Raw genomic sequence first — 117,231 nt, forward strand, 5'->3', positions numbered from 1 at the left:
AGCACCTGACAGCGGCAGCACAACCATATGATATTATATGGATGAAACAAACACGACGCGGAAACAGCGGAAACGGCTGGAGGAATATGCATAGAGGGAAGGGAGCTCCTGCCAGTTCCACGTTGTCTTTAGCAGCTGCTGCTGTCAGGCGGCTGCACGAGCCTCGGTTTCCCACAATGCACGTTGCAACAAAATTCCAAAGATGCCGAGTTACCTCCCGGTCTGAAAGTAAACACATGGGTTTTGTTTATGGTGGATGGCACTAAGAAATTGTTCACTGTAATGCAAGAGATTCAGGTGAGTAATCAAAGAAAGACGTAAAGATTCGTGATACTTCGGCTATGACTGGGGTTTTACAGATTTGATGAAAATTGGCACGAAAGTCTCCCGCAGCTTTAAAGTGGAAAACATTTTATAAGTGTAAACCTAAAGAGATATTGCCTCTGTAAGATGGGTCCTGTTATTGGTAGTCAATCTGATCGAAATCTGATTTAAACCACGTAGAAGCCACGTATGGTTCAGACGTGGGTGATGGCTCCCAGACCTGGAGATACTCTATGTCACTTTTTTTTTAAGCTCTAAAAAAATAATATAAAAAAAGTACAACAATAACAATTAGTCCCAATCCCAATTCCACCTCTTGGCCCTCCCCTTTCCCCTACTCCTCCATTTTGCGCTCGAAACGGAGATTTTTCAGGACCACGTATGAGAAATCTCCCCATAATTCTGTTCCAATCATCAGCAAAAATGGAGGTGAACACAGCAAAAAAGTGCAGTAGTGTGACGAAAGAAACACACAAATATACGTATTCCTTCGTAAACAACTTAAAGGTAAGGTAGGAGATCCTGGAAAAACGGTTTCGAGCAAGCTACATTTTAAAAATACGCAATTCAAATGTCCAAACCCCTTTCTTTTCAGACTTACTCCCTGAAGCCACGCCTCCAGAGTACCAGATTGTAATTTGCAGAGGGGGGAGGACAAATGGCAGTGAATTTGATTGACATATCACCATTCAATCATTCGATGGGCCGGTTGAAATATTAGATGGTGTTTTTCAGTCCTGTCCGTTCGCGCAATGCTTGTTCCTGTGGTCCACGAGTGCTGTGCAGCATCAATTGCGCACCCCCCTTCCTGGTCGCGGATGCACACATACCTCTGAATTCAGGTCTTCATACCTATCTGGCTAACAATTACATTCCCTATGGTTTATGTTACTGACAAAACACTTTGCTGATTAACTGCTCCATCCTAATACAGTCTACTCTCATTATACCGCCAACTTCCATTCACGGCCAAATTGGCGGTATAGCGAAAATGGCGTTTACAACGGGTTGCGTCCATAATGTGCATGTCTTACTATATGATGTCTATGCTGCCTCCGTTAACCCGTTATAATTGCGTTTCTAAATAAATCTTGATTCTGTTATGTTGTAAGGGATCATTTAAAGTGGGGAAACATTTAAGCATTATTATACCGTGGTCGGGAAATGACACCCATCATCTTGAGTGCTTTGGCTTAATCCCACGTCCTCTTCCCGACATCCTGACCTACTGATGTTCTGCGATAAATGAACGGTGGCCGTTCCGTAGACCTACTCGTAGCTTGTCAGCGATCAGCGTCTGGCGCGTTTGTTTCAGTGCATTGTTAAAATTTATGTGTACCGATGGCAATCACGCTGGCGGTATAACGGTCGGGAAATCAATGGTATAAGTGTTGTTTGTGCATGGAACTGGGCTGGCGGATGGCGATAGGCGGAAATGGCGGTAGCTAATGGAATAATGCCATTGGGGATTTTTGTGCAATTGGTTGTGGTCCGGCGGTGAGCGAAAATGGCGGTATAACAGGCGGGCGGTTTAACGAGAGTAGACTGTATAACTATATAGTCAAGCTCTGGCTCTGGCTTCATTTCCTGTACAAGTGCTCCACAACCTCTGAGAATGTACGATTCGTGCATAACGCTGGGTACACGCAGAGGGGGGAGGACAAATGGCAGTTGAGTTTGATAGACATATCACTTTCGATGGGCCGGTTAAAGATGATTGGATGGTGTTTTTTTCAGTCCTGTCCGTTCCACAGGTGACTAACATTTTTTTATTTTTTGTGTTAGAGTATTTAATTAGTGGTTGCAATCAGGGTGTGAAGGGGATTTTAAGCAACATAGTAAAAAATGGTCCAGGAAAACATCTCCTACCCTACTTTTAATCATTTGATCGACTGTTTAATGCCGTTTCAATGTGTTATAGATTCTATTTCTGCGGTTTTGCCGTTGATAGCCACAAAAAGATGACCAAAGCCCATGCGACAGAGACGGTTTGTACGGCTGGCTGACTGTAGGGGGAATTATTTCGGAAACAAATGGTCGCATCTGTTATAGCGGCATCGATAACATAAACGGGTCTCGAGGGTTATCCCATTTCACAGGGGAATGTTTCAACCCTTACCCCTTGCAACTCCATTACAAGGGTAGTGCCAAGTGCAAGGGCCAAGGGGTAGGGGTAAGGGGTGAATTGGGATTGGCCTTATGCCGCGTTTCCACTACGTGGTACCGGCTCGGCTCGACTCAGCCTTTTTGCATTTCCATTATGAAAAAGGACCTGGAATCTGGTACCCGATACTAGCTTCTTGGTATCACCTCCGCCGAGGTTCCAGGACTGGGACCAGATACTAAACTGTGACGTGTAAACACGGCAGACCACTGATTGGTCAGAGAGTTTCTCTGTGACCTGCCCTTTTACAAAAACTAAATGCGGAAGTTTACAGTAAATGTAGCGGTAGGTTAATCCACATGATGACACACGACAACTACAACCAATTCAGTCAGGAGATTCAGTCTTTGGCGGTCAATGTAAAGAATTGAGCATGAGTTTGACGAGACAACACGCAACGAGCGAGTTTATCAGCGACTCTCCGAGCAGATGACATGGAAAGTAACGCGCCGCATTGCTGTGACGGTCAGGTACTGTAAAGGCGGTATTATCCTGTAATGCAAAACGGTCTCCAGGAATAGACCTAGTACCCAGTCGAGCCGAGTCAAGCCAGTTCCACGTAGTAGAATCGCTGCATTAGACTCAGAACAGGGGATACAGTTACTGTTAAAGCAGGGGTGTCAAATTTATGTTAGTTCAGGGGCTACATACAGTCCAATATAAACTCATGTGGGCCAGACCAGTAAAATAATAACAGTAAGAAAAGTTAAATTACATGATGAAAATGTTTGGCATCTAACAGTTTGGGATTTTCATTATAGTTAGTTTTATTTAGTTTGGACTTTTTGTTTTTCTCTAATTCAGTTAGTTTTAATTAGTTTTTAGAGCAGGTTGCTAGTTTTATTAGTTTTCGTTTTTTTTCTAAATGCGTAGTTTTAGTTCAGTTTATTGTAGTTTTAGTTTTTTTCATTTTTTTTTATATTCCTCGCTGTCATAGTCACATTCAGGACTCTGCTGCTTCCTCCCAACTTTAGTCTCCATGTTTCCAGGTAGAGTGGGGACCAGAAGATGAGTCTAAAACGACAAGTGACGAGAAGCGACGGACCGTGCCAGCGCTAAAACTGTACCGAGCAAAATAAATGGATTTCACATCAATCCGACATGCGAACAGACGAAAACGAAGGGAATTTCATCCGTAATTTTTATTCGTTTCAGTTAGTTTTGTAGTACACAATACAGTTTCAGTTAGTTATCGTTTTTTTTGTTTAATTATACTTTTTATTTATTTCAGTTAACGAATATGTTTTTTTCAATTCTAGTTTTCATCATTTCGTTAGTTTCGTTAATAATAATAACCTTGACCCACTTGTGACAAAAGTAGGGCTTCAAATGGCCCCTAAAATAATATCTGCAGTGTAATTTGTGCATTTTACAAATTGGTCCCATGGGCCGGATTGGACTCTTTGCGGCCTGGTTTGGTCCCCGAGCCGTATGTTGGACACCCCTGACTTAAAGTGTCTGTATGTAGTATTTATGTTTTCAAATGTTAAAAAAACTACCTAAACTTATCATTAGAGTATTTAGAATACGAAGCTATGAAGTTGTATGTTCACACCAGAGGATTTGTATGACCACTAGAGGGAGTAGTGAGTCAGTCGAGAAAAACTAACACCCAAAGGGGCCTTCAACCAAAACAGATGGATGAGAACCATTAAGAAACAACTTTTAGATTCAAAAACAGTGACGACGTAATAAAAGCTAAAAGCATTTTTGTTGTTTTCTCCACTGGGCACAGATAGAAATGAAAAGAATAGGGATTGATGATGAAATGTTTGATTCTGAGGCTTATGAAGGTATAAAGTTATTATGGGATGTAGTTCTCTTTGCTAAGTTTCCATTTGTTGATCCACGGTTCAGACTAAATCGCGGACAGTTCTGACCTTGTTTTGGAACGATTCCAAACAAACGAAGGTTATCTGTGGTTTTACTGTGTCTGTTTTCTGTCTATAAACAGAGCTAAGCTAACCGAGCTAAGCTAACAAAGCTATAATGTAAACTATCAGCTGCAGCATGTGAAGATTATAAGGCGCAGTGTTATTTTTGAGCAACTCTGTACATAATTTTAAAATCCATATGGACCTGACTTTATATACTTAATCATTGTATACAACATCCACACATGAAATGACGTTGCGTTGTTCTGTGTTTTATATACGGTCTATATTTACAGCAGGAGCATGTTTATTTTCAACCCTGGGATCTTTTTTTTTTTTTAGATTTCTGCAAACATATATTTACAGGAGAAGCTGAGTCTTCACAAATATTCTTATAAAAATTACAATAGAATCAAAGTTCAGGTACGTTATTAAAAAAAAAAAAAAAAACAGCTACAAATATATTTAATATACATATATAGATAGATAGATATTAAAGCCATCTATTTTCATGTCAATATTTGCAGGTGTTTTAGTGGAAGCACAAAACTGACATCTGGACACTTGGTGGAAATCTGTTTTCTGCTTTGATATCCATGCACGACACAGTGCCTCATTTCCAGAGCAATTTTTCCATATATTGGTACAACTGATGTACACTATATGGACGAAAGTATTGGGACACGTTGAATTCAGGTGTTTCTTTTCTAACAGGGGTCTGGGATACAAAACAATAATGATAAATGTTATAATATAGTTTTATATTGGGATAAAAGTCTTAGTTTCCAAAATGTCACAGAGATGGTTTTGACTTAATTTCTGTCAATATTGATTTTTGGTGTTGTTTTTTTTTTATCCATGACTATGATTTTAAATGTTCTGACTCGAAATTTATAAAATATTTTTCATGCTCTGACTGTAAAAATAATAATTTTCTACCACAACTAACCATCTACTTTCTCTACATCTCTCTTTGGAAGGAAAATCTCCAATTAAACTTGAAGCAAATATTTATGTTTGTAAACAATATGGACAAAAATATTGGGACACATCATGTCTACAGCTGTAAGATGTCGTATTCATGCTGATTTGAGATAAAAACATCGATATTTCCTTAAAGTTTAATAGAATATTTTTCTTCCTGAGTGAGATGTGAAGAAAGTAGATGTTGAAAATTGGGGTAGAAAATTATTATATTTACAGTCAGAGCATGAAAAATATTTTTGAAATTTTGAGTCAGAACATTTAAAATTATAGTCATGGATAAAAAAAAAAAAAAGAAAAAAAATATTGATGAGCCCGTTTACATGACTATAAAAATCCGATAACTGGGAGTAATCGTATATTTACTGTAATCAGATGCGATGTGTTTACATGCACTTCAGAAACGTGATAATCGAAAAACCCTGGTTTATGTGTTTCAGTCCACTATTTGATTCCTTTCAGAGTATGTACGTATTTTATGACACAAGACGTAAACTTCCTTTTTAAAATTTCGTCATTTTCAAACCATCCGGTCTTGTCTTGGTGACCATGGTAACGCCTACGGTGTCAGCATTAGCTGTCCTAATGTGGGAGGAGCTAATGAGACTACAAAATAGGTCACATGTTGCTACTATACTTCATTTCATTTCATTGTTTAATTTTTTCCTTAGGCTCAAGGTGTCACCTGCGTAACTTCTGTTTATATTGATTTTTTTCCACATGCACAGATGTAATAATAAAAAAAAAGGAAAAAAAAATCAGATTAACCTGTATACATGCATGAAGACATCGGAGTTTGGGGAAGAAATTAGGTGTGTTAATCCGATTTCTCATAATCAGATTACTGCCGTTATCAGATAAGACGATCAGATTATCCTGTTACATCATCACTTGAATAATCGGATAATTCCCCAAAATAGATAATAATCGGAGTATTGGTGTGCATGTGAACGGGTTTCAATGTTGACAGAAATTAAGTCAAATCCATCTCTGAGGCATTTTCGGAAGCAAAGATAATTAAAACAAAACTAACCAATGCAATGATATTTATTCCACTATAAAACTATATAATGACATTTATCATTATTGTTTTGTATCCCAGACCCCTGTTGGAAAAGAAACACCTGAAGTCAATGTGTCCCAATACTTTTGTCCACATAGTGGTACGTTCTAATTGAATCAATGTGAAAGCCATTTAAGAAGATCTCCAGGTTCAGTCGGTTCCTCACTAACAACAGCTCCTTGGGAAGTTTTGGAGGTCGAGATGTCAACACTTATAGTTGTGGAAAAAATGTTAGACCACCCTTGTTTTTCTCTTCAATTTCTGTTCCTTTTAAGCTGGTAACAACCTAAAGGTACATTTGTTTGGACAATATAATGAAAAACAACAAAATAGCTCATTGTAGTTTATTTCAGAGCTGATATTTATCCATTTTCATGGTTTTCTTGGTAAAAAACCAAAATCACTTCAGTTCTTACATCAATAGCTTATGACCAAAACAGTGCTTTTAGACATCCAGGTTTTCTTTTCTGTCTGTTTTAGTCACATGATTACACACAGGAGTTAGTACTGGATTGCATAACTATTGTTTGATGACTTTTGATTTTATTCTAATAATTTTTTCCGTGACTGTACATCCATATTCTGATGCACAACACCAAACGAGGAATGTAACAAATGACATATTTGCAGCACAAGTCTGCATTGTTGAAAAATCACCTGTTCATACATTACAGTTCTGAGAAACATCTAACCCTCCGTATCCGGGTGAGCTTTTTAGGCACACTTTGCACTTTGTGTTAAAAACTTCATATTATATTTTTCACAATTTAAATGAGGTTAGAATTCAAAAGTTGTTCATTTTTGCATGATCTTTAAAATTCTGGCCACCACTAAAATGTGCACATTGTAAACAAAAGAAATTACAGACTAGTACCTGTCTCCCAAGTGTGCCTAAAACGCACTATTTCTTCCATTATAACTACTGTTTTTGATCCGAAAGCCATTAAGGCATAAATCCTGCTTTTACTGATATCTGGGCTCATTTGAGAGGTGACGGTCTAAATTAATTTATTAACGTTGTTAATGTTGGAGTTAATCATTGACATATGCCAGGCTGCAAAATCAAATAATATGTGATCCAATTTTTATGTAGTATATTGAAAAAAAACCCACATATTTTGTGTTTTTTGCATCAAAAAATGTAGTGACATCATGATGAAAAGAGATGGTTTTAAAGGGTTAAAAAAAAATTGAAAATGAATGATTATTGATGATGATTAGGGCTGACCTTGATTTACAAAAATAAAATCAAGTTAGAGCAGAAAAATAAATCAACATATAATATTTAATAGTTGATTTATAGGTGTGCCATTTGGGCACACTTGGTGACAGATGCTAGTATTTTTGAACATTTGACCTAACGCCAAAAATAATAATGCAAATTAACCAATGTTGGAGTTAATCATTGACATATGCCAGGATGAAAAAATCTAATAATATGTGATCCACTTTTTATGTAGTGGTATTGAAAAAAATAAAAAATTTTGTGTTTTTTGCATCCAAAAAAAATGGTTTGTTTACATTACAAACACAGCATTTAAAGGGTTAAAAAAATGTGACAATTATTGAGTATTTGGTATTTTTATTTACGGCTCAAGTTGATGAAATAGAAAAAAAGTGTAAAATAATTAAAAACAAACTGTATGAAAATGTTTTGACATTATTCCACTAGTGTGCCAAAAAGGCACACTTAGTACTTAGTAAGGGCCTTGGTGGACAGGATACCGGAGGGTTAAATAAACAGATATTTAGCGGTGAATGTTCGTTACCACTACAGACCTGGTGGTTGAAGCACAGTCACAGCAGTTCCATGTGACCTGGTTTCCCTCATTAACCGAATAACAGCTTTATTACAGTCACTGCACATGACAGATAAGAGCATATGTTACAGATGCATGATCGTTCTGAAAACAGGACATCACACATACAAGGGTTGAACTGTTTTTACATATTCGTGATGCTTTCGTCTTAAGTGCAGCTCCAGTGAATGTGGGTAATTTCACTTTGTATGATATTTTCCTACAATTGTGCTGCTTGTTGACTTTACAGATGTTGTAGCGAGGAGGAAATTCTCCTTGCGTTTGTTTTTGGGGGTTTTTTTGTCCTGTCCAGGGAGGTTTTTAAGCTTTTTTCAGGCCTTTTCTCAGCTCTAAACGGCCCGATGTTTGTTGTATCAGTCGTTTTTCTTATGTGCAGACACAAGACGTGTACAGCAAATGGGTGATAATTCTGTTGCTCGATTAAATCTTACCTCAGTGTCGTTGGTCTGTTGTTTTTTCAATATTTTAGTCTCAGCAAATGCAATACGCTGTGTCCTAAGAGGTTCAGTTTGAGGTAGAAAAACCTGGAACAGGAAAAGTAAAAGGTAGAAATGTTGTGAGACAGTTGTTGTATTTACAGACATTTGGATAAAAAAAATAATGCAGGGATTTATAAATGTTTTCTACAACCACAGAATGCATTACATGTATTAACAAGTGGTGCCAGGCACAACAAACCCCGCCCCTTGCACATATTGTAGCTTATTTTGCATCGATCCAGCTGATGTCGTCATGTCTGTGCGTGTACTGATGTCAGCAAATCAACTGCCTCTGTATATGTGCCAAGTCCTGAAGTAAGTTGAAACAAATTGTTGATTTTATAGACGTGGGAAATTTGCACATTATAAGTAAATGGGAGAAAAAAAGATTTTAAAATTCATAAAAAATCAAAACTTTGACCTATTTTTCCCAAAATGTAATCACATCTATTCTGCATCATTGGCAATCTATAACCTAATTTGGGTGTGAATTCAGCGAATAGTTTTGCTGCTACAGACATTTTAAATTTCATCCATTATATGAAAATGGAGGAAAAACAAAAGATTTTAAAAATTCATTTAAAAAAATCTAAACTTCGATCTATTTTTCAACTGATCTGCCTTGGCGGAGGTCTGCGCTCTCCGAGTGCTTTTCTTGTTTTTTTAACATTGACATATATAACCTGTATGGACAAAAATATTGGGACACATGCCTACAGCGGTAGGATGTCCTGTTCATGCTGATTTGAGATAAAAACATCAGTATTTCCTTCAAGTTTAATGGGAGATTTTTCTTCCTAAGCGAGATGTGAAGAAAGTAGATGGTTAGATGTGGTAGAAAATTATTATTACAGTCAGAGCATGAAAAATATTGTAGAAATTTAGAGGTAGAACATTTAAAATCATAGTTATGAATAAAAAAATAAAATAAAATAAATGTTGAGAGAAATTAAATAAAAACCATCTCTGAGGCATTTTGGAAACAAAGATTACAATTAAAATCAAACTAACCAAAACAATGCAATTATACTTATTATAATATTATATTATATTATGACATTTATCATTATTGTTTTGTATCATACCAGTTAGAAAAAAACACACCTGAATTCAACGTGTCCCAATACTTTTGTCCATATAGTGCACAGGTGTCAAATATGTGGCTCGGGGGCCAAAACCAGCCCGCAGGATGAATTTGCAAAGTGCAAGTTAGGGCATCAAACTCAAAAATAATATCATAAGAACCTATAAATAATGACAGCACCAATTTTTCTCTTTGATTTAGTGCAAAAAACATTAAATTGTGAAAATGTTTACATTAACAAACTATCCTTTAACAATAACATGTGAATAACTTGAACAAAATGAAGAAAATTAAGTGCAATTTTAATTTTCTGCCTGTGACTAAATGTTTTGTGCATATGTATAAATGATAAGTCGAGGCATAATATTGATAAAATTCTACTTATATTTCTTAAATTCTCCTTTTATCAGGTTATTCACATCCTTTTTGTTTGGATACTTTGTAAGTAGGGATGTCTGATAATATCGGCCCACCGATATTATCGGCCCGATATTGGGATAAAAATTTAATATTGGTGAATATCGTTATCGGTTTTTGTGCCTATCATTAAAACCGATAAAATAATGCCTTGATTTCACCGGCATTTACCGACGCATAAATGAAGCATTGTTTGTAGCTGAAAGAAATGTGCAGTTTTCTAAATTGTACAGTAGAGATGCCACACTGTAATAGATTCATGGAGGGAGGGAGAGAAAATAAATAAATATGGCATTTTTTCCACAACTTAAGTTGAAATACAGTGATCCCTTGCCAATTCGCGCTTTAAGTTCCGCGGTTTTAGTTATTCGCGGATTTTTCAGAAATATTCATCAAAAAATAAAAAATCAAGAAAAAATCGTGGAAATTCCGTGAAAATCCACCCCACAGCAGACGAGAGGCCGCAGCTGCCAGCGAAACGTCAAACGATAACTCACAGCCTCCTGTAAGCAACACGAGAAACGCAGACGGCCCAGCAACCGCTTACCCCGAGCGAGAGAGAGAGAGAGAAAATGTAGAAATGTCAGTTCATGCATGCCCAAGTACGTGTTTGTGTGTGTTGATGCTCGAGACCAAAGAGAGAGAACTGATTCGTTTCTTGTGCGTATGAGAGGAAAAGAGAGCTGGGAGTAGATGTGCGTGTGTTCGTGTGTACGTATACGATGGATAAGCGTCACGAATGAAGAGAGGAGAGAGTACGTATCAACTGTTAGTACGTATGCATGTGTGTGTGTGTTTTGTTTACTTTCTACATTCTTTACTTTCAGATGTTTTACAGTACGTACATGTACATGTATCCGATCTATATATATGCATGTAAACATGTACTAATCATTGTTTTCTTTTATATATATCTCATTTATTTCATAATTTTTACATTTGCAGTACTTATATACTATTTATAGATACATACGTACATGTACCTAGGTCTAGGATAGGCTCGGGGGGCTCCGGCTCCAGTTCGCAGATTTTCGATTTTCGTGGGGGGCGCCGGTCCCCATTAACCGCGAAAAATAAGGGATCACTGTATGTATTCTTTGCACAGACAGTGTTTACATTTTGAAAGCGTTGTTGCATTTGAGAATGCATCCAATGGGGCATCACAATAAAATTAGGCATGATGTGTTAATTCCATGACAGGAGATATGTGATGTTACCTAAAATTAGTTTAACCCTTTCATGCATGAATTATGAGAACCATAATCAAGATTTTTTTTTTCCTGAGTGTTTTTATTCCTCTTTAGGCATGAAAAAAAAAAGGGATTGAATTTTATGAACTTATTTTTCATGGAGTTACAAAATGTCCACTCAGCTGGACATCATGCATTTAATTTTAGAAGCACAGAAACATGAATTTATTGATATACTGTATGAGAACTATGAAATAAAAACATTTTTAATGCTGCTAATCTGATGTTTTCTCACATTTTAACATACTCTAACACTAGTTATTACTCACTTCATGGAGATGATATGCAAAAAAAAAAACTCCCAAAAACAAAAAAAAAACAAAACCCTGTTAATTACAGTCTAATCACAATTACCATTTTTTTTTTAACACTCAAACATGTTAGTGCAGATCACATTTATCTAGAACAGCAAAGTTACAGTAATGGCATGAACTGCAGTGTATGGGATGATGCATAGGCGTCCACTGTGTTGGTTGATATGGAACTAAACAACAAAATCCATGAATATACAAGAGAACAACTGGAGAATAACTGTCCACTGGAGTGACCACTATGCATGAAAGGGTTAATATCCCACATATATCGGCAGCGGTATCGGTAGATATCGGAATCGGAAATTAAGCGTTGGACAATATCGGCATATCGGTTTTTGGCAAAAAAAACCAATATCGAAAATCTGGGAGAAGGAGTTAGGCAGAACATTAGAAGATAATGCTTGGTTAAACATCTGTGAAGAATTAATTTTTCTTTCACAAGTAATAAAATTAAGGAAGCCAATTTTAAATTCATACACAAAATCTACCTAACTCCAATAAAATGCATAGAATATCAAGGGATATCTCATCAGTGTGTCATAGATGCAAAAAGATGGAAGGGACATTCATTGCATATGTTCTGGGACTGCGACCTTTTAAAAAGTTATTGGAGCTCAATTCACTCTTTTACTCAATCGGTTTTGGATTTACAATTTGATTAAAGCAGCAGTCTGTATTTATTAAATGACACATATAAGTTACAGTTAGATCATAAAAAAATGCAGGATATTAATTCTGATCACTTACTTCGCAAAGAAATGCATACTTCTATTTTGGAAGAATGACTCCCCTCCATCTTTTAAGATCTTCCATGAACAACTGTCTTCTCTTTTACCTTTAGAGAAACTGACTTTGGACAAATACAATCGGGGCCATCTCTTAATGAATTTTGGTTGCCTCTGCTTTCTGGTATGGAGAAAGTTTGAGTTTGTAGATAACGAATACTGCCCTATTATTGCTATTTATGTTACAGTATGCATAATTATGTTCATGCTTATGTTGTTACCCTTATTAATGTTTTTGTGAGGATGATGATGAATTTATTTATTTTTTTTTTTTAGTATTATTATTTTTATTTAATTATTATTATGATGTATTTGTTTATTTATCTTTCTATAGATATGTATATTTTTGGCTTGTTACTTTTGTGTGTGTTTAGTTGATTTATGTCTTAAGGGATGGGAGGTGGGAAGAACGCACAAAGGAGAATTGTAAAAAGTGAGACCCAGTATGACTATGTTTGTACTGTATTTGGAGGATTCTCCTGTGTGAAATAAAAAGATATTAAAAAAAAAAAAAAAAAAAAGCCAATATTGGACATCCCTATTTGTAAGTGTAAATATTGGCATAATTGAATGTTATTTTTTGCGCTAAAACAATTTGGAGTTGTCATTATTTATTGGTTGTCGCGCTATTATTTGACTGGTCTGGCCTACTGCAGATTAAACTGGGCTGAATGTGGCCCCTGAAAGAAGATGAGTTTGACACCCCCGGTATAGTGTACAGGGTGGGGAAGCAAAATTTACAATGAACATTTAGTTGTTTTTTCTCAGCAGGCACTACGTCAATTGTTTTGAAACCAAACATATATTGATGTCATAATCATACCTAACACTATTATCCATACCTTTTCAGAAACTTTTGCCCATATGAGTAATCAGGAAAGCAAACGTCAAAGAGTGTGTGATTTGCTGAATGCACTCGTCGCACCAAATTAAGAAAGGAGGAGGACACATACAGGGTGGGGAAGCAAATTTACAATATTTGGAGGCAGGGATTGAAAGACAGTGTATGACCAATTAGTTATTGAAAGTCATGAGAATTTATTTGCCACAAGAAAACTTACATAATAGAAAATGTTTTTATTCTATGTGTCCTCCTTCTTTCTCAATAACTTCCTGAAACTTGCCCAAGTGTTCCTCAAATATTGGGGTGACAACTTCTCCCATTCTTCTTTAATAGTATCTTCCAGACTTTCTCGTAATAGTTTTGCTCATAGTCATTCTCTTCTTTCCATTATACTGAGGTGGACTCGTGCACTTGCAGACATCTGGCAAAATTGCGAGCCGTTAAACCAGCATCAAGCGTACCAATGGCGAGTTCTCTCAGATCATCGTTAAGGCGAGGCATCGTGGTAATGCAGTAACTTTTGAATCGTACCATTTCTTTTTATAGCCCCCAGATAAACAAAGGGAATTGCCACTTCCCATTTGTTGCTCCCAACTACCATATCAATCAAAACGTACCGCACCTCCAATACTTTGTACAGGGTGGGGAAGCAAAATTACAATATTTTGAGGCAGGGATGAAAGACAGTGTATGACCAATTAGTTTATTGAAAGCCTTCTTTCTCAATACTTTCCTGAAACTGGCCCAATTGTTCCGCAAATATTGTGGTACAACTTCTCCATTCTTCTTTAATAGTATCTCCGACTTCTCGTAATAGTTTGCTCATAGTCATTCTCTTCTTCCATTCTAACAGTCTTATGGACACTCCAACTATTGTTGGAAATCTCCTTTGGTGTGACGAGTGCATTCAGCAAATCACACACTCTTTGACGTTTGCTTTCCTGATTACTCATATGGGCAAAAGTTTCTGAAAAGGTATGGATAATAGTGTTAGATATGATTATGACATCAATATATGTTTGGTTTCAAAACAATTGACGTAGTGCCTGCTGAGAAAAAACAACTAAATGTTCATTGTAAATTTTGCTTCCCCACCCTGTAGAATAAAAACATTTTCTATTATGTAAATTTTCTTGTGGCAAATAAATTCTCATGACTTTCAATAAACTAATTGGTCATACACTGTTTTTCAATCCCTGCCTCAAAATATTGTAAATTTTGCTTCCCCATCCTGTATGTGAAGATGCCATCATCCACTGTGTTTAATATTCCACTAATATCCCAAATCTGACAGTATTCACAGTTTGACAGGTTTCATGTGAACAGCTCAGTTGGTTCTTACTCCAAATGGAACATTCTCCGCCCCAGAAGTGTGAGTTTGGCTGGTTTTATTGCACTTCTGTGAGTGTGGGTCCAGCCTGTGTTGACCCTCAGAATCACAGAAAAGTCAATATTTCTGTGCAGAAGAATAAACACACATACAAACCCTATGAAAGATGCTATCAAGAGGGGTTTCAGTGTGAGCAAATACTGAAAAGTGTCTGAGGGAATGAACCAGTCAGACTGTGTTGACACAATGGCCCAATCCCAACTCACCCCCTTTGGCCCCTCCCCCTTACCCCTCTGTTTCGCGTGTTCATGTGAAGGGGTAGGGGTGTTCCGATTCTCCATGAGTCGGAGGGGAAGTGTTAAGGCGGAGGGCTGTTTGGACTTCAAAACACAGATTTATCAGCACCACGCTACAAATGAAGGGGTAGGAGAAATTTCCCACACTGTAAAAAAAAAAATCCGTAATTTAACAAACTTTTCACTGTTTATTTTACAGAATTTTCCCGTACTTTTAAGATACAGGAAAATATCAGTGAAATGACAAAAATAGAGTGTGATTTTACACGTCAAATGTAAAATAACACGGAAAAACTGTAACTGAACTAGAAGCACTCGGAGAGCGCAGACCTCCGCCAAGGCTGATCAGTGGCCCCCCCCCCCCCCGTGGGCCCCCCCCACGCCAAGGAGGTTATGTTTTTGCCAGGGTTTGTTTGTCTGTCTGTGTGTTTGTTTGTTTGTCTGTCCGTTAGTGTGCAACATAACTCAAAAAGTTATAGACAGATTTTGATGAAATTTTCTGGTCTGCGCCCCCCCCCCGTGGGCCCCCCCACCCCCGATCACCACCAAAATTTAATCATTTCTTCCTTATCCCATTTCCAACAAACCCTGAAAATTTCATCCAAATCCGTCCATAACTTTTTGAGTTATGTTGCACACTAACAGACAGACAAACAAACAAACAAACAAACAAACAAACAGACAAACAAACAAACCCTGGCAAAAACATAACCTCCTTGGCGGAGGTAATAACCAGAAAAACAAAGATTTTTTTTTTCTTTTTTCACAGATTGTTAAAATACATTTGCAAATGTATCGTAATTTCACAAATATTTCCTTTCTATTTATGAGATTAAACTGTTAATTTAAAGTTTAATACTGTAAAATAATAATAAAACAAGATAAAATTACTGACAATTAACCGTAAAAGAAGTATTTGTTCTGTAAGTTTAACAAGACTTAAGTCCAAAAAAAAGGAAAAAAAAACAAAAAACATTTGGTGTACCGCAGGGTTCAGTTTTAGGCCCGATTTTATTTTCTATTTATATGCTCCCACTTGGTGAGATTTTTAAACGCCACAACGTCTCCTTTCATTGCTACGCGGACGACACACAGATATACCTGCCCCTGAGACCGGATGACCCCAGAAGCCTAGCTGCTGTGTCCGACTGCCTCAATGATGTAAGCCGTTGGATGGCCCAGAACTTCCTTCAACTAAACAGCTCCAAATCAGAAGTCCTACTGTTCGGTCCACTAAATTCCACCATTGCAATAAAAAAATAGCCTCGGTCCCCTCTCCTCAAACATTACTCCCACCGCAAGAAATCTCGGGGTAATGTTAGACTCAGACCTCTCCTTCCAAGTACATATAAATAAAGTCATCCAATCCTGTTTTCTCCAGATACGAACTATTTCCAAAATCAAACCAATAGTCCCACACCACGACCTGGAAACAGTCATCCACTCATTCATATTCAGCAGACTTGACTACTGTAATTCACTTCTGTCCGGCATCAGCCAAAAATCACTGTCTCGCCTCCAACTGGTCCAGAACGCAGCAGCTAGGCTTCTCACTGGTTTTAACAGACAACATCATATCACTCCTATCCTTGCATCCCTCCACTGGCTCCCTGTTTGTTTTAGAATTGATTTTAAGATTTTACTGATCACTTTTAAAGCTCGAATGCGCCTGGCCCCAAGTTATATAGAAGAAATGCTAGTTGACTACGAGCCAGTACGCAGCCTTAGATCCTCGGGTGGGCAGAGGGCTCCTGGCTGTTCCAAAGTCGAGGCTTAAATCTAAGGGTGACCGGGCATTTTCCATCAGGGCCCCTCGACTTTGGAACGGCCTGCCCGAGGAGATAAGGCTTGCGGAATCAGTGACATCTTTTAAATCACTTCTTAAAACACATTTTTATAGACTTGCTTTTATGTGATGTCTACTGCCTTTTTAACCTTAATTTTTAATTTCAATTTTTAAATTTGATCCTGTTTGATGATCAACTTGTTCATACATCTCTCTAATTGTGTTGCTTCTGTTTTAGTGTTTTTACTTGCTTCGTGTATCGTGCTGTTGTGCCCTCTGTCAAAGCACTTTGTAAACTTTGTTTTTAAAGGTGCTACACAAATAAAGTTATTAGGGGGCCAAGCCCGTGGGGACTGGAGGACGTGTATGCCAGCATACGCGTTCCACAGTTCCAGCGGTGCTGTGGAACCCTATTGTTTTTGTACGGATTTTTATTTTTATTCTTCCGTTGATAAAACTGTTACTGCAGCCTAAACCATACATGGTACGGTGGTGCAATTTTGAGGGTTGGTCCAGACCCCTGCAGGGACCTCAGACGCAAAAATGCACATATATCCACCAGCATGTGGCGCTCTACTCAAGGAAAATGCATTTTGGTCTATAACTCCCAGACCGTGTATCACACATTCAAAAACCTTACATCGTCGGATTTCCTGAATACTACTGAATCACATGAGATAGGCCACGCCCATTTCCACCATGACTTTTTTCTGCGCAAAATCGCAAAAACTGAAAAACCTACTTTTTCGAACTCCGACTTGGGAGTTTGTCCAATCTGTGTGAATTTTGGCACATACACTCTTCTCATGGACCTGATTCAAAGTTATAACAAGAATTTTGTTCAGTTGAAAAATGTGCAAATTATTAATGAACAAATTTCTCTAGCTAGCTAAAAAAATGTTAAGTGTTACATATCTCGGTCAAAGTATATGCTATCAACACCAGATATCAGATCTTTTGTTGTATTGTGACTGTGAGGGTATAAGCCAAATTTGGTGAATTTTGGCCCCTAGGGAGCGCTGGAAATGTGGAAAATTTATATCTCTGAAACAGCTGCACCGATTTCTACGAAATTTGGTGGGTATGATGAAGGGCCTTTCCTGAGGCCATACCTCTAAGGTAGGTGTGGCTGAACAATGTGGGCGTGGCTTATTACAAGTTAAACAACAAACATTTCCTACAGCTGAACTGTTCTGCTGAGGGCTGTGAAATTTCTATGGACCCTATAGAATAGGACACAGATCTACCAGAGCAAAAACTGTGGATGTACTCCACTAGGTGGCACTATAACAGACAAATATGCGTTTTTGCCTCTAACTTCCACATTTTAAATGACACATTCACAAATTTTACATCTTTGTATTTCTTGGATAGAGATGAGTCTTCTGACATAGGTCACGCCCATTTCCGCTGCATATTTTTCTTTCTAAGTCGCTACATATCGAAAACATACTTTTTAGAACTCCTACTAGGGTTTAAGCCCCATTGGCTTCAAACTTTGCACAGACAATCTTCAGAGGCTTCTGATCTAAAGTTATGACAATCAGTTTGCTGCTGTAAAAAATTTGCTAGTTATAAATGGACAAATTTTTTTGCTAGCGAAAAAACACATATTGTTGCATATCTTTGACAAAGTATATGCTATCAACATCAAACTTAATATACTTATTTTAGAAGTCATCCAGAGGCTCTGTGCCAAATTTGGTACAAATCAGACAATAGGGGGCGCTATAAACAGAGAAATATCAAGTCACAAAAAAGTTGGTCTGATTCACATGAAGTTTGGTGAGTATGATGTGGGGTCACTCCTGAGACCAGCTGTAAAGTTTGGTAATGATTGGTCAACGTGGGTGTAATTTATTACAACAAATCCCAGTCCCACACATTCCTCCTTTTGCATTCCTAATGCATTGGTCCCATTCCAGTGAATGCAGGGAATCCGGCTCCAACTGTTCCTGCAGCCTAAAGCGTACATGGTAGAGCGCTGACATTTGGAGGGTTGGTCCAGACCCCTGCACGGAACTGAGACACAAACAATTATATATGTCCACCAGCAGGGGGCCATAGGACCAAGGCATATGCATTTTGGTCTATAACTTACACACTGCATATCACACATCAAAAAACCTCATATCCTCAGATTCTCTGAGTACAGCTGAATCACATGGGCGTGGTCAGGCAGATTTGGGGGAGGACTTTTTTCCGGCAAAATTGCGAAAACTGGAAAACCTACTTTTTGAAACTCCTACTTGGGATTTTATCTGATCTGTGTGAATTTTGGCATTTACGCTCTTCTCATAGACATGATACTAAGTTATCAAAAGGATTTCATTCAGTCGAAACATGCGAAAATTATAAATGAATAAATTTCTGTAGCTAGCTAAAAAAATGTTAACTATTACATATCTCAGACACATTAAATGCTATCAACACCAAATGCTAGATACTTTGTTGACATGTTAGTCTGAGGGTATGAGCCGAATTTTGTGAATGTTGGCCTCTAGTGAGCGCTGCAAAAATGAGAAATTTATGTTTCTTAAACGGCTAAACTGATTTCTATGAAATTTGGTGAGTATGATGTGTGGTCACTCCTGAGACCAGCTGTAAAGTTTGGTAATGATTGGTCAACGTGAGTGTAATCTATTCCAACTAATCCCAGTCCCACACATTCCTCCTTCCACTCTACTGGTGCATTTGTCCCATTCCAGTGAATACAGCGGCTCAGACGGTGGAATACTAACTCCAACTGTAAACCCTTATGAACGGGGCTCAGCCTCCACCAGCTCAGCCCCAGACCCACGTCCTTCGGGGACGACTTCCGTGGGCTCTGTGGGGCCTGGGGTCCGAGTGGGCGGGGAGGCTTGGCCCCCGTTCATAACTGCTCGCAGTTCTAGTTATTATTATTATTATTATTATTTTTATTATTATTATTATTATTATTATTATTATTATTATTATTATTATTATTATTATTATTTTAACTAGAAAGTAAAGTGGCAGGCACAAACCAGAAAAAGAAAAAAAAAAGAAAAAAAAAGTTTTAAGTAGGAAGTATGGTGACAGGCATAAGTCTCAGAAAGAGAGAGAGAAAAGAAAAAAAAACCCAAACATGTTCCCTGGGGTATCTATGTTTCATTGTCCTTGGTGGAGGTGAAGGCATGTGTTGGTATTTTACAGACATGCTGACTCTGTACCTGGACGTCTGTGGGTGTTTTTGTGGAACAGGTCCAGTCCAGACCTCCTGTTGGTAGTGGTTCTGGATCCTCCCGTCTTCAGTCCACATGGTCTCCTGTTGAAAACATGTGGAAGTGTCATGAAGACGAGTCAGACCACAGCAGATTCAGTCATGTACAAGTGAAACCGTCCTTACCTCTTAACTCCATCCAAGAAGCTTTTCATCTTTTTCAGCTGTTTTTTATAATTACATATTAAATATAAATTAAATTTACTAATCACGATTGATGTTCATAAAAGCTGAAATTAAACTTGAGGGTTATTATATCAAAAACAGAAAATGAAGGTAAATGTGACTTTTCCAGAAAAAACATCTCATTAACTGAACATAAACCCAGTGTGTCCATCCACCAAGGTTCTAATAGTTTTGGATTTTTCATTATAGTTTAGTTTTATTTAGTTTTGACTTTTTTCTCTAATTCAGTTAGTTTTAATTCATTTTTTAGAGCAGGTTTGCTAGTTTTTATTAGTTTTCGTTATTTTCTAAATGCTTAGTTTTAGTTTAGTTTTAGTTTCTTTATATCTTTTATCGTCTTCACCGTCAAATTCAAATAAATCCCAGACAGGACTCTGCTGCTTTCTCCCAGCTTTAGTCTCCATGTTTCCAGGTAGAGTGGGGACCAGAAGAGGACTCTAGACCACAAGTGACGACAAGTGACAGACCGTTAAATATCATATGGTGCCAGCAGCTAAAATTGCTTGAGTAAAATAAATCGATTTTATATCAATCCGACATTGACAAAGACGAAAACGAAGGGAATTTTATCCAGAATTTTAAGACGTTTTAGTTAGTTTTGTAAGCACACAATACAGTTTCAGTTAGTTATCGTTTTTTTTCTTTTAATTATAGTTTTTATTTATTTCAGTGAACGAAAATGTTTTTACAATTCTAGTTTTCGCCATTTCGTTTGTTTTCGTTAACGATAATAACCTTGCCATCCACTGGAAACATATAAATTATAATAAATATCTACAAAAGCACGCTGAGAGTGCAGACCTCCGCCAAGGCAGATCAGCCCCCACCACCTGAAAATTTCAACCCCCCCCCCCCCAATCACCACCAAAAATTAATTATTTCTTCCTTGTGCCAGTATCAACATTTCCTGAAAATTTCATCCAAATCCGTCCATAACTTTTGGAGTTCTCTTGCTAACAGACAAACAAACAAACCCTGATGAAAACAGGACCTCTGCTGTTCTTTGGTGAAGGTAATAAAATTTCAAGTGAATTAAAAAACTAGGGGTTATATAAATAATAATACACATTAAATATCTTAAATGTGCTCTTTTTTTTAATTTTTTTTTTTTTAGCTTTTTCCAGTCGTAAAATAACTTTAACCCATAAAGATCCAGTGCTGCTTTGATGGCAGTTCTCAAACCTTTCTGAAGTCATTTACCTCCATTTATTCTAATATTTGTATCTGTATTTTGTAGGTATTTTTAGGTGAAAATCAGACACTTTCCTGTATTTAATTCACTGATCATGTCGATGTTCACTAAAGCTTAGATTAAACTTGAGGGTTATTATGTTAGAAACAGAGTAAACTGAAGAAAAAGTGACTTTTTTCTGCAAAATAAATCATTAATTAAACATAAACCCAGTGTGTCCATCCACTGGAAACATATAAATTACCTCCACCAAGGCAGATCAGCCCCCACCACCTGAAAATTTCAACCCCCCCTCCCAATCACCACCAAAAATTAATTATTTCTTCCTTGTGCCAGTATCAACATTTCCTGAAAATTTCATCCAAATCCGTCCATAACTTTTGGAGTTCTCTTGCTAACAGACAAACAAACAAACCCTGATGAAAACAGGACCTCTGCTGTTCTTTGGTGAAGGTAATAAAATTTCAAGTGAATTAAAAAACTAGGGGTTATATAAATAATAATACACATTAAATATCTTAAATTTGCTCTTTTTTTTTTTTTTTAGCTTTTTCCAGTCGTAAAATAACTTTAACCCATAAAGATCCAGTGCTGCTTTGATGGCAGTTCTCAAACCTTTCTGAAGTCATTTACCTCCATTTATTCTAATATTTGTATCTGTATTTTGTAGGTATTTTTAGGTGAAAATCAGACACTTTCCCTGATCATGTCGATGTTCACTAAAGCTTAGATTAAACTTGAGGGTTATTACATTAGAAACAGAGTAAACTGAAGAAAATGTGACTTTTTCTGCAAAATAAATCATTAATTAAACATAAACCCAGTGTGTCCATCCACTGGAAACAAAAATTATAATATAGAATATCTACAAAAGCACGCTGAGAGTGCAGACCTCCGCCAAGGCAGATCAGCCCCCACCACCTGAAAATTTCATCAACCCCCCCTCCCCAATCACCACCAATCATTAATCATTTCTTCCTTGTGCCAGTATCAACATTTCCTGAAAATTTCATCCAAATCCGTCCAAAACTTTTGGAGTTCTCTTGCTAACAGACAAACAAACAAACCCTGATGAAAACAGGACCTCTGCTGTTCTTTGGTGAAGGTAATAAAATTTCAAGTGAATTAAAAAACTAGGGGTTATATAAATAATAATACATATTAAATATCTTAAATTTGCTCTTTTTTTTTTTTTTTTTTAGCTTTTTCCAGTCGTAAAATAACTTTAACCCATAAAGATCCAGTGCTGCTTTGATGGCAGTTCTCAAACCTTTCTGAAGTCATTTACCTCCATTTATTCTAATATTTGTATCTGTATTTTGTAGGTATTTTTAGGTGAAAATCAGACACTTTCCCTGATCATGTCGATGTTCGCTAAAGCTTAGATTAAACTTGAGGGTTATTATGTTAGAAACAGAGTAAACTGAAGAAAAAGTGACTTTTTTCTGCAAAATCTATCATTAATTAAACATAAACCCAGCGTGTCCATCCACTGGAAACATATAAATGACCTCCACCAAGGCAGATCAGCCCCCACCACCTGAAAATTTCATCAACCCCCCCTCCCCAATCACCACCAAAAATTAATCATTTCTTCCTTGTGCCAGTATCAACATTTCCTGAAAATTTCATCCAAATCCGTCCAAAACTTTTGGAGTTCTCTTGCTAACAGACAAACAAACAAACCCTGATGAAAACAGGACCTCTGCTGTTCTTTGGTGAAGGTAATAAAATTTCAAGAGAATTAAAAAACTAGGGGTTATATAAATAATAATACACATTAAATATCTTAAATTTGCTCTTTTTTTTTTTTTTTTTGGCTTTTTCCAGTCGTAAAATATCTTTAACCCATAAAGATCCAGTGCTGCTTTTGTGGCAGTTCTCAAACCTTTCTGAAGTCATTTACCTCCATTTATTCTAATATTATCCTCTGTATTTTGCATTTTTAGGTGAAAATCAGACACTTTCCTGTATTTAATTCACTGATCATGTCGATGTTCACTAAAGCTTAGATTAAACTTGAGGGTTATTACATTAGAAAAAGAGAAAACTGAAGAAAAAGTGACTTTTTTCTGCAAAATAAATCATTAATTAAACATAAACCCAGTGTGTCCATCCACTGTCATTGATCCAACTCCATGGGTGTTAATGGTGAATCAATGTTGTAGAAGATGACGGTGTTTCCATGGTAACTTTAATTAAGATAATTTAATATAAAAGGCAAGTCTACAGGAGGTGAACCACTCTGTGCAAGAAAATGTGTTCTTTTAATTTGGACAACAGTTCAGTTGAGTTTTATTTTCCTAAAATACATGCACATTTTACGTTGCGCATAGGTAACACCTGCTATTCTGTGTAGGATGGTTTATATAATAGAGACATGAAAGAAACCTGTAAATATATAATATATCTGAGCTGAAATGTTCGGTCTTTTCCATCTTTTTGTTTGTTGCGTTTCAAAAAAAGGAAAACCATAAACACAAACTGGGATGGATGAAAATAATTTAACTTGCAGACATATTTGTATTTATATTCTTTAGCTATTTTAAACCATAAAAAGCCAGTGCTACTTTTATGGTATTTCCTAAATGATTTTTAAAAAAATCTATATTTAGCATTTCTTAAGTGATTTGTCACCAATTATTATAAAATAATCCTCTGTATTTTGCATATTTCCAGTGAAAATCAGGTATTTTCCAAAATTTAATGTACTGATCATAAAGATGTTCCTAAAAGTTTAAAGGTGAGGGTTATTATATATATATAATAAAAAAAACAAAACAAGAAAAAGTCACTTTTTCAGTCACATTTATCATTAACTGCACATAAAACCAGTGTCTCCATCCACTGTCATGGATCCAACTCCATGGGTTTTACTGGTGAATCAATGTTGTAGAAGATGACGGTGTTTCCATGGTAACTACGGAGCCTCTGAACGTCCAAATGGGTCATATCTGATGACCATGAAAACATGACAAACTGTATTTTACACCAATTATTTACATGTATTGATAGGATTAATGGTTCAACAGGTGTTAAACTTTTTATATCAGTAAGTGATTTTGGTCGCTGGTGGATGTTTGGGTCTTAACGGGTCGAATAAAGTAAAAGTGAAAATGTGCTGAATATCCAAGTCGGGGACACTTAAAATGAAAAGAAAAGCAGGTTGTGAAGATACCATCTGGTTGAAATGAGGTGATTAAAGTGTAAGACTGAGCCATACAGTTGTGTGACCTGCGGTTCAAATCAGAAATACATGTTGGAACAGAATAAAAACAGGGCTGAGTGCAGTTCAAGCACAGCTGACATGTAAATTCTAGTCCTACTGCTGCACTCTGGCTTCTCCATTTGCCACAGTAGTTCATCCACCTCTAGTGGAATAGAAAAGAGTGGAGCAGCAGGACTTTTCTTCCACCGTTTGTTCATCTTTCTACTGTTTCCAAAACAATCCACTTCATTTCAATCCACAAGAAAAAGAGCCAGGGTTAGGCCATCTCTCAACTGTCCTTCTACTCTGGGAACCCTCTTGAAACCCGCCTGGAAGGTTCTTTTATCCATATCAAATGAAATGTATCGCCCCCTCTCAACGGCGGCCAGCTTTTCCCCCCTACCCTCAAGCCTGAAGGATGTAGAAACACTTTTGATGTGATTAGAAATGCACATTAAAACCACCCCCACTCCCCAGGATGAAGATGCAAAACAGGCAACGAAGCTGCTTTTACTGGATCACCAACAGGACAGGGAGATCTGCAGCAGTAATAGGATCTGGGACGACAACAGTGGCGGCTCCTCGTCTTTCAGACAGGGGAAGCTCATTGTCGGCTTACGTCAAAAAAAAATTGTCAAGTTATTTAAACATATACTGAACAACAAAAGAAATGCAAGTTTTGGTCGTTAATTTAGGCAAGAGTTCGGCTGTCCTGTTGAGTTGTCAACTGAGATACACATTAAAATTAGTGAGTTGTAACCATTGGAGCGTGTGTTTGCTGGCAAATATGACCACGAGTGGTGTTGAGCATGTGTACAGGATGGGGAAGCAAAATGTACAATGAACATTTAGTTGTTTTTTCTCAGCAGGCACTACGTCAATTGTTTTGAAACCAAACATATATTGATGTCATAATCATACCTAACACTATTATCCATACCTTTTCAGAAACTTTTGCCCATATGAGTAATCAGGAAAGCAAACGTCAAAGAGTGTGTGATTTGCTGAATGCACTCGTCACACCAAAGGAGATTTCAAAAATAGTTGGAGTGTCCATAAAGACTGTTTATAATGGAAAGAAGAGAATGACTATGAGCAAAACTATTACGAGAAAGTCTGGAAGATACTATTAAAGAAGAATGGGAGAAGTTGTCACCCCAATATTTGAGGAACACTTGCGCAAGTTTCAGGAAGCGTGTGAAGGCAGTTATTGAGAAAGAAGGAGGACACATAGAATAAAAACATTTTCTATTATGTCAATTTTCTTGTGGCAAATAAATTCTCATGACTTTCAATAAACTAATTGGTCATACACTGTCTTTCAATCCCTGCCTCAAAATATTGTAAATTTTGCTTCCCCACCCTGTACAAAGTATTGGAGGTGCGGTACGTTTTGAGTGATATGGTAGTGGGAGCAACAAATGGGAGTGGCAATTCCCTTTGTTTATCCGGGGGCTATAAAAAGAAATGGTAAGATTCAAAAGTTACTGCATTACCACGATGCCTCGCCTTAACGATAATCTGAGAGAACGCGCCATTGGTACGCTTGATGCTGGTTTAACGGCTCTCAACGTTGCCAGATGTCTGCAAGTGCACGAGTCCACCATCAGTAGGCTGAGGACACGATTCCGTGACACAGGGACCACTCGGGACAGACCAAGATCCGGAAGTCCACGTGTGACCACCCGTAATCAGGATCGCCATATTCGATTGGCCCATCTCCGTGACCGTCAACTCAGTGCAACAAGGACAGCAAGAGAGACCCACTGTAAATTTCACAGCTGGATATAAATACCTCATATGAAACCAATATTCAGAATAAAACTCCCATATAAACCAATACCGAAACATACTTACGTTTCTTTTGTTGTTCAGTATACACTCGGCCCTCCGTTCCTTTTTAAGAAAATGCTCAGTGACCTTATCATACCAAGTAGGCGTCTTTTCCAGGGACTGGACCAGTGTCCTCTCTGCTCAGATTGCCTTGGCCCATTGTGTTGTGGGTGTAAGACTTCAGCCTTTTTAAACTACAGATGCTCCTTTCACTCCGACCTAGCCGACAGTTTGATTGATTTTACTATCTACAAAACGATATTAAACTCAAACAAGAAATGATTAAATTATGGAACTGAAACAAGAAAACGCTGAAATTATGTTAAATCGAAACAAGGAAGTACAACGAGTGTGTTTTATTGACAGTGCAAGAAATGAACGAGTAATTTCGTAGTGGTTTCTCTCTCAATTTCAAAGCAGAATGGTCAAAGGTCATGAGCCCAAATGAAAGTCCATATATGACTTCCTATCAGTGCTCAATAGTTACTATACTGATATCTGTAACTACATGTTACAAACCATCAAAATATGACCGATTTTAAGTAAAGGCAAATTTTAAATATTTCAAAAAATTCGTCAAAATTTCTCAAAACTGTGAACAAACTTTGAAGACATTATCCCATGGAAGCTAAATTTTTAAAATTAATCTGACCAGTAGTTTCGTCAGAAGTGATGTTTGAAGATGGTTAATGAAGACAGCGAAGATGCCGATCGGTTGTTGAGATAAAAATTAAATTCACGTGAAAGTGACAGTAAAATTGTACGGCAATTCATACCTTATTTAATTGTTGAGTTGGGATTCAGAGAAAACAAATTATACAAGAAAAACAAATTTCTTTTGGGGTCTTTTTGGGCACCACTGTTTTAGTGTAATCAGGATAAAACAGACAAAAGAAATAACAGGAACATTATTAAAAGCAATAACTATAATAATGATAATGATAATAATAATAATAATGATGATAATAATAATAATAATAATAGCAATGAGGAAAATGGAAAATTTTGTTTTTTCCCTCCAATCTGTTTTCGTCAGGTCATTTTGGACTGCTATTACCAAATATGCACATATTCAGTACGAAGCAGCAAGAGGAAAACTGAAAGAAAACTGTAAAATGACCCTGATATTAGCACTGGTGTGATCTGTCCAGTTCCTTTGAACAGGTCATATGACGATAAGAAAACTGAAAAGACGGTCAACCTCAAACAAAACTGTAAAGAATGTTCTTAGTTCCCAGATTTTTATTACATTAAATGCACAACAACATTTCTTACAGGATGGAAAATGAAAAAGTTTGACCATGACATTTCTCCTGACCTGAATTGTGAAGGAAAATTCCGATCTGCACATCAGCGCCCGAAGAGGTTTCACAAAATGACTCTTTGCAAACAGAAGATGGTCAGCGGTACAAAAACAAACAAAAAAAGATGCTTCATAACTGAAAGGTCATTTTTTTGTGCGGCGATTTCAATAAAATATTGACACTGCATCAGTGTTAAAAGGAAACAGAATTCACTGTTCTTCATAACTGAGGAACTGATCTTTGTATGGCAGTAAAGTCTGAAACGCAGGACTTCAAATGTTTTCAAGTGTGTTTTCTTCTTTTCTCAGTAATTTTAGCATCTGCTTCATTGGTGTGATCTGTCCAGTTCCTTTGAAAAGGTCATAAGACAATAAGAAAACTGAGAAGACGGTCAACCTCAAACAAAGCCACATAACTGTAAAGAATGTTCTTAGTTCTCAGATTTTTATTACATTAAATACACGACAACATTTCTTACAGGATGGAAAATGAAGAAGTTTGACCATGACATTTCTCCTGACCTGAATTGTGAAGGAAAATTCCGATCTGCACATCAGCGCCCAAGTAGGTTTCACAAAATGACTCCGAAAACAGAAGATGGTCAGCGGTACAAAAAAAAAAAGCTTCATAACTGAAAGGTCATTTTTTTGTGCGGCGATTTCAATAAAATATTGACACTGCATCAGTGTTAAAAGGAAACAGAATTCACTGTTCTTCATAACTGAGGAACTGATCTTTGTATGGCAGTAAAAAGTCTGAAACGCAGGAATTCAAATGTTTTCAAGTGTTTTCTTCTTTTCACAGTAATTTTAGCATCTTCTTCTGCTAAATTCTCTCTCTTATTTAATTTTTTTTTTTTTAGAATGTTATCACAGTTTGTGGCACCAACAGAGACATCACATCAAACCAAAGGTGATCCATTTCCTCTTCTATCCCCACAACGAGAATTCTGACATTTTGTTTTCAAGTGTGTTTTCTTCTTTTCTCAGTAATTTTAGCATCTTCTTCATTGGTGTGATCTGTCCAGTTCCTTTGAAAAGGTCATAAGACGATAAGAAAACTGAGAAGACGGTCAACCTCAAACAAAGCCACATAACTGTAAAGAATGTTCTTAATTCTCAGATTTTTATGACATTAAATCCATCCCCACAACGAGAACTGACATTTTGACAGGCACTTCTGCACATGCTCACCACAACCCCAATGTGTCAGACAGACGAAACAGAAACAGAAAAAAAAAAAAAAAAAAGAAAGAAAAAGTCCCACTGCTGTTATGTGATCAGAGGTATGTGAAAGTCTGCGTGATCAAAGAGGAGGGGTCTTCTGACCGGAGACGGGTCTTTGTCGGCTTTGTGTAAGAGCTTGAACAGTCCTGTACCGATGTTCATGGGGATTCCCATGATGATACACTCAGACACACCTGAGGAAGACACACAGCAAATGTAAAAACACTGGAGTTTAAGAAGTACAGAATGTCTGAAAAGTCCCTTTACAGCACAGGTGTCAAACATGCGGCCCGGGGGCCAAATCCGGCCCGCCAAAGGGTCCAGTCCGGCCCTTGGGACAAATTTGTGAAATGCAAAAATTACACTGAAGATATTAACAATCAATGGTGTCAAAATCATTTTAATTCAGGTTCCACACAGACACATAATCTCAAGTGGGTCAATCCAGTAAAATACTATCATAGTAACCTATAAATAATGACAACCGCAAATTTTCTCGTTGTTTTAAGGTGAAAAAAAGTAAAATTACCTGAAAATGTTTACTTCGACAAACTTTCCTTTTTCAAAAAAAAAGTGAAAAACCTGAATAAATATGAACAATCTGAAATGTTTTAAGAGAATTACAATTTTTCCAATATTTTGCCTGTTAGTAAATATTTTGTGTTTTTGTAATTGTCAAGTAAGTTGTAATGCACACGTGTAAATGATAAAAAGAGGCAGAACACTGTTAAAATTGCACCTGTTTTTCTTAAGGCATTTTAAGTTGTCCATGTTATTCAGATTTTTAAGGAAACTTTATACATGTAGAAAACATTGACATCATTTAATTTTACTTTTGTCACTTATTATTTTACTGTTCCGGCCCACTTGAGATCTTATTGGGGTGAATGGGGCCCCTGAACTAAAATGAGTTTGACACCCCTGCTATACAGTTTAATACAGGGGTGTCAAACTCATTTTAGTTCAGGGGTCACATTCAGCCTAATATGATCTAAAGTGGGCCGGACCAGTAAAATAATAAAAATAATAGGATAAGAACTTATAAATAATGTCAACTCCAAAGTTTTCTCTGTTTTTGAGTGAAAAAAAGTAAAATTCTGTAATAAAAATGTTTACATCTACGAACTGTACTCGAACGTAACATGAACAAATATGAACCTGGAAATTCTTAAGAAAAATAAGTACAATTTTAACAATATTATGCCTTAGTTTATCATTTATACATGTGCATTACAACTTACAGATCACAGTGGATCTACAAATACACCAAACATTTAGTAAGAGGCAGAACATTGGTACAATTCCACATACTTCTCTTAGGACATTTGAGGTTATTCATATTTGTTCAGGTTATTCATATTTTGCTTGTAAAAGGCTAGTCTGTAAACATAAACATTTTTTGTGTAATTTTCCTTTTTTTTTTTTAAGTTTTAATTATTCATAGCTTATTATGATACCCACTTTAGGTTAAACTGACCTAAAATTCTTTTGACATCCTTGATTAAGTTTTCTCTCTGTTTTTGAGTGAAAAAAGTAAAATTCTATAATAAAAATGTTTACATCTACGAACTGTACTCGAACGTAACATGAACAAATATGAACCTGGAAATTCTTAAGAAAAATAAGTGTAATTTTAACAATATTATGCCTTAGTTTATCATTTATACATGTGCATTACAACTTACAGATCACAGTGGATCTACAAATACACAAAACATTTAGTAAGAGGCAGAATATTGGTACAATTCCACATACTTCTCTTAAGACATTTGAGGTTATTCATATTTGTTCAGGTTATTCATATTTTGCTTGTAAAAGGCTAGTCTGTGAATGTAAACATTTTTTGTGTAATTTTCCTTTTTTTTTTAACAGTTTTAATTATTCATAGCTTATTATGATACCCACTTTAAACTGACCTAAAATTATTTTGACATCCTTGATTGTTAATAATGGTTGCTATGGGCAACAGCATAGTACCGACATGCAGAAATGAGCTGTTATGAATCAAGATTAACCTGTTTAACCCTGACCATATTTTCAGGGGAAAAACGCCTAAAAAGACATACCCAAAGTAAATGAAGAATTACTTCACAATAATAAGGTTCATATGGATGTTCTTGGTGTCTATGGACATTTAGAGACCTCACAGAATCTATTCCCATTGTCTAAAATATTGTATCTATTACTATGTCTGAGGAAACTGTAACAAACTAAAAGAGAAATTAGAATTTTTTATCCTCGCCTGTTTTTTTTTGGATTGACGATGATACGCATAAATTAATTGTTCGTGTCGGAGATTTTTAATAGCGTATATTTCACCCCACAAAGATTAAAAATCATGTTTGAACATTAAAGTTTGCACTAAAATACACTTTTGATGTACTTTTATTAACATTAGGGTCTAAACTTTGAGCAAAAGTTGAAAAAAACATCCATTGTCCTGATTTATTGTATTTTTATAGTAGATGAATATTAATATAATTTTTTCAGCCCACGGGTGGGCCGATAGGGCTAAAGGGGTTAAAGATTTTAAAAAATGGATAAGGCGGTGGCCAAAGTAAGGGGTCATCCAGTTGTGGTGCCACATATTCAGTCAAAAGGTCAAAGGTCATCATTTACAGTGGCTGACCTTTGGACCAAAGAGTCGACTGTGATTAAAACCTCTGATAACCACTGAGTGCATAGAACAAATCTGATGAACAGATCTCATGAGTTGCTTTTGTTGTACATTCTTTAAATTGTAAAGCAACTTTGCGGACCCCCTGTGCAGTCGACTTTTATTACAGCTGTGATTTACCGCAGACTGAATCCTTTTGACCGAAGTAGGCGGCGTCGAACAGATGGTCGGCTGTTTTCTCGAAGGACGCCAGCATGAGAACACTCTCCTTCATTTTGGCCAAACCGAACCTGGTGATGCCCAGAATCTCCCCCTGAACAGAAAGAAGAACAGTTCCTGCCTCAAGTGCTGACTGAATATAACACAGACTGAGGTAAACTATATGGACAAAAGTATTGGGACACATCATGTCTACAGCTGTCAGATGTCCTGTTCAGGCTGATTTGAGATCTAAATTTCAGGAAATTATCTCAAATCAACATGAACCAAGGTTATTATTGTTAACGAAAACTAACGAAATGACGAAAACGAGAATTGAAAGAAACATTTTCATTAAGTGAAATAAATAAAAACCATAATTTGAAGAAAAAACAATAACTAACTGAAACTGTATTGTGAGCTTACGAAACTAACTAAAACCTATAAAAATTATGGATAAAATTCACTTCGTTTTTCAAGGTCAAGGCAAACTTTATTATCCCCGAGGGGCAATTTGTTCTACAGCCAGCAGTTTCACACGGACAACAAACCAACAATAAATACAATAAATAATCCATTAAAAACAACAGCACCAACATTACAAAGAATTATTCAGCAGAACAATGGCTGCCGGAACCAAAGAATTCCTCATCCTATTGGTCCTACATTTAGGAATAATGTATCCGTGACCTGATGGAAGCAACCTGAACACATCATAAAGGGGATGACTGGGATCATCCAGGACTGACTGAGCCTTCTTCAGAGTCCGCCTCTGGTACAACAACACAGTCAGATCAGTGAGTGTGGTGCCAGCAATTTTGCTGCACACTTTAGTGATGCTCTGCAACCTGTTCCTATTTTTAAGGGTAAGCAGCCCATACCAGCTGATAAAAGAAAAGGTCAACACAGACTCAATAAAACAAGAATAAAACTGTTGCGGGGCTCTTTCCCACACTGCTCAAAAATTATAACACCACAGGCGTAGTTGAAAGTGCAAAAAACTTGGTGGTTTATTTTGCCGTCGGCCTCCCAAAGTGCAGTGCAATATTTACAAGTGAAGTCAAAAATGGAAAAACAAGCCACAAAAAAAATACTATTTACAAATGTACAAAGCACAAGAAAAAAAATGCACCTGAACAGAGTTCTCCAATAACTCACCAAAATGTCACAAAAAATCTCACAAAGGTTAAGTGATATACAGCACAGTTGCCAGCTCTGCCACTCAGAGTAGACTGACTTACCAGGGCTTCAGCAGCCTCCTATTAAACTCTAAGCCCCTCCTTCTGGGCCGGTCAAATAAAGACTTTTTTAACAAAACATATTTTTAACAGTGTTTTTAAACGTAATTATTCACAACCGAAGTAAACATACAACACTTCATAATTCAATAGATTTTCCAAGTAATTACCTAACATAGCCAAAGTAATGCTGGTTATAAATCGAAAGGATGCTGAAAAACTGGTCCATACTTTTATCTCCAGCAGACTGGACTACTGTAATGCACTCCTTACAGGTCTCCCAAAAAGCACCACAGACAGACTTCAGCTGATTCAGAACTCTGCAGCTAGGTTATTAACCAAAACCAAGAAGAGAGAGCACATTACTCCAGTGTTGGTTTCCCTGCACTGGCTACCGGTAACCTACAGAATTGATTTTAAGATACTACTCCTCACGTATAAAGCTCTAAATGGAACCGGACCAAGTTACATTGCAAACTCACTGATCAATTATGTACAAACTAGAACACTGAGGTCATCAAATGCAGGGTTACTAGCGACTCCCAGAAATATTACAAAGAAAATGGGGGACGCAGCCTTTACTAACTATGCACCAAAGTTATGGAATACAATTCCAAAAGACATTAGAGAAGCCAGTTCTCTGAATATATTTAAAACCAAATTAAAAACATTTTTATTCTCATTAGCCTTTGAAAGGAGATAAAAATGGGGTCACAATTCAGGAACCAGGAATGTGCGGTTTTTATTTTTATTTTATTGTATTTCTGTTTTTATTTTTTATTTTATTGTATTTCAAATTTCATCTTATTCTTGCACTTCAAAAATTCTATGCGTAATCAAATATTTTAATGTGCGCTGCTTTTATTTTTATTTTTATTTTATTGTATTTCTCTCAAATTTCATCTCATTTCTTGCACTTCAAAAATTCTATGCATAATGTGCGCTGTTTTTATATTTTTATTTTATTGTATTCCTAATCAAATCTTAATGTATTTAATATTGTATTTTTCAATCAATGTGAAGCACTTTGGGCTACAATTTCTGTATGAAAGGTGCTATACAAATAAAGTTTATTATTATTATTATTATTACCTAACCCAAATACCTCCTTCCTTGAAATAAAAAATACAGAAAACAAAAACACTACATAATTAAGTCACATGATTTGAAAACCGCACGACATTTCCCCTATAATATTGCCCCGGAAATGACCCCTCGTTCTTTTTCCCCTTGAATGATGTGGCGGGCATGACAGAACGCCAAGACAACACGGACCCAGGTAAGTGCTTGAAACTGTTGTAGATATGTATGCAGTTACCTTAAAAATGCTGCCGAGTGTGCACCCTTGGTTGCGCTATAGTTTGGACGGGGAAGAGAGTGTGAGTGGCGAACTGATGAATGATTGCAAACACAGACGGGGAGAGACTGAATGACATGAGTGTATGTGTGTGCGCGTGCCGGGTCGCGTGTGCTCCGCACGTAGCAGGAGACTCAGTGACGGGGTCGCTCCATCACAAAAACATTTTCATAAAAGTGTTATCCACTTTGAAACTGCAAAGTTTACGGTAAAAATACATCCTCTGATGAGCCTTTTTACATCCAGCATCCACCTGAGATTCAAAAGTTAGCCTGTGGTCCAGCACCATTCCAAGATATTTATACTGCTGAACCACCTCAACAGCCTCTCCATTAATGATGACAGGAGAGAAGACTGGAGGATTCTTCCTAAAATCTACAATCATCTCTTTGGTTTTAGACACATTCACATTTAAAAAGGACGTGCTACACCAGTCCGTGAATTCAGGCTCTACAGGGCCATGATCAGGGTCCTCATCCCTAAGAAGAGACACAATCACTGAGTTGTCTGTAAACTTGAGATTTTGAGTTTTTGTTGTTGTCAAGTGTCAAATTGATATGAAGTTGATTAATTTTCCTCAAGCAATTTTAGCTAGCGGCACTTCGCAGTCCGTCACTTGTTTAGGGTCGTCTTCTGGTCTGAACTCTACCTGGAAACATGCAGACTAAAACTGGGAGTAAGCACCAGAGTCCTGTATGGGATTAATTTGAATACGCAGGCGAGGAAGATAAAAAATATGAAAAAAACTAAAACTAAACTAAAACTAAGCATTTAGAAAAAAAAAAACAGAAAACTAATAAAAACTAGCAAACCTGCTCTAAAAACTACTTAAAACTAACTGTACCAGAGAAAAACAAGTCAAAACTAAATAAATCTAAACTATAATGAAAAATCCAAAACTATTATAACCTTGGCATGAACAGGACATTTTACAGCTGTAGCCATGATTTCGTAACCCAATACTTTCGTCCATATAGTTTATAAACATCAATATTTACTTGTAGGTTAAAGCTGCGTAAGACTTTTGTCACCAATTTTTCATCAAATCTGTAAAACCTGAGTCATAGTCTAAGTATCACAAATCCGTAAGTCTTTCCGTGATTACGCACCTGAATCTCTTCCCTCAAGGAGAACAATTTTGAAGTATACTTCACCATGAAAAATCCAGTTGTTTCAGGTCACTCGGGCATTTTCGGAAATTTGTTGCGATGCGCATTGTGGGAAACAGAGCTATGACTTGGGTTTTACAGATTTGATGAAAAATTGGTGATGAAAGTCATGCGCAGCTTTAAGTGAGATGTGAAGAAAGTAGATGGTTAGTTGTGGTAGAGAATTATTGTTTACAGCCGTAGCAGGAAAATATTTTAGAAATTTAGAAGTAGAACATTTTTACGGAAGAGGATTAGGGCCACTGGAAAAAATTTTTAAAAATTAAGGTCCAATATATATATTTTTAATCACTAGAAAATGGATGACTGACAAACTACCCACATTAGAAGACTGGATAGAACTTGTTAAAGAAATTTCCCTGATGGAGAAATTCACATTTGCATTGAAACTAGAACATGACAAATTTGAGGAATGCTGGAAACCATGGATGAACTTTATGAACACTAAAAAGGAACAAATCGTGACACCCACTGTTTTTTAGCTACTATATTACTGTCACTTGTATTATTATTATTATTATTTTAATGTTTTGTTGTTTTTTTTTTTAAAAAAAAAAGGAAATAAAAAAGAAATAAAGAAGTGAAAAACACGATATACACAGAAAAACAACATTGTAAAATTGTATATGAGCATGTGAATGTAGAACATGTAAATTCTCCGTTACAACAACAAATAAAAACTTGAATTATATATATATATATATATATATATATATATATATATAATATATTATTATTATTATTCTGAGATCAAAGTCAGAATTCTGACTTTGATCTCAGAATAATAGTAAAAAATGTATATTGGAACTTCATTTTTTTTTTTTTTTCAGTGGCCCTAATCCTCTTCCGTACATTTTAAATTATAGTCACAGATTAAAAAACACACATATACATACATATATATATATATATATATATATATATATATATATATATATATATATATATATATATATATACACACCAATGTTGAGAGAAATTCAGTAAAAACCATCTCTGAGGTATTTTGGAAGCAAAGATAACAATTTAATCCAAACTAACCGATGCAATGATATTTATCCCAATATAAAACTATATTAGAACATTTGTCTTTCTTGTTTTAATAATAATAATAATAATAATAATAATAATAATAATAATGGATTAGATTTATATAGCGCTTTTCTAGACACCCAAAGTGCTTTACATTATTGATCCATTATTCATTCGCTCTCACATTCTCCCTCTGGTGGTGGTAAACTACATCTGTAGCCACAGCTGTCCTAGGGCAGACTGACAGAAGCGTGGCTGCCAATTCGCGCCTCCGACCACCACCAAACATTCATACGCATTCATACACCAGTGAGTGGCACTGGAGGCAAGGAGGGTGAAGTGTCTTGCCCAAGGACACAACAGCACATGGACAGAGCAGGATTTGAACCGCCAACCCTTCGGTTATTGGACGACCCGCTCTACCACCTGAGCCATGGCTGCCCCTATAGAAAACAAACACCTGAATTCAACATGTCCCAATACTTTTGTCCGCATCGTGTATGCATATTGACTTCTTCTGGCCGTACCTTGTAGGACATGAGGTCTGCCAGCAGCATGACATGACGCCGATCGATACTCATCCCGTGATTCACCATCGTATATTGGATCTCATTAATAATCGTGGATCTAGCGGCTTCGATACCCAACGTCTTCTCCACCTGAAAACAGAAATGAAGCCGAATTTAGCTGTAGTGATGTTTGGTCAAAATGATGTAAAAATGCTTCATCGTGACCTTTTGATACTCCATTCTTGGAATATTATGCTCCATCTCAGCCTCGTCTTGCTTGTTGTTAACGTAAGTCTGTACTGGTGCGACCCATGACTCATAAAAACACTTCTCTGAAGAGCTTCACTCAGGAAATTATGCATATTCAATTCTGTATACAAGTGGAAAGGTTGACATAGTTCACCGGTCCACAGTCGGATCAATCTAACAATGTCTCTACTCTCCATCGAAGTGCAAGTCAAGCCAGGTCAACTCCAAGAGCATGACGCAGAATGATCAGTGGGAAAAAAAAAAAAAAAAAAAAAAAGAACAGCTAAGGGCTTGAAGGAAACATGGCAACAGCTTCCATCTCAGTTCACGCGTCGATATGTGAAAGGTTGAACAGAATTCTTCAAAAACAACTCAATGATTTACGCCTGTTTTTAATTTCTGTGCTGCACACATATCCCACCTTCAAAATTTTACTCAAACACTGACTAAAACTAAGCCAGTCCTGTTATCATTTTTAATTTTTATCCTTTTAATATGTTGGACTTTTATTGTGCTGTTCTATTTGTATGTTTTTTGTGAAGATGTGCATTTTCATATTGGAGTGGTTTTGTGGAGAAAAAATGGAACTAAATCTCAATTAGCGTAAAAACGTCACAAAATTGAAGATGAATAAAAATCTTATTTTCCAGAGATATAACGATAATCAACAGGAGTACCACAGTAATAGTTGATTTGATGATGGTGTGTTATAATTTCTTCTCTTTTTTCAATAATTTCATAACTGACCTAGTCTTTTTTTTATAGACTGTATATATTAGTCATATACTTCTATACTTCCTCCTACTCCATTTCAGACATAAAATGTTGTTAAAAAGCCACAATGAAATAGTTGTACATTGTGTGACATTTTTTGCCTTTTTTTGGTTAAATTATTGACTTGAATATTCTGGAATGTTTTGTTTAAATTTGTAATTTCTCTTTGCGTTTTGCTCACCTTTATATTTTATTCCTATTTACACTATATTGCGAAAAGTATTGGCTCACCCATCCAAATAATCAGAATCAGGTGTTCCAATCACTTCCATGGCCACAGGTGTATAAAATCCAGCACCTAGGCATGCAGACTGCTTTTATAAACATTTGTGAAAGAATAGGTCGCTCTCAGGAGCTCAGTGAATTCCAGCGTGGAACTGTGATAGGATGTCACCTGTGCAACAAATCCAGTCGTGAAATTTCCTCGCTCCTAAATATTCCACAGTCAACTGTCAGCTGTATTATAAGAAAGTGGAAGTGTTTGGGAACGACAGCAACTCAGCCACGAAGTGGTAGGCCATGTAAACTGACGGAGCGGGGTCAGCGGATGCTGAGGTGCATAGTCCGAAGAGGTCGCCAACTTTCTGCAGAGTCAGTAGCTACAGACCTCCAAACTTCATGTGGCCTTCAGATTAGCTCCAGAACAGTGTGCAGAGAGCTTCATGGAATGGGTTTCCGTGGCCGAGCAGCTGCATCCAAGCCATACATCACCAAGTGCAATGCAAAGCACCAGATGCAGTGGTGTAAAGCATGCCGACTGTTGTCAAGGCAACTGACGAGGAGGTAGATGATGATGTCCAATAACACACTAAAGGTTGAAATTTAGAATTTCAGAGTATTTTAATGAGTGCCCTAACTTGTTTTTACCTTCCAGTACTTTTATTATTATTACTTTTTTCTGATCAGTACTCTATTTTACAAGTGTGTATTTGTGTTTGTCTGTGTAATAATTGTTTTTATATGTTTTAGCTGCGTTTATGTTTTGTTTCTGTTTTTGTTTGGATTCCATGACTCATGGAAACACACAAGAATTCCAATGTACCTATACCGTGATGTATCGGTGGAAATGGCAAATAAAGTCTATTCTATTCTATTCTATTCTATTCTATTCTATTCTATTCTATTCTATTCTATTCAAATAAAGACTATTTATATCCTCCAATAACACACTAAGGTTGAAATGTTGAATTTCAGAGCATTTCTATGAGTGAACGAGAAGGGGTTAAAATGACTTTGAATGTATTTAATGAAATGCCATAGTTGTGTTGTTCCAGATTATATTTTATGACTAATTCATATAGAAAATGAAGCCAATTCCTATGATTCATACACTTTTTCTTTTCACTGTGTAAATCCACAAAGATACGAATAAAAGAAAAAAACACTCTGACCTACATTTTCATTCATTCATGCTCTTTCCTTATACATCTATATAGGGAACACACGCTACTTGACATATTTACAATCCACCTTCTGCGGACTCATACCTCGTAGGTGTTGTTAGAAGTCGTCCTACTTCCTTTCACTCCGTGCGTTGCCATGACAGCTCTCAGGTTGTCGCCCTCCACCAGGAGTTTGTATTTATTCTTTCCGCTCTGTTCATCGATATGAATGACGGCTCGGGCCACCTCCGGTATTCCTTGAACCACCACCTGCAGGAGGGATGGAACGGAAGCAGAGAAACTTCAGCAGACTAAGAAATGACGCATGAACTAAAGTTTTTCCAGATGTGATGTAAAGTTAGTCTGAGAAGAGACAAATTCGATCAGGTCAATCGCCGCTGAATGACAGTTTCAGAATAAATGTCTGGGGAATGGAGTCTTTACTTTTACTGGTTCTTATAGTTTATGTGCTCCTCCTGGTCTGGGTTTGTCTGAGCTGGAGCATCACTGAGGTTTTCTAAAGACGCATGGAGGTTTGATGTAATGACAAGAAAAACCAAGACAAAACCGAGCTCAGTAATCGCACAAACAAAACAAGTGTTCGGAGAACGCAAACCCCCGCCAAGCACGCCAAACGGTGCGCATGTGTGGATCGACCATTTCTTTTTAAATTAAACAGTTTCCAGGTTGTTCCATGCAGCAGAAAAAGTTGAAGCTTGGTACCAGTCATATGTATGTCAAATTATATTAACCCTTTCATGTATACTGGTCACTCCAGTGGACAGTTATTCTACAGCTGTTCTCTTGTATATTCATGGATTATGTTGTTTTAGTTCCATATCAGCCAACACAGTGGACACTTATGCACCATCCCATAATACACTGACATTCATACCATTACTGTAACTTTGCTGTTCTAGATAAACCTGACATGATAAACATGTTTTAGGGTAAATCAGTTGCTAATTGATGTTAGACTGTAATTAACTACTTTCCTAATCAAAAAGTTGGGCTTTTTTTGCATATTATCTCCATGAAGTGAGTAATAACTAGTATTAGAGTACGATAAAATGTGAGCTGCATGAAAAATGTTTTTATTTCGTAGTTTTCAAACAGTATATCACTTTTCGATGATCGGTTTTAATCTTTGGTTTTAATCTTTGCTTCAAATATTAAACGCATGTCCAGCTGAATGGACATTTTTGTAACTCCATGAAAAATAGCTTCATAAAAAATTTCAATCACATTGTTTTTTCATGCCTAAAGAGGAATAAAAACATTCAGGAAAAAAAAAAAATCTTGACTAAGGTTCTCAAAATTCATGCACGAAAGGGTTAAATTCCAATCAATATTTGTTGAGTTATAATGAAAAAATGTGTCGTAAATGGGATTTTCAAAGTTAAATTGAAATGTCCACATAGTCCACATTCCACAATAGATGTGGACAATTTGGTGCCAGATACAAGATATTGTTAACAGCTATGGGTGTAACAAATTGGAGGCTAATCAGAGTCGTTCTGAATTTTTGATGAATTTTTGAAAATTGCTCAATGATGAGAGATAGGAAAATTTGAGATTTTGTGACCTTGCTGTGACCTTGAACTTTGGCCTACTTGGCCCAAAATTTAATGGGTTGGTCCCAGGGCCTAGGCCTATCTGTGGGTACAATTTGGTAAAGGTGGTTGTAATAGTTTTCCCGTAAAGTTGCAAACAAACAAACAAACAAACACAAAGCAAACTGATCACAATACCTCCTGGTGGAGGTAAGATTTATCACTGATTTTAGGCAGAGTTATGACAGTTAGGGTGTTACCAGGTATTAACTACACAGGGTGCCCAAACTTTTGCATTAAAACCAAACAACAAACAGATTATATAAAAAAGTCCAACATTGGAAAAGGAGTGGGATGAAGTTTAATTTATAATCTCCCTTCAACCTACCCTAAATTTTTACACAAAACACAACATTGCCATACATATCAAGGGTAGACTGTCCATTTTGCAGCAGCATTTCACATTAAAGTAAACTCTGTCCTTTTCGTAGCGGTAATAGCGCACATATCAAAAACCGAAATAAACTCTATCCATTTGATTCACTTGTTCCATTGGCAGATTTTTTGGCTTAATTAAGGTTTTGTTTTTTTTTCTTTTTGCTTAATTCAAGAAAAAAAAATCCGATGATGGAACAAGTGAAAATGATCTTGGTTAAGATTTCTTGAAATAAGATTTTCAAGATCTACTGTCTAAACAAAAGTTCTTATCTCTCACTGAAAAGTTACTCTTCAGGTGATTATGTCTTATTTTAAGTGATGAGATATTTTGACTTGAAATGAGAAAAATACAATTGGTAAGATTTGGATTTTTGCAGTGCAAGTCCATTCTCATATGCCAAATTTCGCAACTCTACGTTGTGTGACTTCCGGTTGGTATGATAACGTATGTAAAACTTGTTTATCGTTAATAACTTCTGTTCATTGTAGCGATTTCAAACTAATGCCACATTATTGGAAATTCAATTTTCTATCCATTACCTGCCTCATTTGTCACACAACGTTTATATAAATTTTGAGTTATTGGCATCTGAAGTAGTATTGTTTTGTATCCCAGAAACACCTGAATTCAACATGTCCCAATACTTTTGTCCATATTGTGTTTCTGCAAGTGGTCATAACTTCATCAGAACCAAGGAATAATATCAATAAATTTGTTTATCCTGTATAAACGCGCCACATGAAACCCAGACATGGGAGTTCATAAATTATCAGAGTCCACAGGCTACGGTCGTCCTGTGTGAAAAGGGTTCGACAACGGCATCTTTACAAAAATGCTATTAATTTCCATATGTTTTTCTGATAAATCTCCAGGGATGGGGGCTGAAGAGCTGTGGTTTCCAGAGTCCTGTGTGTGCTTATAAATAATCTCATTAACTTTGTAATTTCCATCGTCTATTGTGTTTGACTGTGACACGTAACATCTGTCTGGGTTTTGCAGACGATTAGATGCGATTTTATGGAACTTTCATCAGTCATTCATTGAAATCCTTGTCGCTCTCACATGTATTGGCTTGTTTAATCTCTGCTAAAGGCACAAATTGCCTCGGTGACCCCTGTGAAAGTTCTGTCTGTGCTAATTAAGCCCAGCAGAGGCTTGTGATTCGTATGGCAGAGACCGATGGTCCCAGAAAGCAAACTGAATTACCAGTCGCTGTTATAATTGTGTCCTGCATGCCCTTGGATTGGTATCAGACTGGATGCCTTAAGACACAGGTGTCAAACATGCGGCCCGGGGGCCAAATCCGGCCCTCCAAAGGGTCCAATCCGGCCCTTGGGATGAATTTGTGAAATACAAAAATTACACTAAGATCACAATCCTTTTAGTTCAGGTTCTACATTCAGACCAATTCAATCTCCAGTGGGCAGGACCAGTAAAATACTATCAAAATAACATAAAAATAATGACAACTCCAAATGTTTTCTCTTCGTACATGTAAATATTTTCATGTATTTACACAAAAAAAAAAAGTATAATTTTGCAAAAAAAAAGTGATTTACCTGAAATGTCTTAAGAGAAGCAAGTACAATTCTAACAACATTCCACCTGTTACTCAATGTTTTGTGTGTTTGTAGATCCATTATGATCTGTCACTTATAATGTACATGCGTAAATGATAAACTGAGACATAATATTGTTCAAATTACACTTATTTTTTCAGTTTGTTCATGTTATTCACAGCTTTTGAAAGGATAGTTTGTAGATGTAAACCTGTTCATAATGTAAACTAGAAGCACTCGGAGAGCGCAGACCTCCGCCAAGGCTGATCAGTGGCCCACCCGTGGGCCCCCCCATGCCAAGGAGGTTATGTTTTTGCCAGGGTTTGTTTGTCTGTCTGTCTGTTTGTCTGTCCGTTAGTGTGCAACATAACTCAAAAAGTTATGGACAGATTTTGATGAAATTTTCTGGTCTGCGCCCCCCCCCGTGGGCCCCCCCACCCCCGATCACCACCAAAATTTAATAATTTCTTCCTTATCCCATTTCCAACAAACCCTGAAAATTTCATCAAAATCTGTCCATAACTTTTTGAGTTATGTTGCACACTAACGGACAGACAAACAGACAGACAGACAAACAAACCCTGGCAAAAACATAACCTCCTTGGCGGAGGTAATTAACTTTTTTTTTGCTCTAAAACATAGAGAAAAGTTTGGAATTGACGTTATTTATATATTATTATGGTATTATTTTACTGGTTCAGCCCTTTTCAGATCAAATTTAGCTGAATGTGGCCCCTGAACTAAAATGAGTTTGACACCCCTGCCTTAAGAGAACAGACTACTGTCCAAATCTGCCGTTCCTTCTGTTATCAGCCTAATAAACGCTGACACTAGATTGGCTATTTATCAGAAATGTACAAAACTCAGATGTGAATTAAGAATGACCTCTAAATTCCAATTCAGTTCTTGCATTTGAATTGAGATGTACAATTGCACAATTAGCTTATCTATTTATTAATTTAATTTTCCTGCTCCTTTTTTTTTTCTCTTCTCTTTCTCTTCTTCTCTCCTCGTTCTATCTTTTATATCTTATTCTTGCTCTAGGAAAGTTAGTGTATTTTTAGAATGTATTGAATGTATTGAATAAGCAGACTTTCCTATATCTGTCATGTTTAATGGTTTTCTTCCAGTATATTATGACTTTGTAATCTAAGTGATGTTAGTAATGTTCATTGTTTGTCCAGGTCAACAGATGGAAATTAGGTTCTCTGCTAAATCTGGTGCATGCATCTTGTTTTTTGTAACTAATGCCAAAACACTGTCCTGTAACTACATAAATAAATCGTCTAAAATTTGCTTAGAGGTCTTATTTCTGTCTTTGTGCATAAGAAATCAATATAAGTGAATCCCCAAAGGAACTTTGTGTTGGTAAATGCAAGTTATGCAAATTGACAGAATTTCAGTTCTGTTGTAACATGTTCATGGTCATATGAACTATATTTTCATGTCACAAATGGCCAAGTTATATTTGAACTGAATTTACCTGAAAAACAAATATTCTATTCTTTTAGATTCCCCAGTTTTTCTTACAAGATTCTATCCTACACATCACGTTTTATTTTTACAGGTTGCAATATGGAGTATGGTGCTGATCCATCCTGCTGATGTTACACCAATACAAACATTAAGAATGTCACACGTCACTTTTTAAATCAACAGTTTTCTAATAATAAGCATTTTTATAAAGAAATAACAATTCTATATTGTTATTTACTCTTTAGTATGATGATAAACTATACAATAAATAATTCTGATCCTAGTTTTTTGCACAGTGATCATTAGTGTAAACGGTGACATGGCTGCCGAGCATCAGTATGATGGGATCTGTAACAACCATGTCACATCCGTCCACTGTCACATTTTGTGTTTTTGTGTCAGCTGTTATTGTTTTAGATCCACAATACTAACATTTATGAATAAGAGGAGAATTAGCAATAGTAAGTATATAAGTTTATTATTAATGAAGTACTGGTACTGACCAGAGCATCATGGGTAATGTCACGTCCGTCCACCAGCAAAAGTTTTCACATACACGTGCTATTCAAAATCCAATATTTCTGAAAATATAGCTTCCACTGTCAAATAATATCAGTAGTCTGTGCACAAATGTATTAGCATTATTTCAACACAGTTCTATGCATTTCTAACAACTTTTTTTTTTTTTTTTGACAAAAATGGCCACTCATTTGACCCCCCTAAGTAAATTTTAGCCGAAATAAAAATTACATCTGGAATAATTGTACAGTATCTGTTTACTTATTTGTGCAATAAGTATCTATTTATTCTCTCTTGTGTTAAATTTATTATTTATTTATTCACTACGCTACCTCATCAGTATTTTATTACTTATTTTACTGCAGGTGTTTGTTTTTTAACTATGTCTTTTTAGTGTTGATGCTGCATCGTCATTTCATTCTGCAGTGCATCGTCATTTCATTCTGCAGTGCATCTTTGATGTAATCTGCCTGAATGACAAAGTGATCTGATTCTGAGATTCCATGCAGGATACGGAATTGCAATTCAAATTCGAATTGCAGAAAGTAGAAGTGGAATTCCATGAAATTCAAAGAAATTCATGATACATAATTATGGTGTATTTAACAACGAAGCTTTACAGTATATATTGCATATGATTACAACATGAATTTCATACAGATATTATTGTATGGACTTTGTGTACACAATACTTTATTACAGTAAAGCTTATTTTTACCTATTTTGGTTTGGTTTGTTTGTTTGTTAACACTCTAGCAGCATAACTATTGGTTGAATTCATACCAAATTGGGTTTATACAGTGCCAGTAACCCTGAATAGATCTCAATACATTTTGGGAAAAACAGGTCAAAGTTTCAATTTTTTTTTTTTTAATCTCTTTTTTTCTCCATTTGAATGAATGAATGAATTGATGAACTTATTTTGGTTTGTACATCAATCATTGCACTAAGTACAATAATTATAACAAACATAAAAAACCAAAAAAGGAATAGGCTAGAAGCAAAAGCTTATTTTTTTTGCCCATCCTTTTCACCTGATACACGGCTTACATTAAATTTTATGTGTACAGCATTGAGCATTCACACCATAAACAGAAAAAAATCAAGAACAGAAACATATCTACTATCTCAATTCAATATTTCTAAATACTTTAAAACTTAAAGAACTTTTTTTCTTTTCTGACTTCACCAACTTCACTTAGACATTCGCAACCCCAGTCCATCTAGACTTCACATTTGTCCACATTTTAGTTCATTTATGAATATAAAGACTTCTGAAATTATAATTACACTCTCTTAATTGCAAATATATCACAAATGGTATTTGGGACAATACTATTTGTATCCCTCATCTTCCATATTCCTATTTAGAAATCACTTTATTCATCCCTTTAAATATATTTATGTTTGTACTTTGCTTTATGTTCATACAGATATTATTGTATGGACTTTATGTACACAATACTTTACTATAGTAAAGCCTATTTTTACCCCGTCGCCTGAAGGGGAGGCAAGGGGTATTGTTTGTGGTTCGGTTTGTTTATTTGTTAACACTCTAGCAGCAAAACTGTTGGTTGAATTCATACTAAATTGGCTTGACAGATTGCTAGTGACCCAGAATAGATCTGAATACATTTTGGGAAAATAGGTGAAAGACTAAATTTTTTTTTTTTCCCCATTTGATTATAATGGGTGCAATTTCACATGTCTGTAGCAGCAAAACTATTGGTTGAATTCATATCAAATTGGGTTTACAGATTGCCAGTGATCCAGAATAGATGTCATTACATTTTGGGAAAAACAGGTCAATGTTTCAATTTTGTATGAATTTTTTAAATCTTTTTTTTTCTCCCATTTACTTATAATGGGCAAATTTCACATGTCTATAAAAACATCAATTTTGTTTCAATTTACTTCAAACTTGGCATATATATAGCGGCAACTGATATGCTGACATCACAACACATGCATAGACATGATGACATCAGCTGGATCAATGCCGAAATAAGCTACAATACATGCGAGGGGTGGGGTTTGTTGTGCCTGGAACCACTTGTTTGTTTTTTTTTTTTACCTTTTATTGGAAATAAAATGAAACATGTAAACTCAAAATAAATGAATAATAAAAAGGCCTGTATCATATAAAGGGCATTTTTCTTCCAGATGCTTTTGAGCGTTACCTTGGGAAGTTCTTCTTTTAAAGACTGCAGAACGTAGTACATGGAGCTTTTACTGTTTTCTCGCGGAGAAACACACACTATAGCTTCACCGTGCACAGCGATGTCTCCTGGTTTCACTCGCAGTTTCGACATGCAGATGGAGTAACGAACCGTTTCTGCGTTTACCTGGAACACAAAAAGACATCGAAGGCAAAAGTTGTGTCACTATTGATTCTATGTGTGGACTAACATGAGTGAAAGTTCAATGATACTAGAAAAATGTGGAAAAAAAGGTTATTTTTGAGGTTAAATCATGAAGTTAATTCCATCACTTGGTCTTGCATTGTATTACATTGTATTGTATTGTATTGTATTGTATTGTATTGCATTGTATTGTATTGTATTGTATTCTTTTCTATTCTATTCTAGTGTTAGTGATAATCCATTATACCTGAGACACTGGAAAGTAAAGGTTTTGCCTTTTTGTGTTATGTTAACGAATTGTCTTGCTTGGAAACAGCATAATGTTAAATTTTTTCAGATACATTTATTTTTATTATTATAATTTTTTTTAATGAAATCTCCCTTGCAGTGGACAATTTTTAAGCAAAGATATGAAATTCTCGTCCCAAAAACTGCATCGCTGGGTCTCAAGAGGATATTTCACTCTTGTATTTTAGAGCAGGGGCGTCAAACATATGGCCTGTGGGCCAAAACTGGTCCGCCAAAAGGTCCAATCAGGCCCATGGGGTGAATTCATGAAGTGCAAAAATTACACTGAAGATTGACAAATTATTTTTAATTCAGGAGCCACAAACAGACCAGTTCCATCTCAAGTGGGCCAGACCAGGAAAGTACTGTCATAATAACCAGTAAATAATGACAATTCTAATTTTTTCCCCTTTATTTAGAGTGAAAAAAGTAAAATTATATGATGAAAATGTTTATATTTGCAAAAATATATGAATAATCCAGACAACCATGAACCTGATTTTTTTTTTTTTTTTAATAAGTGGAATTCTTTTTTTTTTTTTTTATTAAATGCTTTGTGTCTTTGTAGATCCACTGTGATGTGTACAAAGGAAAAGCTGAGGCAGAATATGGTTAAAACTGCTTGGAAACAGCATAATGCAACAGTTTTACAGATACATTTATTTTTATTATTATTATAATTTTTTTAAATGAAATCTCCTTTGTAGTGGACTATTTTTAAGTAAAGCTGTGAAACTCTTGTCCCAAAAACTGCAACACTGGGTCTCAGGAGGATATTTCAAGCTTATATTTCAGAGCAGGGGCATCAAACATAGGGCCCGTGGGCCAAAACTGGTCCGCCAAAAGGTCCAATCAGGCCCATTGGGTGAATTCATGAAGCTCAAAAATTACACTGAAGATATTAACAAATTATTTTTAATCCAGGAGCCACAAACAGACCAGTTCCATCTCAAGTGGGTCAGACCAAGAAAGTACTGTCATAATAACCAGTAAATAATGACAATTCTAATTTTTTTCCCCCCATTAATTTAGAGTGAAAAAAGTAAAATTATATGATGAAAATGTTTATATTTGCAAAAATATATGAATAATCCAAACAACAATGAACCTGATTTTTTTTTTTTTTAAATTAAATGCTTTGTGCCTTTGTAGATCCACTGTGATGTGTACGTTGAAGGAAAAGCTGAGGCAGAATATGGTTAAAACTGCACTTTTACTTGGTCTGACCCACTTGAGACTAAATTGGACTGTATGTGGCTCCTGAACTAAAACAAGTTTGACACTTCTTTTTATATTTCTTGCACCTTTTCTGAACATCTGAATATACATCCTCTGCGCCCTCTAACCTTCCTGCTATACAGGAAAGTGGGTCAGCGTTGTCATTAAGCTGCACAGGGACAGTCAAAGTCCAATCCAGGAGGAAATACAGGGACATCTGAACCTGAAGCAGCAGGTTTAGAGTCAGCATGTTCCCTACTGTCATTACCCAAATGAACTCCACACAAATGAGGGGTGCGGGGGTGTAGTAAAGTACAAAAGCAAGCAATTATTTACCAAGAATAAGCAGCAAAATAGGATGATTCAGGTCAGTAAATACAATACACCTGTGAAATGACTGAGGAAATAGGTCAAATAAACCCCTTTAATCCTTCTGAGGCCAGGTGAAACCTATTACAAGACCAGAAGTGGATACAAAGAGAAGTAAAGGACCTCAGGATGCTTGGAGGGAAAAAAAGCTCATTAAAAGAAGGAAAGTCATGTGTAAATAGTGACTGAAACCTAACATTTCTCTTAACCCACAAAGGCCCAGTGTGACTTTAATATCGAATGATTTTTTTTTTCTCTCTATTTAACCTCTCATAAGTGATTCATCACCATTTATTTTCTTATTTTCTTTATCTTTTGCACCGGTGTGTTGCATATTGCTGCTGCATACTGTTAAATTCAATCAATAAAGTCTTATCTTATTTATTATAATATTATCCTCTGACTTTTGCATTTTTTCCTGTTAAAATCATCTATTTTCCTATATTTAATTCTCTGATCATGTGCTGTAGATGCTCATAAAAGCTCAGAGTAAAGTCAAAGGTTACTGTATCAAAATTAGTGTTGTCAAACGATTAACATTTTTAATCAGATTAATCACAGGGTTGCTGTGGATTAATTTCGATTAATCATGATTAAATATAATTCATTTTTAATCTATATTAATCGCGTTTCATTTTGCATGAGTAAACAGACTCAAGAAAGAATATATATGCACTTAACACGTTTGTCGCAAGCGGGGTGACGCGTTAGCCAAAGTGCTAACAGAATCCCTGACTAACGTATGATTCGTGTTAATGTGGTATTTTCAGCTGGAAGTGCTTCAGTGAAAAGAAAAGTCCTTCCTGCAAAGTGTGGATAATATTTTATGTCGGTCGACTGTTACGTCTTGTTTTTTTTTTACCTCATATTTCCATCCAGAGGACCAGTGTGCTGTTTAGTGTCTTCCATCTTTATGGGTTAGTTCTGCTGCCTGTGACTACCAGATCAACTGACCATTTTTTCATTCGCAACGCTAACTCTACTTGGACAAACTGACCTAAATGCGTTGGCAGAGACGGTTAGAGTCATTCTGCGCTGTAGATGGGTTAGTTGTGTTAAAATCAGTAATGCAGATTAATCATGATGATGGATTAATCTGTGTTAATGCGTTAATTTTGACAGCCCTCATCAAAACAGAAAACGTGACTTTTCAGTAAAATCTCTAATTAACTGAACATAAACCCAGCGTGTCCATCCACTGTCACTGATCCAACTCCATGGGTTGATTGACAGTAGTCGTTTTTCCATTGACCCTCAAATTGCTCAAATATAACTTGCACGTAAAAATTTACCTAATGGAAAAACGACAATTTCGCCAAAAGTCTCATTTTTCAATTAAAAGTTTTTGCGCAAAACTGCGATGGAAAGACCTTTTTCACAACTAGAGTCAGGTGAATTAAAAAAGCGGATTTTGACGGACGTTACAACAAGCGAAGAAGAAGAAGAAACATGTCGCGGTATGTGTGGATACACCAGGAAACCCAATCATTTTTTAATTTAGTATGAGATAGAGGGGTAATATACAGGGTGTCCCATAAGTCTCCATACATAGGAGACATAATACATTCCATACATATATGGTTCTAACATGTATTTCTTTATATTTCAGATAACCCAAAGAATGCATTGGAATAAAGAGCAACGAATTGAAATCATCCTGATGGCCGGTTCAGCAAGCAATCGTATGGTTGCAAGCGCATTTAACAGAAACATGGGACGAGTATCACACACGACACTGTGGCAAAACTTACTGTCAAGTTCAAAAAAACAGGAAGTGTTTTGGATCAATTTGTTCCCGACAAAATGGCAATCATATAGAGCATATTATATAAATAAAATGGTTTATGTCAAGAAACGTTTATTTTTCCTATGTATGGAGACTTATGGGACACCCTGTATAATAAAAATGAATATATCTGTAAATCAACACCATATTTACTTGCGTCGCCACGTTTATGGAACGACTTCTTGTGTCATCTCGCGATAATAAATAAACAAATCATTGCATTTGTGATTTAATGGAAAAACCGACATTAGGCACTTCTGTTTTTTAGACATTTAGTAAATATCGGCAAAATTTTGTGCAGATGTCCAATGGAAACGCAACTATTGTTGATTATGCTTATTGTATATTTTTGATTTTCCATTATTGCACATTGTTGATTTTTCATTATTGCATATTGAAATGTGTTATAGCATGAACTTGCCTTTTCATTTTAGATCCAAATAGACATCTAAAAAGCATGCTCCTCAAAGGATATTACACATATTTACTGGGCATAACCTCATCTGCACTCGGCAAACACAAAAAAAATGCACCGTTAATTACGATGACTTATTCACTGTATTTATTGTATTATGTGAGATTGATTGTTTTGGTGGTATGTGAGATATGTACGCTTCTGTTGCAAATCAAATTGCCCTTCAGGGACATAAAAGATTTTTCAATTCAATAAAGTTGCATTAATGTCAGTATTTTCCATATAAAGTCTGTGAACTGTGGGAGTGCATATGTGTAAACCAATATTTTACAAGCAGATTTATGTGAATTTTATGCAGAACATCTTCGATCCTTGACTTGTAAAGGCTGTTTGTAATGTTCAACTGTTGAAGGTCAAACATGTAAACATCACTATAAAACAGACCGGGTGCTGTTTGACATAAAGAGAGGCAGCGCTTGACACAGACCTATGATTTTGTGTGAATATAACAAAGACATAATAACCGAGGACAGCGCCAACAGCACACTTGTGTTGCTACTACCGTCAAACCTCAGCAGGAGAAAAAAACATCCACCATTATGTGACAATAAAAGGGAATTGTTAGTACCTCGAGTCGCAACAGCCGTATTCTCTCCAGTGATAATTTCACCAAGATGAAGCAGTCGTCCGGGAGGAACACTTCTTCTATGTACTCGGAAATCTGTGGGTGACAAGTTGATTGAGTGCACATCCATCACAGCATCGCCTTTAAAATTAACCCTTTAAACACCAGAGTTTAAAAAAAACATCACATTTTGATATCAAGATTTCAAAAAGCTGTATCTTGGAAGTGGTTTGAGATAAAGTCATACTGTAAATGAGAAAAATATCAGGTATGACCCAAATTTTATGATGGGAATAGGGATGTAACGATTACCGGTATAACAATAAACTGCGGTAAAATTACCAACGGTTAGCATTATGTTTATGTTTATGCATTTGGCAGACGCTTTTTTCCAAAGCGACTTACAGGGGAAAACCAATTAAATCACTCAATCAATCAAATTTTATTTATATAGCGCCAGATCACAAAAAAAGTTATCTCTTGACATTTTATATATAGAGTTGGTCAAAACCAGACTCTATTACTATTACATTACTATTACTATTTAATTACATGCACATCTGTGCATTACTATTTAAATTCTAATTATCATGATAACTGTGTTTGATTACCACACTTTTCAGAAAATGCCTATGTAAAGATCTGCTTTTATGTCAAATATTTGAGTATAGTTTTAATTTATTGCAATTTTGATTTTCTATACCTAATATTTGGAACCAATATTCACTTTTAAAGTCTTTGAAAAGGTTCGTTAAGCATCTGAGTGTTATTTATACAATAAATTATATACATTTTTCAAATTGGATTTTTTATTTTTTGTATGTTTTTTTGTCCTTTTGTGTTAATATAGTAGGTTAAAGTGTAAAAATAATAGGCAGATGAAATAGATGAAGTTGTACTGAAAAAAAAAACAAACAAACATGGGTATAGTAAACATTTATTTCTATAGTATACAAAGGCAAAATCAAAAGTACTGAGAAACAGACAAAATAGGCTCAGACCACAAAGGGTTAATACTTGAACGTTTCTGCCAAGAGAAAGTGCATTGCGCCGATTATTTTATTTAGTTTTTTGTTGTTGTTTTGTTTTTTTTAAAATACAACTTGGTTAAATTATTTCAATGTGTGTATTAGTACTTTTTGAACATTTTGAGCACAATTTCAACAATACCACGATAATAATGATAACCATGATAATTTTGGTTGTTCCATCCCTAGATGGAAATTTTTTTTTTTTTTTTACTTGAGTATTTATTGAAATTTTATGAACACATATTCACTAAAAACAACAAAAAACAAACCTTGCTAGAGTATACTACATGACACAACATTCACATTATTCAGTCCTTCCACCATTCCAGGTTCTGTAATCAGTCCGTTTATTCCATTTTTTGTCCATCTGTGCATCTTGCCATCACAGTTTGTAAATTATTTTTTCCACTGTGTATATTCCTTCTATAATTGTGATCCATTGGTCTTTTGTTGGTGGTTCTGTCTTTCCCCAGTTCCTTGTAATAGTTTTTTTCAAGTTGATGGGAGTAAAAGGTCACTGGGAACCTGCAGCCTGACGTTCAGTTTTTATAACTGTATTTATTTATTTACTAAGTGTTTTTACATTACAATAGGAGGGCTAATGCTATTTATTGCCAAGTATTTTTTATTGTTGCTGTGATTGTTATTGCTATTTGTTTGTTATTTATTTTTCGATATTGGGCAGAGAGAGAGCCAGGGCACACTGTGTTTCATTGCCATGGTACCTGTACCCTGAACGCACGTGACAAATAAATTTGAAACTTGAAAATTTACTCATCTAATTTGCATATTGTGATGTCACATGGTGGCAGCCATACTACTTTTAGTAAAATTGAACTTTGTGTATATTTAACCCTATAACGGCAAACGTATCATATTTGATACATGAGTTTTGAAGCCCTCTACATGATCAGTGTGATTTTTTTTCTTGAAAAACCTGATGTATACAATTAGATCCATGCAATACACTGGTAATCCACCAGGGGGAGGAATTCATTCCCCAGAGGCCTTTCCAGTGACACTACAAGACTGTCATTAAAGAGGAAGGAGGCAGAACTTTGGCAATTGTGAAAAGGAATTACCAATTTGTTAGACATGTTTGTGTTATATTATGTTTTTGTTTGTTCAAAAATAATAATATTGGAGCATTGAGACCGATGTATAAAATTGAAACTCATACATGGAAATCGACATTTGAAAAAAACATTTTTGGGTTGTTCAGAAGGACCAATAAAGGTTCCAGTTTCAAAGAACTGGAATTTTCTGTCAATGATTTAATGGTTCAGGCTTTACAGGGTTAATATTTGAATTTTTTTATAATGGTACTTCAAGCTTATAGAAAGACACAAATCTGTATATTTTTTATTACATGTAACATGAAATTAATATAGTATTTATACTGCAGGATGCAGCATGGACACAGAAATGACAAGTATTACAACTTCTCATAAAATCTCATGCAACAAACCAAAGGAGATTTAACAACTACACATTTAAGTAAAAAAAAAGCTGAGGTATACGTCACATATTATATTTTGTCTTTGTTTGTTCAAATATAATAATATTTGAGCATTGAGACCCGATGTATCAAATATGATACAAAATTGAAACTCAAACATGGAAACTGATATTGAAAAAAAAAAAAAAAAGTTTGGTTGTTCAGAGGACCAATAAAGATTCCAGTTTCAAAGAACTGGAATTTTCTGTCAATAATTTAATGGTTCAGGCTTTACAGGTTTAAAGGGTTAACAAATGGCATCCACAGTTATTTATTACATTTTGTAGTAATGATTTACTGACTGTTTTAGATTGAAATACCTCTCCGAGAAGAGTTTTCTCGATCCTTCCTTTCACCAGTCGGGCGAAGTCAGCGTCGTCCTCCACATCCAGATGAGCTGTGATTATAGGTGTACTGAATGACAAAAAGACCAGGATTATTCACAACTGATTAAAAATGACATCCTTGTATGACTAGCAAAGTTCATTCGATGTTAGCCTTCAGTGAAATGAAAGAGAACAGAGAAGAGTTTCCATTCAGCAGAGGTGGCAATGGGTGACTTCCATTCTCACAGATGTCAAGATAAAATCTGCAATTACCTTTTAAAGAACGAAAAGGCTCATTTTCTCCCTCTTAGCTCTTACGATCAAAAGAACCGTAAATTAAAAGAAAAGAGTCTAAATACTGTCAAGGTCATGAAGTATGAAACCTGCTCTGTGAAATCACACAGAACAGAGGGAGCGAAGCCAAAGTCTCACCATTGCCTGTAAAAATATAACGAGGAACCTTCGAAAAGTTTGTGGAACAAGAAACATAACTTTGACATGGTTACGACCTCCAAAATAACGGTGCCAGAGACTGATGACCCCCACTATCCCCTAAGTGACTGAAACATTAAAAAAATATGATACTGTGGCATATTTGTTGCATTGCATTGTGGGTATATGGCGTCAAAAAAATCCGTATTTTAATCAAAAGTATTCAATTTGTATTCAAAAGTATTTAACCTGTATTCATTTGCATGCCAGAAGTTATTCTTAGTGTAATGTGAAGATTGTACCAGAGTAGCTGACTTTTTTCCTGGGAGACCCACAAAAGGATGAACACGTGTAGCCATCGAAAGAACACATGAATTTATGGAAAGTTACAAAACGGGGCGGGCAGAAAGAACATGTGAGCTCATGGAAAGTTTAGGAAAACGTGGTGTACAAAAAGAAGTTCACGTGAGTGGAAATTCTGGACATTCTGGGAAATAATTGACATTTTCTGGGAAAAAGTTACATATTAAAATATCATAAACTAATACTGGGAATTAGTTGCATATGTATATGTTTTGACCAATTCTGACCGACACCAAAAACCCATATCCTATCGGAGACTAGCTAAAAAGGGGGTTTCCGACGTGACTAGATTAATGTTCAAAATATGATAAAAAATGGGCATGGTTTGTAGCTAAACCCAACCTACTTTTGACATTATAAAAGTAGTCTCCCAGTGCGAAAATTCAGTTGTTTTCTGCAGATATCAACTCCGTGTTATTTTATGCATGAATAAACACTTTATGCGGCTCCAATTCTGCTCGATCTCTGACTTTGATTTGATTCTGTGTGCATTACTTGACGAAGCTCCACTACACAGATTAGGGTGGACACAGACATAAATTCAACATGCCAGAGTACAGTGAGGAACAGCGTCAAAGGGACCAAAGATGTCTCCCACCTGCAGCAGTAAATTTTTCACGACAGGTACTTGACATTTTACTCATTGTGTTCTGCTGTATGTGCAGGGGTTCAATGTGTGTGTGTGTGGGGGGGTTGATACTAATGATTATTTAGGTTAATGTGTCTGTTTTTTCAGTGTTTATTGGCCATTTTGTGTTTATTTTATATTACTGTGACACCATTAGTCACACCTGTAGGCCCAATAATGCCTCACCTGTTTGTTGGTGTCCAGCTGCTGTTCACGCCCTATTAATGAAACCTTTGGCCTTTCAAAGTAAAAGCACTTCCTACACACCTTGACACTACAACATCAATATATGTCCTTCAAAGTACAGGTGCAATAATACTGTAGTTTGATCAGTCATAACCACCTCAGGGATCACATCAAGAGGTTTCTGAAAATCATCTCGCGACGCCCCGCTGTTTTTTGTGTGTGTGTTTTTTTTCTTGTTTTATGTGATTTTCTTTTTCTTGTGTGTTTTTTCTTGTTTGCATGATTTTCTTTCATTTGTGTGTTTTTTTTTTTCTTGTTTGCATGATTTTAGTTTTTTATGTTTTTTTCTAGTTTGCGTGATTTTCTTTTTTTGGTGGTGTTTTCTTCTTGTTTGCATGATTTTCTTTTTTGTGTGATTTTCTTGTGTGTTTTTTTCTTGTTTGCGTGATTTTCTTTATTTGTGTGTTTTTTTTCTTGTTTGCATGATTTTCTTTTTTGTGTGTATGTGTTTTTTTCTTCATTGCATGATTTTCTTTTTTGTGTGAGTGTATGTTTTCTTGTTTGCATGATTTTCTTCTTCCTGTGTGTGTGTTTTTTCTTGTGTGCCACCTGTTGTTGTGGTCTGCCCTTCAGGGCCACAGTCTAACAGTATGTTTTGATTGAGTTTTACTTTTTTCCCCTGCCGTTTTTCTACTGTTTTTAATGTGTATTCTTCCATTTGGTTCACTTTTAGTTGCAAATTTGGAAGGAGAAATGCCGAGAGGAGATCGACCAGGGAGATAAAAGTCCCTGCAGATATTTGGCAGAGGAGTAAATCAATGCTTAAAAGTGTGTTTTAATTAAAAAGAAAAAAACAGACTTGAAGTTTTTTAGGCATATTGATTGTCAGAAACAACTGTAAATGTCCATAACAAAACTTTTTGAGATTGCAGAAATAAACTTTCAACTATTTTACATCTGCTCAAACATGCTTTTGATCTTGAACATTCAGTGTCTGTATAATGGCTTCATATTTACCTCCGCCAAGGAGGTTATGTATTTGTCGGCGTTGGTTTGTCTGTTTGTCCGTCTGTCTGTGTGCAAGATAACTCAAAAAGTTATGACGGATTTGGATGAAAATTTCAGGAAATGTTGATACTGGCACAAGGAACAAATGATTAAATTTTGGTGGTGATCGGGGGTGGGGGGGTGGGGGGCCCACAGGGGCCACTGATCTGCCTTGGCGGAGGTCTGCGCTCTACGAGTGCTTCTAGTTTTTGATATTTCAGGTGTTTTTTAGTCTGTGTGGAAGTCTCTGACACAGTTCCTTTCCACTTGTAACAGAGTCCCACATTGCTGGGGTAAAGTGTGTTGGAAAGCTTGAGATGTCAGCTTTCTGATGCCGTTTGAATTTTGTAAATAGCAAAATGGTTCAGGAGTTACAGTGATTTGAAAGCTGCAAAGTGCAAAATGCAGCACAGTGACATTACTGTTGTTAAAGGGTTGAATAAAGATTAAATAAAATAAAAAAGGGCCAAAAACACACAAAAATAAAAACATGACTTGAAAATTCTAAAATTGATTGCACAAATGACACAAACATGCTTAACCCTTTCAGGGCACTCACAGAAATACTCCAGAACTTGTAATAGAGTCCTAAATTGTTGCCATAAGTGTTACAACAGTGTTGGAAAGCTCAGGATCTCAGCTTTCTGATGCTGTATGGATTTTGTAAATAGCAAAAACGGTTCAGGAGTTATAGTCATTTGAAGGCTGTAAAGCGCAAAATGCAGCACCGGTGAGATTACTGTTGTTAAAGGGTTAAATAAAGGTTAAACGAAATTAAAAAAGGGCCAAAAAATAAAAATATGAGTTGAAAAATTCTAAAATGTATTGCACAAATTACACAAACATCCCTTTACAGGGCACTCAGAGAAATACTCTGAAATTTGTAATAGAGTCCCAAATTGCTGCCATAAAGTGTTATATATTGTTGCTTTCTGATGCCATTTGAATTTTGCAGATAGTGCAAACAGTTCAGGAGTTACAGTGATTTGAAGTCTGCAAAGTGTAAAATGCAGCGCCACTGTTGTTTAAGGGTTAAATAAAATTTTAAAAAGGGCCAAAAAAACACACAAAAAAATAAAAATACGACTTGAAAAATTCTAAAATTTACTGCACAAATGACACAAACATGCTTAAATAAAGGTTAAATGAAATTAAAAAGGGCCAAAAAATAAAAATATGAGTTGAAAAATTCTAAAATGTATTGCACAAATTACACAAACATCGCTTTACTGGGCACTCAGAGAAACACTCTGAAATTTGTAATAGAGTCCCAAATTGTTGCCATAAAGTGTTATATAATGTTGGAAAGCTCAGGATCTCAGCTTTCTGATGCCAATTGAATTTTGCAGATAGTGCAAACTGTTCAGGAGTTACAGTGATTTGAAGGCTGTAAAGTACAAAATGTAGCGCCGGTGAGATTACCGTTGTTAAAGGGTTAAATAAAGGTTATATGAAATTAAAAAAGAGCCAAAAAATAAAAATACGACTTGAAAAATTCTAAAATGTATTATACAAATGACACAAACACGCTTAACCCTTTACAGGGCACTCATAGAAACACTCTGAAATTTGTAACAGAGTCCCAAATTGCTGCCATAAAGTGTTATATAGTGTTGGAAAGCTCAGGATCTCAGCTTTCTGATGCTGTTTGAATTTTGTAAATAGCAAAAATGACTCAGGACTTACAGTCATTTGAGGCTGCAAAGTGCAAAAATGCAGCGACGGTGAGATTACTGTTGTTAAAGGGTTAAATAAAGGTCAAATGAAATTAAAAAAAAGGGCCAGAAAACAAAAACAAAAATACGACTTGAAAAATTCTAAAATTGAATTAAAATTGAAAATTTGAATTTTGTAAATAGCAAAAACAGCTCAGGAGTTACAGTTATTTGAAGGCTGTAAAGTACAAAATGTTGCGCTGGTGAGATTGCAGTTGTTAAAGGGTTAAATATTTTTTTCCACCTGTCCTTTTTCCATGAACTGTTTTGATGCCCCCTCGAACAAATGCAGAGAAGTACGAAATTAAAGGTGAAAAAAGGCCAAAACTATTCTTCTGATATAAAATGGTCAGTAATGTAATCTTTGTGGTAGCGCCCTTAAAGTTTCCATTTTGTCTGAATTCAAGGACCAAGGGATGTCAGCTAATGGAGCTTGTCCTTGCAGCACCATATTAATCACAGTATTCTTCAAAATGTTAGCTTTGTTTTCGTTTCCATGTACCATGTGGGGTTTAATGGTGGATGCATTAAGCCTTCACAAATTCAGTTGAGTTTTGTGTCATCAGACCAAGGACTCAACAAAACGGACCTCGTACCATCTGAAAAAACATATTCACTTATGACAGAATGAAAATCAGGTTACCAAAAAGTGTATATAACAGGGTTGCAGGGTGCATCCTAAATATTAAATTCTCTATTCGGGCTACTCGATGTTGCACCAGTGACAGTCATTTCTATACAAACACTGCAAAACCTGACCAACGTGTCACCAGCCATTATTATTAGAGTCGAAAACATGAATTTTGTATCGAATATCCTTGGCCCTTGGCTTTTACCATCAAACAAACAATGCAAACATCCCTACAATTCTGGAAAAATGGTGTTTGACATAAAGGGGGTACTATTAATCTTGGCTGATTACTTTGAAAGAATACGACAAAGCTGTAAGGACAAAAAAATAGGAAAAAAATAACCCTGACCCAGGAAAAAACATATGGCTATTGTGCTACGATGATGAAGTGGTGGAAACTCAAGTGACGACAGCCTTATTTTCCGCTAAGATGAAGCAGCCCCCAATGTCAGTGCAGACTTAACTCTGGTGGTGGTGGTGGGGGGGGGGGGGGGGCGCACACACACACATAATGGACTTGTTTCATTATGCATTTTCAACAAAAGGTTCACATTTTCCCATTCAAGTCAAGAATAAAATACTGTTTTTTTTAGGGATTCACAAAGGGGCTTCAAATTATGCTCACCCTGATTTTCAATACCTTTGACACACGGTAATATTAATGATTTTTCCATGTACAGAGAGGGAGATTATATTGTAAATATGCGAATAATATTTAAATCTAAATGTATATACATATTTACATAAATAGCAGATTCCTTTTTCTTTTTTCTCTTTATGTCCGTTACCTTATCTTACTTTATCATGAGGAAAACCTTGTCTTTCTTCTGCAAATTATCTATAATATTATTTATTGTGGTACATAACTCACTGTCACCATTGTGATATATATTATAAGACTTCAATTTTCTCTGTTTTTGAAATAATAACCCTCAACTTTAATCTGAGCTTTATGAACATCCACACAATCAGTAAATTAAATGTAGGAAAAAAGCCAATTTTCTCTGAAAAAATGCAAAATAAAGTGGATAATATTACAATAAATAGTGATAAATCGTTTAAGGAAGGTTAAAAAGAGAGAAAAATTCATTTGAGAACTGCCACAAAAGGAGCACTGGGTCTTTATGGGCTATCACCCATTTGCTGTACACTTAAGAAAAATGCCAATTGATGCAACAAACAATGGAAAAAACAGCGGAGAAATGACTGTGAAAAAAGCTGAAAAAGTTCTCAGCTGAAAAGTTAAGGAAGATTTCACTGATACGTGACTTTGTCTGCTGTCGTCTGCTCGTCTCATGACACTTACGCATATCTTTAATATGAGACGATGTGAACTGAAGGCAGGCGATACTAAAAAAAGTCACTTTTTCTTCAGTTGTCTCTGCTTTTGATATGATAGCACTAGTCTATAAGTAAAATGCTTTCAGAATAAAAGTAGTAGGAGTTAAAGTTTGTCAAATTTGAGTCATGAACAAAGAAAAATTAAGTCAAAGTGCTAATTGGTTGTAGTTTCTAAGATACAGTCTTGGGCCAAAATGTGACATTCTGTGAATTCATGAGAGAATGGGTTGTATTCAAAATGAAAGTTTTTCTCAGAGCTACAAGATCTACCTCAAAACAGTGTCTGCACATGACAATACATACAGTTTTCAGGTCATTTCTAGTGGTACATTTATAAATCCATTGTATAAATGTACATAAACAACATATATGTGTAATAACCCACCATCATATTATTAAAAACTTGAGCAAATGAGCACTTTTGTCATTTATTTTCTGATTCATCTTATTGAAGTATGTAAGATTTAGCACATTTAATGTCTGAAGCAGATATCTTCTAAGAAATTGTAGAGCAGTGCAACCTTTGAATTTACTCTGAGCTTTTATGAACATCTACATGATCACTGAATTAAATACAGGACAATACATGATTTACACTGAAAAAAAAAAAAACTCAAATAAAGAGGATAATATTCCACTAAATGGTGATAAATCACTTAAAGGGGTCATATTTTGCTAAACCCACTTTTATTAGTCTTTGGTGCATTCATTTGTGTATTTGGACCCTAACAGTTCAGAAAGTTTGAATTTGAACCCTCCAGGTGCTGCAAAGCTATCTTTATATTCATTTTGGCAAAAATCAACTGGATTTCAACAACCGGTTTTAATTCCTGCTTAATTTGTTACGTAATGACATTTGTACATATAAGGTCAAGACTTCTGACAAATATTTCTCCGAGTACGACGTAATTGTTTGTCAGCAGCAGCGGTTGTAGTAAAAACGTAAAATATGTCCAAACTTCCAAACTACCTAAATGTTCAGTTGTTGATTTGAGATAAAAACATCAGTATTTCCTTACAGTTTAATGGGATATTTTTCTTCCTAAATGAGATCTGAAGAAAGCAGATGCTTAATTGTGGTCGAAAAGCATTATTTACAGTCAGAGCATGAAAAATGTTGGAGAAATTCAGACATAGAAAAATATTTGAGAAATATAAATGCAGAACATTTAAAATTATAGTCAAGGATAAAAAAATAACCAAAACAAAAGGAATGTTGAGAGAAATTAAGTAAAAACCATCTCTGAGGCATTTTGGAAGCAAAGAAAACAACTTAAAGGGGTCATATTTTGCTAAATCCACTTTTATTCGTCTTTGGTACATTTATTTGTGTATTTGGACCCTAATAGTTGAAAAGTTTAAATTTGAACCCTCCAGGTGCTGCAAAGCTATCTTCATATTCATTTTGGCAAAAATGGAGTGGATTTCTACAACCTGTTTTAATTCCTGCTTAATTTGTTATGTCTGTAACTAGTTACATCACAACATTTGCACATACAAAGTCAAGACTTCTGACGAACATTTCTCTGAGTACGACATAATTGTTTGTCAGCAGCAGCGGTTGTAGTAAAAACTGAAAATATGTCCTAACTTCAAGCCGATTACCTAAAATGTACAGTTGTTGGTTGTATTAATGAACACAAGTGGCTGAATGGGACAGAGAAGCACAGCCAACAACCTGGAGGGGGTGGGGGGGGCGTGAAGTGGCTCATTTGCATTTTAAAGGGCCAGCGCTCAAAATGACCTTTCTGGTGTCATTACTCAGAAATAGGGTTGAAGATGGACCTGTGGAGTTGAATTAATGAAGAATTCAGGCGTAAGTATAGCATTTACAGTTTATGTAGACCACAGGGAAATGTTTTAAAATGCATAATTCCATTAAAAAAAGCAAAATATCACTCATTTCAGAAAGGTTTATATAGAGAGAAAAATTCACTTGGAAACAGCCACTAAAATACCACTGGGTCTTTATGGGTCAATATAGTCTAAGAAATGATATTGCCTATATTTGTTCCATGGCAACATTGACGTAAAGCAGATTAGCAGCTTCTCTGTTATGTACTCAGAGTTTTGCTTTGCTTCTAAACTCTTTGGGCAAGTTTTCAGGACTTCGAAGCTTCAATTTTTCATCTGCTCTTGTGGCAAATATTGAGTCTGGATTGGGTTTCAGGGGCTTAAAACCCAGCCCAGAGCCATCTACCACGGTCCATCCTGGCCTTACCTGATGTTCTTTGAGGCGTTGATGATCTCTTTGATCCGAGGCACCCCCAGTGTGATATTCATAGATGCTACACCGGCAAAGTGGAAGGTCTTCAGCGTCATCTGGGTACCGGGCTCTCCAATACTCTGAGCGCAGAGGGCCCCTACCGCAGAGCCGGGCTCCATCTGAGCTCTGTACAAAACATAGATAATAGGAAACGGTGTGAGGTAATCCAGCTTCTATAATAGTTACTAAGGTAACAGGTAAGTGGTACTTAAATAACCTCCTATAATATGTTTTCAAGGTAGCATAGGATTTCATTTGCATTTTTTTTCATCAAGTTATACACAAAAAAAAACCTCTTCTCAGGGTTGTACTTTCTAACATTTTCTAACAATCTGTAATGTATCAGTGTCTTTTGAAGACGTAAAAATATGAAGATGTATGAGAGAGCAAATAAGCAGGTTTAATATTAACTAAAGAATATGCTCTTTTCCACCTCAAAGGGGAAAAAATAGTGTGAAATAATTCAAATTTATACAGTTTAATCATCTAATCTTAACTCGTATCGCACACATACACTATATGGACAAAAGTATTGGGACACGTCGAATTCAGGTGTGTCATCTCTAACAGAAAGTAGTGTATTTCAAAACATAGTTTTATATTGTGATAAAATAGCTTTGCATTGGTTAGTTTTTCTTTTTAAATTGTTATAGTTGCTTCCAAAATGGATTTTACTTAATTTGTCTCAACATTATTTTCTTTTTATCCATAACTATGATTTTAAATGTTCTACCTCTAAATTTCAAAATATTTTTCATGCTATGACTGAATAATAATTTCCACAGCTAACCACCTATTTTCTTTACATTTTACTTTCTCTCATTAAACTCTAAGAAAATATAAATGTTTTTATCTCAAATCAGCATAAACAGGACAACTTACAACTATAGACATGATGTGTCCCAATATTTTTGTCCATATAGTTTATAAACATCAATATTGTAAAAAGAGAAATTAAGTAAAAAACGTCTCTGTGGCATTTTGGAAGCAAAGATAACCATTTAAACAAAACGGACCTATGCAGCGCAGTGATATTTATCACTATTTAAACTATATTAGATATATCAGAAAGAAAAATCTCCTCTTCAACTTTAAGGAAATACTGATGTTTCTAAGCTATATGGACAAAAATACTGGGACACATCATGGCTACAGCTTGTGCTGATTTGAGATAAACATCCATATGAGGCATCTGAGGCATTTTGGAAGCCACGATTACAATTTAAACAAAATTAACCAATGCCATGCAATGATATTTATCACCAAATAAAACTATATTATGACATTTGTCATTATTGTTTTGTAACCCAGACCCCTGTTAGAAAAGAAACACCTGAATTCAACGTGTCCCAATACTTTTGTCCATATAGTGTACTTTGCATTTAGTCAAACTCAAAGTTTACTCTGTTACTATATTCACTGTAATGTTTTCATTAGTCGTTTCAACACTCTACATATTAAGCAAATTTGACAGAAAATATAGATCAGGAGTGTCAGACTCATTTTAGTTCAGAGGCCAAATTCAGCCAAATTTGGACTGAAGTGGGCCGGACCAATAATATAATAACACAATTATATATAAATAAGTTCCTTACATGGTTAAAATGTTTACCTCTACAAATTGTCCTTTAAAACAATGTGAATAACATGTACAACCTAAAATTTCTTTAGCAAAATAAGTGCAATTTTAACATTATACCTCAGTTTATCATTTACACATGTTCATTAACACCGACAGATCACAGTGGATCTACAAAGACACAAATATTTTGTAACAGGCAGAATATTGTTAAAATTATTACACTTACTTCTCTGAAGAAATTTCAGCTTTTTCATATTAGTTCAGGATATTTACGTTTTTTGTGAAATGATTGTTTGTGTAAATACAGAAACATTACATGAAAAATATTTACATTTACAGAGAGAAAAATTTTGAAGTTGTAAGTATTTATAGGGGTTATTATGATAATATTTTTCCCGGTTTGTATGTGGAACCTGAACTAAAATGTTTATGAATATCTTAAGTGTAATATTTGCATTTCATGTCATACCTCATGTACTTATCTCTGCAGGTTTCAAGGAACTTCTCCAGCTGAGTTGGCGTTATGCGATCCAGCTGATACAGAACCTTTGGCTGCAAGTACAGAAGTAAAGGTAAGGTTAAATTTCATCAAAAAATATGGATGCCCTGAAGGCATTAGTCCAGAGTGTGTGGACTTACTTCACTGGTGCCGTTGTCGTTGATGCCGTACTTGTCTCGGGTCTTCTTGATCCTTTCTGAGACACTTTTAATGAATTTCTTGATCTCCTGCAGTGAAAGGAGGAGATTTGGATCATTTCAGAGTTCACTTATGTGTTAGACACTGTATGTTTGATGCTGAACTCTGTCATGCAGTTGTTAGGCATCACAATAAGACAGTTAAACACATTAGACCAGGCGTGTCAAACATAAAGCCTGCGGGCTAAAACCGGCCCAATATATGCTCCAATCTGGCCCGCAGAATGAATTTCAGACGTGCAAAAGTTATACAGAAAATATTAACAGTTAAGGGCATTCAGGGGCCATATACAACTCAATGTGAAATCAGGTAAAATAATAACATAAGTGGTTCCAGGCACAACAAATCCCGCCCCTTGCACATATTGTAGCTAATTTTGGTATCGATCCAGCTGATGTCATCATATCTATGCGTGTGCGGATGTCACATATCAATTGCCTCTACATATGTGTCAAGTTTGAAGTAAATTGAAACAAAAATGATGTTTTATAGACATGTGAAATTTCACCCATTATATGTAAATGGGAGAAAAAAAAGATTTTAAAAATTCCTAAAAAAACCCTGAAACTTTGACCTACTTTTCCCAAAATGTAATGACATGTATTCTGGGTCACTGGCAATGTATAAACAAAATTTGGTATGAATTCAACCAATAGTTTTACTGCTAAAGTGTTAACAAACAAACAAACAAACAAACAAACAAACCGAACCAAAAACAATACCTATAAATAATGACAACTCCAAATATTCTCCATGGTCTAATGTGAAAAAAGCAAAATTATTTTATGAAATTATTTACATTTACAAATCCTGTCACAATAAAATGTGACTAACCTGAACAAGTATAAGAAACCTGAAATTTCCTTTGACAAATAAGTGCAATTTTAACAATATAATGTCTGTTACAAAAGTTTTCTGCATTTGTAGATAGACTGTGATCTGTAAATTATGTTAATAATAAAATGCAACATATTATTGGTGAAATTGCACTTATTTTTTAAAAAAGATATTTCAGGGTGTACAAGGTTGATCAGGCTATTCATATTTTCATAAAGTGATTTAACTTTCAAAGTAAACAAAGAGAAAAGTTTGGATTATTACACCACCCCCCGAAGGGGAGGCAAGGGGTATTAGTTTTGGTTCAGTTTGTTTGTTTGTTAACACTCTAGCAGCAAAACTATTGGTTGAATTCATACCAAATTGGGTTTAGAGATTGCCAGTGACCCAGAATAGATCAGATTAGATTTTGGGAAAAGTAGGTCAAAGTTCAAATTTTCTATGGATTTTTTAAATCTTTTTTTTTTTTTTCATTTACTTATAATGGCAGAAATTTCAAATGTCTGTAGCAGCAAAACTACTGATTGAATTCATATCAAATTGGGTTTATAGACTGACAGTGACGCAAAATAGATGTGGTTACATTTTGGGAAAAGTAGGTCAAAGTTCAAATTTTCTATGAATTTTAAAAATATTTTTTTCTCCCATTTACTTACAATGGGCTAAATGTCAAATGTGTATACAAACATCAATTTTGTTTCGATTTACTTCAAACTTGGCACATATATAGAGGTAATTGATATGCTGACATCACCACACTATAAGCATGATGACATCAGCTGGATCGATGCCAAAATAAGCTACAATACGTGCGAGGGACGGGGTTTTTTTGTACCTGTCGCCACTTGTTTATAGGTTATTATGCCTATCATTTCACTGGTCCCGCCCACTTGAGATCACATTGGGCTGAATGTGGCCCCTGAACTAAAATCAATTTAACACCCCTGCATTAAACAGTCTCTTAGTAGGTACTGTATGTGACAAGGATAAAGGACAGATTATTTATAAAAGACACACATCTGAGTTATTAAATGCATCTTTCCAAATGTTGCCGACACTCCGTTCTTTGAGTTCAACCACGACATGCTTCGATCACTGTACCTCCAGGTATTTCTCTGAGCCTGTGTCAGTTAACTCCTTCACAAAGGGGAGAGGTTCACACATACAGAACACCGATTAATTCCATGAGACAACTTTCTTTTTATTTTTCTTTATGATATTAACATTAGACACAACATCCCTCTCCATCTTGTACCTTAAATGCATTAATTTACTGTATTGTCATCATTATTATTATAATCATCTAATCTTTATGCTATGTTGCCTATGTATTTCTAATTTGCGTATGACATATATTTGTGCTTTTTTTTAGCCCATAAAGACCCAAACAGCCACGGGCAAACAAAACCATCTACTCATCTAAAATATTTAATACCTGTTGATCCACAAATTCTATCAATACATGTAAATAATAGGTGTAAAATGTAGTTTGTCATCTTTTCATGGCCATCAGATTTGACCCATTTGGCTCCGTAGTTACCGTGGAAACACCTTCTTCTTCTTCTACAACATCGATTCACCAGTAAAACCCTTGAAGAGTGGATGGACACACTTGTTTTACGTTTAGTTATTGATGTATTTTACTGAAAAAGTCACTTTTTCTTCAGTTTTCTCTGTTTTTCTCTGTATTAACTTTTACATTTATTCAGAAATTTTATGAACATCTACATGATCAGTGAATTAAATATAAGGGAAAACATATGATTTACACTGAAAACACTCAAAATAAAGAGGATAATATTACAATAAATGTTGATAAATCACTTAAAAACGGTTAAATATACAGAAAAATTCATTTGGGGACTGCCACAAAAGTATAAATGGGTTCGTTAAATGTTAAAGCTGAAAGGATATAATGTAGAAAAAAAGAAATGACATCAAAAGCTCCACAGGTTTATTCGTATTGTTAAAGAACGAAAAAATGGTTCCGATATATGTAACAAACATTTTCTATATTCAACTGTTTTGTATTCATAGATTCCCTCTATAGCTACCCACTACCTGTCCTTAGACATTTCCCTTTTAGTCATTTTCTGTGACAGACGTCTTTGTTGGTGTGTTTGTAACCAGGCTGCAGGCACCTCTTAGCAGGAGGTTTATGTATTTAAAATAATATAAAAGAGAAATCTGTTCTTCCTGACCAGAGGGGATTGCAGAAAGCTGGTTTCCTCAGATACAGTTTCATAGAAAGCACAAGGTTTTGCACTGTATATACGTTTATGTTTATTCTCATGTATGATGGAGGAACAGCAGGGTGGAAACATGAAAGAGAACTTCCATTTATGATGCATCCCTATGCATACAATACAAAAAAATATACATAAATACAGGATCTTGCCTCTCTTTAAGTGGAGGGGAGAAATGTTACACAATATGGACAAAAGTACTGGGACACTTTGAAATCAGGTGTTTCTTTTCTAACAGGGGTCTGGGGTACAAAACAATAATGATAAATGCCATAATATAGTTTTATATTGGGATAAATATCATTGCACTGGGTTTGTTTAAATTATTGTTGCTTCCAAAATGCCTCAGAGATGGTTTTATTGATTTTGTTTTTTAATCCATGACTATGATTTTAAATGTGCCTCTAAATTTCTAAAATATTTTTCATGCTCTGACTGTAAATAATACTTTTCTACCACAACTAACCATCTACTTTCTTCACATCTCCCATTAAACTTGAAGGAAATATTGATGTTTCTAAACTATGTGGACCAAAATATTGGGACACATCATGTCTACAGCTGTAAGATATCCTGTTCATGCTGATTTGAGATAAAAACATCAACATGTCCTAAAAGTTTAATGGGACATTTTTTTTCCTAAATGAGATCTGAGGAAAGCAGATGCTTAATTGCAGTTGAAGAGTATTATTTACAGTCAGAGCATGAAAAATATTTGAGAAATATAAATGCAGAACATTTAAAATTATAGTCAAGGATAAAAAATAACTAAAAACAAAAGGAATGTTGAGAGAAATTAAGTGAAAACCATCTCTGAGGCATTTCGGAAGCAAAGAAAACAACTTAAAGAGGTCATATTTTGATAAACCCACTTTAATTAGTCTTTGGTTCGTTTATTTGTGTATTTGGACCCTAATAGTTCAAAAAGTTTGAATTAGAACCCTCCAGGTGCTGCAAAGCTATCTTTATATTCATTTTTGCAAAAATCAAGTGGATTTCTACAACCCATTTCAATTCCTTCTCAATTTATTATGTTTTATAACTAGTTACATCACGACATTTGCAAATATAAGGTCAAGATTTCCGACGAACATTTCTCCAAATATGACATAACTGTTTGTCAGCAGCAGCAGTTACAGTAAAAACTGAAATATGTCCAAACTTTGAGCCAATTACATAAAATGTTCAATTGTTGGTTGTATTAATGAACACAAGTGGCTGAACGGGACAGAAAGCACAGTCAATAACCTGGAGGGGGTGGGGGGCGTGAAGTGGCTCATTTGCATTTAAAGGGCCAGCGCTCAAAACGACCTTTCTGGTGTCATTACTCAGAAATAGGGTTGAAGATGGACCTGTGGAGTTGAATTAATGAAGAATTCAGACCCAAGCATAGCATTAACAGTTTATGTAGAGTACAGAGAATGTTTTAAAATGCATAATTCCATTTAGAAAAGCAAAATATCACTCCTTTAACCCTTTCATGCATGATGTCAACATTTGTGGACACATAGTTTAAGCTCACTTTCCGAAGTGTTATAAAGGCAATATTCTCCAAACCACATGGGTTTCCCTTCTATAGACCCTAAGCAATACAATGAAAAGAAGTGTCATCTTAGTGTTAGAATTTGGACTGCTCTGTGATCTCATAAAGTTATCCTCCTAAGACCCAGCTAAGGGTTTTCTGTCCCCGTTTGTAGACAGGAGTCATATCTTTATATAAAAACCCTCAAAAACAATCAAAAAACAGCTGTCCACTGCAAAGGACATTCCATACAAATTTTGAAAAATGCATCTGAAAAACTATTGCATCATAATGTTTCCAATATGGGCAATTATTTAATTAAAAAAAGCCAGAACACAAATATTAAAAATCTTCCAAATAAAGCCATATTTTTTAAAAAAGTTCAAAATACATTTCAACTTTAGCCAAATTTTGAGCTATAAAATCAATCTAAAAAAATGTAGATGTTTTTTCATAATTCATGCATGAAAGGGTTAAACAAAAGTAACCCATGCAATGATATTTATCCCAATATAAAACTACATTATGACATTTATTGGTATTGTTTTGTATCCCAGACCCCTGTTAGAAAAGAAACACCTGAATTCAACGTGTCCCAATACTTTTGTCCATATGAGCACAATATACCACTTTAAAAATGCAGTAATACTGTATAAACACACAAGTTTCCTCCAGTTTCCCATGTCTTCAAAAACGAGTACATGTGTTTTAATTCTGCTATCGGTACCCCCGACCACGGTGATGACGAAGATCTGGAGTCTGACCCCGAGCATCTTCAATAGCATCTTATTGTTCCTAATACGTGCTAAGTGCTAATGCAAAAGGTTAATGCTAGATGCTGTGTGATGGCTAAAATGCAGAGTCCTAACTTCCTTATAAAACAGTGAGTTAACTTTAACCTTAAAGCGTATTGTATTTTATGAATTCCATCCACATCAATCCACTTCCAAACTCAAAAACCACAGCACTTACACTTACTTTACTGCACTGCCCTTGATTTCACAAAAGCATTGGACACTGTGGATCATTATCTCTGAGGCTGTGTGTATACTGGGCTGGAAAGCAATTCCTATAGATCGTTAAGTACCGCCTGTCTCTTAGAAAGCATTATTTTTTTTTCCCATTAATAATTGCACAATAAGAGCTTCAAGGCTTTCGAAATCCTCCACTGACCTTTTGCAATGACTTATGTACTTTCTCAAAGCAAGCAAACTCAAATACATGATTTCTGAGCTAAAACATTAAAAATAAACGTTTGATCAAAGCTGGATGACCTCATAACCTTATATTGTGATGAGTTTTAATTTGGCAGGAGTTATACAAATTGTTTCAGTAAAAATAAATGAATAAAAACCCCAGCATATAACCTCTATTTGTATAAAATGGGTGTTATTACCTTATTTTACAGATGTTGCTGCACATATTTCTTATATTATGGGTTTGTGTCTGCTTGCATATGGTGCTAAAGTAAACTGTTTCAGTCTGTTGATACACTTCAGCATCTGTTCGCACAAATAGCCAGTTTGTGTAATGTGTAATTTTGCTGTTGCTGAAGAAATAATGAAAGATGAAACAATGAAGGATGAGCTGTGGATCCAGCTTGTGCAGTAGGTGAGTGATATAAGATATGAAATGTAGAATAAGCCTCGTAGTGCCGCATTGGCTTACTTTCTTTTTTATGTAATTCTTTTGTTGTTGATTTTATTGCAAATATGAAAAAAAAATAAACAAAACAAAACGGTGCAATATGTAGTAATGTAATAATTCTTCACTTCATTATGTAATAACATGTCGCATTTACTAAAACAATCCTTGAACGCATTTTGTAATAAACTTTGCCGCATTTTATAATAACTTATACATATTGTATCTTCCATATTTCAGTGCACCAGTAAGTTTTTTGTCAGTAATACTTAATTAGTGCAGCTTTTGTCTGTAGCTTGTAAACACATTCTCCATTATAATGAATACAGTTACATTTGATTTAGGTTTGACCAATGAAACATCCTACTTATTTTTTTTTTTAATTCTAATTAAGCTGGAATGTTTACTGTTGTTTTGCTGGTAGGATGGTTTTTCCAATCAAGGCATCAATTTTGATGGTTTATTACATAATGCACCAAATGATTACATTTCCTTTAAAAAAAAAAAATGCTACACCCGCAACTGTTGCAATATGTAATGCTATTACAAATTGCGGCAAAGTTTATTACAAAATGTGTTCAAGAATTTTATTACAAAATGCGGCGTTATTACATACTGAAGTGAAAAATTATTACCGTATTACATATTGCATCGAAATTACATAATGTGGTGCTACAGGCCTCTCGAAATCAGAGTAAAAAAACGAAAAAAACCTGTTGTACTCTTGTTAGTTCATATTGTATGTCTATGTATACTTTGTATCTATGCACTGTGATTCAAAATTCAAACAAATATGTAAAAAAAAAAGAAATAAATAAAATAAAATCTGTCATACTATTTTGTTAGTTCATATTGCATGTCTATGTTCACATTGCATCTATGTACTGTGATTCTAAATTCAAATAAATATGTAAAAAAAAAAAAAAAAACACAACAAAAAACCCCCCAATTAACTCTTTCGGTGCCAGACAGTTAAGGGGCTAATAAGCCTTAAAAGTGCCACAGAATTTGGCTGTTTTTCAGTATTTCGCGTCGTTTTTATAATCGAAGTCTGAATCGTCATCAGAACTCATTTTCTAGCAGATGGGACTGTTTTGACAGATCGCTGTGTTTACGATATTACTACAAAATGGCCATCTAATTTGCATATGATTTCATTCATAAATTCATTCATAAAATTTCCCAAGCAGAAAATGAAACACGAGCTCTTCCTTGGTCAAAAACCGCTCGGTAACATCCGACCGATTGCTATTTAGATTCAAAACGCACCGGACGCAGCCGATTCATTATTGATCGTAATTTGCAAGAAGATTTGAAAGAACGTCATCGAAATGTGAGAAAGAAATGGGGGTGGATGGTTTGTTTGTACACAAATATGGCGTGTTCTCCAAAGCCGATCTGATCAGCCCGTGGCACTTTAAAGGTTGTATTCGTAAAGCCGATTTAATCGGCCCATGGCATTGAAAGAGTTAAACCTCTTACACTATTTTGTTTGACATTTAAAAAATTTTTGGTTTTCATAAAATACAAATAGTCCAGTTGCAATTACGAGTCCATGTATATGCACTTTATTCTGCTTAGCTGCTGGGGAATGTCTTTTAAATAGTGAATATGTTTTACTTTTATGTGTCTGGGTTTTTTTTTTTTTTTTTTAGATATTCTGTCTTTTTTTTGTCCTATTCTTATTTTATTACTGAGACCTGAGTACACATTTTCTTCTTCATGTGCTACATTGAATGAATGAACATAAATGAACCTTGAGTAGCATCATTAAAAAAATGCTACATGAAAAGGTTAGAGCGGTGTCTTTAACTGTAACACGGGACTCATATAATCATGATTCCATTTATGTGCAATGCTTTGAAACACCCACAGACATCCATGAATTAACCTCTTTATCAAACCAGTCACATAATGACTGGCTGATCATCAAAGTTCCTTTGAAAGTCTGATTGTACCATTTCTGGTGTTTTTATCCACATGCAATAATCTTAAAAGCTATTTCTTCATCTGTGAATTAGGATTTCAGACAGATCATTTTAACCCCTAAAAACCCAAACATCCACTGGTGGCCAAAACCATCTACTGATCTAAATTGTTTAATACCTAATGATCCACTAATCCTATTAATACAAGTAAATAATTGGTGTAAAATACAGTTTGTCATCTTTTCATGGCCATCAGATATGACCCATTTGGACGTTCAGAGGCTCTGTAGTAGCGCTGAAACAGATTAATTGATTAGGTGCTTGAAGCGAATGTAAAATTCACGCTTTGATTAATCAACTCGAATTGATTGAAGGGAAATATTCTATTGCAGTTTTCATGAATTGAAGCTTCTTTGTGTGTCACTGTGAAACACAATAGTGGAACCAATGTTTAACAGCAGAGAAATGAAGGAAACAAAGGTTTGATTCAGGAGAATTGTGGTTGAATTATTTTTTTGGATCACTTTGAGTCGATTAATTGTTTCAGCTCTACTCTGTAGTTACCATGGAAACACCGTCATCTTCTAAAACACTGATTCATCAGTAAAACCCCTGGAGTTGGATCAATGACAGTGGATGGTATACATTCAGTTAATGGTATAATTTTACTGCACACATCACTATTCCTTCAGTTTTTCTCCATTTTTGATACAATAACCCTCAACTTTAATCTGAGTTTTTATAGTCATCCACATGATCAGTAAATTAAATATTGGAAAATATCTGATTTTCACTTAAAAATGCAAAATACCGAGCATAATACTAGAATAAATGGTGACAAATCAATTGAGAAAAGTTAAAAATAGAGGCAAAATAATTTGGGAACTGCCAAAAAAATAGCACTGGGTCTGTAAGGGTTAATGTGATAATGTTTTATTGTCTTTTCTTATTTGCCGTTTTGTAAAAAATTCTTCGTATTTATTCAGTTTCTGTGCTCTCATCAGTAATGAAACTGAAGACTTGAGGCATTTTTATCTTATTAATGGAACTGCACTTGAAAAGTTACCACAGACTGTGATGAGATTACCTCCAAGAAGCTGTCCCTGCAGCACAGGAAGTCGGCTCTCTTCATGATGGCGTCTGCGGTGAGGACCAGCTCATTCTGGCTGAGTGCCGGCTCGTCTGGACATGTGTAAACGGCCTGGCGGGGGTGGACATGATCACAGTCAGATAATTGGACAAGAGAGCTCAGTCACAGGTCGACAGCTCCGGACCGCAGCCTCTCATAAAGGTTAACAGCTCCTGAAGACTCATCCTCATTATATCTGAACCTACACCTACTGCCCAAGAGTTACACTAGATTCAATCTAATCTATAGTAGCCAATCACAGCTGCTTATTATTATTATTATTATTATTATTATTATTATTATTATTATAACTATTTACATATATTGCTTGTATATCATTATTCACTGTTATAACTTTTGTTCTGTGATTATTAAACTATATAATAATAATAATAATAATAATAATAATAATAATAATAATAATAATAATAATAATAATAATAATGAAGGAGAAGAAGAAGAAAAAGAAAAGGAGGAGAAAGAGGAGGAGGAGGAGAAGACAGGAGCAGAAGATGACAGAGGAGTAGGAGAAGAAGAGGAAAGAAGAAGAAGGAGGAGAAGAAGCAGAGGGAAGAAGGAGGAGGAGAAGAGGAAAGAAGAAGGAGGAGGAGAAGAAGAAGAAGGAGGAGGAGAAGGAGGAGAAGAAGAGGAAAGAAGAAGGAGGAGAAGAAGAGGGAAGAAGAAGGAGAAGAAGAGGGAAGAAGAAGAAGGGGAAGGAGGAGAAGAAGAAGGAGGAGGAGAAGGAGGAGGAGAAGAAGAGGGAAGAAGTAGAAGGAGAAGAAGGAGGAGGAGAAGAAGTAGAAGGAGGAGGAGAAGAAGTAGAAGGAGGAGAAGAAGTAGAAGAAGGAGGAGAAGAAGAAGGAATAAGTAGGAGAAGAAGAGGCAAGAAGTAGAAAGAGAAGGAGGAGAAGAAGAAGAGGGAAGAAGTAGAAGGAGAAGAAGAAGTAGAAGGAGGAGGAGAAGTAGAAGAAGGAGGAGAAGAAGAAGAAGGAAGAAGTAGAAGGAGACGAAGAAGAGGCAAGAAGTAGAAAGAGAAGGAGAAGAGGGAAGAAGGAGAAGAAAAGGGAAGAAGGAGGAGCAAAAAAGACGGAGTAGAAGAAGGAGAAGGAGGATAAGGAGAGAAGAAGAAAGAGGCGAAGGAGAAGAAGAAATGTATCTGTAAAACTGTTGCATTTTTCTGTTTTCAGGCCAGACAATTATTTTCCATCCAGAAGCCTTTACTTTCCAGTGTCTCAGCTGTAGTGAATTATTCCAAACACTAACATGTAACTTGATGATTTTATATAAAAAATGACCTTCTTCTCAGCGTTGAGGACAACATTTATTTACACCAGCACAGACTGAATATTACATACATACATACTGTAGAAAGAACTCGGTGTTCTGTGATTATTTCTCTCCACAGCTGCTAAGTTAGCGATAATTGGTCCCTATATTCAGTATAAACTGTCAGCTTGGAACAGATGGAACTGAGGTGACTCATGTTACTGTCTTTGCAGCTGTAACATTCCACAGACACATGGCAACACGACTTAGACCTGCCATATCAAATTTAATACCTTTTAAAAACTTTTTCATTCATTCATTCATCATCTGACTTTGAAAGTGTTAAATACAGATATGTAAATTCAAGACTTTTCAGTTTCATACTATCTTCCACATAAAATTATTGTAGATAATTCATTTATCACGACAGGGGTAGTTGTTCCTTTACCTGCTTACGGTAAACATCAGTGTCAAAGTTGAACTGTTACCCGTTTATTTGTCATCTGTGTCCGTTAGCTCGACTGACTCCCTTTTCTTACATCATGCAACTTTCTCTGTTTATGCTGTAAACTGCAAACAAAATCACCTCCAAAGCACTTTTGTTGTAGGTCTGGGGGGTATGGCCAAACAAATGGCATCTTAACATTTTTCAATGTCATGGACGATTCAATATTTGTAGCAATTTATTTGTTTACATCAAGACAAAAGCATGATTCCCAAGTAGTTCTTCAAGTAGTTCAATAATACTATATGCCATGTATGACTATAGAAACATATTTAAAACTAGAAAAGCACTCAGAGAGCGCAGATGTCCACCAAGGCAGATCAACCCCCCCACCCACAATCACCACCAAAATTTTATCATTTGTTCTTTGTGCCAGTATCAACGTCTCCTGAAAATTTCATGAAAATCCGCCCATAACTTTTTGAGTTATCTTGCTAACAGACAAACAAACCCCGATGGTACCAAATATATCGCAACAAGCAAGTAAATTAAATATGGTAGTTCTACTGAGAAAAAAAAGTCTCCAGAGAAAATAAAAATAAAAATCGCAATTCTTAGATTCAGGCATTTTTCTCTAGCCTAACCAGCCCTCTGGTTATCTCAGAATATTCAATACTGAGAAAACAGTCTAGAATTGGGCCAATCACTGCGAAATACGCACTATCTATTCTATACCGACCAATCACAAGTCTGGGGGGGGGGGGGGGGGCAGGTTGTTCACAATGCACCGACTTCTTTTTGTCACGAGTCAAAGTCAGTTCCAAGTCCGCAAATCTCTTTCCAACTGTTGTCAATTGTTTACTTGGTTCAAAAATAAGGACTAAATAACAGATTACAGATTACACCCTGTGTTCTCAAATTTCTCTGACAAAAGCGACAGTAATCACATCCGTCTGATCTGTGATTGGCTTACTTGTTAGTCCCGCCTTCATATTTGGATTCAAGCCCTGCGATTCCAGATGGATTTCTCATTGAGAAAGACGGATGGATGGTCAGGCTAATTTTTTTTCAATTTTCCAGCCCTATTTTGTGCATAAATAAATGTTTCAAAAACAGAGAAAAAGTCTCAGCAGCAGAGATTGGAAGTACTAACTAGAAGCACTCGGAGAGCGCAGACCTCCGCCAAGGCTGATCAGTGCCACCCCCCGTGGGCCCCCCCACCCCCGATCACCCCCAAAAGTTAATCATTTCTTCCTTATCCCATTTCCAACAAACCCTGAAAATTTCATCAAAATCTGTCCATAACTTTTTGAGTTATGTTGCACACTAAAGGACAGACAAACAGACAAACAAACCCTGGCAAAAACATAACCTCCTTGGCGGAGGTAATTATTTTCAAAGTGTTTAATTCAGCAAATACATTCATACATGAGATTTGTTAGGATGATTAGAACCTGTCTCCTGCAGGGATACCTGTCACCAAGACAACGCCATCTACAATTTCAGAAATAATAAGACGGTGATTAAAATTCTGTCCTTGGAATGTAAGCTGTTCATGTCAATATTCATTGTTATTGAGATAATTGTGTTTTTGCTGCCATTAACCCTTAAGGGTCTGAGCCTATTTTGGCTGTTTTTGAGTACTTTTGATTTTGCCTTTATATACTATATAAAGAAATGATGATTACACCCATGTTTGGTATCCTTTTTTTCAGCACAACTTCATCTACAGGATGGGGAAGCCAAATTTACAATGGATATTTAGTTGTTTTTTCTCAGCAGGCACTACGTCAATTGTTTTGAAACCAAACATATATTGATGTCATAATCATACCTAACACTATTATCCATACCTTTTCAGAAACTTTTGCCCATATGAGTAATCAGGAAAGCAAACGTCAAAGAGTGTGTGATTTGCTGAATGCACTCGTCACACCAAAGGAGATTTCAAAAATAGTTGGAGTGTCCATAAAGACTGTTTATAATGGAAAGAAGAGAATGACTATGAGCAAAACTATTACGAGAAAGTCTGGAAGTGGAGGAAGCAACAAAAAACGTACCAAAGCTTTTATTAAAGCTCTCAAATCCAAAATCCTAAAGGATCCAACCAAATCCATGAGAAAAATGGCAATTGAACTTGAGGTAGACAACAAGACTGTTAGAAATGCAGTAAAATATGATTTGAAGATTTAAATTCTCATGACTTTCAATAAACAAATTGGTCATACACTGTCTTTCAATCCCTGCCTCAAAATATTGTAAATTTTGCTTCCCCACCCTGTATATCATCTGTCTTTTAGTTTTTCACTTTAACCTATTATATCAACCCAAAAGGCCAAAAAACACACAAAAAATAGAAAATCCGATTTGAAAAATGTACATAATTTATTGTATAAATAACACAAAGATGGTTAACGAATCTTTCCGAAGACTTAAAATTGTGAATATTGGTTTCAAATATTAGGTATATAAAATTTAAATTGTAATAAATTACAACTATACTCAAATATTTGACGTAAAAGCATATCTTCACATAGGCGTTTTCTCCTGTTTTCTCCCCCCTCCCCCCACCACCCCACTCCCGGTCCTCCCGGTTACAGTTCAGGTGGGGGTCATTCTCACCCTTAAATGTAATGCTAATGCAGTCTGTGGATTCGAATCCGTAGATTCGGCCAGTTTTTTCCATTTTGAAAAAGGATGAAAAATTACGAAGACATGGTCATAAATACAACGCTCGCCCCACCTCATTTTCATACTTTTACTCATGTTTGCTTCGAGTTCAAACCATCGTATCACCAGTTCTGTTTGTTCTATCAACATTAAATAAAAAGTGGGAGAGTGTTTCAAGTCCACACTTTCGAATGCAACTATCCCCAGTGGTCTACGACTTCCGAAGCTATGACGTGTAGAAAATGTCATGTGATAAGCCAGGGGTGTCAAACTCATGTTAGTTCAGGGGCCACATTCAGCCTAATATGATCTAAAGTGGGCCGGACCAGTACAATAATATAAATAATAGGATAAGAACTGATAAATAATGTCAGCTCCAAAGCTTTCTCTGTTTTTGAGTGAAAAAAAAAAAAAAGTCCAATTCTGCAATGAAAATGTTTATATCTACGAACTGTACTTGAACATAACATGAACAACTAGAAGCACTCGGAGAGTGCAGACCTCTGCCAAGGCTGATCAGTGGGCCCCCCCGTGGGCCCCCCCACCCCCGATCACCCCCAAAAGTTAATCATTTCTTCCTTATCCCATTTCCAACAAACCCTGAAAATTTCATCAAAATCTGTCCATAACTTTTTGAGTTATGTTGCACACTAACGGACAGACAAACAAACAGACAAACAAACCCTGGCAAAAACATAACCTCCTTGGCGGAGGTAAATATGAACAACCTCAAGATTCTAAAGAAACATAAGTGCAATATTAACCATACCATGCCGTAGTTTATCATTTACACATGTATATTATAACTTATAGATCACAGTGGATCTACAAATACACAAAACATTTAATAACAGACAGAATATTATTTAAATTCCACATCCTTGTCTAAAGACATTTCAGGTTGTTCATATTTGCTCTGGTTCGCATTTTTTGTAAAAGGGCAAGTCTAAATGTAAACATTTTTGTGTAATTTGACTTTTTTTTTTTGTATTTTTTTTAAACTAAATCAAAGTGAAAAATTAGCGTTTTTCATTATTTATAGGTTCTTATAATAGTATTTTACTGGTCTGACCCACTTTAGACTGAACTGACTTAAAATGACTTTAACCCTTTCATGAATGAATTATGGGAACCTTAGTTGAGATTTTTGTCCTAAGTATTTTTATTACTCTGCAGACATTTACATTTATGCATTTGGCAGATGCTTTTTTTCCAAAGCGACACACAGGGAAAAACCAATCAAATCACTAAATCAATCAAATTTTATTTATATAGCACCAGATCACAACAAAAAGTTATCTCATGACACTTTATATATAAAGTTGGTCAAAACCAGACTCTAAGCCAATTTACAGAAACCCAACAGAATCCATTAAAACAACAATGCGATTAAAAAATTTTTATGAACCTAATTTTCATGGAGTTACAAAAATGTCCACTCAGCTGGACACTATGCGTTTAATTTTTGAAGCAAAGAAACACGTATTTAAAACCCATCATGAGAAAGTGATATACTGTGTGGAAACTATGAAATAAAAACATTTTAATGCAGCTAATCTGATGTTTTCTCACATTTTATCATACTCTAATACTAGTTATTACTCACTTCATGGAGATAATATGCACAAAGAAACCCATGAATATACAAGAGAACAGCTGTAGAATAGATGTCCACTGTAGTGACCACTATGCATGAAAGGGTTGACATCATTGATTGTTAATATTTTCTGTATAATTTTTGCATTTCACACAATCATCCCACAGGCCGGATTGGACCCTTCGGTGGGCCAGTTTTGGCCCCTGGGCCGTATGTTTGACACCCGTGCCCTAAGTGTTCATTTAAATTCAGCTTTGAAAATTACATCTAAATTGTAAAGAAATAAATTCATGCGTTGTCGCTTTTGCACATTTGTCAAAGTAATAAACCACATATTTCCAAAGCTCTGTCTCCTTGTATTCTTAGAACTGTACTGAAGTCTCTGCTTTCCTACAGGAACACCAAGTACAGAGTGTGTAATGTGTTTCCAGCAGAGACACCTTGACTAAATATATCTTCGTCTTCAGTAATATGTTCACCACCTGTTAAATGCTCTGTATAAAGGTTTACAGCATTTCACATAATTACAGATTATATTACAATTACTAGAATAATATAGAACACTGACTCTTCTTTGTTGCATAAATCATGACAACACTCTTATAGACACTGTACATCAGGGGTGTCAAACATAAGGCCCGGGGTCCAACACCGGCCCGCTAAAGGGTCCAATCTGTCCCCTGGGATGAATTTGTGAAATCGACAAATTACACTGAAGATATGATCAGACAAGTAAAATAATAGCATAATAATACACTGTAACAAATTACTGTAAAAAAACAGTAAATTTTATACAGTATCATGCTGTTATTTGTAAATACAGTATAATGCTGTAAATAATGAGGTCTTTAAGGTGCAAATTTAAAACAGTAAGCTACTGCAAAATTTGACAGTATTATACAGTATTTTCTTCAATTCCTTAACTGCTGTCCGCCCAGAACTGGTCTGAACAAAGTCATCTGGCATCAAGTCCCACCAGCTCATTTAGAAAAGATTCAATCCAACAAATGTTAACTATAGACTTACTGCATCAAAGGTAAGTGGTTCTTTTTTGAAGCAGAAGGATAAAATAAAAGAGAAAATAACTGAGGATGACTATTTTCACCTGGACTTAACCCCATACAGCACGGGAACGGAGGTCACCTGATGCTTCTCTACCAACACTGTCATAACTCCATTCCGCTCCAGTTGTTCATTTATCAAGGTAATTGTGATTTTATCAACGTAACTGCGGGATTTTGGGTTCATTAAACATTAAATTGCCTCCATAAACTGCGTTCACACCGGACGCAACTTGCGCAGTATAACATGCATGATAATACTGCATATTTTGGGGCGTTAGCCGTATGTAGCAAACATGCAGCTAATTTAAGTTGAAGCATACTTGCTAGCTGCAAAGTGGACACTGTTAAACTAAACAGCGTGTCAATTTACATGGTTATATATAATAATGTCATCTCTTGTTTGAGCTTTTTCTGGCAATGTTCATGATTTTGTATTTTAAAATGTAACTTGAAGTGTTAAAATCCTTGCTTTTTGCTGTGTTACACTGTAAATATTACATTAAATATGTTTTACAGTAACATATTGTATTTTACTGTAAAAGGTACATTATGTACAGCCCAGTACCGAAATACTTTTTACAGTAAGAAACTGTAGTTGTAGAATACAGTAGAGATACTGTAGAATAACAGTAGCATGCTGGCAACTCTAGCTGCCAGTATTTTACTGTTATTTAATGGTAAAATTTGTTACAGTGTACATACATGATGACAACTGCAAATTTTTTCCTCTTTGTTTTAGTGTGAAAAAAATAAAATTACATGATAACAATGATTCTAATTATAAACTATCTTTTCACAAAAACGCTAATAATCTAATCAACCATGAATCACCTAATAATAAGTGGAATTTCAGCAATATTCTGCCCGTTACTAAATGTTTTGTGCCTGTTTAGATCCACTGTGATCTGTAAGTTATAATATTCATGTGTAAATGATAAGCTGACATATAATACTGGAAAAACTACACTTTTACTTTTTGTGCTAAACTACTTTTTGTGTGTTCATTTTTTAGTATCTTTTAATGTAAGTCAGTATCACACTTGCTCAAAGGACTGGCTCACACCGCAGATTCCTTCAGTTCGTACTGAATTGGGAAAAGTCCAGTTTTTCCTACTGTGCATCTGAAACCTGGAACACTCTCCAAAACCATCTGAAACTATCCACACCTTTATCATTAGGACAATTTAAATCCTTATTCACTTCTTATTTTACCTTCTTATTTTAACCTGTTAAACCCTGAGCATATTTTCAGGGGAAAAACGCCTAAAAAGACATACCCAAAGTAAATGAAGAATTACTCCACAATAATAAGGTTCATATGGACGTTCTTGGTGTCTATGGACGTTTAGAGACCTCACAGAATCTATTCCCATTGTCTAAAATATTGTATCTATTACTATGCCTGAGTAAACTGTAACAAACTAAAAGAGAAATTGGAATTTTTTATCCTTGCCTGTTTTTTTTTTCCGGCTGGATTGACGATGAATAAATTGCATAAATTAATTGTTCGTGTCGGAGATTTTTAATAGCGTATATTTCACCCCACAAAGATTCAAAATCATGTTTGAACATTAAAGTTTGCACGAAAATACACTTTTGATGTACTTTTATTAACATTAGGGTCTAAACTTTGAGCGAACGTTGAAAAAAACATCCATTGTTCTGATTTATTATATTTTTATAGTAGATGAATATTAATATAATTTTTTCGGCCTGCAGGCGGGCTGATAGGGCTAAAGGGGTTAAGTAGATGTCTTTGTTTTTAGTTCATCTTTATCACTTTTAATTTTTGGTACTCCTAATACGGCATTGCATGTTTCATATATTTTGTGTTTTAAATCCAAAATTTCATCTTATTTTACTTCCAGCTGCTCCTGTTTTTAAGTAGAGTTCTCTGTTTTTAATTTGTCTTTCTCACTTTTACTTTTCGGTATTTCTGATATGTCCATTGGATGTTTCAAATGTCTTCTTTTGTCTTTGTTATATTGTAAATGAGGCTGTGTCCTCAGTATATCTCCGCGTTTAAATAAAGGTTATGAATGAATGAATTATATTATTATTTACTGGTCCGGCACACTTGAGATCAAATTTGGCTGTATGTGCCGGCCCCTGAACCAAAATGAGCTCGACACCTTTGCTCTACATGATATTATGATGCACACATGCACTTGTTAGCTCTGTCTAACATGGATTTATGTATTTAGCTGAACCATTGGAGACTGCATCTCGGTGGGTTTACTTTTTTTTTTTGTTCGGTACTTCTTTCTTGTCGGTTTTCTTTGTATTTCCACGTGCAGGCATTTTTTTCCACTTCACTGCTAGGTAATTCTAGGAAAATTCCATGTCCTCATATCACTTATTATCTATCTTTATATATATACTAATATATTTAACTACAATAAAGGCAAAGAAAAAACAAAATGACTGAGTTCTATGTATTCAAATGATAATCTTTCCGAGTAGCTACTCGAATGCGTAATGAACCTGGCTTAAACATTAAATACAGAAAAAGAATCAATTCAACCTTATGAATAAAAAATTATTCAACACAAAGAGCGGAGGACTGAAGCACTGTGTCCCCAAAGGACTTTAAAATGTGACTGAGACTAAGCATAATTTTTATTATGACTATTCTGGTATTAACATTCATTCACCGGTGTTGGTCAGAGAAAAATCTACCCTTGTTTTTTGTTAGTTTCATACAATGAATATTACTTTTATAATCAAAAAAAGACAGACACTGGTTTCAGCTTCAATAATAAACCAAATAGTTAAATTAAGTAAAAACTGAGCTGTGATTTTTGTGTGCTGTGACAGCTGTACTACATACTGAATTCAATGAAGATTTTTGTTTCTCCAGCACAAATGGGAGGTAAATAACAAAAACTAACTTTAAAAAAAAGAAAAAGAAAAAAAGCATCAGCCTGAGTCAAACTGACAAGCCAATATTAGTAAAAGCATTAACCCATAAAGACCCAAACCTCCAATGATAACCACAAACATCTACTGATCTAAACTGTTTAATACCTGCTGATCCACTAATCCTATCAATACATGCAAATAATAGCTGAAAAATACAGTTTGTCATCTTTTCATGGTCATCAGATATGACCCATATGGACGTTCAGAAGCTTCACAGTGAACGTGGAAACACAGTCATCTTCTACAACACTGATTCACCACTAAAACCCATGGAGTTGGATCAATGACAGTGAATCAAATTAACAAAAATTAATAAAAAAAAAAAAAAAAATCCTACAAAATAATAAATACAAAAAAAGTACTAAAATCAAGTAAAAATGCAAAAAAAAGGAACAAAAACAGCCAAAGTAATGAAAACGATGAAAAATTAATAAAAAATCAAAAATGTAATAAGTAACACTGACAAAATAAGCCACAAACTGAACTAAAGTGAAGAAAAGGATTTTAAATAAAGTAGGAAAATGAATAAAAACGAGTAAAACATAAGTCAACTCAACAAAATAAATGAAGGCAAATAAGAAAAATGATAAATAACTTGGAGAAAAATAAGCAATAAAATGAACAAAATGATTCACCAGAAAAATGCATGGAGTTGTATCAATGACAGTGGATAAAATGAACAAGAATTAATTAAAAAAAAAAAAAGAAAAAAAAAATAAGCGGAAAAATGTACTAAAATCAAGAAAAATGCCAAAAAAAAGAACAAAAACAGCCAAAGTAATGAAAACAATGACGAAAAATCAATAAGAAATAAACAATGTAATAAGTAACACTGACAAAATAAGCCACAAACTGAACTAAACTGAAGAAAACAATTTTAAATAAGGCAGGAAAATGAACAAAATCAAGTCAAACGATAAGTCAAGTCAACAAAATGAATGGAGGCAAATACGAAAATGTACAAAATGATAAATAACATGGAGAAAAATAAGTAATAAAATGAACAAAATTAATTTAAAAAAACTGAACCTTGATTCACCAGTAAAACCCATGGAGTTGGATCAATGACAGTGAATGGAAACACTTAGTTTATGATCAGTCAATGATAGATTTTACTAAAAAACTCACTTTTTCTTCAGTTTTCTCTGTTTCTGATATATAACCCTCAACTTTAATCTGAACTTTTCTGAACATCTACGTGATCAATAAATTAACATATGGAAAAACACCTGATTTTCACACAAAAAAAGCAAAACAGAAGGGATACTATGATATTAAATGGTGATAATTCACTTAAGAAAGGATAAAATAGAGAAAAATTCATTGGGGAATTGACACAAAAGGAGCACTGGGTCTTTTATGGGTTAAAGCAAGGCTGAGGTCTGATGAAGTCAGATTCAGAATCAGAATATTTTATTAATCCCAGAGGAAACTGGGTCATAAACAGGATCTCTGGCTGTCCAAAACAAATCTCTCTAATAGATGTGAGGAATGAATAATTTGGACATGGTGAGGGTCTGGATGCTTGATTTCAGCCTCACAGACTCCAACAGCCAATTAATTCCTCCTCCTTCCAGCACACCCACCAACTGGACAGATGGATTTTCAAAAGCTGGATTTAATGTCGCAAGTGTACGAGCCTGGACAAAGTATTTCAGAGGGACACTTTTAGGAAGGTGAGTTGGAGAAATAAATAAAGTAGCCTTGAGATAATCCAGAGGGGCTTGAGAGCTTTCAAACAGACGGACTTTATATTAAAATTCCAGCGATGAAGATGTGCTTGTGTAAATTTGGCATCTTTGAACGTTGCTATGGAAACAGGAAGTCAAACACAAACTCAGACACTAAGCTCAATATTAGAAGAGAAGTGCAAAAATTATGTAAAACGCAGGTGAAAATTAGTGTAATGTAACATTTTTGTGTTGGTGTGTAATGGCACAAGTCTGCATATGGATGCGACATTTAACCCATAAACACCCAAACATCCACTATCCACCAAAACCATCTACTGATCTGAACTGTTTAATATCTGTTGATCCACTAATTCTAACAATACATGCAAATAATTGGTGTAAAATACAGTTTGTCGTCTTTTCACGGTCATCAGATATGACCCATTTGGACATTCAGAGACTCCGTAGTTACTGTGGAAACACCGTCATCTTCTACAACATTGATTCACCAGTAAAGCCCATGGAGTTGGATCGATAACAGTGGATGGAAACACTGGATTTATGTTTGGTTAATGATAGATTTTACCGATTTTGATTTAATAACCATCAACTTAAACCAGAGTTTTTATGAACATCTACATGATCAGTAAATTAAATATAGGAAAATACCTGATTTTCACTTAAGAAAACACACAACACTGAGCAAAATATTAGAATAAAGGGTGATAAATCACTTAAGAAAAATTTAAAATACAGAAAAAAAATCATTTGAGAACTGCAACAAAAATAGCACTGAGCAGTACGAATAAAACCCATGGAGTTGGATCAATGACAGTGAGTGGAGACTTTAGTTTTTATGTTTAGTCAATGATATCTTTGCTGAAAAAGTCCGTTTTCCCTCATTTTTTTCTGATTTGATGTAATATTCTTTGAATTTATTCTGAGCTTTTATGACCATCTACACGATCAGTAAATTAAACATAGGAAAATATTTAGGAAAATGATTTACACTGAAAGAACTTGAAACAAGCACGTATTGTAGCTTATTTTGGCACTGATCCAGCTGATGTTATCATGTCTATGCATGTACTGATGCCAGCATATCAATTGCCTCTATACATGTGCCAAGTTTGAAGTAAAGTGAAACGAAATTGATGTTTTTATAGACATGTGAAAACTTGGCCAGTTCGGCCAATTGGGTAGGAATTCAACTAATAATTTTGCTGCTACCGTCATGTGAAATTTTCTCCATTATAAGTAAATAGGGGAAAAAAAAGATAAAAAAAAAAAAATCATTAAAAAATTGGAACTTTGACTTACTATTCCCAAAATGTAATCACATCTATTCTGGGTCACTGGCAATCGATAAACCCAATTTGGTATGAATTCAGCCAATAGTTTTACTGCTAAAGACATCTGAAATTTTGCCAATTATAAGTAAATGGGGGGGGGGGGTTAAAAATTCATAAAAATATGAACTTTGACCTACCGTTCCTAAACTGTCCAGAGATCTATTTTGGTCACTGGCAATCTATAAACCCAATTTGGTGTGAATTCAACCAATAGTTTTGCTGCTAGATTGTTAACAAACAAACAAAAGCACTCTGTGACTCTCTGTGAAAAGTGCTCTATAAATAAAATTTACTTACTTACTACAAACAAACCAAACTAAAAACAATACCCCTTGCCTCCCCTTTGGGGGACAGGGTAATAAAGAGGATAATATTACAACAAATCCTGATAAATTGCTTAAGAAAAGTTAAATATAGAGAAAAAAATCATTTGGGAACTGCCACAAAAATACCACTGGGTCTTTAAGGGTTAAGGAGGAACAAAGATCAGCAGCTTTGGAGCTACATATTTTTTTTCTGGGGGTTGGAATGAAAAATGTCACTGCTCATTCCATCTCTCTGAGCAATAAGTCAAATTGAAGTGAACCCAAAAACGGACATCCATGCCTGGTGACACCAATCCTTTTCCCTCTACTAGCTTGGCATTGCTAATTCCCATTTGATAATGAGTTTGGCCGCTGTAAGAGCATGTTTGATTTGCATGGATTCAATTTGCAAGTTGGATGGATGTGTATCAAACCACATCTGACCATGTTGGATACATGGCTGTGATTGGCTGAGCTCAATCCAGGCTCAGTGGCAGTCAATAAGAGCAGGATCAGTGTCTGAATCAGCCAGTGCTAATGAGCATTGGCTCTCAGGCAGATTTGTCTCTTTTCTCCATTGTAAAATTATACATGTAGTTATAGTTATACAAACATTTCCTTTTTTCTCCATTCTTTGTGTATTCGGAGAACCAAATGATACAAAACTTCCCTTTTGGGTACAATTCAATGTCAACACCTCAAAAGTGAATGAGAGACTGAGTTGCTAATCCAAGTTTTTTAGTAGAATATAGAACAAATATAACAAGTGGGTGTGGAGAGGGTTTACTTCGCTTCTTCTTTAACAAGATAAAACACATTAAGGTGTGTATGTTTACACTAACCTAAACAGAAATGTGTCATATAAATGTTTTCACATAACCGATATATTCAATTCACAGCAATTACAGGTTTTTAGATAGTTTGTCCATTTTGACCAAATAGTGAAAAAAGATTCCCTTTGACCCTTAAAACATAATGCCAACTTCTCCAGAATGTAAATCTCCTGTACAATATCGATCCATTCTTCAGTTGTGGGTGCTTCAGGCTTTAATCATTTTCTAGTAATAGTCTTTTTACTTGTTGCCAAAAGCATTAACAACAGTTTTTTACCTTTCAGAGTCTAGTAATCACATGAAATATCTCCTACGTGCAGGGCTTCACACTTTTTCAGTAAAGATGTTATTTAAATGTTCGCATAGTTGCTCCCGGAATGGTTTGATCACTGGAAAACTCTAGAAAATACGATGGTGATTTGCCTAATTTGTCCCATGGAACTTTTCCGACAGAATCCCTCCAATTGTTGGAGCTTGAGGTCATCCATTGTAGTTTGTAGATATTTTCTCAGCTTTCAGTTGAAATAACTAGATTTCCTTCTTTCTCAGTATTTCCTATTTTATGCATAATCTACTGAATCAAATTTATTAGAATTTATCACGCCCTGTTTCAAGATGTACACATTGATCAGCCATAAGATTCTGACCACTGACGGGCAAAGTGATATTAAGGTTGATTATCTCATTCCGATGGGATCTGTCAGTGGGTTGGATGCATTAGGCAGAGAGTGGACATGTAGACCTCAAAGTTGATTTGTTAGAAACAGCAAAATGGGCAAGAGTAGGGATCTGAGCAACTATGACAAGGGAGAAAAGGTGATGGTCAGAGCATCTCCAGATCTTGTTCATTCCCAAAGTAAAGTGGTTTGTACCTACCAAAAGTATCTAACAAACAACCGGATCTCAACCACTCGAGCATCTATGGTAGCATAGTTTTCCATGGATCATCTCTGGACCTGCTGCTGTGGTCCTGCTTCTCTCCTGTCCCCATCATCATTATTCATTTATCGAAATAGTTGTGATAGTTTTTAGCTGAGGTGGACAACAGCAGGAGACATAGAGGTAGTGTTGCTGCGATTTGTCGACTTAATCATCCATGAAAATTAATCGACATGTCATTTTACTATTGACTTTACTATTTATTTTTGGCCCCGCACCTGGGGAATCCATGCCGGCATTGGCACTTGCAGCCAAACGGCCGCACCTCCGAGAGAGAGGGAGAGACCCTGTCTTATAAGCATCTTAAGTTTCACACAACCCACCCCCACCCCCTAGTCTGTAGATCTGTGCCTATATCATTCATTCTTACGGTTCACCCCCATCCTCCCCCGGTTGGCATGCGTACCTCATTCATTCTTCGGTTCACCCCCCCTCCCCGTGGATCAGTGTGGTCTGCAGGTGTGCCTGCATGCCAGTGCCTCGATATGCGCCTGCTGTCTCGATTTAGTTAATAGGCTAGCCCAGACTCTGATGAATATGTCATAGTCTAATGTAAATGCAGATGCTTATGCTTAGATTTTTAATGGGCTGCATAATATTTTAAACAGTTTACTTAATGAGCTTACAAACAAAAGTCAACTGTGAAGGTTCAGGTGAAAGCCCAGACAGGGTCGTTGTGTATTTTTCTCTTCTCTTTTTGTTAGCTGTAGGCAAAGTAGTCTAACTGAATTCACCCTTCCAATGAAGGACTGCATGCCACAACTAGCATCAGTACTCACTGACAGTGTCCTGAAAATGACTGGCAGGGATATGAGACCATATCTGCACCATATATATTTGCACTGTTAAGCAAATACTCACTGGAAATTTTAAGGGCCTATTGTATTAATATTTTGTTTTATATTGATATAGCTAGCCATTTTCTTGAATAACTTTGTGCATTTTTTTTTGTTTTGAATGTGGGAAACATCCCACTTCGTAATTTGTTTTTCGTTTGGAAGTATTGAAGTTATTTATACTGTTTACATTTACCATGATACAGGTGATATTATGTTTTGGTCCTTGAGTTGTATACAAAATAAAATGGACACAACAAAATAAACAGTTGGCTTTTTTTTAAAAAAAATTAGTCATTTAGATTAGTTGACTAATCAAAAAATTAGTCGAAAGATTAATCCTTAGAAAATTAGTCGTAAGTGGCAGGACTACACAGAGGAATTAGTAAAGCGTCTTAAGTTTCAGTTTCACTGTAAGGTCATATGGTGTGTGAAGAGAGAATCAATAAGAGAACTGCTAAGGAATCGGATCAATAACAAAAATCGATAATAGAATCGAAATCTTTAAATTCTTGTTGATTCCCGCCCCTACAGTAAAGACATCAAGTCTTACAACAGAAGGACACAGGAGGTCTGTTTCTGTTTCAACTCACCCGAATGTTGTCCAAGACTCTCTTAAACTCCAGTGGTTCATCCTTTCCCTCCATGGCAGCCGGGTCCAGGCCATCACCTCCATAAATAAACTGGATGATGTCACCGGTGGAGCTCCGTACTGTCAGGTCGTACTGTGAGCACAGGTCTTCCAGAGACTTCACCAGACGTCGCTTTCCAAACACAGAAATATATAATAAGAAAAGGCATCGCACATTCAAGAAACACATATAAAGGTATTCTATCCACACTGACCTGCAGGTATGGAAGTGTATTTACCCTGCAATGCTAATTTAAGAGACATATAGTTGCGGAATAAAATATTAGACCATCAAAAGTCATCAAAAACACTGGTTATGCAATCAAGTACTAACTCCTGTGTGTATCATGTGACTAAAACAGACAGAAAAGAAAACATGGAATGCCTAAAAGCACTGTTTTTGGCAGTGCAATGCCATAGATATTGATGTAAGAACTGAAATGATTTTGGTTATTATCAAGAAAACCATGGAAAATGGATAGATATCAACTCTGAAATTATATGCTATTTTTGTTTTTATCATTATATTTGCCCAAACAAATGTACCTTTAGTTGTATCAGGCATTAAAATGAACAAGAAATTGAAGAAAACAAGAGTGGTCTAATATTTTTTTTCTGCAACTGTATATTAATAAAAATAATGTAGAAGTCAACAGTTTACAGCTTCACTGCCTATTCATTCACTGAATAAGTTGTTCAGCTATTTTTTCATGTTCATGTGAAAAGCTCTTCACAGCTTTTCACTTAAACATAATCATAAATAGCAGATATTTTTCAGGTTATTTTCCGACATTTCCTGTGTGAAAATGAGCCTTTTTGTTGACAGCCTGAGAAACCTCATATAAAAACTTGCTGAATAGGTAATGAAAAGCAAATTACAAAAGATTACGGTTCTCATTTTAAAATACCACCTGTGGAGATGACAGGGTTCATACCCATTTTTCAGAGTTAAATTCAAGCACTTCTAAGGGTAATTTTCATATTTTCCCAGCACAGCGCCTTTTCATTGGGGTAAAATACATATCTACAGGAATACATAAACTCAGGATTATTATTGATATTTTCATTTTTTTATAAACTATATGGAAAAAAATATTGGGACACATCATGTCTACAGCTGTAAGACATTCTGTTCATACTGATTTAAGATATAAACATCAATATTTCCTTAAAATTTAATGGGAGATTTTTCTGTTTTTATCCATGAGTATGATTTTCAATGTTTTACCTCTAAATTTCTAAAATATTTTTCATGCTCTGACTGTACATAATAATGTTCTACCAAAACTAACCCTCTACTTTCTTTACATCTCACTTAGGAAGAAAAATCTCCCATTAAACTTTAAAGAAATACTGATGTTTCAAAACTATATGGACAAAAATATTGGGACACAGCATGACTGCAGCTGTGAGATGTCCTGTTCATGCTGATTTGAGATAAAAACATCAATATTTCCTTAAAGTTTAATGGGAGATTTTTCTTCCTAAGTGAGATGTGAAGATTAGTTGGGGTAGAAAATGGGGTAGAAAATTATTATTTACAGTCAGAGCATGAAAAATATTTTAGAAATTTAGAGGTAGAACATTTAAAATTATAGCCATGGATAAAAAAAAAAAATCAATGTTGAGAGAAATTAAGTAAAAACCATCCCTGAAGCATAGATAATGTCAACAAAACTAACCAATTCAATGTTATTCATGATGGTATAATGATGTGTCCCGATAATTCTGTCCATATAGTTTAGAAACATTAATATTTCCTTGAAGTTTAATGAGAGATTTTTCTTCCTAAGTGAAATGTAAAGAACGTAGATGGTTAGTTGTGGTAGAAAATTATTATTTAGTCGGAGCATGAACAATATTTTAGAAATTTAAAAGGTAGAATATTTAAAATCATAGTCATGAATAAAAAATAAAAATAAAAAAAATCAATGTTGAGAGAAATTAAATAAAAAACATCCCTGAAGCATAGATAATGTAATCAAAACTAAACAATGCAATTTTATTCATGACAGTATAATGTGTCCCAATATTTTTGTCCATATAGTTTAGAAACATCAACATCACAATATTTCCTTCAAGTTTAATGGGAGATATTTCTTCCTAAGTGAAATGTAAAGAAAGTAGATGGTTAGTTGTGGTAGAAAATTCTTATTTAGTCAGAGCATGAAAAATATTTTAGAATATTTAGAGGTAGAACATTTAAAATCATAGTCATGGATTAAAAAAAACAACAGAAAAATCTCCCATTAAACTTTAAAGAAATATTGATGTTTGTAACTCAAACCAGCATGGACAGGACATCTTACAGCTGTAGCCATGTGTCCCAATATTTTTGTCCATATAGTTTATGTCCATAGAGGTCGAACATTTAAAATCATAGTCATGGATAAAAAATAGATAAAAAATAAATATATGTTGAGAGAAATTAAATAAAAACCATCCCTGAAACATAGATAAGGTAAACAAAACTAACCAATGCAATGTTATTTATCACAGTATAAAACTATATTATGGCATTTATCATTATTATACACATGACTTCAATGTGTCTAGGGAAGTAATGATTACCGGTATAACGATAAACCGCGGTAAAACTGCAGACGGTTAGTATTACCATTTAAATTCTAATTATCATGATAACCGTGTTTGATTACCGCACTTTTAGGGGAAAAAACCCTATGTAAAGATCTGTTTTTATGTCAAATATTTGAGTATAGTTTTTATTTATTCCAATTTTGATTTTATATACCTAATATTTGGAACCAATATTCACCTTTAAAGTCTTTGAAAAGGTTCGTTAAGCATCTTTGTGTTATTTATGCAATAAATTATATACATTTTTTCAAATCGGATTGTATATTTTTTTTGTGTTTTCTGGCCTTTTATGTTGATATAGTAGGTTAAAGTGAAAAAAATAATAAGCAGATGATACAGATGAAGTTGTGCTGAAAAAAAAGATACCAAACATGGGTATAGTAAACATTTCTTTATATCGTACATAAAGGCAAAATCAAAAGTACTGAAAAACAGCCAAAATAGACTCAGACCACTAAGGGTTAATACCTGAATGTTTCTGCAACAGAAAGTACATTGTGCCTATTATTTTATTTATTTATTTATTTATTTTTTTACTACAACTTAGTTAAATTATTTCAGTGTGTGTATTAGTACTTTTTGAACATTTTGAGCACAGTTTCAATAATACCGCGATAATAATGATAACCGTGATAATTTTGGTCTCAATTATAGTGATATGAAATTTTCATATCGTTACATCCCTAAACGTGTCCCAGTACTTTTGTCCATATAGCGTATATCACCTGCATGGATATAAAGACAGAATGCTCCGGAAATGAGGCACTGTATCGTGCATGGATATCAGAGCAGATAAATTTCCAGCCCAGTGTCAAGATGTCAGTTTTATGGCTCCACTAAAAACCTGCAAATATTGATAGGAAAATAAAATAGAAGGCAACAGTCTGTTTTCAGAATCAGAAATTTCAGAGTGATGCCAGTGAATGTACAATTTGTCCTCCTGGTGATTCAGGAGGAAGAGACGGGATTAAATGACATCTCTAGCAAGGTTATTATTATTGTTAACGAAAACCAACGAAATGACGAAAACTAGAATTGAAAAAAAAAAAATTGGTAACAAACAAATAAAAACTATAATTAAAAGAAAATAACGAAAAAATAAAAACTATAATTAAAAGAAAAAAACAACAACTAACTGAAACTGTATTATGTGCTTACAAAACTAACTAAAACAGATACAAATTATGGATAAAATTCCCTTTGTTTTCGTCTTCGTCAATGTCGGATTGAAATGAAATCGATTTATTTCGCGCTAGCAATTTTAGCTTGCGGCACCATACGACACTTCACGGTCCGTCACTTGTGGTTTACAGTCGTCTTCCGGAGACTTAAGTTGGGAGAAAGCAACAGAGTCCTTTCTGGGATTTATTTGAATACGACGGAGAAGAAGAGAAAAGATACGACAAAACTAAAACTAAATTAAAACTAAGCATGTAGAAAAAAATTAAAACTAATAAAAACTAGCAAACCTGCTCTAAAAACTAATTAAAACTAACTGAATTAGTGAAAAAAAAGTCTAAACTAAATAAAACTAAACTATAATGAAAAATCCAAAACTATTATAACCTTGATCTCTAGTCGATATTCATTTCATGTAGCAGAATTCAGCGCAACATGCTAAGCAGCTACTGAGTCACAGCAGAGGTACGACCAACAGGGATGTCCACAGAGTCTTATGGTTCGCCCGTCATAAAGAAGTCTAATTGCAGAGACTTCCTGTCACACGTTTTACATCTTCGCTTTTGCAGTTTTAATGAAACTTCAGCCTCCCTCTGGCGATTCTGAGTCCATGATTTATTTCCAGGGGTCATTCGTGTTAACCCCATCTGGGCACTTTAATAAGTGCAGTGACAATGCTTTTGTACATGGATATTATGTTAATAAGCTTTCAGGCATAATAAAAGACTCAGATGCCAGCAGCGTGGGCTTTACTCTACACGTCTGAATGACTGTGAGCTGCACGGCATGGTCAGAGTTTTGGAAAAAGGCAATTAAATAAGACAGCAAACGGCATTAAAACCTATTTCCTCGTGATGCACCTTCTGGGCACTAGGGGCACTGTCAGTGTTCTTTTACAGATGGCGACCTCCTGATTAGTGGCACCTGTAGGGTAGTGTGCAATACAGGGCAATGGTGGCATGGAATACATTGCCACAATTTTTAATTTCAGAAATTCAAGCAGGTAGTTTTTCTAAAAGGTTGAGAATTTTCATATTTATCCAAGAATAACTGTCTGAGCTATTGCATATCCTATAATGACATCATCTAGACGTTTTTTTGTTTGTTTGTTTGTTTTTGTGGAGCTGTTTTTATTGTTTTTATTTTTATTTCATGTTTTTTTTTCTGATTTTTGGTTTATTTATTCTTTTTTCTGTTGTTGTTGATATTATGATTGTAATTGTTTTGTATTGTGTGCTGTTGCTGATTTTTGGTGTTGTGTTGTTGTGTTGGGTGTATGTACATCCTGTTTGTTGAGTGAGTTGTGGGAAATTGTTGGTGCTTTGTTTTTGTGTTGTTGATGACTCCAGGAAGAGTAGCTGCTGGGGTATGCAGTGGCTAATGGGGATCAAATTAATAAACTAAACTAAACTAAACCTGTGACGCCTATTTAAGCAGCTCGACGTATATGATCAGCCTCTCTCTCTCTGGTCTGGCCTGGTCTGGTCTCTCTCGGGTCCGCTCTCTGGCCTGATCTGCTCGGCTCTGGTCTGGTCTTGGGTCTGCTCGCTGTCTGGTCTGGTCCTGCTCTGCCCTGCCTGGTCCTCATGCTCCTCTCAACTGGCGTTTTGTAGCACTTTGTGTTTTTGTTATTGTTAGTTTATTTAACAAATCTTTGTTACATCTTTACCACTTCCTCCGTCTCCATCTTTGTCCAACCTTCGAGCCAGGTTGTGACACTCATCATAAAACATGTTAGGGTGTTATGATCCAGACTGGTCAGTGGTAGAACTCCTGATGAGTGGCAGACCAATCATAACAGTGGCATGTGGTCCAGTTACTCTGGAAGTCAGTCCCTGTTGAATTTCCTTCAGTTGGTTTTTTTCCACATATCAAGTGCTTTTCTAAAGTTGAAGCTCACTTGTTTGGGCCCCATTTTAACTGAGTTTGTCCTGAGTATCTACAGGGTGGGGAAGCAAAATTTACAATATTTTGAGGCAGGGATTGAAAGACAGTGTATGACCAATTAGTTCATTGAAAGTCATGAGAATTTATTTGCCACAAGAAAATGTACATAATAGAAAATGTTTTTATTCTATGTGTCCTCCTTCTTTCTCAATAACTGCCTTCACACGCTTCCTGAAACTTGCGCAAGTGTTCCTCAAATATTCGGGTGACAACTTCTCCCATTCTTCTTTAATAGTATCTTCCAGACTTTCTCGTAATAGTTTTGCTCATAGTCATTCTCTTCTTTCCATTATAAACAGTCTTTATGGACACTCCAACTATTTTTGAAATCTCCTTTGGTGTGACGAGTGCATTCAGCAAATCACACACTCTTTGACGTTTGCTTTCCTGATTACTCATATGGGCAAAAGTTTCTGAAAAGGTATGGATAATAGTGTTAGGTATGATTATGACATCAATATATGTTTGCTTTCAAAACAATTGACGTAGTGCCTGCTGAGAAAAAACAACTAAATGTTCATTGTAAATTTTGCTTCCCCACCCTGTATATTGAGACGGTTTCTCTGCTGGGTGAGGATCTGAGGGCATTTTCACACAGCGTACTCGAGTCCGTATCCGAGTACGCTGGTTCCCAGGTCCGCTTAATTTTATCCATGTGAATGCAACCATTCCGCGCTCAAATGCTGTACCCGAGTCCAGTTGAGAAGGTAGTCCCGGGTCCGGACTGCCCGTACCCCAGCATGGTATGTTGCCGTGTGAATGCGATCTGTGCCCGAGTCCGGAAGTGATGTGATCACCACTCCGACAACGGAAGTGGGTTAATCACCACGAGGCCATAGACAGCGCTGCACTGTAAGCCCGGAATTTGTATTTACTAAAATGCTTTAATTACAATGCACTTAAATGATTTAAGTTTTATGATGTTATTATAAAATGTTAAGTATATTCTACTAATTTGTAGACATAGTTGAAAGTACGAAAAACTTTAAGTTGAATGGAATTAAATCACTCAGTTTTAGTCATGACCACACCTTTTTATCTTCACATTGCATTGTGGGTATTGGGCATGTTGTTGAAAATGTGTTATTTTTCTGTGCAGGGGTTCAGCGGGGTTGTGGTGTTAGTGTTAATTTGGATTTAATGTGTGTATGGCAGTGTTAATTGGCCTTTTTGTGTTTGTTTTTGTATTTTTGTAGAGCTGCACCATGAGTCCAAGCCATAGGAAGAACAATTGGTTTCCTGTTCATCTAAGACTGTTAACGTACAATGGAAATCTTAATGTCTTGTCAAATTAAGAGCACTTCCTGTACTGGCAAATGACATTGAGCTAACCTCCATTCATGCTACAATATATTAAGTTGAGTAAGTTCATAACTATTTTGGTCAGGAATAGGATTTTGAGTTTGGTTATCTTAAAAAAAGTTGTTTAATCAATGATAAATTAATCTGGCTGCAATTGAGAAAATTAGTCAGTGTAACCTAAAATGCTGAGTTGAATGGTTGGATAGTGGGGTTGATTTTACAACAGATTTAAAGTACAAATAACTTGTCTTTTAGCGTTTTCTACTTAATAGTTTAAGTTCAATACTTTTAGCATTAAGTTGAACCTACTTAAACCAATTGATTAGTCGATCATTACTCAAATCATTAAAGTGCAATCACTTGCCTCAAATTTTTTGAGTAAACTCTACTTATCCGGGCTTACAGTGTGTTGTCTCCTAAAAAAGCCACAGATCTGCACGGCACGGGCTCACCTTATCAACCGAACCACTCGGTGATACATCAGGGACAATGAAGGCTGCTCTGCTTCTCTTTGCCTCAAACAGGCTAACAGATAGGTAAGAGTTTATCTTCTTCCGACTTCTGCATTTATAGGATAGTGACAGAATTCCTTCCACACCGCCACCTACTGTTTCAGCCCTGGAGCACCCATTTGTACTCGAGTACAGGCTGCGGTACGCATGTGTGAACGCAACATCTACAGGAAAGGTGTAAACGTATCCAAGTACGGTATAGACTCAAGTACGCTGTGTGAAAGTGCCCTGAAGCAGCGGGGGCCGGGGAGGGGTTAACATGAGCGGGAGATCTGTGACCGTCAAAACAAAACGGACAGACAGACAGACGGACAGACAGTCCAGTTTGGTTCATGTACCACGACACGATGTAGGGAAAACCAGAAAACGTCATGTTGGGAAATGAGAGAATCGTTAAAGGAGTCATATTTTGCTAAACCCACTTTTATTAGTCTTTGGTACATTTATTTGTGTATTTATTTGTGTATTTGGACCCAAATAGTTCCAAAAGTTTGAATTTGAACCCTCCAGGTGCTGCAAAGCTATCTTTACATTCATTCTGAAAAAAAATCAAGTGGATTTCTACAACCCGTTTTAATTCCTGCTTTATTTGTTACATCTATAACTAGTTACGTCACAACATTTGCACACGTAAGGTCAAGACTTCCGACGAACACTTCTCTGAGTACGACATAACTGTTTGTCAGCAGCAGCAGTTGTAGTAAAAACTGAAAGTATGTCCAAACTTCGAGCCGATTACCTAAAATGTTCAGCTGTTGGTTGTTTAACGAATTCAAGTGGTTAAATGGAACAGAAAGCACGGTCAACAACCTGGAGGGAGTGGGGCGTGAAGTGGCTCATTTGCATTTAAAGGGCCAGCGCTCAAAACAACCTTTCCGGTGTCATTACTCAGAAATAGGGTTGAAGATGGACCTGTGGAGTTGAATCAATGAAGAACTCAGACCCAAGCATAGCATTTACAGTTAATATAAACCACAGGGAAATGTTTTAAAATACATAATTCTGTTTAAAAAAAAGCTAAATATCACTCTTTTAAAAACTCTTATGTTCAACTTGTAGAAACCTGTAGGAACCCTGTTTTCAATCCCCGCCCCTGACAGTAATAAAGTCTTGTTATGTCCTGTGGAGCCTCTGAACTTTAAAGATACCATACAATTTCATTTTAACTGAACTTTCACTGTATATTTCACATCAGCTTGTCAAAATAAAGCATAGAATCCAAAGAAACCACCCTACCTGCATGTAGCCGGTCTCTGCAGTTTTCACAGCAGTGTCCACTAAGCCCTCTCTGCCGGCCATGGTGTGGAAAAAAAACTCGGTGGGAGTCAAACCTGAATAGAAGCTGTCCGCCACAAAGCCTTTAGCAGCAGGCAGCTGGGCAACAGCAGGCATTAAGTCATTAAGGTGGGAGAAAAAAGGAATTATTCTTGTACTTCAATGCACCTCATATTTTATTCTTAGAAATGTAACCCCCGTATAGACTAAATAAAGGAAAACAAAGACTTTACAAAAAGCTTAACGTCCATAATAGAGAAAGTTACAAGGTAAGGACATTCCCACAGAATAAATCTAGCACTTAGCAACAATAAAAAATGTCAACTAGCAAAGGAAAGAAGCAATAATGAACTGAAATTAAGTTACAACTAGAGGTACAATGGGTAAGATGTTGCCTATGGTGTAGAGCAGGGGTGTCAAACATGCGGCCCGTGGGCCAAAACCGGCCCGCAAAAGGTTCCAATCTAGCCCACAGAATGTGAGTGTAAAAATTACACCGAAGATATGAACAGTCAAAGGTGCTGAACTGGTTTTAGTTCAGGTTCCACATACAGACCACTAAGATCTGAAGTAAAATAATAGCATAAAAACCTATAAATAATGACTCCAAATTTTCTTCTTGGTTTAATGTGAAAAAAATAATATTACATTACGCCTATAAATAATGACAACTCCAAATTTCTCTCTTTGTTTCAGTGCAAAAAACAAAACAAAAAATTAAATCATGAAAAATATTTACATTTACAAACTATACTTGAACAATAAAATGTGAATAACCTAAATAAATACAAACAACCTGAAATGTCTAAAGAAAATTAAGTGTAATTTTAATGATATTCTGCCTGTTTTGTGTCTTTGTAGATCCAATCTGTAATACACATGTGTAAATGATAAGTTGAGGCATAATATTGGTAAATTGCACTTATTTTTCTCAAGAAATGTAATTTTTTTTCTGGTTGAGTTTTCATTATTTATAGATTATTACAGGGGTGTCAAACTCATTTTAGTTCAGGGGCCACATTGAGCCCAATTTGATCTCCAGTGGGCCGGACCAGTAAAATAATAACAGTGAAAAAAGGAAAATTATATTATGATCAGGTTTACATTTACAAAGTTTCCTTAAAAATCTGAATAACACGAACAACTTGAATTGTCTTAAGAAAAACAAGTGCAATTTTAGTAATATTCTGCCTCGGTTTATCAGTTTATCATTTACACATGTGCATTACGATCGCACAAAACATTTAGTAACAGGCAGAATATTGGTAAAATTGCATCTAATTTTCTTAAGACATTTCCATTAGTTCGTATTTGTTCAGGTTATTCACATTTTTTGTAAAAGTATAGTTTGGTAATGTAAAAATTTTCATGTAATTTTACTTTTTTACACCAAAAAAACAAAGAGAACATTTGGGGTTGTCATTATTTATTGGTTATAATGATAATATTTTACTGGTTTTACTGATTTATTTTAATACCACTTGAAATCTAATTGGACTGTATGTGTCTGTACGGGAAACCTGAATTAAAATGATTTTGACACCATTGATTGTTAATATCTTCAGTGTAATTTTTGCATTTCACAAATTCATCCTGTGGGCCGGATTGGACCCTTTGGCGGGCCGGATTTGGCCCCCGGGCTGCATGTTTGACACCTGTAGATTATTATATTATTTGTTACTGGTCTGAGCCACTTGAGATCATTTTGGGTTGAATGTGGCCCCTGCACACACAATATGTCATCAAAAATTTGCACCTTGGTTGCGGAATGAGAGGTGTTCCTTTTACATAGCGGCCCAGAATCATAATTCCACCTTTATCACAGCTCTGTTAGTACCTCCACAGGCGTTACAGAGCCGTGACAGAGGTGGGACCAAATGATCCTACCATTTCGTTTACACAGATGTAGTTCCAGAATAAAGGTGAAATATTCTGGGAACAGAAGTGCTGTGTAAAAGGGGCTAGTGCAGGGGTGTCAAACTCATTTTAGTTCATTGGCCAGATTCAGCCAAATTTAATCTGAAGTGGGCCGAACCACTGAAATAATAACATAATAATATATAAATAATGTCAACTCCAAACTTTCCTCTATGTTTTAAAGCGAAAAAAGTGAAATTAAACGATCAAAATGTTTACATCTATCAACTATCCTTTAAAATAATGTGAATACCATGAACAAACTGAAATTTCTTAAGAAAACTAAGTGCAATTTTAACGATATTATGTCTCAGTTTATCATTTACACATGCAAATTACAACTTACAGATCACAGTGGATCTACAAATACACAAAACATTTTATAACAGGCATGATAATTGGAAAACTTGCGCTTCGGACATTTCACAATGTTCATATTTGTTCAGGTTATTCGCGTTTTTGTGAAATGATAGTTTGTTTTAGTGTAAATACAGTAAACTGACATGAAAATTTTTACATTTACAAAGAGAAAAATTTGGAGTTGTGAGTATTTATAGGTTATTCTGATAGTATTTTTACTGATCCGACCCACTTGAGATTAAATTGGGAAACTAAATGGTTAATATCTTCGCTGTAATTTTTGCATTTCACAAATTCATCCAGGGGCGAGACTGGACCCTTTGGCGGGCCGGATTTGGCCCCCAGGCCACATGTTTGACACCTGTGGGCTAGTGTCTCAAAATTCCATACTTTTAAAGACTTTCAAGACCTGTGCAAGCACCCTGCATCTGTGTCAAAATAGTTAATAATAATAATAATAATAATAATAATAATAATAAATTGCATTTATAAAGCACTTTTTGTTCAGCAGAATCTCAAAGTGCTACAGAGAAAATAACCTTCCCTCCTACCTCACTACTGTTGTTACTAACTCTCATAAATATTCCATTTACTAACAACAGAAAACGTGCAGAATTATACACAGACTATACAGTAGCTTTGATTCTATACTGTGTTTCCTGCATTAATACAACAACGTGAGTGAATATTGTTTTATGTCCAAACAAACGGAACAAACTGGAAACTGCACTTCACTATGGACGGCCTCCTTTGAGGAACATACACTATGGAAAAGTAATTACAATAAATAAATTGGATCTTACTTTTGAGTGTTTTTCAAAGTGGGGAAGGGAGCGGTTCTCAAAACCATTGGGGACTCGAGAGCCACTTATGGCCTGCTGGCCGACACAGGCGATCATCTGAGAGATATTAATGAAGGATCCTACATGTGGAGAGACACACAACATAAACACAGATGAAAACAATGACGCAACGACACCACACACTCAGAACACTCAGAATAGCCACGATTTATTAACTGTTATTTATTGTCATTTTGAAAAGCTCATTTTGAACTGGAGTTGTATTGTGAAGAAATAAGTAAATATTTTATCATTTTATCTTATCTTCTGTTTTACAATTTCATACTTATCCTCTAAACTGGGTTTTATTTTAAATTTACATTAATTATGCCATTGTATCCATTTTTTTTATATTCGACCATGTTTATGTCATAATGTGCTGTTTAATTTCTCTATTGTCAAAGACTTCTAGCTTTTTATTGTTGTATTAATTCAACTGTAGACCCATATGAACTAATAATATTCATAATATTTTAAGAATTTTAAGAATCTTTTGTTTCCAAGAATGAAAATTAAAGATTAATTCATTCTTGTGTCTTCTTAGGTCTTTTAAACCTACTGTAACTTTTAATATTATCTCAATATAATCATGTATGTTTTGCTTTTTTTTTTTTTTTTTTTAAATAGGAATAAAATTAAAGTTAACAGTCAAACTACACTTATAACTCCTGATACCACTTATTAGTTATATTAAATATTTGTCCATTAAGAGACATTTAGCAAATAATTAAAGTAATAATACACACTAAAACATGTTTTGTGAGCTGTAAACAGTCCCATATGACTCAACTGTGATTAAACGTAGCAAAATTGGTGGTAATGCACATGGACAATATAGAAAAATTTGTATTCAATAGGTGAAAAAAAACTCAATTTGCTGCTTCCTGTTTGAAAATCTTTTAAATAATTTGCTTTAGTCTGACAACACTTGATATTTGTACAAAAAAATATATTACTGCTGGACTTCAGTCCACGTGTCCTACAGTCAGATTCTGCAAACCTCGTTATTTTCCGATAGGTTGAATTAAAGTTGTTATATTACTCTTTTCAGACACAATCACAAGAGTAATTTCGCTTTGTAAAACCTTGATTGATTAATTTGTTTGTCATCTAAAAAAACAAACATCTCCAAACACCACAGGAACAGGGAGGTTTTTGAGGCTTCGTGGCTTCAGTTTCCTGTTTAAAAGAGCTATATGAGAACAAAACAAAAGGAGCAAAAATATTCTATATCTACACTGAACAAAAATATAAACGCACCACTTTTGTTTTTGCTCCCATTTTTCATGAGCTGAACTCAAAGATCTAAAACTTTTTCTATGTACACAAAAGGCCTATTTCTCTCAAATATTGTTCATAAATTTGTCTAAATCTGTGTTAGTGAGCACTTCTCCTTTGTCCTTTGCTGAGATAATCCATCCACCTCACAGGTGTCGCATATCAAGATGCTGATTAGACAGCAGGATTATTGCACAGGTGTGACTTAGGATGGCCACAATAAAAGGCCACTCTAAAATGTGCACTTTTACTGTATTGGGTGGTCCAGGGGGGTCAGAAAACCAGTCAGTATTTGGTGTGACCACCATTTTCCTCGCACAGTCTTCTTCATGAATTCTCTGAAACAGCTTTGGAGATGGCTTATGGTAGAGAAATGAACATTCAATTCACAGGCAAAAGCTCTGGTGGAGATTCCTGAAGTCAGCATGCCAATTCCATATTCCCTCAAAACTTGTGACATCTGTGGTATTGTGCTGTGTGATAAAACTGCACATTTTGGAGTGGCCTTTTATTCTGGCCAGCCTAAGGCACACCTGTGCAAAAATCCTGCTGTCTAATCAGCATCTTGATATGCCACACCTGTGAGGTGGATGGATTATCTCAGCAAAGAAGAAGTGTTCACTAACACAAATTTAGACAGATTTGTGAACAATATTTGAGAGAAATAAACCTTGTGTGTACACAGAAAAAGTTTTAGATCTTTGAGTTCAGCTCATGACAAATGGGAGCAAAAACAAAAGTGGTGCGTTTATATTTTTGTTCAGTGTAGCTTACATGTAAATGGCTGCTGATCTGTATGTGGACATTTATTAGGTAGTAAAACCAGTAAAAAAAAAAACAAACTCAAATTAACCTTTTAAGAGCCTCACATGGTTTATACATAAGTGTCTTGTGTGACTCGGTGGGTAAAGTTACATTATATCACTATTATTTGATTGATTGATTGATGTATTTATTTCGAATATGAATTTTGAAAAATAAAAATAAATAAACAAACAAAACATTTAGACATAAGACATATAATACATATTCGAGAAGGAGTGAGAAGTATAACTTTTAAATTCCCACCCCTTCTCCTTAAATAATTAATAACACGCTTCCCGGTCTAAACATGTCTCTACTCTAATGCCTGATACTTACTGTTAAATAATTTTGTTTCTGGCTTTATATCATTAAGAACAAATATAATTTATATAAACACATAATACAATAACACATATGTATGTACATACATATAGGTACACACACACACACACACATATATATATACATATACACATACACACACACATGCATTATTAAGTAGTTTGCACATTATTTGATCTTCATTATTTATTTATTTATTTTTCTTACCAAGACTTATTTATTGATGTGTTTAACAAGTTTAAAGATAAACAACATAAAAAACAAACTAGTCCCCACCCCAGTACAGCTCAACATTCTTATACACAAAAAAAGCAAAGAAATGCATGCACCGGGCATATTCACATTCAGTTAAAAAAAAAAAAAAAGGAAAGGGATTCTAAAAATAAAAAGCTAATAGATATGATTACATTTAAATAACAGAAAACAAACAGTAGATAAATAAGAAGCTCTTCATCACTTCTGATAAACTGAATAACACTTTCTTTTTGGCTTGTTTTCTTTCTAATAAACTAAGTTTTCTTTCTTTGGTCTTCATAAGACCTCCAGAAGAAGTGATGGATGATTGTTATTTCATGTCCTGTTTCTGTCCAAAAGTCATATCCAAGTTTATTATGTAGTTTGACCTCCACTGACACTTCTCCTAATCTTCTGTGGGAGATTTATTTATGAACTACATTTTGTTCCATCAGTGCTTACACTATAATCCTGATGATAACCCCATTTTTATTATTCTTCTCTCTCCTTTTATTTGTCTCTGTCTTTGCAGTGTTTGTTTGCTTTTAAAGTTAAAGGTCTGAAAAACTTTCTGACATAAACTATATGGACAAAAGTATTGTGACACGTTGAATTCAGGTGTTTGGGGTCTGGGATACAAAACAATACTGAGGAAAGTCATAATATAGTTTTATATTGTGGTAAATTATCATTGCATTGGTTAGTTTTGTTTAAACTGTTTTCTTTGCTTCCAAAATGCCTGAGCGACTGTTTTTACTTCATTTCTCTCAACATTTTAATTTTTTTCCCATGACTATGATTTGAAATGTTCTACCTCTAAATTTCTAAAATATTTTTCATGCTCTGACTGTAAAGAATAATTTTCTACCACAACTAACCATCTACTTTCTTCATATCTTACTGAGGAAAAAAAAAACTCCCATTAAACTTTAAGGAAATATTAATGTTTTTATCTCAAATTTTACAACTGTACCTATGATGTGTCCCAATATTCTAGTCCATATAGTTAATAAAAATGAATATTATTAATCTTTATTATTATTCCATGTATCAATATTATTATTACACTTTTGTCTATACAGTGGTATGTTGACTTATGAGTTTAATTCGTTCTGTGATCGAGCTTGAAACTCAATTTGCTCGTATATGTTAAATCAATGTTCCCCATTGAAATGAATTGAAATCTCATTAATCTGTTCCAGCCCAAGTCAAAATATGTCGAGATAATGTCTAGTGTATTCAAAACCTATTTCTATCTTATGAGTAACGTGCTTTGAAACCATGTATAACTTATGTCAAACTTATCTCCAATGCATATTGACGTATGTAGATGAATTTGATGTGTTCGGGACATTTCTGAAGCATTTCAGCACCTCCGCTCTGGACAGCAACTTAGAGCTTTCCGACAAAGCCACTGTCACCATTATTTACCTCCTGAAGGACTTTTAGGTTACGTTCAGGCTGCAGTAAAATGTGGCCTAAATCCAATTTTTTTTGCCCATATGTGACCTGTATTTGATCTGTTAAAGACAATTTGAACAGCACAAATCCGATTTTTCCAAATTCAACCCAGGCCACTTTTATACATGGTCCTAAATCCAATACACATCTGATATTTCACAATGCAACTTCAGTCTGAAGGTCAGGTCGCATTTATCCAACCTTTACGCCATTGAAATGCGACAAACGTCCCAATTCTGCATCCCAGAAGGAAGAGTGTCAGGAAAAACATATTACTCCCATAAATGCAACACAGTACATGCCTGTGTGGTCACATATTACGTCAGGACTTCTTTTGCGCTTGCGGGTCACTTCAGGGTCACATTCAGTTCATACTCAAAACTGATAGAAGTTGCATTTAATGTGTAATATGAATGAGCACACACACCACACAAAAAAAAAAAATCATATTTCACCAAAAATCCGACTTGTGCACTAAAACCTGCTGTCTGAATGTAGTCTTATTTGCACTGGTGTTTAATACAAGTGTGTGACTTTCATCTTCTGGATGTATTTTTAGATACTTCTTATCCTATTAGTGTGTATCCATTAAGCAGATCTTGAACTCTGCAATTTGTAGATCCACAGACACTTAGTGAATGTACATCCAAGACTGAAAAGACAGGTGTTTTTGGGTCGACTTTTAAGTGCTCTGTATTAGTGAATTTCCAGTCTGTTATCTCTACATAAAAAGGGGTCAGTCATTAGACAATTTCTCTCTGACGTGGACCGAGCCACATTGACCTCAAACGTTTCTGCAGTGATATTCCTAGTCTCATCTACGTGTTCACAAAGAGCTGTCTAAACACCACATTAAGATGTACCTACTACTGATGCAGACTTTCGTACCTTTGGAGCCACAGAGGGCCATGATCAGAGGGCTGTTGCTCTTGTCTAGCTCCCTGAGGCAGGCGCTACCGGCTCGGTCTCTGATGACGGACAGCTCTTTCAAGATCAGAGCCTGTTAGGGAAGAAAAAAAAAACACATCAGTTCATCAGTAGTTCATTTCCACTGACCCTAAAATTGTGCGAATATAACTTTTGCATAAAAATTTGCCTAATGGAAAAACAACAATTTCGCCAAAACTCTCGTTTTTCAACGAAAACTTTTTATGCTTGCAATAGGTGGTTTTTCAGGCGTAGCGAAATTGGTATATTGTGCAAAACTGCAATGGAAAGACCTTTTTGTACAACTACAGTCACATGAGCAAAAAAAAAAAAACCCAGATGTTGATGGATGTTAAAGTGAAGAAGAAGAGTTTCAAAACAAACATGGCACAGCATGTGTGGACACCAAGGTTATTATAGTTAACGAAAACTAACGAAATGACGAAAAGTAGAATTGTAAAAACATTTTCGTTATTTGAAATAAATAAAAACTATAATTAAAAGAAAAAAATGATAACTAACAAACTGTATTGTGTGCTTACAAAACTAACTAAAACGTAAAAAAAATTATGGATAACATTCCCATAGTTTTCGTCTTTGTCAGTGTCAGACTGATATGAAATCGATTTATTTCCCTCAAGCAATTTTAGCTACTGGCACCATATGACATTTAACCGTCCGTCACTTGTGGTTACTTGTGGTTTCCAGTCATCTTCTGGTCCTCACTCTACCTGGAAACGTGGAGACTAAAATTGGGAGAAAGCAGCAGAGTCCTGTCTGGGATTTATTTGAATACGACAGAGAAGAAGAGAAAATATATGAAAAAACTAAAACTAAACTAAAACTAAGCATTTAGAAAATAACGAAAACTAATAAAAACTAGAAAACCTGCTCTAAGAACTAATTAAAACTAACTGAATTAGAGAAGAAAAGTCAAAACTAAATAAAACTAAACTATAATGAAAAATCCAAAACTATTATAACCTTGGTGGACACATGAGGAAAATAATTTTTAAATTTAGTACGGAATAGAGGGGTAACGAGCATTCTAGATTCAAAACAACAGATATTTATGTATAAACCTTAAAGTCTTTTTTTTTTCTTTTTTACTAAAACACACTGTTCTAATCATTTATTATTTAGAATGATGATAGTTAATGGCCGGAACACTGAAAGTTAAGTTCTTTCTGGAAACAGAAGTGCAAAAGAATTGGCAGAAAAAGACATTTTCTGACATTTATTTCAAAGAAAACTTGAAGACACCTAGGCAGTCTGTTATAATGACAATCTTAAAAGGGATTTAACCAGCAAAAATCCCATTGAGATTAAGAACCTCTTTTACAAGGGAGCTCTGGCCAAGATAAGCAGCAGCAAATACAGCACACAGTTACAGGACTACAGTTAAAACACAAGTAACAGACACATTGGACAATAAATAGTTAGTAAAAATGACATTTGGGTGCTTCTATGAAACTGGGTTCATTTTGGTGTCTGGCACATTCCCAGCTTTTTAGACCAAATGATACAAGGTAAATTTAGACATATTTCCCCCCAGGATGTACCTAATGATGACCTCAGATAAATGCAAAAAATATATATACTCTTGCTCTGAGCCATCCCAAAAATTATGAATTTTTAATCAAATATTGGGCCAAAAATAGGACCAAAATTGGGAGATGAAAAACTACCTTGGTGTCAGTGCATTTGATCTGGAAAACAAGGCTGTAAATGGTCTTATATACCTTTATAAATAAAGACACTGTGCTAAATTTGATGATCCTAGTGGTTTTTCTAATCCAGACATGCAGGTTTTTCATGAATCTCAGTCTCATGCCAGGTTTTGTGTGTAATCCATTGTGTCCACTTGCGTTACATGCAGAACCTGCCCATTTAAATGCATATACATCACAAGCGATTTTTGCAACAGTGGTCATTTTTATGAAACACTCTCCCTTGCATAATTAGTTTGATTCCCAATATGTACCTGTGAGAGAATAAAAAGATATTCCGAAAAATAGTAATGCATAATTTTCGTGTCCTTTTAACCATGTTACATGCGGACTTTAGTGTAAAAATAATATAAAAATATGTTTTATCATAAAATATTTTCTCTTTTATCTCAGTAAATATTAATTTTTTAAAATAGACCCAAAGTGCTTTCAAAGTTGCTTCATAACATTAGTCTACATCTGGTTTGAATTTTTAGCCCCCATGTACTGTTTTCAGGGACCAATTTCATAGAAGCCCCCCTTTACAAGCAGATTAAGAAAAACAACTGCAAGTTATGGAGTCGGCCTCAAGAACTCCCAGTATAGATACCAAACATGAGTATGGTAAATGTTTTTTAAATGTTATATAAAGGCAAAAATCAAAAGAATTCAAAAAATAGGCTCAGACCTCTAAGGGTTAATGCTAAAAGGAACATAAACAGGATACAGGAGGTTAAACGTTGACAGAACTTCTCCCTGACATTTAATATAAAGTGAATCCATTTAATCAGGCTAGAACCATTTATGCTTGAACAACAATAACAAAGTGCAAAACATGCTGCTTATAATAAAGGGGTTCTGCAGGTTTTAATGGGTCAAGTGGAAGTCTGACACTCTTTTAAATCCATTATGCGTTTTAAGTTCATTGCATGGAGACAGACTTTTATACTTGACATCAGATGAATGTGTAATAATGTGAATGCGGGGCGTTTTGGCTCAGACCTCCTGTGTTTCATAAAATGCCCAATTTGCCTCTTTTATTTTACAAGATGAAATTTAAATGCAGGCCATTTTTAATACCTGTAAAAGCTGCATTTAACGCATTTCCTGAAGTCAGATTATTGGACTGAATAGAGCTGAATACTGGAAACTGACCTGTTCTGAATTGGTTATTCTGAGTCATTGTTACTGCTGATGCTTACTGGGCTGTGTGGAAGTATTATTACTAAAAATTATTGAAAAGGGCTGCTACTAATGATAATTTTAATAATCGATTAATCTGTAGTTTATTTTAATAACTAATCGATTCATCGGATAAACACAAAAGCCTGAATTCTCAAAGATCGGTATTTAACCCAAAGCAATACCGGCTGCAGACAAGTCACTAATAATTACATCCCCGCAATGCTTCAGGTTTAGTTAGTGAGCACTAGCCCACTACCTAGACTTGTTATGGCTAAAGACTAGCAAGATACAGTCTTCACCAGCTCCGGTTACAGGCTATCAAACTAGCAGTGTATGTATTAGTTCCAGTCAGTGATAGGTAATGTTAGTCTGTTGGCCTGATAAACGAGATGGATGAAAACGTTACAATAACGAAGATAGTGTCGAACTAGCTAGCAGGTCAAGTAATCACGACATGTAGGCTAGCTTAAGCTAGGTTTACATCATGTTCCCTGTGGCCACAGCAGCCCAGTTTGCCAAAAATGTAGTGCACTGTGGAATTTTGTCCATTTTTGTCATACTAAATAGTGACAAAATAGCTAGCGGGTAAAGTAATCACGACACATAGGCTATCTTAAGCTAGGTTTACATTATGTTCCCAGTGGCCACGGCAGCCCGTTTGCCCGAAATGTGTGCTGTGGGATTTTGGCCATTTTTTTTCTTACGAAGATAGTGTTGAACTAGCTAGCAGGTAAAGTAATCACGACACATAGGCTATCTTAAGCTAGGTTTACATTATGTTCCCAGTGGCCACGGCAGCCCCGTTTGCCCGAAATGTAGTGTGCTGTGGGATTTTGGCCATTTTTTTTCTTACGAAGATAGTGTTGAAGTAGCTAGCAGGTAAAGTAATCACGACATGTAGGCTATCTTAAGGTAGGTTTACATCATCTTCCTGGTGGCCACAGCAGCCCGTTTGCCCGAAACACAGTGCACTGTGGGATTTTGGCCATTTTGTTCTTACGAAGATAGTGTCAAACTAGCTAGCGGGTAAAGTAATCACGACACGTTGGCTATCTTAAGCTAGATTTACGTTATGTTCCCAGTGGCCATGGCAGCCTTGTTTGCCCAAAATGTAGTGCGGCATAGGATTTGGCCACTTTTTTTCTTACGAAGATAGTATTTAACTAGTGGGCTAAAGTAATCACGACACGTAGGCTATCTTAAGATAGGTTTAAATTATGTTCGCAGTGGCCACAGCAGCCCCGTTTGGACTAAACATAGTGTGCCGTGGGTTTTGGCCATTTTTTTCTCCATATTCAATTTCTGTTACATCAACGGTGCACTACGTTTGGTCTAAACGGGACTGCCGTGGCCACCGGGAACATAATGTAAACCTAGCTTTAAAAATCTGTCCTGGCATCCGAAGCCACGGTATGCCTCATTACTATCGCGTTCAAGACCCAACGAATCAACTGCTGAATTCATTGCCAACTCTTTACAGAATCGATTTGGACTGATTTAAGCGATTCGCTTTTTTGAAAAAAGATTTTGACACAAAGAAGCAGTAAGACGAAAGAAAAACTACAAATGGCACAAACAAAATCCAGACAGTGTTACTGACTGAGACTAAAACTAACAGTGAAAAAAAGTTAACTAAAAAATAAAAATGATGCTTTTTGAAACCAAATAAATAAGTAAAAATGAAAAGTGAAATCAATTCAGTTCAGTCAAAATAAAGTGGCTCATTGTTTAAGAATAAAATAGGTTTAAGCCATAAAGACCGAAACATCCTCGGGCGACCAAAATTATTCACGGATATAAAATGTTAGATAACTGTTGATCCATTAGTCCTATGAATACATGCAAGTAATTGGTGTAAAACACAGTTTTTTATGTTTTCATGGTCATCAGATATGACCCATTTGGACATTCAGAGGCTCCGTAGTAAATGTGAAAACAGTCATCTTCTACAACATTGATTCACCAGTAAAACCCATGGAGTTGGATCAATGGCAGTGGATGGACACATTTGGTTTATGTTCAGTTATGATATATTTTACTGAAAAAGTCACTTTTTTTTCAGTATTCTCTGTTTTTGATATAATAACACTCAACTTGAATCTGAGTTTATATGGACATCTCTATGATCAGTAAATTTAATAGAGAAAAATAGCTGATATTCACGTAAAAATGCAAAATACAGAGGATAATATTATAACAAATTATGATAAATCACTTACAAAAGGTTAAAAATAGAGAAAAAAAAATTTGGGAACTGCCACAAAAGTAGCACTGGGTCTTTATGGGTTAAAACTGCAATGATTCATAGAGTCTGGCAGCCCTGAGCAAAAAATAAATAAAAACACCAGTATCTTTCAACAAATCGCCATTCATGAAATCAGAAATGTAACCACTTGTCTGGATTGCATTTACAGTTACAGGCTGTTAAAAATGCACCCAGTGACAGACGGAAGGAGGAATGAATGTGTTTGAAAGCTGTGATTACAGATCTCATTTCAGATTCTGACTCCTGCTCTTCTAAAAAGTGGCTTGAAATAGCATTAGTGCCATCCATCAATCAAAGGAAGGGTCATATTTCCCAAAGTCTGGTATTTATTGTCAGTTTAATAAACATAAGCCTTTCCAACTATATTTGATGTCATGCAGTTTTCCCTCCTACTGTTACAAGTTCGTTAAAACTAGACAGCTAAACAACTAAAACAATACAACTTAACATTAATAAGAAAATGATAAAAAAAAAAAATATATATATATATATATATATATATATATATATATATATATATATATATACATATGTATTAATGAAACACTACAGAATAGAATAGAATAGAACAGAATAGAATAGGTGCAACAATATTAACAAAACACCAGTACTACAGAAAATAAGAAAAGAGTGAATATAAAATCACACGACTAAAATGACATAAGATTCCAAATCCTTGCCTTGTTCTTTGCCTCGGACATTTGGAAGAAAAGGGTGCATAAAGGAGACCGATATCGTGTCAAGATCCTCCTGGTGGCCGGGAAGAAGGCCATAACAAAGAACCGGCTGAAGACTGATGCTCCGTCTTACAAACAATGGCTTTCAATCACAGATGATATACTTGTCATGGAACATCTCACATATAAACTGAGTTGATAGAAAATCTTTTATGAAAAATTGGGGGAAATGGCTGACAATCAGGGACAAATGTGTTTATTAAGGGACCTAAACACATTCTGACGCAAACACAGACTGTACTTTTCATTTCTTTGTTTTCTGTTCTTTTGTTCCATTTCCTGCTCCTCAACCTGAGGAGATTGGATTATATTATACAGAAAAAAAATAGAAATAAATAAAAAATTGTGAAAAAAAAGAAGAAAAAAAAATAGAATATAATTTTTATTTTTTATTTTTTTTAATTTTAAAAAGTAACATAAGAATAGAGCTAAGCAGAATAAAAAAAAATTAAAAGGTGCACTATTTTAAATATATATTAATGAAAACTATAGAATAGAATAGAATAGAATAGAATAGAATAGAATAGAACAGAATAGAATAGAAAATTATGAGCAATAAGTTGTGCAATAATCTTCTATTCTGCAATACCAATGCAATTTTTATTCAAAAAAAAAAAAAAAGAAGAAAGAATCTATAATTTCAACCCATCAGAAAAACTAAGACAAACCTATCCACTAAAATGGAGAACAGAATCCTTCAAATACCTAGGTATAATTCTCACTAAAGACTCATCAAAAATGTTTGAAAAGACTTATAACTCTCTACACCATAAAATTAAAGAAGATCAGTTGAGATGGAGCTTCATCCCCTACTTAAGTCTATGTTTAAGAATAGAAACAATAAAAATGAATGTCTTACCTAGATTTTTATATCTCTTTCAAACCCTCCCGATTACAATCACCCAAAACCACTTTAGTGAATGGGACAAGATGATTTCAAGGTTCATACGACAGGGAAAAAGACCCCATATACGATATAAAACATTACAACTACCAAAGGAAAATGGAGGACGGGGACTACAATCCCTAAAAAATTATTACGTTGCAGCACAGGTTAGAGCGCTACTGTGTTGGTGTAATCCATCCTATGAAGCACAATGGAAAGACATCAAATGTAAAATACTATCTGACATCCCCATTCAGTCATTATTATCTGATAAAAACCTGAAGGACTACATAGACAAAATACAAAATCAATGGATAAAATCTGTCTTAAAGATGTGGATAGGAACAATAAAAGAATATAAATTTAAAAAATATATTAAAATTTTCAGTTGGTGCGCATACAACTGACTTTCTACCAAATAAATTAGACTCCAGATTTAAATTGTGGATTAAAAAGGGTATAACATCATTGAATGGCATCATACAGAAAAATGAAATGAGGAGTTTTCAAATGTTAAAAGAAAAGTTCTCTTTAGAAAAAGAAGATCTCTATAGGTATCTTCAATTAAGGAACTATCACAACTAAAACATCAAAAAGAAGAGTATCAGAGAAGACAGCAAACCTTTCATAAAAGCATACAAATCAGATATGAAAAGAAACATTATATCAGCACTGTACAAAAGTCTCCATAACTTTAACAATCACTCAACAAGATACATAAAAGATAAATGGGAGAAAGAGGGAGGCCTAACAATAACGGATGAAGAATGGCAAAACATCTGCCAATTTCAATGGAAAAGTACAAAGTCTCATTTATGGAAAGAATTCTTTTGGAAAAATGTAACTGGTTTCTTTATTACCCCTAGCCGTAAGTCACACTATATAAATGGGAATTCACAATGCTGGAGGAATTGTAGCTGCCACACTGCACATCATTTCCACATATTCTGGGAATGGCCAAAAATTAATCATTATTGGAAAGAATACATAAAGCCATAGAAATCATTCTTAATACCTACTTATCTTTTGATTTCAAAACAATGTATTTGGGATGCATTTCTCCAGAGGTCAAAAACATAAACAGATACCTTTTCAGCATATTACTAGCTGCAGGAAAAAAAGCAATAACTTAACAATGCATGACACAAGAAGAACCGACAATAAATAACTGGATAGACCTAATCATGGGAATTTATAGGATGGAAAGAATAACCTTCACTGTAAATTTGAAGATGGATGTTTTTGTGCAACACTGGGAGGGATGGGTGAGATATGTAAAGCCGTTGAGATCTGATTTTGCTGAGATGAATGCATGAATATGAACCCAAAAATCCTCTGAAGGAAATATGTTTTTTATTTATCTTTATTATGCATTGATTCTTTACTTTGAGATCCTGTATGCCAGGACCATGATGAGCTGCCGTAAATGTTTTGTTTTGTTTTGGGTTTTTTAACACCCACTCTCTGGATGTGCATAGTTTGTGTATTTGTTTGTTTTTTTCAATGCATGAAAAGAAAAATATTCTTTCAATAAAAAGAAAATAAAAAAAAAAAAAAGAAAGAAAGAAAGAAAAAAAAAGAGGTCTTGATGTCAATGAATATTCCGTTGAATATTCCATGAATATTCCAACATTTTCCTGGTTTTCACTATATGAACCCTTCCACTCTTTACAGGCCTGTAGGTCAATGTGTGTAACTGAAATGAAATGTGTGTGTTTGTTGATATGGACGTGACAGCGTGGAATA

General features: G+C 35.4%; 1 protein-coding gene and 1 long non-coding RNA gene across 2 annotated transcripts; one reads left to right on the plus strand and one right to left on the minus strand.

Moving 5' to 3' along the window:
- Positions 1-29,041: 29,041 nt before the first annotated feature.
- On the minus strand, positions 29,042-108,771 carry LOC115439662 (DNA-directed RNA polymerase III subunit RPC1-like). Its single transcript, XM_030163536.1, has 15 exons — positions 108,664-108,771; positions 103,618-103,736; positions 100,499-100,636; positions 91,687-91,857; positions 75,150-75,263; positions 65,828-65,914; positions 65,658-65,740; positions 63,562-63,732; positions 54,992-55,085; positions 52,146-52,238; positions 47,259-47,423; positions 39,638-39,802; positions 37,146-37,277; positions 31,805-31,937; positions 29,042-29,201 (listed from the first exon to the last, which is right to left on the minus strand). Exons 1-15 carry the CDS (start codon positions 108,683-108,685, stop codon positions 29,053-29,055), a joined length of 1,836 nt encoding a protein of 611 aa, XP_030019396.1. The 5' UTR covers positions 108,686-108,771; the 3' UTR covers positions 29,042-29,052.
- On the plus strand, positions 42,546-64,752 carry LOC115439665 (uncharacterized). Its single transcript, XR_003938280.1, has 4 exons — positions 42,546-42,556; positions 52,899-52,905; positions 54,683-54,687; positions 64,675-64,752. It is a non-coding gene; the product is annotated as an uncharacterized LOC115439665 (long non-coding RNA).
- Positions 108,772-117,231: the final 8,460 nt, after the last annotated feature.

This window comes from Sphaeramia orbicularis, chromosome 19 (assembly GCF_902148855.1).
Source record: "Sphaeramia orbicularis chromosome 19, fSphaOr1.1, whole genome shotgun sequence".
NCBI lineage: Eukaryota > Metazoa > Chordata > Actinopteri > Kurtiformes > Apogonidae > Sphaeramia > Sphaeramia orbicularis.

Coding starts and splice junctions, on each gene's coding strand:
- LOC115439662 (XM_030163536.1), bottom strand. CDS start 108,685: ATGGCCCTCTGTGGCTCCAAAG. Junction 75,264..91,686: donor GAGTCTTGGACAACATTCGG/GTGAGTTGAAAC, acceptor CACCCCCGCCAG/GCCGTTTACACATGTCCAGA. Junction 52,239..54,991: donor AGAAAACTCTTCTCGGAGAG/GTATTTCAATCT, acceptor TGTCACCCACAG/ATTTCCGAGTACATAGAAGA.